General features: G+C 40.0%; 4 protein-coding genes across 13 annotated transcripts; 3 read left to right on the top strand and 1 right to left on the bottom strand.

Annotated features, from left to right (window-relative positions):
• Window positions 1-2,780: 2,780 nt before the first annotated feature.
• Window positions 2,781-72,872, top strand: DSE (dermatan sulfate epimerase). 8 transcript variants are annotated; one of them, XM_019929609.3, is made up of 6 exons: window positions 2,781-2,815; window positions 36,008-36,476; window positions 62,225-62,478; window positions 66,091-66,330; window positions 68,728-68,935; window positions 71,025-72,872. In XM_019929609.3, exons 2-6 carry the CDS (start codon window positions 36,061-36,063, stop codon window positions 72,787-72,789), a joined length of 2,883 nt encoding a protein of 960 aa, XP_019785168.1. In that variant the 5' UTR covers window positions 2,781-2,815; window positions 36,008-36,060; the 3' UTR covers window positions 72,790-72,872. The 8 variants fall into 8 exon arrangements, with proteins under 8 accessions (XP_019785168.1, XP_033723543.1, XP_033723539.1 ...); XM_033867648.2 differs by lacking the exon at window positions 2,781-2,815 and adding an exon at window positions 3,075-3,207; XM_019929611.3 differs by lacking the exon at window positions 2,781-2,815 and adding an exon at window positions 3,231-3,513.
• Window positions 72,873-90,937: 18,065 nt separating this feature from the next.
• On the top strand, window positions 90,938-93,010 carry CALHM6 (calcium homeostasis modulator family member 6). 2 transcript variants are annotated; one of them, XM_004324293.4, is made up of 2 exons: window positions 90,938-91,593; window positions 92,528-93,010. In XM_004324293.4, the coding sequence occupies exons 1-2, from the start codon at window positions 91,066-91,068 to the stop codon at window positions 92,948-92,950; spliced, it is 951 nt and encodes a 316-aa protein (XP_004324341.3). In that variant the 5' UTR covers window positions 90,938-91,065; the 3' UTR covers window positions 92,951-93,010. The 2 variants fall into 2 exon arrangements, with proteins under 2 accessions (XP_004324341.3, XP_073645977.1); XM_073789876.1 differs by having other exon boundaries at window positions 90,938-91,131.
• Window positions 93,011-113,407: 20,397 nt separating this feature from the next.
• On the bottom strand, window positions 113,408-117,021 carry TRAPPC3L (trafficking protein particle complex subunit 3L). Its single transcript, XM_004324292.2, has 2 exons — window positions 116,770-117,021; window positions 113,408-113,645 (listed from the first exon to the last, which is right to left on the bottom strand). The coding sequence occupies exons 1-2, from the start codon at window positions 116,941-116,943 to the stop codon at window positions 113,526-113,528; spliced, it is 294 nt and encodes a 97-aa protein (XP_004324340.1). The 5' UTR covers window positions 116,944-117,021; the 3' UTR covers window positions 113,408-113,525.
• Window positions 117,022-119,072: 2,051 nt separating this feature from the next.
• On the top strand, window positions 119,073-127,818 carry CALHM5 (calcium homeostasis modulator family member 5). 2 transcript variants are annotated; one of them, XR_012324791.1, is made up of 3 exons: window positions 119,073-119,708; window positions 123,161-125,901; window positions 126,967-127,818. XR_012324791.1 is itself a non-coding variant. In XM_004324297.4 (2 exons), the coding sequence occupies exons 1-2, from the start codon at window positions 119,169-119,171 to the stop codon at window positions 123,566-123,568; spliced, it is 948 nt and encodes a 315-aa protein (XP_004324345.1). In that variant the 5' UTR covers window positions 119,073-119,168; the 3' UTR covers window positions 123,569-127,818. The 2 variants fall into 2 exon arrangements, 1 of the variants encoding a protein (XP_004324345.1); XM_004324297.4 differs by having other exon boundaries at window positions 123,161-127,818.
• The last annotated feature ends 11,665 nt before the right edge of the window (window positions 127,819-139,483 follow it).

Genomic DNA, 139,483 nt, shown 5'->3' on the forward strand with positions numbered 1-139,483 from the left:
AATGATCGATCTGTTAAAAGATTGTGAGGCCAGGAAACATGTATCTGAAGAATTATACGTAAACGCCTCAAATTGTGACTGAGGGTGGAGGGTTACAACTCAATTATGATTAAGAATGTAGGTGAATGTTTCCTTTCGTATTAATGATGAAAGCTAAGTTCAGGAAGCTTGAATCATCTGGAGATGAAGCAGTAGCAGCAGAACAGTCTAGGCAGTGGCAAGGAGCAGGTCAGCACTGGAAGAGTCAGGGAGGTGACAGGCCTGAGAAAGGAAGGTTGGAGAAATTGGTGGTGGATGTCTGACCAGGGCTGAATGCCCGGAGATGGAAGGGGAAGCTGAAGGATATTATCACTGAGGAAGTTAGTACAAGTATAGGGCAATAGGGTTTGAGCAAACCAAAATGATCACACCTCTTCGGTGACTCGACGATGTATCTCTTAGATGTAGGGTAAGATGGTTTTATGAATAGACTAATTTGGTCTGAGGGGGGAAAAAAAGGCTTTTCAAGGATTGAAGCAGGTATACAGTCATGGACCAGCTGGCTGGTTAGTAAAACCTAAAGGGCAAATTTGAGTTTAATGACTTAAACAAGAGAACAGAAACCATATACTGGTAACAGCCCTGTAAGACTGGGGTTCATTAGGCTAGAGCCAAAAATAAACTAAGGACAACAACAAGAAAAATACATTTTGTAAGATCATAGAAGGGATATACCTACTTAAGGTAAGTGGATGATAAACCAGAACTAACTCCCTTTTTTCTTCCCTATCATGGAAAAAAATAACCCTTCAACCTGAAAGAGTAAAATGTACTTTGCAGTAGTTAATTGAAAGCTAAGATAGGTGAAGAACTTGTAAGAAAGCCTAGCTCTCTAAAGCTTAACTTCTCTTGCCTAGAAAAATTACATCTCAGCAAGGAGAGTTTACAAATAAGGACTTTCATCTAGAATCATCAGAGATGAACACTGAAAGACTGGGGATGAACAAATGGAGTTCCAGTTTTCAACAAAAAGAAGCAGCTCGATTCCTGAAACCAAGACAAGGAGCTTGTCACAGATCCTGAGCAAAATGAATAAACCTATGATTAAGGTAATATCTGGGCACTTAGAAAAGGAAGAAACTCAGAAGTTAACAAGAATTCACAAGTAGTCATTTCCTTTTTTGGACTATGTTGTAACACCATATAGCAAGGACATCTAATAGACAAAGCACATCTGCTGTTTGGGGCTGTAACTGGGGGAAGAGGTCACTTTTCCCTAACCCCTCAGTCTGGGAAATGATGGTGTACTTTAATTTCTACAAAGATGTCACGTACCCATGTGCATTAGCTGCTCTGGGACAAGGGAAGAAAATATTAAGTTACGTGAGGTTCCTCAACTGATGAGAATATTCCTCAACAGCATGCTAATTCAGTGTCAGCAGTGGAAGGCATCTGAGAATGAGAACTTGAATGTTGACATGGCATACAGACTGAATTTGCAGAACACGTGAAGCTGGGACGTAGAATTACTCAGTTACATCAGTGATACATAACATGTCAATAAGCTAAAAGAAGAGGCCTAACTTAACATGTGATTCTATTAAATTTTATTGTGCTAAGTGTTGAACAAACTATAATGGGTGTGGCTCGGGAAGAAGTGTTTTGGAGTGGGTGAGAAAAAGACATTATTGCTTCAGAATTTTAGTAGATTGTAATATAGGAGTCAATAGGGTGATGTTGCTGCCATAATAGTGCCTAGGATTTACTTGGGGAAAATACAGTAATTAGAACCAAGCCGTTAAACATCTGTGTTATTTGAATAAAACCTTGAACTCAGTTTTGGGGATCAGATTTTGAGAGGAACAATGGCAAAGTAAACCACCTTCCAAGGGCTTTCAGAAAAGATAAGGAAAAGCTGATGGAGTTGGTAGGTATCCAGACAAATTGAAGCGCTCTCCTGTGGAATTCATGCTAAATGCATCCTAGAAGACCCCAGAGGGCAGGATTGCAGATCTTTGAGCCCTACTATTTGGGGGACCATTTGCAAGAGGTGGATGTTATTCAGAAGCAGATTTCCAGGTCAATTTACAGCAAAACTGGGGGCAAAGGGGAATAAAAGACAGTGGGTACTGTCTCCTTTGAAGATTTCTTTTCTTTTTTTTCTTTTTTTTTTTGCGGTACGCGGGCCTCTCACTGTTGTGGCCTCTCCCGTTGCGGAGCACAGGCTCCGGATGCGCAAGCTCAGTGGCCATGGCTCACGGGCCCAGCCACTCCGCGGCATGTGGGATCCTCCCGGACTGGGGCACGAACCCGTGTCCCCTGCATCGGCAGGCGAACTCTCAACCACTGTGCCACCAGGGAAGCCCTCCTTTGAAGATTTCTTAATCCTGGTTGCACATTCTGATCGCCTGGGAAGAGATTTTAAAATGCTGATGTTTACATGTTAGCCCTAGAGATTCTGATTTATTGGTCTGGTGTGGGGTCCCCATTAAAAAGTATTTTATCAAAGCTCCCCTGCTGATTTAATGTTCTAGGTTGGAGAACCACTGAGTTAGATGACTACTTATCTAGAGGTTAAATAAATCAAACCAGACGCTTTTTCTAAGGTCTCTTCCAAATTTGAGAAGGTAAGTGTAAATTAACACTTTTTTTCAATTATTAGAGAAGATTCACAATGAATCTTCTCTAATAATTGAATTAATATATGTAAATCTCTTAGCACAGTATCTGGCATGTAGTAACTCAAATATTCAATATTTTTATTGTATCTTCTCTATAGCTGTTCGATGGAGGTATTATATCTCTACATTACAGATGAGAAGACGGAGGCTCTGAGGTTAGTTTTCCAAGGACCCTCGTAGTAAATTGCAAAATGAGGATTTAAACCAGATTAAACTAGTTTTAAGTTCTAGAGCCCCTTATCTCCTCCACAGTCCACCTCTAAAACATCTGGAAGTTTATGCAAATTAGTGGTTTACTTGAGTGAACATTTAAAATATTTTAACAAAACCACTTCCTCTTGACCATTTTGTAAGGAATTTCTCTCCACATGCAATTTCTGAAAAAAAGAAGCATAAAACTCGACATCCACATTTCTTTCTAATGTGGCCTGAGGGAAACTACTCTGTAGGTCTTGAGATACTCTGAGGATGAGAAAATGGAAGGAGGTGGCCCTTCAGAACTCAAACAAAGCATGGGAGAAGCAAGGGAGAAAAGCACTGCTCTCAGGTAAAACATCTCTAGTGCTAAAGAATGGATGAACATCTGTCACTGTACCGCCTAGCTCTGGCAGGTTAATTACAAGCCAAGGCTGAGGAAGCCCTGCGGTGACGGCCCTGGTCTTGTCTGCCACTTTCCTGAGGCCAGGTTGGATCAGGCTGTGTGCAATGGCTGCTGGAAGAGAAGGCAGGAAACTTCTCCAAAGGGGCTGTGACTACTAAGGTTGCAAATCCTCCACCTGAAAAACTCAGACGGATGAGGGGAGTCGGTCTCTCTCTCTTTCTCTCCCTCGTCCACCCAGGCCTAGGAGATAAGGTAAATTAAATTTCCTCTTGTGCGTTGTATATATCAAGTGTTCTGTTCCTGACCCTTTACCTTTGATTAACATCCGTTCAGTTTGCAGGGTTCAGTGCTTTTGGCTTTACTGTATTTTGTTAGTACGGTTAAGGCGAGGACCGCTTCTAAATAGGTGATTTCCACCCTTCTGTCTGAGAAGAGAGTAAAACCGAATTCGGGAGAAACGGAGGGGTAACAATTTTGGAAAAGGCGAGGGGAGTGGGTAACAGCCTCGGTGGTAAAGTTCTCAACGTTGGAGGAAAACGGTTTCCTCTCCCGGAGCTCTATGGAAGCATCAGCTCCTCCCCTCGGGCCTCCAAAAGTACCCTTCGCTTGGGGGCGATTCTAGAGTTGAACCCGAAGCGCGTGGGGTCATTAGAAACTAGAGCAAGTTGAAGCCAAAGAGGCCTGGCAGGGTAGGGGTGCGTGGAGTCGGGGCCCGAGTGGAGGGGAAGGCCGAGAGCCGCGAGTCCCGGGAGAGGAGGAGGAAGAGAAAGCGGGGCGGGCCGGAGGTCGGGGTCCGGCGGCGGGAAGGGGTCCCCGTTTCTCCCTCCCCGTCCTCGCCTCCCGGGGCGCTGGTGACGTTGCGGTTTCCTCCTCCCTGCAGCTGAGCCTCAGCGCCCGCCGCGTCCCGCCCTCCTCCCCTTTCGCCCACACCCCACCCGCCCGCGCCGGCCCGGCTCGCAGTAGCGCCGCCCGAGGCTGCAGCGGCGCATCCTGTGGCGCGGCGCCCACCCGCACCCATGGCGCGGCGGGCGCGCTGAGGGCTCGGCTCCGAGGGCGCCGGGGGCCCGGGCGCCCTGGAGTGAGGGGGGCCGGGAAGGGCTTCCGGAGCCTGGGCCCAAGCTGGGAGGCGACGCCCGAGAGGACGAAGCCGCGGCGGGGAGCGGTAAGCGGAGGGGCGCGCGAGTGGTGGGCAGGGGCGCTCGGCGGGCGCCGCTCTGGGCCCCGCGCGGCGCAACTTTCTTCCGGAGATTCGGGCGGGTGGCCGGGCGCCGGCGGGAGGCAGGCGAAGAGCCACGTCCCCCGCCGGGCGCAGAGCGCCGCGAGCTGCGCGCCCGAGCCCGGTTCCGCTGGGCTCCTGGAGGGCGCGCGAGGCGTGAAGCCGGAGCCGTGGGTTTCCCCGGCGGCGGGGCAGCTTTTAGTCCCTTCCCAGCCCTCGAGCGCCCAGCGCAGAGCCGGGCGCACCATAAGAACTCAGATCACTTTCGGTGCGTCGGGTCCGGCCGGCCCAGCAGCGATTTCCTGGACGGCCGGGGGGCTCCGGCTTCCCTCTGCCTGGTAGCCTGGCACAGCTTCGCGCCCTCCTTTCCCTGCATCTCTCCGTTAATTGGGGGTGGTAGTGGTCGTGGGTGCCGATGCTGGCGCTGGCAGCCCGCCTCTGCGATTGTGGAAGCTGGGCAGGCACGTCCCGAGCCTCCCCCAGGCGCTGGATTCCAGAGCCGCCCGGCTCCGCAGACACTTGGAGAAATTGTTGGTAAACCTCACTCCCTGGCAGCCCCTGGTGGTAGGGTGGGGCTGGGACGTGCTTGACTCACAGGCTGGGAAGCTCTGTGAGCAATGCCACATGGGCGCAAGATCTGTCGCGGCTGGAATCTGAGCTAAGTTTGTGACCCGAGAACTTTCTCATTTTCATTGCTCATTTGAGGCATCAGCCTCTGCTTAGGCTCTCGGGCATTAGAGCTGAAACCGAATCCATTGCTTAAAAAAAAGTAGGTGAACCTCATTTACCTGGAATTCCTTAGATCAGGAAATGCCACTTTTAATTTCTGGGAATCTCCGTGTTATAAAGTTTTTTAAAACGTTTTTTCATTAGTCATGGTTTAGTTAATGTTACATTAAATTTGAGAAGGGACGTTCTCACTGAGAAATAGTTTCAAAACAGGTTTTTTTTGAGTATTTTATTTTTCACATTATAGAGTTAACCTTTCAGGAATTTCCTTTCCTTCAGTTTTTAAAAATTTCTCAATAAATGATAACCCGTAGGAAATGAAATATTATGTGCAATGTTTTTTATTATTATTTTATTTTATTTTATTTTTGGTTGTGTTGGGTCTTCGTTGCTGCACACGGGCTTTCTCTAGTTGCGAGCAGGGGCTACTCTTCGTCGCGATGCGTGGGCTTCTGATTGTGGTGGCTTCTCTTGTTGCAGAGCACGGGTTCTAGGCACATGAGCTCAGTAGTTGTGGCACGTGGGCTCAGTAGTTGTGGCTTGCGGGCCCTAGAGCGCAGGCTCAGTAGTTGTGGTGGCCGGGCTTAGTTGCTCCGCGGCATGTGGGATCTTCCCGGACCAGGGCTCGAACTCGTGTTCCCTGCATTGGCAGGCGGATTCTTAACCACTGCACCACCAGGGAAGTCCCTATGTGCAATGTTTTATAGAATATTCTGACACTACTTCTAAAATGGGATCCCCAAATTGTTCATAATGTGCATGGAAAAAATGAAATACAGCATTATCTGAGTATTTGTGTGTCATGTACTACAAGGTCCCATACAGATATGTGTCCTTTTATGAAGTGTGCAGGTAAGATGTGTTCTAGTATAACTGGAGAAGAGAAAATATTGAGTTTGATGCCTCCATCATCTAGTGACCTGTGTGGGTTCAGCAATAAGTGCAAGACAGTGCTGTTTACTTAGGAAACATACGGAAGGATATAAGAAACTGCCCCGGCTCTCCCCAAGCTCTTAAGGTAGAAAGGGAGAAACCATAAATAAGCAGCACCTGAGAGTCTGGGCTTGGGAAGCATCATTTTTCATTAATTGGTATATGATGTCAGTATTAGTGTCGTCTAGCTTTCGTTAAATAAAGACAGTGGCCTACATAGTACATTTTTACATTCAGGTTAAAAAGTATCGATAGTACAGTTACCAAGTAAAATGGAATTCTCAAAAAAAAGAAATGTGGATAAAGAGGGAAATTTGCCACAGAATACGATTTAGGCCTTTGTCACTGAGGGGATTATTAGCACCTTCCTGGTCCTGCTGGGTAGAAGCTGTTTAAAGTTCCTCCATCTGAGGTTAGGGGCCTGGTTATGGAAAGACACTGGGTAAGAAGTTAGCTAGGTTTGCCACATGAGGTCAGGACCATCATAATACCTAATATTTTTGTGTGCATCTACTTTAGTGTTTATAAAATTATTCCACAAATTAGCTAATTACAGGTTTTCAATGATATTTGTTTTCCAGTCCAATATCCCACAGTACTGCCTTGATCTGGTGGCCATCCAGGAGGGAAAGTTCTTAGCTTCGCAGATGTTGCCCCACCCTTCCCAATACCTCATTATAAAGATTTTTTTAATCTCTGAAAAAGTGTCTTAAGATCATAGATGAAAATGCATTCTGCAATTAAACAAAAAAATATTTGTTTATACATTTCTTAATATTATTTGTAGCAGAATATTTTGGTATTTATTTCTACTTGCCTTGGATTACACTAAGGCATGAAAGAAATTACATGTTCATGAAAGAAATTACATGAGATCCACTCTATTATGATTTCAACAAATGATGGAGAGGAATAAAGAAAGATACATTTAAATTTGGGTTGTAATATATCAGTAACCTTCGTGTTCCAAAGGGGTAAAGAAACTACTAAAGGACTAGCCTTTTGTATTTGCAGCATGTGTTAAATATTACTTAAATCATTTGCATGTTTGAGTCCTAGACATAACACATTTTCTTATCCTTTTTTCACCCTCCTCCATTTAAAAAAAAAAAAAAGAAATACTGTTATTGTCCTGGGATATGTTTGTGGCAGGCCTTTGAGGAGATCAAGAATGTCTGGTCCAGGGAACTCCATCATTATAGTGGATACTTTTATTCCATTTACTGAGAGGGGCTGGATCTTTACTATTATGAAGGAGTGGGTAAGGCAGAGATTCCATGTCCAGCAACCCTTCTGAAATAATGGGTCCAAGCGGAGGGCAGGACAGTTCTTATTACTATATTATAAAATGCCTTAGGGTTTTCTCATCTTGGAATTACATTATCTTCACCTACAGTGATTTGGAGAATAAAACTCTTTGGTGGTCACCAAATTACCAGTAGGTATTTGGATGACGCAGTGTAATCCTCTAAACCTGAGTCAGTGCCCAGCATGGGAATTAGGCAAGCGTGTAAGCCCAGAGTACCAAAAAGAAATTATTTTCCAGTAAAATTCATATGATTAATTAAGGGCAGAATGAAAGTAGAGATTAAAGTCCTAGATTCCAGAGGCACTGATCCATGCTTCTATTTGGTGATAGCAATAATTAGAAATGGATGAAGTTCAAAAAGTCTTGCCAACTCTAATGCCCAACTCTAATAGGAAATTATATTTTAAAAATTAAACTTTGCAAAAAAAATATAGTTCTGATGAACCTAGGGGCAGGACAGGAATAAAGATGCAGAGGTAGAGAATGGAGTTGGACTCGGGGAGGGGGAAGGGTAAGCTGGGATAAAGTGAAAGAGTAGCATTGACACCTATACACTACCAAATGTAAAATAGATAGCTAGTGGGAAGCAGCTGCATAGGACTGGGAGATCAGCTTGGTGCTTTGTGACCACCTAGAGGGGTGGGATAGGGAGGGTGGGAGGGAGGTGCAAGAGGGAGGGGATATGGGGATATATGTATATGTATAGCTGATTCACTTTGTTATACAGCAGAAACTAACACACCATTGTAAAGCAATCATACTCCAAGAAAGATGTTAAAAATCAAACTTTGCATTAAGTGGATAATATTTTTAATTGAAGCAATTTTTCTTTAAAGAAAATCTTTCTATATATGTTAGTTAATAAATGTAGTCCCAAGTTCTGACCCATCTAACTTTATTGTTTCACAACTTCTAGTTGCATATGGAAGAGTGGTTTGGTTAGGGGATGGTGGAGAGATATTGCAGGGAAGAATCATACTGGAAAGAAAATTAGGAAGTATTGTGGACGCGATTAAGAGGAGAAACTAGCGTTAATAAACTCTTATGAATTCATATACATTTAGACAATTGAAGGAAGAGTTCTTGATAGGTCATACAGCTACGTGAATGCTTGCATTTTAAAACTGACTAGTAATTTAATATTTTTTCAAATAATTCTAATATTCTGATATTTTAGCCTAGTGGAAATGGAGAGTGATGTAGAGCAGGTGTCTTATCCTCATTTTAGGGGTGTAGAAATGGAAATACCATGGAAGTAAGAGACTTATCTCTCATTTTTTTTAAATTTATTTTATTTTTGGCTGCATTGGGTCTTCCCTGTTGTGCGCGGGCTCTCTCTCTAGTCGTGGCGAGTGGGGGCAACTGTTTATTGCAGTGCACAGGCTTCTCATTGCAGTGGCTTCTCTTTGTTGCTGAGCACGGGCTCTAGGCGTGCGGGGTTCAGTAGCTGCGGCTTGTGGGCTCTAGAGCGCAGGCTCAGTAGTTGTGGCTCATGGGCTTAGTTGCTCCGCGGCACGTGGGATCTTCCTGGACCAGGGCTCGAAACCCGTGTCCTCTGCTTTGGCAGGCAGATTCTCAACCATTGCGCCGCCAGGGAAGACCTGTTGTCTCTCATTTGCAAGTAATTAGTGGTCTACCTTAAACATGAGATTAACCTAAATGGCGTATGTAATTCTACTTTTCTCCTTTATGACTCCACATTCATGTTGTTAAAGACTCTTATATTTCATTTTCCTACAGATCTAATTTATTATCCCGCTTACTCATTACTGTCCCTGAACTGTCAGCTCCCTGGAATGCTTATGTGCTTCCCAGGCTTCCGTAAACTGGCTGTTTACAGACCCTCTTCCCACAGCTCTCTCCTCTCACTCTGCCTATCTCTTCTCATCCTCGTCAGGCTTCCATCCTGGGGCCCCTTCTAATTCCCACAAAACCCTAGGCTCATTGCTCAGCTCTCATTAGCTGGCTTCAGGTTTTTGGGTGCTTTACCAATTGTGTTGCTTCCTTCTGCTTGTCTCAGCAAGCTCCAGCCTGTTGAGGGTGTGGATTTCAGATCCTCTGTCAGATGCCCCGAAGAGTATAAACCTGCAGGAGGTAGAATATTCAGAGAATCTGTTGAATATCACAGAAAATAAAAGGGAATGATTTTACTTTGGGAAGAGAAGAAAAGATTGTTGAGGCCATCTGTTTATTTCTTGAATGGAGTTCAGTTCTTAATTCCGAATAACACTATGAATTTTGATGTGCTTTAAGATTACCGCTGAATTTCCTTCTATTTGTTTCGACTCCCTTGGGGTGTTCCATACACATGATCTTGGTAAGTGTTGTCATCAAATGTTAGTAGGTAATTTCTGAAAGAACAGAATTTGCCTCTTTAGTAATATGTAGAAGCTATAAACATCCTGATAATAAGCATGATTTGTTTTGGCATTTTATATGTGAGAATAGTTATAACCATTAGGTAAGTATAGTCCTGTTTTTAAAAATATAGCAAAAGACATGTATGCAGTTAACTCTCAATTACATATATGTGACGTATCCATTGTAGGTTGTGCCCATCTGCTTTGTCCTAGACAGAGTCAGAGAGAGTTTGCAACTGAGTGTATATATATGTCTGCATGCCAGAAACATTTTTTGGTATTATTTATGGAATTAATAGTGCCTCTCTTCTCCCCAGTAAATGTGGAAAATAGTAGGATAATCATAGTAGAATTCCTTGTGTGTGTTTAAATTAGTGTACATGATCTTTCAGAAGAAATTGAGTAGGTCCACACTCATTTAAAAAGCTGTCATTTAAATTTTTCCATTTGAAATATTCATTGCATACATAGATGCCATAGGGTTGTGAATCTGTTGATTAAATCAAGGATTTTACGTTTTTCTCATGTGTAACAAACTTAGCTACTAAGCAATAGGCATTTAATGTGTGCAGATGTTCTACCACAACAAAGTTGAGTCAGCATTTCATAACTCTTAAAAAGAACTTGTAAAGGAAATGGGCTCACCAAGCTTGTGGGTCTGTAATATTTTTATTGATGAAGTACACAGGCAATATACTGGCTTTACTGTGGGAGTCTAATTGCTATTGCAAGAAAAATGGAGATATTTGTTAGCGATTCCTGAAGTGGGAGATAACAACATTAGGTTGGTTATATAAGTCTTAGTGTAAAATGTAGTAATCTGTAGATTATGTTGTGAATCTGGTAGAGATTACTCATGTAAAGAAATAACAGACTACAAATTGACACCTTCATTTAGAGTAGTCCTTTACATTGAAGTATTGAAAGGGTTATAGCATTTCTAAAGTTAGCTTACACCCAGAAAGTTGTGTCAGTGACAAGAAACTCAAGAATTGCATGATAAAAATCATCAAGTAGTTTAAAATTGTTTCACGCCAAGGTGCAGTCAACACCCTGACACCAGGTAGAGCAGTAGTAAAGGTGGCCTGGCTGCAGGATCACACCGCTTACCTTCTTTACAGTTGTGACTGTCAGCTTTTCTTCTTGACACGGTGCTCTTTTTGTTGTTTGGCTATATCTGAGGACAGACTATAAGTAGTGGATTTCTGGAATTCCACAAATTCTGGTTAAGAGCTCTTCTTGGGGCCTTGGCAGTTGAATGATATCATCCTAGGAGGTATGGATGGGGCCAGGCTCACCAGACCCGTGGATAATCGGGCAGGGGCCAGCTGGATTTAGGAATCACCTGCAGTGTTTACACTGCTCCCAGGGGGGGGAATGGGCCTGGCAGGAAGGAAAAAGGAGACTGAAAGGGAATGTTGAACAGCTGTTTTCCATCTTCCCTGAAGAAAAAGAAGAGGAAATCGCCGTAGAGCAGGCATCAAGAGGGATTTATGCTAAATACAGGGAAGTTTTTCTGAATGTTTTAACCTTTAGAATGGATTTATGAAGGAGGCCTTTGAGTTCTTCTCTGTTTAGAGAGGTTTAAGTGAGGTTGTCCAGAAGGGATGTTAGCATTTATCTTCTGGGGTTCTAATTTTATGACCTCTGCTCATCTGGATTTGAAAATCTTAGAAGTTAAAAATGACTTAATTATATGAATGTAGAAGAAATGGTCAGTTTCAGTGTTTGAAATGCGAGTTGTTTTTATAGTTTCTACTTAGCATTTTTATTTATTAGAGCAAAGTATTTGCTAACTGGTTAAATATTGATTCTATATAAGACTGCTTCAACTTTTCATACAGATACACATTACAGTGTCTGAAAACTCCTCTCCTCTATGCTTAATCTGTTTTCTCCCCAAACAGGTCACTTTTCTCCACATTTCTTTTTTATTTTAGAAAATGTTTAAAAAGGTCTTGGCATCAGACTATGGTGTTCCATTTGGACTTTCAGTAATATCTTTTACTTTTCCCTGCCCCATTTTTTCTAGTAGAACTAGACTGGCAACAGTGGTCACCTGAATGTATGGGGCATTCATTAGCCATGTGGTCAAAACATAGAGGTTGCCCATGTCAGAAAGAGTCTGGAAACTTCCCTCATATTCCAAACTTCTTATAGCAGTATTTTGGTTAAAAATAATAATAGCATTTATGGAAACAATGTGAACTTTGCTTCATTTTTGTTCAGGAAGATAGACTCTCTAGTAGAATTGTTTTTTCCCTCTCCAGTTTTATTGAGATATAATTGACATACAGCACTGTATAAAAGTTAAAGGTATACAGCATAATGATTTGACTTACATCATGAAATAAATTTAGTGAACATCCAGCATCTCATATAGATACAAAATTAAAGAAACAGAAAAAATTTTTTCTATAGTGAACCAGTTTTTCTACAGTGAAGTAGGAGTTTACAGAAGAGGAAGGGGAGGAGGCCAGAATGATCCTTGTAATGGATTAGAGCTGGAGACTAAGTGTGAACTCATGTTTAGCTTAGTATCAGTACAGATGGTTAAATTTAGAATTGTTTATAGATACATGTATTATATATACATGGTTTAGTATACACGCATGTATTTCCTCACTGTGTCAGCTGCAAAGGACAAGCAGCAATGATACCCTGGTGGTAATGAGCACACCTAGCGCTCAGTTCTTGGTTTTTAAAATCATTCTTCACAAAAGTAACCAGGGCTCCTTAGAGAAATGGCTGATTCTAGGACTGGGCAGGAAATATACAAGGTGATTCTGGAGCATCTTGCAGTGGCAGAAAATAAGGAAGTGTTAAAAAAAAAACCCCAAACCGAAACTAAATTATATTCAAATTTTCTTATCTTTTACCTAATATCCCATTTCTGTTCCAGGATCTCACCCAGGACACCACATTATATTTAGTTACAATAGCATGTCTCCTCAGGCTCCTATTTTCTGTGAAAGTTTCTTAGACTTTCCTTGGGTTTGAAGACCTTGACAATTTTAAGGACTGGTCAGGCATTTTTATAATGTCTCTCGAGGGCTTCCCTGGTGGCGCAGTGGTTGAGAGTCCGCCTGCCGATGCAGGGGACACGGGTTCGTGCCCCAGTCCGGGAAGATCCCACATGCTGCGGAGCGGCTGGGCCCGTGAGCCATGGCCGCTGAGCCTGCGCGTCCGGAGCCTGTGCTCCACAACGGGAGAGGCCACAGCAGTGAGAGGCCCGCGTACCAAAAAAAAAAAAAAAAAATATATATATATATATATATAAAAAAATGTCTCTCGAGTGGGATTTGTCTAGTATTTTTCTCATTATAATACTGGGGTTTTAGGTTTGGGGGAGGAAGAGCATAAAAGTAAAGTGCCATTTTCATCACATCATATCAAGGGTACAGATCATAAATATGACTTATCATGGCTGATGTTGACCTTGATCACCCGGCTGAAATAGCGTTTGTCAGGTTTCTTACTGTGAGGTTATTCTTTTCCCCCTGGTCCATACTGTCCTCTTTGGGAGGAAGACACAGTCCACACTTAAGGAGGGGGAGGTCATGCTCCACTTCCGAAAGAGCAGGGTATCTACACCGAACATTTGGAATTCTTATGCACAAAAGATTTGTCTTTTCTCCCTCATGTATTTATTTATTCAGTCATTTTTATATCAGTATGGACTCATGGATATTGTTTTTATACTTTGGGTTGTAATCCAGAACTATTTTATTTATTTTGTTGCTCAAATTGTTTCAGCTTTGGACTGAATTTGGGTCCAAATTCAGTTGGACTGAATTTGGGTCCAAATTCAAACAATTTGGGTACTCTTTCAGTTGGCTCCTTTGTCCCTTTGACATACTGCAATCTAGTAGAATTAATTTGTGGTGTCAGACCAGTTGTGTTTTTTCTCAGTAAGAAAATTAGGTAGGACTTAAGATGTAATCATCTTAAAAGCAGGCTCATAGCGATGCTGCAAAAGGTATTGGAAAATGCACGCTTAGCCAATGTTGGGTCAGTGGGTTTGGGGGATGTCAAGAAGTGGAGCCCAACAATGTCAGTGTCTTTGGCAACTGGAATTAAATGTTTCTACTTAGTTTCACAGCCCATAGTTCCAAAGCAATTTTGAAATGTTTTTCACAATTACCTTTCTCAGAGGAAACTGGTTCTTGGAATCACTGAAAAGCCTGCAGAGTTAACTTAGGTAAAAGTGTCTTTTAGTGTCTCCCTTAGTTGTGAGGTTAATTTCTTTTATTCCTCTGTCTTTAATGTAAGTCTTTTACAAGTTAGAGCCTGTTGGCTCTAATGAGAACCCAGGAGGAGTAGAGAGCAAGATAAGAATCGATCTGTTACTTTTATGCAATAGTTCAAATTATCCTTTCTTAAACTCTAGTGTGAAATTTTAAGATCCACCTTTTTTTCTAAGGAAACCAGTATTGTTCAGATTAGATTCATCTTGTTTACCACATGCTCTGCTAGGGTTCTAAGATTTTCACCATTACAGTTTTTAGATTTACTGTGACTTGCATAGAGTTATTCTGTATAATATTCAAATTAACAAATGGTATTTGAGTATGTGCTGTGGGAACTTTAAAAATTCTGTTTCACCTCTACTTGTGAAATTTCATCTGGCAAGTTTTAGGATAAGTTGGACCACTTTCAGTATCTCTTTCTTGGGGAAGAAATCTGTTGGCAGTATTTATACTACTAAATTGCCATAAAATGATCAATTCTGCGCCTAAAGAAGTTGAGTGGAGCTAGAAGTATTAGGGTGGTTATGTAACAGACCCTTCTTTGTGTGTTTACATCCTTTTTTCTTGTTGGTGAAGCCACTGAAGTTTGTTTCAGTGATTGCAAGTTTTAGAAAAGATAAATCTGTGTTATCAGAAATGAATGCTTTGATATATAACTTTTTTTCAATGTACTTTTGAACCTGGAAAGTCAGATGAAAGAACGGTCTACTTTAGCAATAGAAATACTGAAAGGATTTAGTCATTCAGCGAGTACTTGCCAGGTACTTCTGTGTTTGAGGGGACGTCTGGGTGGAGGCAAAGAGGGGCGGCATGCAAAAGAAATATGACATGGTTTCCAGCCTTCAGGAGCTATAAAATCTGGTTGGAGGATAACTAAATATGAAACTTTATGAGAACAATTAAGTGTTGAACAGAGACAAATGCATGCAGCAGGATTGCAGGAAGGAAGATGTCTGTGAGGCTTACGTGGGCAGAGAATACTCAGCTAGGAAGGGGAGAGTGAATTGGGCCTCAGAGGATTTTTATGCCAGAAAGGGGAGGGGAGAAAGCATTGCAAGCAGAGCCCGCCAGCTAAGCAAAGGCACAGGAAGAGGAGTGAGCAAAGGAATGGGGTGGCTGCCAGGTCAAGGAGAACTTCTTAGAAAAATCATGGGAATTCACTTGTCTCCTTTTATGACATTCTCTCTCCTTTTGTCCTTACCTTCTTTGTATACTCTTTCATTCTTTTCCACAAATATTTTTGAAGGCCTGTGTTGCATGTAATCATTGGTGCATGACACCATAGGAAAGACAAAGAAGACTCAGACCCCTGCCTTCTACCAGCTTATACTTGAGCAGGTGAGATCTGCCTCAAATCCCTTTTGGAGCCAGAGAGGACTGACAATAAATGTGAGAAAAGAAGATAACAAGTACCTTCAAGTAACTCAGTGTGCATATTGACTCCTTTTTAGGGCCCAATTCAGATACCACCTCCTCAGTGCATCCTTCCTTCTTCAACTCAGCCGGAAGTATTACCTTCTGTAAATTTAAATAGTACTTTGTAATTCTCATGCAAACTTACCTCCTTTTTCTTTCTTTGATTTTTTGTCTTGCGGGATATGAGTTCCCGGACCAGGGATCGAACCCATGCCCCCTGCCATGGAAACACGGAGCCCTAACTACTGGACCACCAGGGAATTCCCTTACTTCCTTTTTCTTTAGTGGTTTGTGTTAATATTTTCTTTCTTTTGTCATGTTATACGATGGCATCAGCACTTTCTTGGTTGACATCATCCCTGAATTCCCAAAGAGTATTGAGCAATGCATATATGGGGCCATAGGGGAGACCACTTATGGATGGAGTTGCTAGGGAAAGCTTCATACATAGCACTGTGTTCTTTGAGAAAGGTATGCATTTGAAGTAGTGCCCATAGAGGGAACCCCCAGAGAGAGTAACAGAGGGAATCAAGGACAAAAATATGAGTTGTACTCAAGCAAGGATGAACAGGTAAGTGTGAAGGGAGAGCTTGTGTAGGGAGGAAATGAATGATAATGTTGAAAAGGTGGGCCAGAACTAGACTGTGGAAGCTCTTGGAGGAGAAACTTGTTCATTTTGCTTTGTGTATCGAGGCTCTTGAATAAGAAAGTGATATGATGATGGTGATTAATTTGGGAGGAACTTTATGGTTTACAAAGATAGTTATATCATGGGTAATATTAGCAGACTGCCTAGGTTTATATCTTGGCTCCTTCACTTTCTATGTGACTTACTTATTATGTCGGTGCCTCAGTTTCCTCAGCTGTGAAAAGGAGATGATACTAGTGTCTATATTATGGCACTGTGGTGAAGATTAAATGAGTTAACCCATATGGAGTACTCAGCATAGTTCCTAGGACTTGGTAAGCACTATATGTGTTTATTGTTTCTAGCAGCCTTTGGTGTAGATATAATAAGAATTACGATCCCTACTTTAGAAATGAGAAAACTGTAGAGCTAGGACTATGTATAGTTCGTTAGGGCTGCTGTAACACAGTGCCTCAAACTGGGTGGCTTTCACAACAGAAATTTATTGTCTCACAGTTCTGGAGGCCAGAAGTCCAAAAGCAACTTGTCAGCAGGATTGGTTCCTTCCAAGGCCATGAAGGAGAATCCGTTCCATGCCTCTCCCAGCTTCTGGTGGTTTCTGTCGATCTTTGGTATTTCTTGGCTGGTAGATGCTTCACCCTGATCTCTAGCTTTATCTTGACGTGGCATTCTCCCTGTGTGTGTTTCTGTCTCCAAACTTCCCCTTTTCATAAAGATAACAGTCGGATTAGGAGCCCATCCGACTCCAGTAAGATTTCATCTTAACTTAATTATAATTATTATATCTTAATTATATCTGCAATGACCCTGTTTCCAAATAAGGTCACATTTTGGTGTATTGGGTATTATAACTCCAACATATGAATTTTTGCAGGACCCAATTCAACCCATTACAGATTTCAAGTTACATCTTTTTTTTTTTTTTTTTTTTTTTTTTTTTGCTTTATGCGGGCCTCTCACTGTTGTGGCCTCTCCCATTGCGGAGCACAGGCTCCGGACGCGCAGGCTCAGCGGCCATGGCTCACGGGCCCAGCCGCTCCGCGGCATGTGGGATCTTCCCAGACCGGGGCACGAACCCGTGTCCCCTGCATCGGCAGGCGGACTCTCAACCACTGTGCCACCAGGGAAGCCCTCTTCTTTCTTTTCAACATGGACTTTCTGTGACTTCTTTCCATTTAGGATTAGAGATAAAGACATTAAGAGAAGTTTAGGGACATTATACTTGCACTGGATAATTTCAGTTTTCTCTGTAAATGTGGATGATATGTCACCGTCCCAAAGTATAGGTGATAAAGGAAGAATGGAATGCTTTTGGAAAGAGGCAAAAATCTAAAGTATCAGAGTAAAGATTTTACTGAGAAGTTAGCTGGAAATGAATAAGTGGGTAGATATGCATCTGAGTGATGTAAGATAGAAGTTGCTGCCTACCAGGTTTATATTAGGGATCGAGGTAGAAAGGATAAATGCGATTGAGGTTCCCGAATCACTGAGGGAGTTAGAAATATCGCCAAACAATAAAAATGACCTGTGAAGATTAAAAAGAGTACAGAGACAGATAGTGATTGCAGGTGATGAAAGTGTCAGGAGAGTCACCCCTGGCGAGTCACTGAGAGAACTAAGATGGCCCCAGGAATGGAAGAGGCTAGCTCCCATCTTGCTTATGGCTTGGGGAGAACGGCATTCGGTCTCCATGGGAGAGCACAACAGAGGATGTATCACTGAAAGAGTCAAAGTTGCTTCACAAAATCTTTAATTTGAAAGCATCTCAAGTCATCTCTGCACCATCCCTTGCCCCATTTAACTCAGGAATCACCTGACAGGTGGTCATCTCATCACCATGTTCATTTAGGACAAGACATGAGAAGAAAGTCTAAGACATAAGATTAGTAGAAAAGGACTTTTCTCCACGATGGATGAAGAGAACTCAGGTCGGGTTTGACCAAAAGAAATAGCTAGGTAAAATCTGGCCATGAGCAGATATAGACACCAAGTTAAACGTTCATGACCTTGAATATACACACAGGCACAAATATTAAATATCTGGCATTTCAGGCCCTGAATTGGGGTGTTTCTGGCAGGAGCATGTTTTTTGGCCTGTGGATCTGTGACCATCAGTTCAGAAATTATTGTCTTGTTCTGCACAGCATGCATGGTCTCCAGCAGTCTAGTGAAGCTTTTCCTTAAAAATTGTTTCTTGACTAGTAACATTTTATAGACAGATACATAAAAGCTCATCATAAGAAGTTTTTAGCACAAGATAATAGGAATAGTGTAGGTGTGAAAGGAAGAATAATTCATTGGAAAGTATCCTTATTATTTTGACATCTCTACATAAAAGAAACGTTGGCAGTACAGAGGATTTTTTAAAAATTTCCAAATAGTAGCACTAATAAAGCGCTTAAACCAAACCGTTAAATAATGATGATAATCTTTGGGAATGTGGTTGAAAGTGGGGACTTGAAGGGAATCACTTTAAATTTGAAAACAGAAGAACCTCAGTAAAAGTCTTGGCACCGAAATAGTTATCCCGCAGAAAGGGAGGCCTGGCCAGTCTGGGCTTGAGGAGAGAGGGGAGGGACGGGATGTCTAATCCTGTGCAAGAGGGGCTGAAAGTTTTGAGGTGGCATTTAGGAAAGACCCTGAGAAAACCCATGAAAACCACTCATGGAATGCTAGGAAACAGCAAGGGATGCTCAGGGAGTGGACTGCGGTCAGAGGCGGGCCAGGCACATTGACAAGGGCATGGCAGGCTTGGGGGTGCAGGAGCCAGCCACAGCCGAGGGTGGGCATGGAGCTTTGTGCCTAGCAAGTGTTGGGAGGGCACAGGGCAGGGGGCAGCTCTCAGTAAGCTCCATAAGAATCGCCCTCAGCAACCTTCAAAGGTTCAAGCATTGTAGTATAGTTTACCTCCAACCGGACGCGCAGGCTCAGCGGCCATGGCTCATGGGCCCAGCCGCTCCGCGGCATGTGGGATCTTCCCGGACCGGGGCACGAACCCGTGTCCCCTGCATCGGCAGGCGGACTCTCAACCACTGCGCCACCAGGGAAGCCCCACAAAAGATTTTTATTGCTTCTTTTTATGTAGTTATATAGCTATCTAACTATGTGTATAGTTATCTCTGAGTATTTAAAGGTTTACATCTTAACACATTCATGAAATTCATCTATTCAGTAAATATTCTGTTTCTTAAGTGCTGGGCACTCTTAGATGTTGGGGATATAGCAGAAAGCAAAGTGCCCTCATGGAGCTTACATTCTAGAAGGGGGAGCCAGGCACACAAAAGAAATAAGTAAGTTGTGTGGTAGATTAAAGGGTTGTAAGTGCCATGAAGAAAAATAAAACCCCGGAGGGGGTTAGGGAATGGTGGTGGTCGTGCGTGGTAAGAATGTAACTTAAATAAGATGGTCACGTCCAGCCTCACTGAGAAAGTGGCAGTTGAGCAAATACGTAAAGGAGGTGAGGGAGCGAGCTATGTGGATGTCTGGGGGAAGCATGCCAGGCAGAAAGAACAAGCACACAGGTGCTGAGGAGGGAGCGCACCCCGTGTGTATAAGAATAGCAAAGAGGCCACCTGGCTAGAATGGGGAAAGAGTGGGGAGAGCTGTAGAATGTGAAGGCAGAGATAACACAGTCAGGCCATGTAATGACTTGAGAGCTATTGTCAGTACTTTGGTGCTGACTCTGAATGAGATGGGAAAACACTGGAGGGTTTTAAACAGAGTGGTGACATAATCTGAGTTATGGTTGAACATGATGGCTCTGGTTCCCATGTTGAGAATGTCTACTGGAGATGAGGGTGAAGCCAGGGAGACTAGTTTGGAAGCTATTGCAGTAATTTGGGCAAGACATGATGTGGCCTAGGCTGTTATGGTGGTGGCAAAAGTAGCTGGATTCCGGATGTATTTTGAGAATGGAGCCAACATAATTCGCTGATGGTTTGAATATGGAGACAGAGGCGGGAAGGGAAGGAGGGGTAGTTTGGGCCTGATTGGTTGCCAGTAACTGAGACTGAGATGGGGAAGTCTGAGAAGGCAGTGCCTGCCTGTATCTTTGGGTTAATTACATCTCTGTATCATTGTTTCACAAACCAAGTCTGTGGTATTCTGAGTTTGGATTATGACTCATAGGAGGACATTTGGAAAGTGCTCAGGGATTTTGATTCCAAAGAACTATGATCTGAGACAAAAATGAGAGTCAACAGAAGTACACATAAAAATGTTTGAGAATGTGAAAGGCAACAACAAAGAAAGTGAAATTTATCATTGGTGAGTATTTGAAGATTAAAAAATGGAAGAATGCTTGAATATAAGTGAGAAATGAAGAAAGAGCTTGTGTGTTGTGATAAAAGCATCACTCCGTATGTACCCATCCAATAAATGAAAGTTTAATTTTAATCAAATGAACTGGAATTGTATGTTTAATGCCAGCAAATTACTTTCCAATGAAAGGCTTTTAAGCTTCTTGCCTAACATCATGTATTTCATTTTTAGACAATATCTAAAGCTTTTAAGCAGTTTCTGAGTCCAGTGTATCCTGCTGTGTCCTTTGCTTTAACGGCAACATCCTTGGACAGAGTCATTTTTCTGGGTTGAAGTTAGAAAAATAATAGAAGATGAGTAAAGAAAAAGATTTGGTGAAAAGTATCACGACATTTTCTTGTCTAATGGGACAAAGAGTTATGACGAGACTCTCAGAATTCAAACAGGAATTTAGATGACTGAACTAAAAGGAAGTCAGGGAGTCCCCAAGACCACTGTTGGGCTCAGTGACTCATTAGAAGGACTCAAAAAGCTGTTAAAATCAGGTTATAGTTTAAAACAGCCAACGGATAGAGATTGAAATCAGCGAAGGGGAAAGGTGCGTGGACCTAAGTCTGGGAGAAACAGGCACTGGCTTCCAGTATCCTGTACTAATGAAGTTCCACTCCCACCAACAATATGTGACAACACGTGCAAAGCTTTGCCAGCCAGGGAGGCTCACCCGAGCCTTGGTGTCCAGGGCTTTTATTGGGGTTCAATCGTGTAAACATGCAGTGCCTATATGAATGACTTCAGATATTCAGATTCTAGCCCCCCAGAGCAAAGACAGGAGTTTGTCGTGAATCACATTGTTAGTATAAATTATCTGATCATACTGGTACCACATGACCCAAGGCCTCAGGCATGCAAAAAAAACCTCTTATCACATAGAATATTACAAGGGCTCAGAGCTCATCTCCCATGAGCCAGACAAGGGTCAGTCCTGAAGACAGGCCTTTCTTGGAAATGTGTAGGTTTTGAGTTAACCCTTTCCGGCATAGCCTGGTAGGGCTTTGAACATGGTATTACTGCTTCTTAGAGTCATTATCATTAGAGGGTAAATTTCCAGGACCTGATGCTGGAGGGGATGATATAAGGACATACCCCAAGTATACATAGTTTTAGCTAAATTTGTAAATGAGTGAACCAGAGTAGATTATAGATGAGAGGTTAAAACGTGTTTTGTGGTACTTTGCCTGAAAATGTATAATTGATATCATGACACATCCCACATAAGTTTGCAGATGCTGGGCTAGGAGAATAGAGGAACTAACCTGCAATTATGTGGTATTGATTGGGATCAGGAAAGAGGTGGAAAAGAGGAAGGGAGCCTGGAAGTTGAAGTTGAGGCAGAGGAATTGACTCATGCAAGTATGGAGGCCGATCTGCTGTCTGCAAGCTGGAACCCAGCAAAGTTGGTGGTGTAAGTCCCAATCTAAGGGCAGACGTCCTTAGATGACGTCTAGATGAGGAGACGACGTCTTAGATGAGGAGATGACGTCTTAGATGAGGAGACGACGTCCCAGCTCATCAGTCAGGCAAAGAGAGAGGGAGAAAGGAGGAGAGGGGTGGGAGGGAGAGAGAGAGAGACAGAGAGAGAGAAAGGAGGGGGGGAACTCTCCCTTCCTCTGCCTTTTTGTTCTATTCAGACCCTCAATGGATTGAATGAGGCTCACCCATATCAGAGCAATCTGCTTTACTCAGGCTACTGCTTTTAACACTAACCTCTTCAGGAAACCTTTTCACAGACACAACCGGCAATAATGTTTAACCAAATATCTGGGCACTCTTTGGCCAGTCAAGTTGACACATAAAATTAACCATCACAACTGGTAAGAAAAGAAGTCAACATATCTCAGAATCAAAGGGGGAGATTTGGTTACAGAATTAAAGGCACTTATAGTCACAAATTCAAAGAATTACATTACCAACTGAAAACTAATGTATAATATCATTTATGGGAAGTAGAAAATATATTTCAATCAAACATAAGATATGTAAAATTTTAAGTTCAGAAGTAATTTTTTCATCCTTAAATTTTACCAAGACTGTTGTTTCTATGTTTAGGATATTTTTCTGACTGTGTAAACACATATATATCAGTATGGTGTATCAGTAAGCTTTATCTCTGTATATAAAATTTGGTTGGTGAAGAAATAGTATTAAATGTGGAAACTTCTCCTCAGATGTGTTCAGTTACATGGAATGTGTAGCCTGAAAGTTACAAATGTGCAGTTGTGCAGGAGGAAGGACCGACTTCTCGCCATCCAATACTTTATATCTGTCAAAGTATTTGATATTTTTAAGCTCTTGAAGATTCTGCAAGGTTCTGAGTACCCGGTGCATTGTACCTATTTTAAAAATAACTTTCTGTGAGTGATAGTTTGTGAGCACTTCCTCGTAGTGTCATGGCACACTTCCTCTTATGTGGACTGACTTTGGTGTTCTTGTTGACAAGGTGATGACAACCGCTAGCATTTGTTGAACTCTTTCTAAAATCCCAAGCACCCTTTTAATGCTTGAAGCTAATTTAAGATCACAGAAACCCTGTGAGGCAGGTATTATTTTATCCGTTTTACAGAGGAGGAAACAGGAACATAGCTAAGAATGTGGTGGTGCTGGGTTTCAAACTCTGGAAGTCTGGCTCCAGCTTGTGCCCTCAATTGCTAATCAGGTTCGGAGGTGAATGATGAGAACCAGCATTTGGGGGAACACTTACCAGAAAGCGTTAAGTACTTTATAGGTGTTATGTCATTTAATCCCCCAAGCAGTCTGTGAGACCAATACCCTTTCTATCTTCATTTTAAGTAAGGGAGTAGGTTTAGAGAGTTAGCTTGTCCAAAGTCATACAGTGGTGAAAAAAGCCACTCTGACCCCCAAGCCAGCACTCCTAACTACCTCACTGGTCTGCCCTCATGAATCTATGGCAGGAAGAAAAATTTTACTTTAGTTTTCATGGGCATTTCGTGGTTTAGTTTAACTGTTATAGAAACTGTATAAGGTTATATTTAGCTCTTGGCTTCATTATCTTTATTCATCTTTTCATGCTTTATATTTTTAGTCAGTAATGCCAGAAAAGAGTGTTTTCATGGTTAAAGCGATTACTGAGAAAGCCAGAGCTGATTTTTCAGACTCTTCTAGAAAAATCTTTGATTACTCAGTATTTAGAAAAATTTTGGAAAAAAAAAATTAAAAGATTGCTAACTGTCTTTTGGGGCCAGGTACAATAAGTTAAATAAATTACTTTGGACTAAGGAAGAATTTTCATTTTGTATCCTCATGCCTAGTATATAGTTCCTGGATTTAATGGCTTCTCAATACATAGCTGAGTTAATTAATATTTGCAAGAAACTCTTACCCCCAATATCGATAGGGAACTGATATTCCAATTCTGGAAAACAATGCAGTGGAAAACTTAATACGCATAAGTTACTGCTTTTTAAAAGATTCAGAATACCAAAAAAGAAATACACTCATTAAATTAGCCTGAAAATAATATAAGAGTAAAAAATTCAGAAAATAGGATATTATCGTCCAATGTCATCATTAAGAAAATTGATTAAAATTGTAACAAAAAGTACCATTCAGAAGATATGCAATTGTTAGACTGCTAGATAAACTAGAATTTATTCATAGCTTGTCTTATAAAGTATAACCATTTCATTTTGTCTTTGAGGCTTTTTGCAGGCAAAATTCAGTACTCCACTAGTCTCATCAGCGACTTTGTAGACCTTCCCCCCACCTCTACCCTGCTCTCTCTGCCTCCATGAAAATGATACAGATTTTACTTCCTCTCTGCTTTCTGTAGGGCAACCACTCTCTCAAAAGCTGGATCTTAATGATTTTTAGTTTTGTAGGAATGAGCACCAGGCAAAACTCTCCTCCTAAATTATGCCTTCAGTTTGATAGCCACCAAGTTATTCATTCAAGTATTGATAGTGTCTGGTGTGTGGGAGATGGAGCCTTCAGACTTGATACCAGAAAATATCTCTGACCATTTAAAACATAATTTAGATGAATTATTCTCATATAAAGAAGTTATACTGTTATCATTGTTGGTGTAGGAAAAAAGTGAGCTTCAGATTATATTATGAGAAAATGTGGTATCTTCACAACTTTCCTGGGGACAATGTAGAAATGTTCTTTGACTACACAGAGCTGCACTTAACTTACAAACTTAACCTAAAGTTCTCCAGTGTTGAGTGTAAAGGTGGTGAACATCATTATTATACACAGTGTGGTTTTGCTGTGTGGGTTCAGGGTTATAATTACTCCCTCAGTAGTGTGTATAAATTCTTTGGGCTTCCATATGTTATAATTTCATATTGTGGACTTTTGTTTGGAAATGACTTTTTTGGGGGAGATGTATTTCATTTCACCCTTAAACAATAAGGAAACAATAAGCCTTCAGTAAAAAGAACTTTCATTTTGATTAAGAACCCTTGGTTTTTAAAATTTTCTTTTTTGGCAGAGTCCATAGGCTTTACACGTCAGGGAGTATAATTGTAGGGAATGATTGCATAGTACCAAAACCGTATGTTTTCTTAACATTTGACATATTTAAGAATAATGTTAGATTTATTTCACTACAAAAATTTACCAAGGACATATAAGGCTTTATTTTGATATTGAGGAAAAATAACTAAAATTATCCTAATGATACCTTTAATAAAATTGAAATAGAAAAGTGAGGAGAACTTTAAACACATGTATATTCCGTTACTTAAAATATATGGAAACAGGGAAGTAGTATGTGTGAGACCATGACAAGATGTTTCTCAAATACTTGGAATTAGATTTCTTTGAGAGTTAAGTCCTAAAATAGATCAGAGAAGGAAATAAGTAGCTCTGCTGGGATGTACTAGTGCTCTTAGGCCATTGCTTTGCCTAAACCCTGATTGGAGGCCTATAGAGGGAGGGAACTTGGGTTTTACTGGAAGCATGACGAAGGAGGAGTTGTAGTTGCTAACTCCTGCAGGGTCTGCACATTTTCCAGGGCAGAGGGTACGGTGTCAGGGGTGTTCAGTTGTCTGGTCTGCTGGGCTGTTTCAGCCCTTCATGGATAAGGGCACATCCAGATCCAGTGTGGAAGGGTTAGCTGTCCTAGTCATATTATTAACTACTGGGCCTATCCATTGGGCTGGGCAAACCATAACAGCTGGTGTTGGGCTGGGCTTGGTGGAGGTGGTGGCAGGAGCTGTGGGGGGCATACATTTTGCTCTTCTTTCCTAAATATTCACTACAATTCAATTTTTTTTTTTTTTTGTGGTACATGGGCCTCTCACTGTTGTGGCCTCTCTCATTGCGGAGCACAGGCTCCGGACACGCAGGCTCAGCGGCCATGGCTCACGGGCCCAGCCACTCCGCGGCATGTGGGATCTTCCCGGACCGGGGCACGAACCCGTGTCCCCTGCATCGGCAGGCGGACTCTCAACCGCTGCGCCACCAGGGAAGCCCCTAGACATTGATTTTTAATGATGTCCCAGGGGCATTTGTGACATGCTGACAACACAGACTCCTTTCAAGGGCAGCTATGGTGGTGATCTCTACTCGTTGAGTTGCTCCAGGCCCAGGGCCCTTCCCACTGCCTTTGTTCTGATTCCTTGTACACCAGGCAATTGTCTAATAATTTTACTTCCTTTGTATTTTTCTGATGAAGCCAGAAAATATTTCCTAATCTGCTTGATAGTTGTATTTCTCATAAATGAGTACACTGACATTCTGGTTTTATCTATGTGGAGGGAGGAGGGTTTTAGTTTCATTAACATCAGATAGCATCTCCTAGGGTGATCAGCTGAGATGCTGATGACATAGACCGACCCAAGACCAGAGCCTGGACTGAGTTTAAATCATCATCTCTGGCAATGGCAGCAGATGTCCTCCAAGTACTCATGTACTCCTTCCATAATATCAACTTGTTCCTAGGAAACAGCTCCCCAGCCAGAGATTGTTTTTCCCAGCACTTACTGTATCACTGGGCCTTTCTTTCCAAAGAATACAGTAAGCAGCAGTCACCTTTTGTACACCAAGAATAAATAACTGGCCTTGGAAGGCAATCAAATTCAGATAATAGTTTATTTAATGTTTATGCTTTTCTTTGGGGGCAAAACCCCCAACAAATTCTTGAAAAATTTCAAGGGTCATATGCTTTCCTGTCTAGTGAGTGTGGAGCTTACTGTGAATGATGCCTTAAAGAGTCAGGAGCCTTGTGTTCTAGTTTCAGCTAAGTCTCTAACACGTGGCATGACCTCGCCCTAGTCAGTGGATATCTTTAGTTCTTATTCTTTTACTATAATATTTAGTTTCTTTCAAATAAAATATTTTACGGGTAGGTTAGTATCATCTTGCATGTCTGAAACTTCTTCCCTTTTATTAAAAATGACAAATATTTATGAAGCTCTTCATGTCAGGTTCTATGCTAAGTGCATCACGTAATATTTATTTTGCCTCAGGAAGTTGGGACCATTTTACGGATGAGAGAATGGGGGTTCCGAGAGCAGGACTCAGTTGATCAAAACTAGTAGACAGCAGAGCTGGGACTTATACTCATGCCTGCCCAACTCCACGCCCATAATGTTAATCATAATGCTATGCTCCTTAGACTTGGCGCATATCATAAGGGGTTTTTTAATCCATCTTAATTTGGGACATGGTTTACTTTCTATAGGGTGATTTCTTCTATCCTTATACTTTGTATATTTCTAAAGCCAGAGGAATTGAAAGAACTTTTGTACTACTGTATGTTTCATTTATAAATCGCCCAGACTGTTTGGAAACCCATTTCATTTTTGAAACTCGATGTACTCGTATAGCTTTCAGTTCTTGATCCTTCTCAGCATACTCTTTCTGTGCTTTCTTTGTGTAAGGATGACAAAAATGGAACCTTTAATGTTGTTGAATGTTAACAGTTTGGCTAAAGGAAAGAACCTTGGTTTAGGGTTTGGGAGATTGAGGTTGTTTTTCTGCCTCTGAAGTTTACACTAAGATGTTGTTAGATTAACTCTTAATACTGCTTCACCACATTGAGTTATTGTAAAGGGAAAGATCAAATACGTGAAGAGCGTTTCACACAAAATTTCTCTGTGTGTCAGCAATCATAATAGCTGCAGTGGCTTGTTGGAACCAGAATTAAAGCAAAACAACTTTAGGCTTATTGTTGCTTTGTGAAGACCTACTTAAGATAATTGGAATTCGGTCAGTTTGTTAAGTCCTTTTTGCATTATTTGACTTGGCCTTAGCGTAATGCCAGTTGAGCTGTTGCAGATATATGTAGGGCATGCAAGGCGAGAAATGATTAAATTGCTATCTGAATTATCTCAACTATACTGTATTCATTGATTAGGTCAAAATTTAGGAATGTTTTGCTCTCTAAGCTGTGTAGAGTGAGACCAAAAAATAAGAAGGAAAACTGGATTAGAGAAACTAGTGGAGAAGAGAAGAGGAAGACTGTTAGGGGAAATGAGGCCTTAATAGGGTCATTCAGAACCATCCTGAGAATTGAATTATGGGTAAACTGTGTACTCTTAGGCAGCTGCTGAGGGGAGCTCACGAATTTGCCATATTGACAGTTCCATGCTCTTGAACTGGGCCAAGGGCAGCTTAAAGTTTTAAGGGAGGTGGCAGCACTCTGCCGTGTTTGCAGCACAATGAACTAGGGAGAGAATGGCTTGAGAGATCATCCACAGACATCTGAAAGTACAGACTTAATTTGTGCAAGGGGTGTGTGTGTGTGTGTGTGTGTGTGTGTGTGTGTGTGTGTGTGTGTGTGTGTGTGTGTGTGTGTTGTGGTAGGGGGAGCCAGAGAGTCAGGGTTGGTCATTTTGGTAAACTCATTAGCCTTTAATGGCCATTGTTTCACTCACCATTTTCAGCATCTTCCAAACTTTAGTCATTCACGCACCACCTTCAACGGTTTTTGCTTTATCCATTTACTTTTCTTTTTAAATTATTTTTAAACTTAAATGTATTTTAAACAGGAAATTTATCTGTTGAAATCTCAGGTTTGATGTGATAGTTATAGTTTTTTCTAATGTACATTGAAATAAGTACATAAAATTAGCATAAAACCTGTCCACCTAATTTTTTTTATTGGAGTATATTTGCTTTCCCATGTTGTGCTAGTTTCTGCTGTACAACAAAATGAATCGGCTATACGTATACATATATCCCCTCCCTCTTGAGCCGCCCTCCCATCCCCCTCAATCCCCCCCAACTCTCCCCCCAATTCCCCCCGACTCCCCCCACCCACCATCCCACCCCTCTAGGTCATCACAGAGCACCAAGCTGAGCTCCCTGTGCTATACAGCAGGTTCCCACTACACATAGTTGTGTATATATGTCAATGCTACTCTCTCAGTTCATCCCACCCTCCCCTTCCCCCCGTGTCCGCATATCCGTTCTCTACGTCTGTGTCTTTTTTACTGCCCTGCAAATAGGTTCATCAGTACCATTTTTCTAGATTCCATATATATGCGTTAATATACAGTATTTGTTTTTCTCTTTCTGACTTTCTTCACTCTGTGTGACAGACTCTAGGTTTATCCACATCACTACAAATGACCCAATTTCATTCCTTTTTATGGCTGAGTAATATTCCATTGTATATAGTACATCTTCTTTTTTTTTTTTTTTTTTTTTTTTTTTGCGGTACGCGGGCCTCTCACTGCTGTGTCCTCTCCCGCTGCGGAGCACAGGCTCCGGACGCGCAGGCCCAGCGGCCATGGCTCACGGGCCCAGCCGCTCCGCGGCATGTGGGATCCTCCCAGACCGGGGCACGAACCCGCGTCCCCTGCATCGGCAGGCGGACTCTCAACCACTGTGCCACCAGGGAAGCCCTATAGTACATCTTCTTTATCCATTCATCTGTCGATGGGCATTTAGGTTGCTTCCATGTCCTGGCTCTTGTAAATAGTGTTGCAGTGAACATTGGGGTACATGACTCCTTTTGAATTATGGTTTTCTCAGGGTATATGCCCAGTAGTGGGATTGCTGGGTCATATGGCAGTTCTGTTTTTAGTTTTTTAAGGAACCTCCATACTGTTCTCCATAGCGGCTGTATCACTTTACATTCCCACCAAGAGTGCAAGAGGGTTCCCTTTTCTCCACACCCTCTCCAGCATTTATTGTTTGTAGATTTTTTTGATGATGGCCATTCTGACTGGTGTGAGGTGATACCTCATTGTGATTTTGATTTGCATTTCTCTAATGATTAGTGATGTTGAGCATCTTTTCATGTGTTTGTTGGCCATCTGTGTGTCTTCTTTGGAGAGATGTCTATTTAGGTCTTCTGCCCATTTTTTGATTGGGTTGTTTGTTTTTTTGATATTGAGCTGCATGAGCTGCTTGTATATTTTGGAGATTTTTCCTCTGTCAGTTGCTTTGTCCACCTAATTTTAGCTCTTCTCTTTACAGAGAGGATATACAAATGCCGGAGGTAGAAGGTTAAAGGGGAAACCCAAAGCCTGGATATAGGGGCTTTTCGATGAAATTTCCTAAACAGATTTAAGATGGTAGATGGGAACTAGGTCTCCCTTTGGGTTATCAGGCTAAAGCAAGTTTGCCTTAGACTTTAGTTAAGTTTAATTTGTTTACCTCTTTCATTTTTGTTTTTTGAAAACCTAGTGAATAATACACAAATCAATAAATGTGATAAACCATATTAACAAATTGAAAGAGAAAAACCATATGATCATCTCAACAGATGCAGAAAAAACTCTCAACAAAATTCAACACCCATTTATGATAAAAATCCTCCAGAAAGTAGGCATAGAGGGAACTTACCTCAACATAATAAAAGCCATATATGACAAACCCACAGCTAACATAATTCTCAACGGTGAAAAACTGAAACCATTTCCACTAAGATCAGGAACAAGACAAGGTTGTCCACTCTCACCACTATTTTTCAACATAGTTTTGGAAGTTTTAGCCACAGCAGTCAGAGTAGAAAAAGAAATAAAAGGAATCCAAATCGGAAAAGAAAAGTAAAGCTGTCACTCTTTGCAGATGACATGATACTATACACAGAGAATCCTAAAGATGCTACCAGAAAACTACTACAGCTAATCAATGAATTTGGTAAAGTAGCAGGATACCAAATTAATTAATGCACAGAAATCTCTTGCGTTCCTATACACTAATGATGAAAAATCCAAAAGAGAAATTAAGGAAACACTCCCGTTTACCACTGCAACAAAAAGAATAAAATACCTAGGAATAAACCTACCTAAGGAGGCAAAAGACCTGTATGCAGAAAACTATAAGACACGGATGAAAGAAATTAAAGATGATACAAACAGATGGAGAGATATACCATGTTCTTGGGTTGGATGAATCCACATTGTGAAAATGACTATACTACCCAAAGCAATCTACAGATTCAATGCAATTTCTATGAAACTACCAGTGGCATTTTTCACAGAACTAGAACAAAAAATTTACAATTTGTATGGAAACACAAAAGACCCTGAATAGCCAAAGCAATCTTGAGAAAGAAAATCGGAGCTGGAGGAATCAGGCTCCTGTGCTTCAGACTATAGCACAAAGCTACAGTAATCAAGACAGTATGGTACTGGCACAAAAACAGAAATATAGATCAATGGAACAGGATAGAAAGCCCAGAGATAAGCCCATGCACATATGGTCACCTTATTTTTGATAAAGGAGGCAAGAATATACAATGGAGAAAAGACAGCCTCTTCAATAAGTGGTGCTGGGAAAACTGGACAGCTACATGTAAAAGAATGAAATTAGAACACCCCCTAATACCATATACAAAAATAAACTCAAAATGGATTAAAGACCTAAATGTAAGGCCAGACACTATAAAACTCTTAGAGGAAAACATAGGCAGAACACTCTATGACATAAATCACAGCAACATCCTTTTGACCCTCCTCCATTTAGGGAAATGGAAATAAAAACAAAAATAAACAAATGGGATCTAATGAAACTTAAAAGCTTTTGCACAGCAAAGGAAACCATAAAGAAGACGAAAAGACAGCCCTCAGAATGGGAGAAAATATTTGCAAATGAAGCAACTGACAGGATTAATCTCCAAAATTTATAAGCATCTCATGCAGCTCAATATCAAAAAAAAACAAACAACCCAATCCAGAAATGGGCAGAAGACCTAAATAGACATTTCTCCAAAGAAGATATACAGATTGCCAACAAACACATGAAAGGATGCTCAACATCACTAATCATTAGAGAAATGCAAATCAAAACTACAATGAGGTATCACCTCACACCAGTCAGAATGGCCATCATCCAAAAATCTACAAACAGTAAATGCTGGAGAGGGTGTGGAGAAAAGGGAACCCTCTTGCACTGTTGGTAGGAATGTAAATTGATACAGCCACTATGGAGAACAGTATGGAGGTTCCTTAAAAAACTAAAAATAGAACTACCCTATGACCCAGCAATCCCACTACTGGGCATATACCCTGAGAAAACCATAATTCAAAAGGAGTCATGTACCAAAATGTTCATTGCAGCTCTATTTACAATAGCCAGGACATGGAAGTAACCTAAGTGTCCATCGACAGATGAATGGATAAAGAAGAGGTGGCACATATACACAATGGAATGTTACTCAGCCATAGAAAGAAACAAAATTGAGTTATTTGTAGTGAGGTGGATGGACCTAGAGTCTGTCATAGAGTGAAGTAAGTCAGAAAGGGAAAAACAAATACCTTATGCTAACACATCTATATGGAATCTAAAAAAAAAAAAAAAAAAAAAAATGGTTCTGAGGAACCTAGGGGCAGGACAGGAATAAAGACGCAGACATAGAGAATGGACTTGAGGACACAGGGAGGGGGAAGGATAAGCTGGGACGCAGTGAGGGAGTGGCATGGACTTATATATACTACCAAATATGAAATAAATAGCTAGTGGAAAGCAGCCGCATAGCACAGGGAGATCAGCTCAGTGCTCTGTGACCACCTAGAGGGGTGGGATAGGGAGGGTGGGAGGGAGACGCAAGAGGGAGGGGACGTGGGAATATATGTATATGTATAACTGATTCACTTTGTTATAAAGCTAAAACTAACACACTGTTGTAAAGCAATTATATTCCAATAAAGATGTTAAAAAAGAAAAACAAACAAAACCTAGTGAATATGTTTTAGGCTACAGAAGTTTCTAGGCCTCGTGAGTGTTTTTCTCTGTTCGTTTCCTGGCAGAAACTTTTTCTCAAAAATTCTAAACTTGCTTTGGCTTCAAATAAGGAGGAATAAGGTTTCTCCTTGCTCATTTCAATAATGAGATCCACTCTATCAGCTCCTAGGCCCACAAGTTCAGCCAGCATCTGTGAGCTGCCTTTTATATGCCAGGCACACACTGCTAATCCCTGTGATGCAAAGAGGAAGCTGTGGTCCCCTCTTCTGTGAGGTGTGGCATAAACAGCTGAAACAGTCCGATGTGGTACAGGTACCCGCCAAATACAGGAGATGTTAACTCTTCAGGTAGCTCAGCAAAGGCATTAATAACTTACAGAGTGGAGGCTGGGCTTGTTGTGTGTATGCTATGAGGAAGGCTGCACAATTTGTGCCACCGCGAGTGCCACGGTCTTCTCTTCTCATTCTTCCTAGATGATTGTTCAGCAGAATTTCTGTGGGTTCTGCACTGGCCCACATGTATTCCAACAAGAATGTTTTAAATGTGCGGTAACTCAGGCCTTGCTGCCCTGACACCCTCACGTGAATATGAAGCAATAACTAGGGAACCTTTGGTAACAGTTGGCATATTGAGGTGGCATGGTTCCCAAAACAACATCTTAATGAGGTCTGTGCTTCAGGAACAGCGCTTCTTGTTTAAATACCCTCGGGCATGTCCTATGTAACCGGAAGCAATGTGGCAGAAGTGGCTGTGATCATAGCTTGCGTCAGTCCTGGATTGGGAGGGTCCCTGTGGAGCAGCCGTCTCTATCTCAGTGACTCCAGACCTGGATAGGAGGGTGATATGCATAAGGCAGGAGAAAGAGAATAAAACAAATCAGCCTTAGCCCCTTTTAGGGAATGTGTGTGCAGAATCTGAGCTGGAGTTTCTGGTTTCCACATAGCTTCCAGCCCATCCATCCATAACCCACGCCACCCCTTACCCACCTAGAACTTGAGCTACACGTTTAAAAACAGTAGTTGACGCAAAACATTTTCATCACCCCAAAAGGAAACCTATGCCCATTTTAAGCAGTCATTCCCTATGTCCCTCTCTTCCAAACCCCTGGCAACCACTAATGTATAATATTTTCTGTGTCTATGGATTTGCCACTGCTGGACATTTCGTAGAAATGGAACCATACGATATGTGGCCTTTCGTGTCTTCTTTCACTTAGTTGCGTCCATGATGTAGCATGTGTCAGTAATCCATTCACTTTTACGGCTGAATTCCCTGATCCTGTTTTCTTCATACTGTTTGAATACAAACTTAAAAATATGTTGAGAGTGAAGCTCTGTTTTAATGGTACATCTGTTAGGCCAGTTCATTTAAAGAAGGTGAAAATGGAGATATTGTTGTGAAATGATAATCGTTAAGAAGCCTCAGACAATTTGATAATGAAAAGTTTGGGCAGTGTTGCAAAAAATTATTTGCTTTATGTTAAAAGCCTTTTAAACAAGGAAAACAAACAAGCAGACAAACAAACAAAAACCCAGTAGTTGAGAGAAGATCTTCAGTTCTATTCTATGCACGTAGAGGTCAGTTAAAGGAGAAACTTCCAAGCCATCCTCAGTCTGGCTGCCTACAACACCCTCCCCCCTCAACAGTGCTAATTGCACTGATGGCTGCATCCAGTTGTAGACCTTTGGGGATTTAATATATGCAGGCTTTAAAAAAAAATTAGCACACTTGTTCTCTGAAAAGAGCAAAAAATACACCCCGGGGTGGGGGCAGTGGGGACTGAGCATTACTTCAGACTCAGCCATGTCTCTGTGTCGCCAGAGACCACACCCCTCCTCAGACATAACCACAGAAGACTCTGGGTCAGCTCTCTGGCCTTGAAGGAGGCAGCCAGTTGCCTTGAAGATTTGGGTGCTAGACACAATATGGGTGGAGTCCAAGAGTTATTTCTATTTTGTGTATTTTATTTAGCATGGCTATATTAGTTGTTTTTATTCATTACAGGTTCTACTCTTGAAGTACATCTAAACTGCTTCATAAAATCACTGCCACTGAGTTTTATATATATAGTCTAAAGCACGTTCAGAAATACAAAGAATACTAGAGTTCATGGCAGCGTCTACAAGTGATGCCATGTTGCCTTTCTCTTGGAGATAGAGCAAGTTGAGAATATGGATTGTTCTCCAATGTGTGTTAAATCCTTAGTTTTCTTTCTTCTGAATGTGATGAGGCAGATTTTCCTTGGAAAAATAGTTTGTGTTCAGCTGGAGAGGTTGATTTTTCTCCACCAGTTTCTCCGTTGAATAATTGAAAACTACTGTTCATTATTTACATAAAACTGTCTTTTTCTGGTCTGCTTTCTATAACCTTTCCCCTCTGAGGAATTTTAAGAATTCCCTGACTTTCCTCTGGGGGATTTTATGCCTGCTTTATCCCAGATGTGGGACATAGACCAGGCTGAGGATTTTCTTTCTTTCTTTTTTTTTTTTTTTTTTAACGTTCCTACTTTGAAAGACGTTCTTGCTAACCTGTGAGCAAAGCTGCTACTGAAAAAAAGGATTTTCAAGAAAGTTAAGCAGTTAAGAAAATATGTGAGCTTGGTTTAAATGTCTGACTTACTGAATGACACCAAAATCCCAAATGCAAAACGAAAAAGTAGACAGTAGTTTCGAATAATAAGGGGAAAATGCACACATGTTCTTTCAGCCTTTTAATTCTGGAATTTTATTTTCTGAATGAAGGCATGTCAGTCTCTAGTCCCTGCAGCCCCCTGTCTGATCATGCCCTGCACTCCTGCCGATGTCAGCCCAGGGAACACATGGGCTTAGCAGATGTTTACCCTGCTTTTGTTGTCGCAGTCCCCACCTTCTGCTGACACAAAGAGAATCTTTAGCCTTAGTCATAATATTTTGTCTGCTCACATTCATATAGATGTATTGATCCTAATCCCTGGTTCAGAATGGAGAATGCTGAGAAGAGGGGAGAACTTAGAGTGAAGGAGGCTGTATTAAGACAGGATTTTCTTTTTTTTTTTTTTTCCCTAACGTCCATCCTGATTCCCAGACGATATTTCACCACAAGCTTTTGGTTACTGTGGTTTTCATATTAATGTCCAAAAATACCATAAAATCAAAACGTTTTTTGTGTGATAAAACGTGAGAAGAATGCCAACAAGAGTTTTTCTTCTCTACTCGAGCAGATATTAGACTGTTTTCCCAAGTCCAAAGTTTCTGTTTTCCACAATGAATATGTCTGTTGTCACATGTGTAATTAATTAATGAGTTAATTAAATGATTAGGTTTTAGTTTCTTCCCAGCTCAAATTTTTGATGTATTTTTGAAAAGTCTAAAAATTCATAAGCTTAATTTTCATAGTAAGCAAGGTCGCTACCTACCACGTATTTCCTGCTTCACCATGGTCCCCTGGTTGACATATCCTCCTCTTCTCTTTTCTGTCCTGTAGGATCTTTCGAAGATGGTTTGGCTGCCTTGGAGATTTGGAGATCTGAGGCCACGATGAGGACTCACACACGGGGAGCTCCCAGTGTGTTTTTCATATATTTGTTTTGCTTTGTGTCAGCCTACGTCACCGACGAGAACCCAGAAGTCATGATTCCCTTTACGAATGCCAACTATGACAGCCATCCAATGCTGTACTTCTCCAGGGCGGAGGTGGCCAAGCTCCAGCTCAGAGCTGCCAGCTCCCACGAGCACATTGCCGCCCGGCTCACTGAGGCCGTGCACATCATGCTGTCCAGCCCCTTGGAGTACCTCCCTCCCTGGGATCCCAAGGAGTACAGCGCCCGCTGGAATGAAATTTACGGCAACAACTTGGGGGCCTTGGCCATGTTCTGCGTGCTGTATCCTGAGAACATTGAAGCCCGAGATATGGCCAAAGACTACATGGAGAGGATGGCAGCTCAGCCTAGTTGGTAGATTTTTGTCTTTTTCTTCTTACTGTATTAAACTCTGCAATTTAAAAACATGAATTCATAGTCAAATGAAATCTCAGAGGCCAGATTTTCACATACTTGTGTTTGTGCGTGAGTGAAGGGGATAGGATACTTGTTATTTGTGTTGTTAGTGGCTTATGAATGGTCCCTGGTTTCAAAAGACCTAGTGACTTCCATGTTTAAAGTTAGAAGAAAAATATTTAGGTAGAACCTAACCAAAGAAAAAATAATTTGCTGCATTGAGTAAATAGTATCATCTTGATTGTTGAGATTTCTTTCCCCCTTGTTTAACAGCCTTGTATTACCATCATCAGGCCTTAGGTTCTGATTGACCCGCAAGTGGTTAAAACCTTTTGCCAGCAAGAGATTTCCGCCAATTAAGATTTCTTTGCATTTTAGGACAATTAGGAGCTAAAAGTAAATGTGATAGGATTAACTGACAATTTATAAATAAGATCTTATCCAGTAACCAGCAAATTGCCCAAACCTGTAGGAAAACCAATGTTGTGGTATAATTATGTGAGGAATTCTAATTGTGTAATAATTTACTTTCAGGAGTTCAAGATTTGAGAACAAACTTCCTGTCTCTTCTTGATTAGCTTAAATTTATTTTATTTGTGTATAATTAATATGTCTACCTGCTTCCAAAAGGTATGGGATGAATTAATTAAACTAGGGATTCCGCGGGTATTCTCATTTAAACTGTGTTTTAATACACATGGTCCAATTACACTACAAAAAATTACAAACTGTATGAAATATCCTTTTAAAATTACATAGGCTGATACTTGTCATAGGGTTGGAGAGAGCTCATTTTTAAATGCTTAGAAAAATCAGCGATGCATTTAATGTTGTGAAGAGTTACATCTCAGATATCATAAGGGTGAATAATGGTAGCTTGCAAGCTTCCTGAATTCTGCCAGTATGGTAAGTAAATTTAATACTTCCTAAATTTCTGCCAGTATGGTAAAGAATATTGTTTGTTTATAGAATTTGAAGGAGTTTCTGGAATTTCTAAATGAAAAAGATTATGGAAGAGTTGACATTAAATCCATATCAGAGCTTATTTTTTTAAGGCTTGTTATGAGGTATGTATAATCATTTTGAAGCTTACAATATTTTAGGTTGAAAAGAACCTTTTGACTTGATTTGTTTCAAAGCTGAGCCGTGTATGCCTTAGTTTCTGTTCTTGACTAACCTCCTTCTACTCCTGACACCAAGAAAGAAAATAAAGATGGATGAAAATTGGATATTTGACTTATAAGTTTCTATTATCAAGTGTTACAATTACTCACTTGACATTGTACTGTTAGTTAAAAAGTGGCAACCATATTTACTTTAGGGGAAAAAAACCTTTGTTGTCTATAAGGGTACTTTTAAAGTCCTTTTTGTTTTAGATAGGTAAGTGAAATTTGACAGATTAAGATGCGGATGAAAATGTTCCAGAGAGCCGTCTGTTTCACTTCATGAAAGAGTAGCTAACTGTGAAGTACCACTTTTTAATGGAGATTTTTTTTTAGTACAAATAAAATCGCATTAAGAGAATTCACAAGACCACTGCAATTGTATTATGATGATATAAAACATTCAGGCATATAAATACCAACTTAAATGAATGCTGTCATTAGAGAGTACTAGACTCCTATGATAAAAGGAGGAAAATAAATAAAAATGAACATTTTCATAGTTTCTACAAGTTCAGAATTACTGGTTTTGGAGTTGTGTAGGAATTTATTAGAGGACTAGTACTTTGTTCATGGCAGTATTGATAAAAATAGGTATACCTCTATGCCGTTAGCCAGTAACCCAAAGCCAGTCTGTGATTTAATAGAGCTGAACAGTTGACTTCTTTCCCTAGACCTCTTAGATGAAGGTCAGAAATTGAGAATTTACCTTTACATCTGGTTTCTAGTTCCAGAAGTGATCCTAGCATAAAAAGTTGAGCTACTGGAACATTTTTGTCTTGGCAAGTACTGTTACTAGGTTGTACTTTTAAATGATTTTATGGAAATTTTAACTTTTTAAGAGCAACCACACCCAACCCCTAGACCCTTAAATTTTTATTAAACTGTAGTTGAATGTAATCAATCACTTTTTGACAACTTAAAACACTGCTAAATGTTTTGGTAGTTCAACTGTTCCTATTTAAATCAACTAAATCATATGTCGCCACTGTGCCCAGAGAAAGGTATTGTGGTCGTTGTCATTGTCTTTGGACATAGTTCACCTATATTTGGTTTCAGAGGAAAATAAAAGACTGACTCTTATTTATAAAGATGCAGACCTACTAGACCTACTAGAGAATGGACTTGAGGAACGGGGAGGGGGAAGTGTAAGCTGGGACAAAGTGAGAGAGTGGCATGGACATATATACACTACCAAACGTAAAATAGGTAGCTAGTGGGAAGCAGCCACATAGCACAGAGAGATCAGCTTGGTGCTTTGTGACCACCTAGAGGGGTGGGATAGGGAGGGTGGGAGGGAGGGAGACGCAAGAGGGAAGAGATATGGGGACATATGTATATGTATAACTGATTCACTTTGTTATAAAGCAGAAACTGACACACCATTGTAAAGCAATTGTACCTAAATAAAGATGTTTTAAAAGAAACTACTATGTATAAAATAAATAATCAGCAAGGATATATTGTACAGTGCAGTGAAATATAGCCATTATTTTGTAATTAAAAAAGATCAATAATTAATATTGATTAATCAATTGATTTGATTAATTAATTAATTTTAAAAGCTTCCTACAATGGCTTCATCAAACTTAATACATTTGCCATATTCCTTTCTACTCCTTTGAAAACCAGTGACTAAATTGTGTCCACTCACTTATTCAATTAACAAACATTTATTGAGCATCTGTTGTATGTCATGTACCATGCTAGGTGCTGGGGATTCAGCGATGAAAAAAATAGCCCAGTAAGTTTAAAATTTGCACCTAGGGTAAGGGCTGCAAACATTGGGTATTTGAAACCTAAGCTAGGACTATATTCTCTGCTCAGAATTAAGTGTAAGCATCACTTAATAGTAGGGGTTCATTAGTTTTTTGTTTTTCAATTAAGCAGAATTCAAGACTATCTGGATTTTTAAATTAATTTATCTTTAAATTAAAAAAATTTTTAAATAATTTTTATTGGAGTATCTTATTAGTTTTTATTCATGACTTAAAGATTTGAGGATTAAATGAGGTAATGTAAAGTACTTAGCACAGTTCCTATCAAATAGTAAGCCTTCAATAAATAAGAATAATGATAATTATTGTTACTGATATTTGCTTAGTACTTAGATCCTGTTTAGTTTATAATTTGGTGTATGTAGGCTGTAAGGAAATAGTATTTGTTTGGGATTTATTTGGAGATTTTACTTATCTTTGTCCAAATTGCTCTCAAAACTAGAACATCTGTTTAACTCATAGCATATTCCTTTTGGCTTTATTCCATTAAAACTTTCAGCAATGCTCCCCTGGGCCCTTTTTTTGGCATATAAGAATCTGATGGTAACACCAATCATGATGGCTTAGGGGAAAGTAACAGTGATGTGTCTTTTGTCTGGTATTCAAAAGAAGTACATCTGAGATATACATGCATACAGATTTATTCATGTGATTCATTTCATTTGAGTATTTTGGGGTTTTTTTTTCTTTTACTTTTTATTGGAGTGTAGTTATTTACAATGTTGTGTTAGTTTCAGGTGTACAGCAAAGTGAATCAGTTGTACATATACCATTTGAGTAGTTTGTAAATAAAGAGCTAAAAGGTCACAGCTGTAGATTCACTTATTTAAGAGTCTAGGGCCATTGGAAAAATTAAATGGAAAATATTATCTAATGATATACTGATCTTTTGTGTTCATCTGATATAATATACTACAAAGTAGAAAGGGAATCTCATAGATTGATAATGATGATGGTGGTGATTGAAAAATAACAACATGCAAACCTTTCTTCTTTTGACATTATAATTCTGTGTGTCAGCGAGTACCCAGATGATTGGGCACCGCAGAAAGATGAGACACGTCTACATACTGTATCTGCTTTTGCGGAGATGCCCATATTCTCTCTCAGAAGCTCTCTCCTTTGTTCTTCTGCCTTCTGTTAATGTCATGCATTCTTCATAACATCCTTCATAACAGTAAAAGTAACAGAGTAATTTAATTGTTCTTAACTTAGTTCTAAAAATCAAATTTAAAAAGATATTATTTTAACCTATATATAAAATGGCAAATTATTTTCAGCATCACCAATAATGTCTCTGACCTTTGAATTAAGTCCCCTATAGATCTCATCTTCCAGATGAAAGCTAGGATTTGGGTTATAGTTGGCTCTGTATTATATAAAAGTGTGATTAGAACTTAATCAGACAACTTCTTTAAGAAAGCTTAATGAGCTGAGGTCATAAATCTAGAGCTGGTAACAACAGAAAATGCATTTTATTACACTTAAAGTCAATTCATTTTTTTAATACAATATCACCTAGTCACCAGAGCAAGTTCTGTGTATGTCAGTTGGCACATTGGGGGTATTCTCATTTATAAATAGTTGCTTTCTGCATTCAGTCCTTACATAATTAAAAAGAGAACATTATTGGATTCCAAATAACTAAAAATTCTCCATCAGCTTTTTTCCCCCAGAACCTTAAACTTTAAGGTGGGAAAATAAATTAAAACGGTTCTTAGTCAAGATTTAAGAGATTTCCAAAAAGTCAAATTTTTGGAGTTTTTGGAGTCAGCAGACATTGCTCTACTTTCCTAAAATTTTCATACGTGTGTATATTTTTATTTACTTATTTTTACTTTTTTCTACTATACCTTTTTCCCCAAAGATTAAGGAAACAAAAAACAATATTCAAATAAGAAATATCTGAAAAAGAAAGGAGGAAAGAAAAAGATAAGGGACATCAGCTGGACTAGCAATGAGACAGTTACTGAAATGCATCTTATGTCCCATGGGTGAGTGGGCCACATGTGGGCCCTGAATTTTTTTTAACAGCAAAGAAAGTAGGCTCAATTAGTTTTGAAGTATAGAGTGTCCATGGGATTAAAAGTAGATCAGCTTTTCTACAGAACTACTACTCTTGACCCAAGGACCAGAAAGAAATTTCTCCTGGAGTTTTCATGAGGAACCTGCACAATAGTTTCATGAACATCCTTCCAGTGCATGTGTGATGAATTGCACAGTGCTGGCTTTTTTATGTTAGACTAGACTGAGGGCAGGACCGGGTCTGTTTTGCTCATGCATGTATCCCTCAGCACTTAACACAGTGTCAGGTAGATTTCTGCCCAATGAATGAATGCTCTAGCATCCCTGGAGATACTCCAAAGTGAAATTCACTAAAACCAGGGTGGAGGTAGAAGGGATGGACATACGGTTTAGCCCCAGGCCACTTTTTTTCCTAGTCTAGCTTTGTCCTTCAGCAGAATTTGAATATGCAGAAAAATGAAATGACCATGTATCTATCAGGCAGCCTCTTTGTACACTGTGTATCTCAGCTGAGCTCATGATTGATGGGTTCTGTGAGCTTGGGTATTATACTGCGCTGCCTGTTCTTACAGTGATCTTCTATATAGCTAAAAACAAACATAAAAAACTCACTCAAATGATTACTGGAAAACACAACACACCTGAATCACTTAAGAAAGATAAAGGTAAGTTGACCATATCTCACTTACTATGAAGAGATGAATGGCAAACATTCAACATTGAACAGTGATTGTAACAGAAAAGATTTGTTGTTCAACCTCTGTTGACAGCACATAGTTATCCAACATGCATTTCTGAGCAGTGGGCTTTTCAAGGCTTTTGTCTAAACATTGTAAACCCTGGGGAAGGGGCCTAGGATAGCAGTCCTTGGAGGCACAGGTGCACTTGCATCTTGACTCTGCTATTATATTAGGCTTTAGCAGGTTTTTTTTTAACCTCGGTAAACCTCATTTTCTTTATCTTTAAAATGTGGATGATTCTTTCCATGCAAATATGTTGTTCCAAGGATTAAATGAGATAATGCATGTAAAGCTCTTAGCATTATGTTCCTGACACATAGTTTTACTAAAAAGTTTATTTTTATTACACAGAAATAGATATGACCATGTAGCAATATTCTTAAGTTTCTTGACACACAGGACTCCATTTTACCTACTCTCACTCTGGAGTTGTGTTTTTGAGAAGTACTCATTTTGCATCATTCTTTCACCTTTCTTTATAGTATTTTTGCTTTCTTATCATCAGAAAATAAATCACAGAGGAAAGAAATTACTTCACTCTTGCGTTGGTGCCAGTCAGCTTCAGGAATTCAGAACTGGTGAGGGAAACAAAGTTGAACTTTTGCACAGAGAAGTAATTATAATTTTATTCGCAACAGACCTTGTGTTAATTCCCTTGCCTGTGGATTGCAAACTTCTGGAGATTGACATGTGAGGGCCCATTTGCAAAGTAAAATATTAAAAAAATAATAAAGTAAGGGGAAAAAAGGAGAAAGAAAAGCCCCTGGCAGATGGAAATGAACCAATCAGTTTCATTCCTGTACATTCCAAACTGAAGAGTCCACCCATCTTTCTCAGCGTGGCGTGCTGGGCTCTAAATACAGTTCCCTACAGCTGTTTCACAGGCTTCTTATTTCTCTAAATTGCATGTTAAGGCTGGGAATCAAAGTAGGGGAGGATGTAGCTGGGCCCCAACATGTGGAGCCGCAGCACCGGGAGCAAATAGATCAGGTTTTCCTCTCCTGACCTTACAGTGGTGAAGACCGGGTGGCATAGCCCGGAGTGCACCCGGAATCCATTGGATTCAAGGAAGCAAATCCAGTGGCCCCGTGAAACAAATGCAGGCTCTCAGAAAACCCAGCCCCCAGTTCCCCTGGCTTTTTCTCCTTCATGCTTTCTCTTCCTTCTGCCCTTCCCCCTCCTCTTTCTGCCTCTTTTTCTCTCTGTTCCTTCCATTCTGTGATCTGAAGAAAGTTACTGCTTTTATCCTGCTGCAGATCCTTGGAAACAGAAGGCTAAAACTGATGACAACGAGGCTTTTTATGATGTTCAGATTCTTTAATATTTACAGAAACACATGGGTTAGGAACCTGGCTGTTGGGAATTTCCTTCTTTTACGCCATTTAATAAGCAGGTTGTTGCCAGCATCGTTGCAGATGAAGACACTGGGCAAGGACTGGTGTCAGGAGACAGCAGGTGAGGAGTTGCTCAGGGAGAGGCCAGGTCAGGTGTGTGGGTTAGCTGAGCATCTCAGTGCAGTTTTTCATACACACCGAGCAAACTCCTCTCCATCTATTTCAAATTGAGTGAGGATAAAATGGTTTTAATAACGCTTCTTTCTAACAACAAATGTGAGACTGTTTATAACACCTCTAGACATACACAGCTGGAAAGAAATGCAACGTTAGTTTTCTTGTGGGATCTGTTTGTTGTTTGAGTCTAACATGCAGTACTGGTGCAACCCTCAGCTGTCTCCACGATAAGCAACATTCTCTCCTATCCTGCTCCTCTAGTGTCACTTGTTGCCTTTTTAATAAAACATGCAACGTGGGCTTGCAGAATTGTCTGAGGGAGCTCTGCTTAAGGCCAGAGGCATCCTCATCCCCCTTCTGATGGGATTCTGAGCCTGTGCCCCTCACCCCATGTATACCACAAAGATATGAATGTAGTAAGTTCCACACCGACTTTACAGTCTGGCTCTTACATACTACTCAGCCATAAAAAGGAACGAAATTGAGTCATTTGTTGAGGCGTGGTTGGATCTAGACACTGTCATACAGAGGGAAGTAAGTCAGAAAGAGAAAAATAAATATCTTATATTAACGCATATATGTGGAACCTAGAAAAATGGTACAGATGAACCAGTTTGCAGGGCAGAAGTTGAGACGCAGATGTAGAGAACAAACGTATGGACACCAATGGGGGAAAGCCACCAGGGGTGGGGGTGGGGGCGTGATGAATTGGGCGATTGGGATTGACATGTGTGCACTGATGTGTATAAAATGGATGACTAATAAGAACCTGCTGTATAAAATAATAAATAAAATAAAATTCAAAAAGAAAAACAACTTGCTAAGCATGTTGTTTAAATTTTGTGCCTTCCTTGCCCTGTGTCTTGAGGGAAGATGTTAGTTAGCAAGTGCTGCATATATATCTGTATTCTATTCCAATAATGCTTTATAATTGTTTTTTAAAAGTGGCCTTTGTCTGTTAACTGAGATACGTGTTTAGTTCTAATACCACTAAAGATGTAGGGCCTTGCTGACATTAAGTTCTTACTAATGCTATATATAGAGATATATATAACTACTGGAGAATAGTAGTGACATGAGTATGTCCGTGGAGTCTCTTGTAAAGCTGCGTAGTTCTTTTTACCTTAGTTATCTTCAGAATGGCATTTTACTTCTTCATTTCCTTCTGCTGTATCCATCAAGAGAATATGTTTTAGCCACGTTTAACACAGTCTCTCTCCTCCATCCTTCCTTTTTCTTTCCAGTGTCAACATGCTGGCTTAGGACAGCAGGAGGAACCATAGTCAGGGGCCAGATGATTGTGTTTCCCACATAAGCCTGTGTTTAGAAGCTTTGTGTGTGGATGGCTTGGAGGAGAGGAATCAGGAGGAGGGGAACTAGGTGGAAGCTTATATAAGTCTAGGGGGGAAATGAAGACCACAGTTAAGTCAGTGAGAGTGGGGAAAAGAAGGAATGCATCTGAGACATTTAGGGCAGGACTTCCCTGGCGGTCCAGTGGTTAAGATTCCATGCGTCCACTGCAGGGGCCACGGGTTCAATCCCTGGTCAGGGAACTAAGATCCCGCATGGCGCACGGTGCGGCCAAAAGATTTAAAAAAAAAAAGAGGAGAGAGAGAGAGATGTAGGACAGAGAATCTACAAAGAGATTGATTGGATATGGGACACTTTCTCAAAGTATGGTTCTTTCATCGGAATCATATAGGTATTTTTAAAAACACAGATTCCTGGGCCTGGCCCAGACTCAGTGAATCACGATTATTTGGAGTAGGCCAAAGAACAAGTGCCCCATGTGATCTGAGGCACGCTAAAAATTAAATAGTAAAGAGCAGGGTGTTAGGAAGCATGGGACTTGGTTTTCGTCTAGGCATTGTGCTAGGTATTGGAATATAAAAATTTGAGGGCAGCTTAATACATCTTGCCTAGAGTGGTTGACCTATGGAAAATATGAACTAATAGACTATATTAATGCAGATGATAAAGGCTGTGATTGAGAAAGTATAGTGTGTAATGGGAAGACAGAGAGGTACTTCGGGATGCCCAACATTGGAGCCCTGGGAAGGCTTTCCTCCTGGGGCCTGAGGGACAAATAGGAATCCGCCAAGTGAAGGGGAAAGAGAGCATGTTTGATTGTTCCAAGCAGAAATAACTGATGTTCAGAGGCCGTGACAGAAGGAAGCAGAATGCTTTTGAGGAACTGAAAATTTAATGTAGGGAGGAGACAGGCAAGCATTGAGGCTTTGAGTAGAGAGCCAGATGCTGCAAGACCTTGTCCACCATGTGAAGGAGTTTGGACTTTTTCTTACAAGAACTATGAGGCCATTGAAGGGTTTTAACAGGGCAGCAACATGGTCAGATTTGTGTGTGTGTGTGTGTGTGTGTGTGTGTGTAACTTTTTCATTCTAAAATAAAAGTAGAGCACCATACGAACAAACGTGTGGCTTAGTAAAGTATTTTAAAGCAAACGCCCTGCTAACCACAGCACAGCTCCAAAAATAGAACGTTGCCAGCCACCCTGGGAAGCCCCTCGTAAGGCTCATCCCAATCACAGCTCCCTCTGTCCCTACAAAGGCTACCCTGACTTCTAGGGTCATCAGTCACGTCCTTGTGTTTCTTTATAGTTCATTCAAGTGTGCATCCCTAGGCACAAGTTTAGTCTTGCTCATTTGTTAAATGTTTTTTAAGTCTTTTTTATCTGCAGTTTCCCCTCCATCCCTTTATTTTTGTTACAATTTATCTGTGGAAGAATCTGGGCCCTTTGACCTGCTCAGCTTCCCACAGTCTGGATGTGGTTGATTGCAGGCTCAAGATGCAGCTCAGTGAGTTCCTCCACCCTTGGCATTTCCTACAAACTGACAGCTGGGTGCTGAGGCTCGCTCCAGCTCGGTTTTGATCACTTTGACACAAGCATAGGTGGTGGCTGTTCTCTCATCAGGAGACGCAAAGTGGCTGCTGGTTTCTCCATGACAGATTTGTGTTTTAGGAAGAATCTCTGGTCATATGTGGAGAGTAGATTGCAGAGGTCAAACCAGGAAGACCAGTCAGGCCTTTTGTGTTTATCCAGATGACAGCCTGGAATAGGGGCTCTGAGAATGCAAAGAAATGTTGGGTTCCAGAAAGTTTTAAGGATTAGCATGTATTGGGTTGGCCAAAGAGTTTGTTCGGGTTTTTCCATAAGATCTTACAGAAAACACCCAAATGAACTTTTTGGCTGACCCAATATAAGACTTGACAATTTTATTTGAGGACAAGAAGGACTAAGAACTTTCTTTTATGGGATGCTGAGAGGCATGGGACCTTTCAATGAGATCACAACACTTGGAACTCTTGGAGAGTACTAATAAAGGGTTTGGTTTGGGATCGACTGAGTTTGAAGGGCCTGTGGACCCAAGAGGAGATGTTGAGTTCATGTCCCTCCGGCATTATTTTTAGCTACCTCCTGTTTGCTAGAAGTGTACTGTGACTTTAAAAAATGTCATCACCAGGAAAAAAAAAAATTTATCCAGTATAAAATATGCTTTCAAGTACAACAGACATAGTTTCTGTGGATGATAGGAAAATGTAGAAGGAAAGTTCAAAGAAGGTCAGATTTAATTAAAGTAAGCTTATCACAACAAATAAATGAATAACAACAAGAAGAATGAGAAGAAAAGGTAAAGTGCTAGAAGAGCCACTTGGGTGTCCTCAAATCACTTTCTGGATGTGAAGCCAAAATGAAACATCATGTCGGCATCACTCCAGGAAGAAAGTATCAGCTTGAGAGAATCGTGCTATTTCTTTTTAAGTTGGAAAAAAAAAAAAAAAAGATTCTTGATGAGGTGTGGATGGATGGCAATTTGGGTTTGTAACAATTTAATGTGCAATTTTTAGTTCATTTCCGTGATTCAATTACAGGGAATACACTATTCCAAGAAAAGAAAGTCTAAGGAAAGGGAGAGTTAAGAATAAATCCACACATATTGCTAAAATTTTGTATTAACGTTAATATCTTTCTGCCCTAAACTTTGGGCCATAATTTTGAAAAACCATATGGAGCTTACTATTTTACCTTCTTTGGAGAACCTGTTGACATGGGAAAGATTTTACACTATTACTAAAGCCAGTTTGAATCTTTTACTCTTTGCTTTTCTATCATAGCCTGTCACTTGGTTAAAGAAGATGTGACTACATTCAACCTTTGGGGTGGAGTCAGCTTTTATTTTCCATATGACAGATAACTCTAGATCTAAAACTCGGGGAAGTATTTAATGCCCATGGCATGTTGAAGATGGCTCACAAGTTTGGCTCGTAATTTAATCTAAATTTACTTTATCCATTAATTCTATTTTATGGCAAATAGCACATCCTCCAGATTTTTTATGATTCACAAACTCCTAAATTGACTTTTTTCCACTTTGTTGCCAAATTAAGAAATACTCTTTAAAACTGTGTCCCCGGGACATGAAATAAAATAGACATTATTGGTACAAGGTGCTGTTCATAGGTATTATTTCATTACCTCTCTTGAAAATAAATGGCTTCAAAGCCAAACAAACATTTTGGGGGATGAGAAATGTTTTCTTGTTCTTTTTCTACACAGTGACAAATTACTTTTCGTTCCTGAATTGACTGTGTGGGCCCGTTTGGTGTTTCACATCTGCCTCTGTCATACACTGTCTACTGGCCTCTTTGAACATTCTGAACTTCTCTGGTGGTCTGGGATCCTTCCTAATGAACTCGTGATAGATTTTCCCTCATGGTTGGCTCCAGATCCTCTGCTGGAAGGTGTTTGGGGCAACCCAGTCTCAACCTAGCTCCACGCACTGAAGCAGGCCCTGGGCCTGGGTCCTCTCTGCCTGCAGGATGCATCTGATGGGCTGCTTGTTTGGTGGCACATTTACCCTCTAAGACAGTGGCTTTCAAACCTTTATGACTGTGACCCACAGTAAGAAATAAAGTTTACATCCCAATATACACAGAACTTTAACTCTACATATGTAAATATATAAGTAGAAGTTGTGTGAATCAGCCCTTGCATTTACGTCATGCTTTGCACTCTGCTATTTCCTATTCCATGCCATTAAATTCCACTAAAAATATGCTGGTCACGACCCCTTATATTCATTCCACAATCTATTAATAGCTTGTTATTTATAATTTGAAAACTCTGCCTAACATTGTGATAAACCCATGATTCCTTTTCAGAGAATCCCTTCTCAATATCCCTCTTCTTGAATATCTCCAGTGAGGGGACTGCTTCAGTCTTTGAGGTGGCTTCCTTAGTCCATAATTGTAGTGTTCAGAGTACTTGTTCCTAAAATATATTAGGAAGCATCGTTTTTTCATTAGGAAACAGTGTGTGTCTGTGATTAACGGCTACATTTCAGGTTTCCAGGGCTGAGTGGAATAAATTCTGCAGCGCATTATTTCCAGTTGGCACCCAGAATAAAATCAAGAACAGTTCATTCACTGTTTTAAAAAGGCAACTTCAGCAAAACCTTGAAATAGCATATTGTAAAAGAGAGAAATTCTGATAAAGCATTAAAAAGTGGGAATCTTAGGTAAATATTAACCTTACTGAGGAAACCATAATAGAAAGTAAAATACTGTTTCATGTATCCTAGCACCTTAAGGTTGGCCTTATTTTAGTTTTGGTATCTTCCTAACATCAGGGTGGCAAGATTTAGCAATTTGATTACCATTTTTGCCATTGTTAAAGTATCCCTCACTTTTTAAACTTACTGTCACAGGTTCTTTGCCCTTTTGCATGTGGTGGTGTCAAAATCTTAGAGGATTTCTTTAAAATAAATGGGAGTCACCACGTGTTCAGGCAGCAGCAGGAAGATGGTGCATACAAGATGGCAGTGATGACAAGTCAGATTCTTGAAGGTCGGTGTATTATTCCTAGGGCAGCCGTAACAAAGTAACACAGACTAAGTGGCTTAAAACAAACAGAAGTTGATTCTCTCGCAGTTCTGGAGGCTAGAAATCTGCAACCAAGGTGTCAGCAGGGTCTTGGTTCCTTCTGGAGGCTCCAAGGAAAAACTGTCTCATGCTTCAGGTGGTTGTAGGCAACCTTTGACATTCCTTGACTTGTAGATGCATCCCTCATCTACCTCTCACGTACCATCCACCACCAACACATACAAACTGCGTGTCCCTCCAGCCTTCCAATATAGATATGTTGTGATTTTAATTGAATGAATATTGTGTTTGCATATTTTAAGGAGGCAAAAGCTGTTGACAGCTGAACCGTGTCATATACTATGATTACTTTCAGTTTGTGTGCAACTTTTTGTTTTCTCTAGGATTAATAACAGCCTTTTTGCTTTATTTGCTTAGTTTCCTATACACTTATCACTAATTACCAACCAGACTCTCACTCAGTTATGTAAGTCTCTCAATCCATTCAAACAAGATGTTCTTAATAAGACATTCTTAACAATTCATCTTCTTGAAGAGGAACCTGCCAAAGCCTTTGACTGGTTATAATCTAGATCTACGGTATGGCTGTTGACTAACTCTTCTTTTCTCTCATGGGGTGGGTCCCCTCTGGAACATGAATCTCATGTTGTCTTCTTTTTGGTATATATCTTAATTTGGGTGGAGAAATTCTTCACTAGTTTCCAGAGGAAGTATTGATGAGCAGGAAATTTTGAAAACTTGGATGTCTTCTTACATTGTGTATCTATTAAAAATTATTGTATGGTTATTTTTTAATACTGTCTTCTTTTAACCTTTATACTAGAGTTATAAGTGATTTACCCACCACCATTACAATATTAGAGTATTCTGCGTTTAAGTGTATATTTACCTTTACTGGTGAGTTTTATACTTTCATATGTTCTCACGTTACTAATTGGCATCCTTTCATTTCAGTTTGAAGAACTCCCTTTAACATTTCTTCTAAGGCCAGTTAGTGGTGATAAACTTCTTCAGCATATGTTTATCTGGAAAACTCTTTAACTCTCCTTCAATTCTGAGGGACAGTTTTACTTGGTAGATTATTCTTGATTGGCAGTTTTCTTCTTTTAACACTTTGAGTATATCGTCCCACTTCCTTCTGGTCCCCAAGGTTTCTTCTGAAAACTCTGCTGATGGTATTATGGGAGTTCCCTTGTAATAAGTTGCTTTTATCTTTTTTTTAAATTTTTATTTATTTATAAATTTATTTATTTATGGCTGTGTTGGGTCTTCATTGCTGCGAGCAGGCTTCCTCTAGTTGTGGTGAGTGGGGGCTACTCTTCGTTGCGGTGCGCGGGCTTCTCATTGTGGTGGCTTCTCTTGTTGCGGAGCACGGGGTCTAGGCATGCAGGCTTCAGTAGTTGCGGAGCACAGGCTCTAGGTGTGCGGGCTTCAGTAGTTGTGACACGCAGGCTCAGTTGCAGCTCGTGGGCTCTAGAGTGCAGGCTCAGTAGTTGTGGCGCACGACCTTCGTTGCTCCGCGGCATGTGGGATCTTCCAGAGCAGGGCTCGAACCTGTGTCCCCTGCATTGGCAGGCAGATTCTTAACCACTGTGCCACCAGGGAAGTCCCTATCTTTCTATTTTTAAGATTCTCTTTAATTTTTGAAAATTTAATAATGTGTCTTACTGTGGGTCTTTGTAGAGGCATCTTTTTTGATACTCCGGGCTACCTGTATCTGGGGGCCTGTTTCTTTCTCCTCAGGTTAGGAAAGTTTTCAGTCATTATATCTTTGCATAAGCTTCTCTCCCTTCCTCTCTCTTCTTCTTCTGGTACCCCTATAATGTGTATATTAGTCTTCTTATGGTGTCCCATAAGTCCCTTAAGCTATCTTCACTCTTTTTTATTCTTTTTCCTTTTTGCTCTTCTGATTGCTCTCTCTTTAAGTTCACTGATCCTTTCTTCCACTTGATCTAGTCTGCTGTTGAATCCTTCTATTGAATTTAGTTCAGTTATTGAATTTTTCAGTGCTCAGTACAATGCAGTGCTCAGTACTTTTTAATATTTTCTGTCTCTTTGTTGAAGTGCTCCCCCTGTTCATGCATTGCTCTCCTGACTTTGGTGAGCATTTATGACTGTTATTTTGAACTCTCTATCCGATAAATCACTCATCTCCATTTTGTTAAGGTTGATTACTAGAGATTTATCTTTTTCTTTTGTTTGGAACATATTCTCCTATTTGTTCATTTTATATTGAATCAAATCTGAAACATAATTTCATCTCAATATTTATTTCTGACTTAATTTTAAATATCTGAAATAGTTACATGGTTCACAATGTACCATGTCAGAATCATATTACAAGTAATGCCATGATAAATAACCTTCTGCATATATGTTTTTTATTTGTGGTAGATTACTATAAGTGGTATTACTGGATCAAAATATAAAATGTTTATAAAATTTGTTAAATGTTACCAAGCTCTACCCCATAGGATTTGTACTACTCTGCACCCCTAACAGCATTTTAAGAGTGTGCCTATTTCCCCACAGCTTTGACTAGAGTATTTGTCCTATGTGAGATTTTTACTGATTCGAATGTTAGATCAGTTGTAATTTGATTTAAATTTCTTTTATAATAAGTGGAGATGAGAATTTTGAATGAGGGATGTTTGCCCTTTTTTTTTTGTTAACTGTCTTGTTTGTCACTTGCTCATTTTTCCAATAACATTTTGATCTTTTTCTTAAATTTTATGAGCCTTTGGTATGTTAGGATAAGTCCAACTGTATCCAGAGTATATGATACAAATATTTTTCCCCAGTTTATTCATGTTTACTTGTGGTCTTTTTTTTCCCCCTGTGCAAAAGGTTTTGTCTTATTTTTTCTTTTAAGCTTTATATGGCCAAAATGATGTCTTTTCTTCTATTGCTTCTTGTTTTTGAATCATAGTTGGAAAGGCTTTTCCTTCTCCAGGTCACAAAGGAATTCATCCATGCTTTCTTTTAAGATTTTTTTATCTCATACTTTATATTTAGATGCCTAATTAATTTAGAGTTTATTTTCTTGTATTCTATGAGGTTTGGATCCAATTTTCTCCTTTTTTCAAATGACTATCTAGTTGTTCCAGTATAACTTGTTGGAGGGTACTTCTTTTCCCTATTGATTTTTGATGCCACCTTTATCACATACCAAGTTTCCATATGTTTTGCACCTGTTTCTGAATTTTGTTTCATTCCATTGGTATGTCTGTCTATTCATATGTCAGTACCACTGTATTCTGATTAGCGAAGGTTTATAGTGTGCCTTCTTCTCTGGCAGAGCTGGCCACCCTCCATCATTGTTCTTCTTTTCACTGACTTCCCTGGCTCTTCTTGCATGTTTAATTTTTTCTTAAAATCAGATCAACTACTTCTAGGCATTGTTTCTCACATGATCACTGGATACTTGCATAGTCATTGACTGAAGTGATGACATCTATGAATTGTTCAACTGAACTTTTATTTATTTATTTATTTATTTGGCTGTACCACGTGGTATGTGAAACTTTCCCAACCAGGAATCGAACCCGTGCCCCCTTCCTTGCATTGGAAGCGTGGAGTCTTAACCACTGGACCACCAGGGAAGTCTTCAACTGAACTTTTAGAAACATTTTACATGTATAAATATAAAGCATGTTAAACCTATAAAATACCAAGCTACTTTTTTAAAAGGCCAAAAATCATTTGATTAAGCTTTTCTGAACAATGCAGGAAATCTGGGTTATTCTCTCCTACCACCTTTTCAAGTTTCAGAATTTCTCCATTATAACAGATTCTTTCGTAATTTATTATTAGAATGTGATAGGTGAGCCTGTTTTAAATTCTAGTCCTTTGAGCTCTGCCTTTCTTACAAAACAGAGGTCTTCTTATGAAATTTGAATCATCTTAATTATCATGCTTCTCCCTCTTACCTTTTCAGGCTGGACACTAGCCCAAAACACACTTGGCCAGCAAAAAGGGATTACAATTTTGAATGCTGTTTGATTCCATTTAAATAGAATGAAACAGCGTACTTGGATAGCATACTTGGATTTTGGATAAAAGGACTTTGTGTCAGCGAATTAAACACTGGAATAATGACACGGCAGTGCCATTTCCCACTTAACAACACTACTACATTAGCTTGGTGTATATTTTCACACTCAGACTAATTCATTTTCTCTATAAGCCATCTAGAATCCTTTTTTAAGTAAAAAAGAATATTCTTTTTAGTTTCTGCTTTTGCATAATTGACTCCTCAGTATTCTTGAGTAGGGCCAAACTGACCTAAATTTTTGTATTTTAGAATTTAATATTTGGAATATTGAATTTATAGCTTTAAAATGAAATTAAGTGGTAGTACTCTATATATTGAATCCAGTGATTTCATGAATATGGAAATGAAGATTGTGGAAGAAAATGATCTTTTATAGTTCATGGTCGATAAGTCATTTTCCCTGAAGATGTCTTAATGTATAGTCAATTCCCATTCTATCGTTCTGTTATCCTTTTAGCATTTGTTCTCTAGTAGGGAGCAAAGTAGATGTTCAAAAAGGAAAGCTCATTGTCTATTTCTGTGTCTGTAGCCCTGGCTAGCTTTAGGAGCTGAACGTTCTCAGCATGCAGGTTCAGGCCCACCAGGCCCTGGACCAGCTGGACCTGGAGCAGTACATTAGGAGCTTCACGCTCACCAGAGGTCTGTGGGGAGAAGGAAGAATTGTTTCAGGAATGCTACATGGTTGGAATCACATTTTCCTAGGGTGGGCCCTGAGCAACCTTGTGAGCACAGTATCATGATATCTCTCCTCACGTCTGCCCCTTTTCCCACACCTCATGCCTTGTTTCTCTCTTGGTATCATGAACATGGCAGGACTTTGGAACCCTCTGTTGTATTTCAGCATAAGTGCCCTTCTGCCTAGCTCTTGGTAGGTTTGCTGACTAGCCCTTTCTTCTGACTGGGTTCTTATGGCAAAGTTGGTGACTTTCCTTATAAGCACAGTGCTTTCCCTCACCAGGAAGAAGTAAAAATTCTAGATTCAGGTAGTCCTGGATTCCATTCTTTAACTTAGCTACGTGATCTTCAACGAGTAATTTTCCTATCCAAATACCGCTTTTACAATCTATGAAATGGGGCTGTAACATCTAATGTGAATTTTGAAGATTAAATGAAATAAAGTATGTAAAGGGCTTGGCACACACTATGTGCTTAATTAATATGAAATATAGCTTCTCTCTTTCCTCCCAACTATAAATAGTTAATTTTGCTTCATGATGCAAATGCCACCCCTTAGCCACCTGATCAAACATTTGGAATATGAACTACAAACCAGGCCAGAGTTGAGTTTAACATGCCCCTTGGATAGCTTGCTACCCACTCAGAGGCCCCTAGATCAAGTTTATCTATATTCCGGGCTTACTCTGCTCTTCTTGGCAAGTCACTGTCAGGGTCCCACTGTGCTTCACAGGCAAGGCCACACGGGTTAGAAATCCACTTCCTTTGGCTAAATGTTACAGGAATTACTTACAAAATTTCACATATTACTGACATTTAACATTTATGGCTAGTTTTTATGTTTAACTTACAGAGGGGAGAAAAGACGAATCACAATTGCCATGAGTCATATTTTTAAAAGCAGTGGTAACACATGGCTCTCCTAACTTACTGGAGGTTGTTTCCAAGCACAGAAAAACTGAATGACTTTCTGTCAGGTTACTGTCTTCAGGACTCTTTTAGAATGAATAGATTGATTTACATTTTAAGAATAGAACTGACCTGGGCTTCCCTGGTGGCGCAGTGGTTGAGTCCACCTGCCGATGCAGGGGACACGGGTTCGTGCCCCGGTCCCGGAAGATCCCACATGCCGCGGAGCAGCTGGGCCCGTGAGCCATGGCCGCTGAGCCTGCGCGTCCGGAGCCTGTGCTCTGCAACGGGAGAGGCCACAACAGTGAGAGGCCCGCGTACCGCAAAAAAAAAAAAAAAAAAAAAAAAAAAAAAAAGAATAGAACTGACCTTATATTGGCATATTTTGGTGGTGTGAGCCAGTGCATGCTATAGGCAGAGGTGTAGCTTATGTGCAGTAGACGCAGCTGCAGCGAAGCTGGCAAATGTGAAGCTGGTGCTGCTCTGCCCTGTAAAGTTACATCTGGGAGTTTCTAAAGAGCTCATCGCTGCACTGTACGTTTCAATTCTTAATTCCTTTAAGGCTTATTTCATTTTCTCTTACATTTATATTTATACATGAACATCTAGTGTCTAAAATAAACCAGATTTTGAAATATGAATCTTCTACTTTATGAATTTACTATGTAAATATTTTATAGGGTTATAAAACTGTATGTTATCTCAAAATGAGAAAAAGAAGGATTGTTTTGAGTTCTACTTTTTGGAAACGTTTAACAAACAGTGGAGCCTCATTTAAACATACTTTTGAAAACACATAGACTTGCTTATACCATGGATCAAATCATGACCTTCAAAATACAGTTACATATGAAAATCCTGGTATAAAATTGTCAAGCTGTAAAAGGTGCTCAAAAACAGGACTAATAACCATAATAACATTGTAAAGGGAGTTACGAGTTGTCCCCTTGTTTCCAGTATTTTTTTTTTTTTTTTTTTTTTTTTTTTTTTTTGCGGTACGCGGACCTCTCACCGTTCTGGCCTCTCCCGTTGTGGAGCACAGGGTCTGGATGCACAGGCTCAACGGCCATGGCTCATGGGCCCAGCCGCTCCGCGGCATGTGTGATCCTCCCAGACCGGGGCACGAACCCGCATCCCCTGCATCGGCAGGCGGACTCTCAACCACTGCGCCACCAGGGAAGCCCCTCCAGTTTTTTTTTTTTTGTATATCGTTGATTCATTTAAATATTTAAATATCAGTGACCTCTTGACACCTCTTAGATTTTAAATACAGAACTTCTGTTATTCCAAGTATTTATTTTAACAGTATTTGTATAAATGAAATAGTATAAAAATTTAAACAATATTATACATAGACTATTCTGTGAACCTCATAATACCTAAGATTAATCTTAGATACCTAAGTATTAATCTTTTCACAGATAATAATTTTCTACAAAATATCTACTAAGACTATATGGAAAAAATTTGAATATAACTGATCATTTAAAACAAATCTATGCAAATAAAAATGAATGCCAACATTGTTATTAGACTTTTTATATTAGTCATTGCATCAAGTAAGCTGTCAATTTTTAAGTAATAGACTCCTTAGATTGCCTACTTTTTTACTCTGTACATAGTAGTTCAAAAGCATTTATGATAATGGAAGCAGTCTATCCACAGGGAATTGTTATAAAAATTCTGATTAGTGAAGCTACTAAATTTTGGAAAGGTTTTTATGTCTCTTCCTTTTACAGTCACAACTTGATTTATGGAAATAGCACATCATGATAAACCCTATGCCTTTCCCCACCAATACCGTGCACCCCAACCCAGGCAATTAATAGTTCCTTTCTATGTTCACATCATTCTGTTTCGCATAAATTCACTTAAATTCACCTTTGGAAATATTCTAGGCAGCAGATTTTAAATGTTTTGGACTCAGAACTCTTTTACACTCTTAAAAATTAATGAGGACATCAGACATCAAAGAGCTTTGTTTATGTGGGCTATACCTATTGAAATTTACCATACTAGAAATTAAAGCTAAAAATTTTTTAAAAATATTTATTCATTCTCTTGAAAGATAAATCCATTTCATATTAACATAGATAACATATTTTTAGGCAAAAAATAATGAGATTTTTGGAGACAAAATATTTAGTGTGAAGGAGATCATTGTTTTATACTTTTGCAAATCTTGCATATCTTCTTCTGTATTCAGTTTGTTGCAATATAGTGTTTAAGTTGAAAATATGAAGAAATATGAAGAAATCCAGCTTCACACAGACATCTGACTGAAAAGGGAGGAGTATTTGAAGAGTCTTTTCAGATAATTTTGACAGTTTTCTTTGCTACTGTACTAGAACTTGACAAGTGGTAGTTTTGTAAAAGTTAGTTCTATGTGGAATCTGGATTATAAAAGTTAGTTTCAATGTGGAATCTGAAACCATGTTAGTTAATAAAATTCCTCATATATTTTAATTGGTAAAAAATCCATTAGTATGCTTTGCACTTATAATGAATCTTTTATCTTTGTATGGTTTTGTAATATGCCTTTTTTATTTGAATGTTTATTCACTGAGTTATTCCCATCTTCCAAATGTTGATGCATTTAGTTATATAATATAAAAATAAATCACACTTGTTATCAATACAATTTTTCCAAAATTCTTTTTTTTTTTTTTTTTTTTTGCTTGAAATCTCAAATTTTGTCATTGTCAACAAAACCTTTCAGTTTTTCTTGAACTGGCAGGCTTCCTTGTTTCAAAAAGACTTCCACTTAAATACCCAAGTCTAAAAAACTGTAATTTGTCAGTTGGTCATTCTCTGATGTAAAAATGATGTTTCATGAAAAAGCAAGGAGCTAGTTCAGCTCTCAACTAAATGCACAATTTCTTCCTCATGATAGTTATTTACTTTGCTACGGATAGTGCTTTTTACATACTTCCCATTTCATCACATGGGCTATTAGAAAGATATGAACTAAAAAGGTTGAGATTTTATAAAATTAATAATTTTTACCACTTTATCAAGGATATTCTTAAGTGAAACTGGCTTTTTTTTTTAAACTTAGAGTGCACGGCAGTATGCAGAATCATACAAGGATTACTAGAACAGTTCAGTGCCCCTGCCTGGCTTGCTAAGATGCCAACATTTTTAACCCACTAGTACTTTTGCACCATTAGTGCAAATATCAACATATAACATCTTTATATTATTATGAGAATAATTTGTAGTCATGGATCCCCTGAAAGAGTCTCAGAGACCCCAGGGGTCCGTGGACCTTAATTTAAGAATAGTCTCTAAACAGGGGAAAGTATAGCTTATAAAAAGGAATACAGTAAAACTTTTCCTAACTAACCTCCTCTTAACTTACTTAATTTTCTTAACTAACCACCTCTTAACTGACTTGCCAATGAAATTAACCTCCATTCCTTGTATAACTGGCAGCAGCTCTCAGAGACTGCTGAATGTCAAGGCTGTGTCCATTAATTTCTGTTGCCACCCATGGAATTATGTGCTTAGCAAATGTCAGTTGTATTTGTTCTCAAACCAGTTTATGCCACTTTCACTAATACCTGTAATTACACAATTTTAATAATATTATACAAATAGAATAAGTGTGAGTTTATAAAAAAGAATTAATAGTTCCAAAACCAACTTAAATGCTTTGGAATGACTTACTATAAAAAATTGCTGTCATAATTTAATGTGGATGAGATTAGTAAAAGTTTAGGGAAAAACTCATAAAAGTCTGGAAGGATTCTATATTCCTTCACAAGTATCTTTAATTTCTTCCTATATGAAAGAAACCAAGGCTGGAAATTGTGATGATGTGTTATATGTGTTCTTTGCAGGGAAAAACAATGACACTGATCCGTAGACCCACATTCAAAGACAAGGCTTTTAGCTCCCCTTCAAAAGATTGGTAAATATGTACATATAAATATTTTAAGCTGAAATAAAATTCATATATTAATACCTGTATCTTTTTTTGTGATTCTTAACATGCTTCTTTAGTAGTTTTAGTAGCTGCTAGTTAGGATCACATTGAATACGATAGTTCCTTTGCTGCTATTCATGAGCTAGAAGCAAATTTCCTTTGGTTTCCATGACAGTAAAATACAGTCTCATCCATAATTACTCTCTGTATCTGAAGATGAAGCTGGGTAAGAATGTCTTGGTAAAGAATCTAGGTAACGTCTTAGAAATGTAGCTATTACAGATCAGATTTCATAATGATATAGTGATGCACCTGATGGTACCAGGAACTCTTTTTTTTTTTTTAAATCAGTGGGCTAGGATTTTGTTGAATTGGAAGCTGCTTGGAGTAAGCAACTATACGTGGGAACTTGGAAATTTTCTCACAAATTGCATAGTACTATTTCCTGAAGAACAATTATATTAAATGTTCTTTTATCTATAAAAAATAAGTTCACTGGTGTATCAGACGTGTCAGGGCTCAGTAGATGGTAGCAGCTCACTGATGCCAGCTTTATCATGGCTACGTGTATGTGCTGTCATTTATAGGTGACATGGTGCAAAGACACAGGGCTGGGGAAAAAAATGCCTTGGAGTCTCTGCCTGCTTCCCCAATCACTATAAGTCAGTGAAGATTGTGTTTCTAACTCCCTGGCAGTGAGCTTGCAGTCTGAGTTGGGTTTTTTCCTAGAAGTAGGGAATTAATTTACACTCTTCATAGTCTGTTTACAACCAGTACACACACTGGCCAGCTGACTGGCAGGGCAGCTTTGTCCATGGCCAACTGGTTAAGAAGCTCATCAACTTTAGTCATTTTAGCACCAGGCTGTATCACTAGCACAGCTAACCAAACACTGAAGTTATTGTTAAATACCAAGGGATTCTTCCAAATTCCTGATTTCTTAATCATCACATATTCATTGTCAACAGTGTAGCCTAGTTTTATAGGCTTGTTCCTTCATTTTTTTCTTTCTTCCCCCAAATATTTATTGAAAGTCTCCTGTGTGCCAGACACTGTTGTAGGATTGGGGATCCAATAGTGAATACAACAGAGAAGGAAAGCTAACCCTGCCCTTGTAGAACTTCAATTCTAGTAGGGGATACTATGCATACGCATATACATATACATACTTAAACGCTAAGAGGACAAAAAAGTGAGGAAGGCAAATGAAATACTGTGAGTTGGGGAGTAATGCTGAAGTTCTGACAGAGTGAGCAGAGAAGGCCTTACTAAGATCAGGTCTTTAATATAAACTCCTGAAAGAGGAGCACAGTCTAGAACAGGTAGTCTCTCAGAACATTTTAAGTATTCTTAACCTAGGGTCTGTGAGGTTTGTATGGGAGAAATACTGCATCTTAATTTTCACTAACTCTAACTGAAATTTTAGCATCTCTTCTAAATCATAAATCTGGATAACCAACTATAGTAATATCAGGAGAACCTGTAACTTTGTCACAGATATTTTCACGTCACATTCAGTTACTGTGTACATCTCAAAATATTATTTATGCTCATCACTACTTATACATTATCATAGTTACTATCCCTGCCATTCAATCTTGTATTCTAATGCCTTAATAAAGAAGCACATATATCACAATTTTTAAAAATATCTGTACTGATAGTTATATTTCAAAGTAATACCTTTCCTGGTATCCCTAGGTATTATATGTTATGAATTAACATATAAGATATTATATGTTAATATGTTATTATATGTTAACATATTGAGAAAGAGGCTGAGGCTTCACTAGTTGGCCAAAAAGAGGCTCTGGCATAGAAATGTTAAGCTTTAGTTTAATCCCTAATTGAGAGCTTTCTTCCACCTGCCGCAAGTACAGCACACCCTTCATTTGTTTCCCTCTTTTAGAGATTACTCAAGTACATCCTGAACAGATAGGGAGGGTCTTCTGGATAATTCCCTAGAACTGTGATTGCGAAAGATCCTTTTTCGCTTCCTGTGTCATGCAGGCCACACACTATTAATGTACTTGCAGAATTATGTAGCAAGTCAAGCAGAAATTTGGTTTCCGAGAAAATGACAGTTTAATACTTCACAGATCAGCTTTTATAGACTTCCCTGAAAAGTACTTGAAGAATCTTAAAGGCAGTGCACTTCATTCTATAAGGAAAAAATGAGACGCAGAAATCTGAGTTAGAATCAGCTCATTTTACTCCCTTACACCAGCGTTTTAGCCACTCTCCTCATCATGGCATTGACCAAGGGGGTCTGTCTAGATTGAGAGGTCCCAAACTGTACACCGTGGTACCTTCACCTTGACCAGCCCGTGGGAAATAAGATAGGATATACATACATGTTGGACAGTTTCAGCACAGCAGCCATGGAACAGAACTGAGAACCCTACTTCAGGTAGAAAGGGGAGGGCAAGCACTAGTTAATGGGTACTCCAGAGAATTTTGATCTGCCATGACGTTATGTGCTTTCGATCTCTTTGAATATATTCTTCTACCTCCCATGAAGAGTAAAGCAAAAAGTCAAAAGTGGGCTTCTCTGTTGGCGCAGTGGTTGAGAGTCCGCCTGCCAATGCAGGAGACACGGGTTCATGCCCCGGTCTGGGAAGATCCCACATGCCGCGGAGCGGCTGGACCCGTGAGCCATGGCCGCTAAGCCTGCATGTCTGGAGCCTGTGCTCCGCAACAGGAGAGGCCACAACAGTGAGAGGCCCACGTACCGCAAAAAAAACCCAAACCAAACCAAAAAAAAAAGTCAAAAGTAGAAAAATCTCAACATCCTGATGTTGCCGGAAGCTGGAGAGAGAAAAGTGTGTACTCTGTAATTTTCACATTAGACAAACTTTATGCTTGTGCCTTATGTGGAGGGAAATCTATCTTTTGTGTCGTTAAACCTTTTGGATTGTATCTCCACTTGTGTCCTGTAGTTCTGAGAAATAGACACTTTAAAAGTGTGATGAGGGCTGTGAGCCTGCTGGCACTCATTTGCGTGGCTTCTTTTCCTTTACAGGTTGGTGAAAGATGCTCCTTGGGATGAAGTCCCGCTTGCTCACTCCCTGGTTGGTTTTGCCACTGCCTATGACTTCTTGTACAACTACCTGAGCAAGACACAACAGGAGAGGTTTCTTGAAGTGATTGCCAATGCCTCGGGATATATGTATGAAACTTCATACAGGAGAGGGTGGGGATTTCAATACCTGCACAATCATCAGCCCACCAACTGCATGGCCTTGCTCACAGGAAGCCTGGTCCTGATGAATCAAGGTGCGTACGGACACACCGAGGGGATGCCTGAGCTGACATCACTTGTAGTTACCATGTTGTGAGCAAAGCATTTATATAACTAGTCTAAATATATGTTCATGCTTGGATCCTAACTAAGCCCATAAGATGAAGTGATATCTGGGACACCTCTTGAAGAGTTGAGAGACATCTCTTTCCTCATTTCTGCTTGTTATTTTAGCCTGAAGGTTACTTGAGTACGGCGTTTGATTGTCCCAAGCCATATCCTTACAGCACAGGATCCGTGGTGAATCTTCCTTTTTCCAAAGATTTTTGACAGTGAAGGCAGCCAGCCTGGATAGGGTTTTTAAAAGCTGAACAGATGGTTTATTATATGAACTGAATAGTCCTCATACACAGGTGTGTATCATTACAGCACTACTTTTTTTGTCCCTCTAAAGACTTTAAAACAATCAGTCTACATCGTTCAGGTCAAATTTGGAATTGACTTTTGTGGATCGTATAGCTGCTTTACCTTATTGTATTATGTAATTGCTAATATTGCATTTTCTTTGTTCTTGTAATTCTGACTTAATGACAACTCCTGTGGAAGTCTATAAATGACTAAATAAGATTGTGTTTAAGAAAAACAACCCTAAGGTCACAGTAAGTTATTAGAATTAAATATATACTCATAACTGGCAAATCGAAAAGAGTTTAGCTCTTGATTATATTCCCCATGAGAATTAGTAAGTATTTTGCACATTACCCAGCATCAGATTCTACCCAAGCCTAGCTTTCTCCCTTGTCATATGAACCATCACTTTTAATTGGGTCTTAGAAGAAAAGAAACTAAAATTAATTGAGCCTATGGCATGTGCTAATCCTTGTCCATATTTTATTTAATTCTCACCTCAACCATATAAGGTAGCTGGGATTGGGACCCAGTTCTAGACAAACTCAAACTTCATTGTCTTTCCACTATATTTTGTTACCTCTCTCAGAATAGAAGTTCAATTTTAGTAACTTAAGGAAAGCTTGATTAAGAGGGTAAATTTTCATGCTAGCTCCCTTTGCCCCCCACTCTCACAAAAACAAATGAAATTTTAAAAGTCAAGAGGTTAAGCCATGTGAACACCTACCATCAGACCATTTATAAATCCACAGGCCTGTGGAAAGACAGCATCATGAATTGGTGGAGAGAACCTTGGAGTGAGCTGGATCGCAGCTTGGGGCCTTGAGTTTTAGTCTAGCACAGTTTTATTTCCTTAGATAAATTTTAGTTCTTTACCAACAGGAATAGAGCTTATTTCTTCATTCTTCACAGTAGATAAAATTGTTCCAGATATTAAGCAGGCACCTAAAATACTGGCTCGCATTGGGTCAAAATTTGAATTTTCTTCTGGCAGGAGTTTTCACATGCCTTTGTCTTCTGAGTAAAGTAATGGCTCGCTCTGGGATGCAGTCTCCCAGAGCCATTCCGTAAGCAGCACACACGTTTCTAAGAAGATGGGACAAAAGAAGGAGTGAAATCTCTGGTCCTGCACATCTCAGTTAATAATCAGACTTACAGCCCCGGCTTTCTTGGCAGCCTCGCTCTAACTTTAGGAGCTACCTCAGCCGCACTGTGCCAATCATTCCATGTTCTCAGAGCAGCCTTGTAGATACTGACTGAGGTAGCTTAGTCAGGTGTAGCTCCTACTGGACTCAGATGAAATTTCAGCAGTGAGAGAGTTAGGGTTTTTCCTCTGTTCTGCTAACCCTGTCTTAAGGCTTAGGATACAGGACCCACAGGGTCACACGTATGCAGTTTACAAATCAGTTGGAACGAAGACAGGTGTGAAATGTTTAAATGACTACACCATACTTTTAATATTACCACGGAATGAAATAAGGGAGATCATGAAGTTATGATTAAATATCCAACGAGTGTGTTAAGTTTGAATTCAGGAGAACAAGGTTCTTTAGGTGAGTTTGAGATGGTTCATGAAACGTTGAAGGATGGATAGGATATGGATAACTGAAAATAATGAACATTCCAGGCAAGGTGTATGGAAGATGGAAAAAAAAATACAGGGCAGAGCATCAGTAACAACAATATTGGTACCTTGTATTGACAGATTTGAAGTTTACAAAGGTAGATGTTGCCTCGTCTCATGAATAGGCTTTTTATAAGGAAAATCAGGTAATATCTGGGGAGCAGTGAATAGCAGTTCTAATTTTAAACATCAGTCACATTGGTATCTGATTGGAGATGGAGGATATAGAGAGAAAAAAGATGAGGATGATTGAGATTTTCAAACTCTAGTGACTAATGGAAATTGAAAACTATGCAGAAGGCTGGCAGGTCAGGGGTGGAGCTGGATGGGAGAAGGAACCAGTGTACAATTAACAGTAACCTCTGCACAGCAGAGCCTGAGAATGGTGCTGCACCCCCATGAGATGAGAGCTTGGTCTTACTTAGCCTGGAACCTTGGATTTAGGCTGGGAGGTACCTGGTGGTGCCTGGGCCTCTGGAAGCCCCCATACCCAGCACACCTAGTAGACTGTGGTAGAGGGTTCAGCATGGGTGATCACACGCACGTCTGTGGGAGTGATACAACAAAAGTCCACTCATTAGGAGGCAGTGAGCTTAATTTTATCCTTAGGGGTTGTGTATTTTAAATACAAGCAAACAAAACAAACCTTACATCTAAAGACCTAGGTTCAGATCAAAGTTCTGTTCAGTTTTAGTCATATGCCAGAGGACAAGTCAACCTTTCTGTAATTTTGGGGTAATAATGCATAATTGAGTTGTTAAAAGGATTAAGTAAGATTATGTTCGGTGCCGTGTGAATTATAAATGTTACGAGATGTGAGGACTTGTTATTGTTGCCTGAACGCTGGTCTCACAAGAATTATAGGAAGATAGCATTTCTGAGTCAAAAGGATTTTAGAAAAAATTTTAGACCTTTAATTTTCAGCTGGGGAAATTGAAAAATGTGGCAGGTGGAAGAAGTGCTTGAACAAAATCACGTGGCTCGTTTTTGGTAGATTAGGGACTCCCAGTTGATTTTTGTCACCTTTAGATTGCCACTCCAATGGTCTCTCCACCCCACTGTGCTGCCTTTTCCAGTGCTGTGGAATCTAAAACCACGTAAAGGATGAGGTATTGTCTTCTAAGAACAGGACACGTTGGAGAATATTCATGTAGCATTTATAGTATTTGCAGCTCTTTAAAAATTCTGTAAGATAATGGTGACAGTTTTTGTGAAGCGGAAAACTTCAAAAATATTTTCAGTGTTTTCTAGAAAAATTGAGTAAAAGTCTCAAGGCACAGATCCTTTCTTGCAGACATAAAGTATGTACAGTTTGTAATCTTAGATGTGGTGTGGTTTCAGTTTATTAAAGATTATGAAATGACTGATACTTATTTAAAGGTTTGTCTTTAATTAATAAATGACCTGTATTCAAGAACTTCTTAACTTAGATCATGGACTCATCATAAACCTGGACTAGCAGGATGTTATTTATAATGTTGATAAGTGAGAGTTTTCCAAAATGCAATTTGCAGTATAAACTGGTCAGATAACTCAGAGGGTTTTATTTGGCCATATTTTTGTTTTTAGTTTGTTACAGCCTTAGTCATTGTTTCCATGTGTTTTCATCTTTCAGGGTATCTTCAAGAAGCTTACTTATGGACCAAACAAGTTCTGACCATCATGGAGAAGTCTCTTGTCTTGCTCCGAGAGGTGACAGACGGCTCCCTCTATGAAGGAGTTGCATATGGCAGCTACACCACTAGATCACTCTTCCAGTATATGTTTCTTGTTCAGAGGCACTTTGACATCAACCACTTTGGCCACCCATGGCTTAAACAACACTTTGCATTTATGTATAGAACCATCCTGCCAGGTACAGTGAGGACTTAGAAGTGGGAAAACATTAAACTACTGTAATTTTTTCTGATTACGAAGATGGACTAGACTAAGAAAAGAAACATGGGATTTGAGCCATATTGAGGTTAAAGGGATTTTTTTTTTAATCAAAGAATAATTCAAGAGTTGTGTATAGCCAGGAATATTTGGAGAGTTAATGTGATTTAGGTATTATAAAGCTTAGAACTTTACAGATCAAATATAATTTGTAGCCTCCACAGTACTTTTATTTTTGTATGTGTACAAACTTGGGTACATATACAAACTCATTTTCATGAATCTAAACGAAACAAAAAAAATTATGATTACATGTTAATTTTCCTTTATGTGTGATCCCTAATTGATCCTACTTTACTTTTTTAGTTTTAAATTTTTTCTTCCAAACTATACAAACATGATTCAAAAAAAAGATTACATCTACATATTTAAATTGGGGGTTTAGTATTCTCTTAACACATTTTTGACCAGAGACGTATTACAGGCACAGGCGTTAGTTTCTGCAGAAATCCCCTGGCCAATAATGTGTTAATACTCAAAATATTTTATGGAAATAAGTGGTATAAGATATAGAAAGCAAACCAAAAAATGAATTTCTGGGACTTCCCTGGCGGTCTGGTGGTTAAGACTCCGCTCTTCCACTACAGGGGGCGTGGGTTCGATCCCTGGTTGGGGAACTAAGACCCACGTGCCACGCAACACAGCTGAAAATTAAAAAAAAAAAGAAAGATAAAAATGAATTTCTATGAAACTTCTAATTTCTTGTTGCTATGTAGCTTAGCCTTTTAAGAGAACTGGCACACACACACACACACACACACACACACACACACACACATATATAAAGAGTTTATTCATTTCTAGGACAGCCTATAACTCCTTATTTCTAAACAGGACTATCGTGTTAGAAAAAGTTTAGGAGGTAAATTTTCATCAGGGTGGGTTTTCCCTCAGTGAAATGCAATTTTTTAGTTGAATGATTCGAGACCTACAGCAAACAATGCAGTTTTTAAATCTTTTTGCTCTGGTTATATACACATGGATTGGATAGAAACTCCATTATTGGATTAGTTATCAAAAAAATACTGCAGAGCAAAAGAACCATGTTTAGTTTAGAAAAATTTAGTTTAGACTCACATGCGGAGCCCTATTGTTTTGGTTATCCTTAAGCATGCAGGAAAGGCCTCTTTTATCTTTAGTTTATCTTGGTAAACAAAGGCCATCTAAAGCAAGGGCCTTTAAGAGGTCTCAGTGCTTTGTAATTTGATCTGAGTTCTAACAGCCAGCCACATCAGGGCTTGGGTTTGCTGTGAACTATGTATGTGGCTACTGCCTAAGGTGGAAAAGACAATATGAGCACCTCTAAGAGGAGAAATGATGTATTTGTGTCAATTAGTAAAACAACCTTTATTGAACATTTACGTGCCAGGCACTATAATAGGCAGGGGATTCAGAGCAATAAAACATCCCATCTGCTTTTAAGATACAGGTTAGTAGAAGATTCAGAAAATCACATTATATAGTAAGATTTACTTGGACGAGAGTTTACTAAACTGCTAGAAGCAAAAACATTAGCTGTAAATCATGGAAATATGGTCATGCAGGCATTTTTAGAAGGGATTCTGTGTTAAGTCAGTCTGTTCTCAACAACATTTCTTTTTTATTTTCTCTACAATGGCTATTCTAGTAACGATTATTCCTGTCTGACCCAGAATTTTATTCCATTCTTCTTTTTCAAGAATGCCTGGAGCATTATCTGGTCTTACCTACATTTGTTTTTCTGACCTATTCCACTATGATCTTTACATTTTCTCTCTTTTCTTCAACTTCTAATAATACATACAGGCAGGACCTTCTCTGGAATTGTTTCATTTTCTTCCTATAGAAACTCAGTTTCTCCCCGAAACCTTATAATTTCTGCTGTATTGGATGCCAAGTTGAAGCACCTTACGTTATTATCTTGGTCTGGGATGTGGGATGAGTTGGTGGGAAAGCTAGTGCTGACTCCAGGTTCAGGGACTCACCATGCACAAGAGGATAGATCTCCCATGTATCCATGCAATTATATTTGCAAGGAGCATGGACATTAGAAAATGAGGAAGGTAGGCAACAAACGTAAGCATTAATAGTTGTTTCCATTACCAAAGACAAGTTGCCACATGACAAACTTGCACACAGGTTTGTGGAAGACTTTTAGAAGGATTCTGATTAACTGGCCTGGGGTAGAGTGAGGACATGGTGGTTTTTTGTTTCTTATTTTTATCCAAGGTACACAATTGAGTCTAATTTGGAACCAGGATTGAGAATCATTGTTTGGGCCTTGATGGAAGTAGGCAGTTTTAAACTTATCTTAATTCTGTCAAACTTCTTTCCCCAGGGTTTCAAAGAACTGTGGCTATTGCAGACTCAAATTACAACTGGTTTTATGGTCCAGAAAGCCAATTAGTGTTCCTGGATAAATTTGTCATGCGTAACGGCAGTGGTAACTGGTTGGCTGACCAGATCAGAAGGAACCGTGTGATGGAAGGTCCAGGGACGCCTTCCAAAGGGCAGCGCTGGTGTACGCTTCACACAGAATTTCTCTGGTATGCTACCTTGTACTGGCTTTAAAGAGAAATTGTACCCAGGGGTATAGTGTGCTAATTTTTTTACATTAAAAAAGAAAAACTAATCTACTTTTTAACACTTTCTCCATGCCACCTATGTACCCGCAGCTTCAATTCAGTTCATATCACAGTTTTGAAATTCTGTTAGAGACATTTCCTTCCATTTAAGATCTAATTACTGTTTGCAGTTTTTGCTTTACATGTATTAGAATCCTAGGCTCACACTATTTCCTAGATATGCGTGTTTTGATTTACATCATTTTTGAAATCATATAAAGAGAAAAACCACGAAATTTAGACTGAGTTATTCTGATAATTACACCAAAAAAAAAAACTGAAAGTAGTAAAATGTTTTGTTTTGATAAATGGAGCATTATAATCTTCTAATAGCAAAGCTGTGGCTAAATTTTCAAAACTATTTAAAAGTGGTGACAGTATTTGACAGTTTTACTTTGATAATAAAAGAACCATGTAATTTTTTTGCCTTAATCTTTTAAGCCTAGAAGGAGAAGCCAGGCTCTCCTTTTTAAAGTACTGCCAAATACATTTTTGGCATCTAATAAATTAAAATAAAAATTACAGGGAACTGGTTAATCATTAATCCCTGATGTCTTTTCAAGCTACTGAAATTTGCATTCAACTCCAAAGTAAGCTGCTGTGGTTTGATTGCTTCTTTTCATGTACAAAAAAAAAAATTAAACAAGAGGGAAAAAAAAGTTAGTAAAGTGGTAACTGTCATAATTTAACCAGCATTTTTAAAAACTGTCTTCACAGATGAACTGCATATATTAACATGCAACCATTCTTGGCTCCTTTTAGGTATTTGAAGTAATTACTTAATAGTGTTTTTCACTTACCCGTAAATAAACAAGAGAGTTCTATAAAGCTGATTATAGGAGTCAGATTAATGCTAACTCTAATTTGATTCAGAAAGTGCCTTTATGGGAATATGAAAACTGACCAAAACCTGAGAGGAGGATGGCCAGTTCCACTTGTTTCTGGATTTGTTAAATCATCATAATTAAGCCAGCACTGTACACTAGACTGAAGCAGAGAGACAATTGCTCGTGTCCGTAACTGAGACTCCAGAACAAAAGACAAAACAGCCCAAATCAAATAAATATCAGTAAGATTAACTCTACTATAGGTGACTGATTCACTTTAGAGAAAAAGTATCTTAGAGCCTTTCTTCCCTTGAGCAGCAAATCATATGAACCTGTCGAGGCTGTTGTCTCAGATCACCAAAAGTGAACAGTCATCTTCATTATTATTTTTGGAGCCTTCCTGAATCAAAACCTGTGTTCTTAATCACGGTGAAAGTTTAATGTGAATTATCTTACTTTGATAATAAACATCATAAATTAAAATAAGAAACTTATATCAAAAAAAGCATGACATCATCTGCAGATTAAAACAAAACAAAACCTTGGAATCGGGCTAGGCAGTGGGTGGCATGATCATAAATCCTCCACTGTTAGATCATTTCCTGAATTTCATCCATTCATATTCTTAGATGTGGTATTGGCAGTAAATTTTATCTAATACGTGAAATTCGACTCTATTTAAATTTATTTTTTTAGAGGGGGAAGAAAGTACTCTACCGAACTTTCAATAGTATCAGTTGTTTGCAGAACAGTGCTTCCTTAGCACTCAAGGATTGCTAAAGTCCAAATCTTAACATGTGGTTTCCTAGAATAGGAGCCCCTCAACTAGAGGTTTGGATGAGCTGCTTAATTCTATGAGCCCCCGTCGTTTGGGTGGCAGTTCTGAAATCATTAAGTGAAGAGGGTCCACGTAGCGATTATCAGTAGCTGTCATTTCCGGCTCAAACCCTTCACAGTTGTAAAGACACACTCCTCTCCCATTCACCAAGGGCATGCCCCTACACATGCTGATTATACGTGGGTGTTTTCAGAAATGCCCCTAATACAGTCTGCGCTGCCAGTGCTCTGGGTGGCATTTTTATGTTGTTTCCTCCAGCCACGTTGCCGTGTGGCCTCGCGGCTCTGCTGTGTTCCTTTCACTTCTATCGGAAAACCATTTAATTTTTAAAAATTGATTCTTTCAGGTATGACGCCAGCTTGAAATCTGTCCCCCCTCCAGATTTTGGCACCCCAGCATTGCATTATTTTGAAGACTGGGGTGTTGTGACTTATGGAAGTGCGCTGCCTGCAGAAATCAATAGATCTTTCCTTTCCTTCAAGTCAGGAAAACTTGGGGGACGTGCAATATATGACATTGTCCACAGAAACAAATACAAAGACTGGATCAAAGGCTGGAGAAATTTTAATGCAGGGCATGAACATCCTGATCAAAACTCCTTTACTTTTGCTCCCAACGGTGTGCCTTTCATTACTGAGGCTCTCTATGGGCCAAAGTATACCTTCTTCAACAATGTTTTGATGTTTTCCCCAGCTGTGTCCAAGAGCTGCTTTTCTCCCTGGGAAGGTCAGGTCACAGAAGACTGTTCATCAAAATGGTCTAAATACAAGCATGACCTGGCAGCTAGCTCTCAGGGGAGAGTTGTTGCTGCAATGGAGAAAAATGGGGTGGTTTTCATCCGAGGAGAGGGTGTGGGCGCTTATAACCCCCAGCTCCATCTGAAGAACGTTCAGAGGAATCTGATCCTCCTGCATCCACAGCTTCTCCTCCTCGTGGATCAGATACACCTGGGAGAGGACAGCCCCTTGGAGACAGCAGCAGGCTTCTTCCACAATGTGGATTTTTCTTTTGAGGAGACAGTGGTCGATGGGGTCCATGGGGCTTTCATCAGGCAGCGAGATGGGCTCTATAAAATGTACTGGATGGATGATACTGGCTACAGTGAGAAAGGAACCTTTGCTTCAGTGACATACCCTCGGGGCTATCCCTACAATGGGACCAACTATGTGAATGTCACCACACACCTCCGAAGTCCCATCACCAGGGCAGCTTACCTCTTCATAGGGCCCTCCATAGACGTTCAGAGCTTCAGCATCCACGGAGACTCTCAGCAACTGGATGTGTTCATAGCCACCGGTGAGCATGCCTACGCCACTTACCTGTGGACAGGTGAGACTACAGAACAGTTGGCCTTGGCACAGGTCATTGCCGACCGTCAGAAAATTCTGTTTGACTGGAGTTCAGCCATCAAGAGCACCGTTGTCCCTGAGGTGAAGGACTACGCCGCTATTGTGGAACAGAACCTGCAGCATTTTAAGCCAGTGTTCCAGCTGCTGGAGAAGCAGATCCTGTCCCGAGTCCGGAACACAGCCAGCTTTAGGAAGACTGCTGAGCGCCTACTGAGATTTTCGGATAAGAGACAGACTGAGGAGGCCATCGACAGGATTTTTGCCATATCACAGCAACAGCAGCAGCAGCAACAGAGCAAGTCCAAGAAAAACCGAAGGGGAGGCAAGCGCTATAAATTTGTGGATGCCGTCCCTGATATTTTTGCACAGATTGAAGTCAATGAAAAAAAGATTCGACAGAAAGCTCAGATTTTGGCACAGAAAGAACTGCCCATAGATGAAGATGAAGAAATGAAAGACCTTTTAGATTTTGCAGATGTAACATATGAGAAACACAAAAATGGTGATTTGATGAAAGGCCGGTTTGGACAGGCTCGGATGGTGACGACGACTCGCAGCAGAGCCCCAGCACTGTCTGCTTCGTATACCAGGCTGTTCCTGATTCTGAACATCGCCATTTTCTTTGTCATGTTGGCAATGCAACTGACTTATTTCCAGCGGGCCCAGAGCCTACATGGCCAAAGATGTCTTTATGCAGTCCTTCTAATAGATAGCTGTATTTTATTATGGTTGTACTCTTCTTGTTCCCAATCACAGTGTTAGCACTGAAGCTATAAATTGCTTGATCATTTTGTGGTCACAAGTCTGTGCAAAAAATAAAATCATTGCCCTTGTTTGTTACTGGATTTTTTTTCTCAGATTCTTTTAACAAATTAAGGGGAAGGTACTTTCACACAAGAAAGCAGGGACATGGAGAAATCAGTATGGGTAAAGGCAAAGAATTTATCAAAGGAATAAGAGTAGCTTGGTTGTCACATGGTGTTTTTGGAAGTGGCTTGGCTGAATTAGCAGTCCATATAATACTGCTCTTAAAAGAAGAAAATGTCTGGTTTTAAGTAATATTTCTTCTTAAGAGAAAAAGACTTAGATAGAATTGGATTTTATTAATATTAATTTAATGCTATTAGCGATCTCCAGATACTATTTTATGAAAAGACTGAAGCACACAATTCTAAGAAATACAGAAAAAAATTTTTAATGGTGTAGTCATGTTGAAAATAAATGTTAATAAGTCCTGGTGTGGTGGTGTCACCTTCCTTAGAGAGTAATTCATGAGTTAAGTGAATAACAGCATCTGTACATTGCGTTACTATTCAGATAACATAGTAAAATGATGGCAGAAGATTATTGGAAAATTTGGGATATATTTCCAGTGGAAAACATATATCTATGAATGAATTTCCTTGATGATGTTGGTTTCAGCATACACATAATTGACTGCTTTTACACACCCATTGGTTATTCAATAAATGAGACAATTACAGGTAACTTAATTTTCTATTTTCCTTCTGTGGAAAACTGTTATAGACCCAATGACTAACTTCAAAATAAATATATCCTGAACATTGATTTCAGTACCAAAGAAGATGGGGAAGCTAAAATTTGGATATGATTCTTACTTTTTTTAATAGAAAACTTTCTTCAATTTATTTTGCTAAATAAACATCATAATTGTGATTTTTCTGTAGTGTCTTTCTTCTTTTTTCCTATGTATTCAACAATTTTGAAACCTTTTAAGAAAAACTGTTTATTTGAACATGCGTTAATTAAACAAAGTAGAGTTGGAATTGAAAGAAGTAATTTCTCTGCTTATTTACCTTTTTGTTTTTTAAACATATTTTAAACATTTAAAACAAAAGCCAAATTCTGATATTTAAGTAATACCAAACTTTTAAAACATAAAATTTTCATATTTATTTTCAATTAAGTCCTCAGGAGGTAATAGCAGCACAGAGTACTGGAAACACATTCCACAGATCGATATTTCAGCACAAGAAAATGATAAAAGGAACTTAAAGTGCATTATCGCACATTTAGCATATTTGAGTTTTATGTATTTCTCCCTTGAAAACAAAATACGTTTGGCTCCAGTTTGTAACGAGAACACGTTCCCTGATACAGGTCTAAGGTAATAATGGCAATCTTTTCCTTTCACTTGTCCTTTTGGTTCATGGAAATACCGGTAAGTAACAGAAAACAAAAACATTCAGAAACTTATGAGCCCCTTTTTGCAGTTCTAATTTTGAACCTTCTTACATAAAAAAACACAAGTCTGACTTTTCACTGTACTTCACTCATTATACTGGGAATCTAGAAGATGACTTCTGAGGAAGTATTTTTTTTTCTTTTATGGAAGAGGTCTCTGGAGAGGATGTCATTACACACTGTTTAAAAGAATAATGTTTTCAAAAGAATAATGCTTCCGTTTGTCCTGCATGGATGCTGTTACGGGGCTTTAAACTTGCTTTATGTGACAGATTCTCCGTTTACTTAACCTCATTCGACATTCCTCTCTTCTAGTCTTTCTCATTCAGAAAGGATGAATTGTCTGAAATGATCAAAAGCAAATTTTGAAAAAAAAGGTAAATTGCTCTTTGAGGCTACCAAGCAAACCTGATCTCAGACCCCAAAAACTCAGGCATACTTTCTCATAAAGATGAAAAGTGCAAGCGAATGCCAAATCCAGCTTTCCTTTTGTTTTTACTAGGTTAGGGCAGACAATAAATTAGTCCCCATAGCATGATCCTAGTATAACACATTAGCTCATTTTCAAAGCAACTTTTAAAAATATGGTAATCACATATCTTTAAAACAAAATTATTTGATGGGTTTATTTTCCTTCTAAGTGGACCTTGTATTTATTTCAATTTAAAAAATTTCCACAGTCAGTGACTTAAGTGGTTAAGTAAGGAAAAAGAATGCTGAGACAAATCACAGCTCTTCATAATGAGACATGTTTTATATCAGGGATAGTTCATATTTGAATAAAACTAAGGAACTCTTTGTATCTTCCAGAAAAGCAAGCAATGTTAAATCTCTCTTGAAACTGAGTAATTAATTATGGAATGTTCACTGCTGCTCACTGTGAAAGGAGTGTTTCAAGTTCATTGGATAATATGGGAGCTTTTGTCTGGGGGATTGGCAGGACGTTAGTCCTCATCTTAAAGAAAATTTGGGAATCATTAGCAAATAGAGCTTGTCTGTGCAGTGGGAGGGTCATATTCCCTGGTGGATAACTGATTAGCCTCTTAACAGCCATGATGATGGATGAGACCTATCATTTGCTGAGAGAACAGTATTGAGATCATTGTTATAATTGTTAATGAAGTCAAGTGGAAGACATTCTCAATTCTCAGACTGTTTTAATAAATAGAATCTATTATATCACCTAATTCTTCCACAAAGATTTTAGTCATAGTTTTCAGGAAGTACCAAATGTCCCAGGGTTACTAGAGAATAGTTTTAAAAGGATATTATGCACACTGAATAATGTTTTAGAAGAAAAATTTATATTACACCTTAATCTGCTTTTAAAAAATTCTTGGTAGTTCACAAACCACCACAAAGGAATTGGAAATTTCTCCAAATTTTTAAGAGAAAGCAAGTCATGAAATATTATTATTATTATTTTTAGAAATGTTATATTTTTAAGTTAAAAAGTAAATGCATGTTTTTCCTTAGAAATATAAAACAAGATTAACTGGGCCACTTTTGAGAGTTAAAGGAGAAGCAAGCAACAGATTCCAAGACTGTTCTAGAAAAACTAGGACATGGTCGTCTGTGTCTTAGATTAATTCAGGAAATAAAAGGGGCTAGGGATGTGTGTGAAGGTCTAACTTGAAGTTTAGCGCTAAAAACAGGAACTTGAGATGATCTGATGGAGCTTCCAAAATCTGCAGGTGAGGAAACGGGCTCAAGCAAAAGGGGCTTTTATCTGCTTATTCTTGTGCTTACTTCACTTCTGTTGGCAAAGCCCACTGGCTTGGTTTTTCCTCTTTATTCTCGCGCTGAGAAGAGGTCAGTTTCTGCAGCTTACTCAGCCTACTGGCAAAGATGAACCATCTTGCCAGCAATGTTTCAGCTAGATATGTGCTTTACGCTATGTAACATCAGTGAAGTACTGACAAGGAAATCATGCATTCCAGTACATGGTCTAAATATTTCAATTGTAGTCATCAATTTTGATAGGTTCAAACTCTGTTAAGCAAGATGTAGTTGCCATGTGAAGAATAAAAGTTGCTAAAGTTACATTATGACTTTCCTGTTCTTTTTCTTGGCTGTGCAGTTTCTCTGTCGGGGGGTTTCTTTTTTGTTTCTGTTTTGTGTAAGTTATACATGATTGGAAAAGTAAAATAGTACTAGAAGGCTCATATTTTTAAAAACCTCCTGGCCTCTCCCTTTTCACTCTTGATTTGTGCTTCCCAGAAGTAACCAATTTCTGACTATCTTAGCCGTTGGGTCCGTTACATCCTTGTTTATGTTAAGGTCTAAACCTTCCTACCGGTGAAAAGAGGATTTATCTCTTTTTTCCATCTCTCCTTTCTTCATACCTGTTTCATTTACCGCCTTCCTTCTAACAGGGCTATCATAATTTTTGGCTAAGTCACTATTCAGTATTTATATGTTAAAACTATGTAAATATGACTCAAAGGCTAGCCATAAAATGTACTTTCTTACTTTCATCAACAACTTTGGTTTCCCCAGAGTTAATGATTATTTTCTTCATTTCCTTAGTTGTCAAGCAACCTCATTTTATCCCCAAACTTACCAATGTAAGTATCAATCTCCTGCCTCTGTCCAATCACATCTATGTAATTTGGGGTTCTTTTTGTTCTTGGGGCCATCCTTACATGATGGTTGTCTTCAAATCTCCTTTCTCCATCATTCTAAGGATTCTCTCTACCACTTTTCTGTGTGAATCTTTTGTTTCCTGGACCCCATGCTTTTCTTTTTCTTCATCAGTGTCTCTTTTTGATGGAGCATACCCTCCTCGAGAATCCCGAGAAAGGATGCATAGGGAGTAAAATCTTGCCTCCTTCCATTTCTGGAAAAAAAAAGTGTATTCTCTCCTTCACTTGATTCATCATTTTGCCAACAATTTTAGTCTGGAAATAACTTTTCCTCAGAGATGTGAAGCCATGGCTCTATGACTCTCCAGTTTCTAGTGTAGCCATTGAGAAGTCTGCTACCGAGTTTTCTCTTGGACAGAGATTTTAACCGGAGAAAGTCTGTCATCTCTCTGCTTAGTTTGGTGGAGGGATGCTGGAGGAGGGAGTTGTTTAATAGGTCTAACTGCTTGTGCTCTCAAAGTCAAGTGGAGAAAGGGGCTAAAAGTCTCACTGTTTCGTAAGTAGACACCTATCCTCTAATTACAGTGCCTCCACTCGGTTGTGCTGTGTCTTTAAACCAGAATCCCTCTTCTCAGTCTCTCCAGGGAGTCGAAGCCTCATCTTCTGCTGGAGTCCAAGTGCATTTGGCCTACTGTGGTTCCGTTTTCCACTCCCAGGCATTCCCACTCTCACAGGCACCTACTACCAATTCCTGAGCATCTTTGTGGTTCTGCTGAGTGAACTGGCTTGTTTCTGTCAACTCCAATCCCATTTTCTTGCTGGCTTATATTTCAGCCTCCTGTTTAGTTACCATTCAACCATCTACTCTCAGCTTCCATGGTCTTGCTTTATTCTCCATTCATTCATTCTGAAAATATTTTTTGAGTACCCACTAAGTGCGAGGCACCGTTCTGGTGCTTGGAATACTACATTAGTGAATAAAAAAATTAAGATCCTGCCTTCTTGGTGCTTACATTCTAGGGATGGGTCTGACAAATTAGCATATTCATAAGTAAATTATATAACCTATTAAAAGCTAATAGGTGCTATGAAAGCAAGGGAAAGATGGGATAAGGAGATTGAGAAGGGGAGGGTGTAATTTTAAATAGGGTGGTCAGAATAGGCTCTACTGATGTCCCCACCCCCATTCTCTTTTTCATTTTTAAAATCCCTTTAGTGGATTTAGTAGAGTTTCAGGAAGGATCAGAAATAATTCATATATTGAATCCAATATGTTTAACTAGAAGCCCCACTTCACTGTTCAGGTAAGTTGACAAATAACAAGAATGACAGTAACGTGTGTTTATTGAGCACCTACTATGTGCCAGGTACTGTTTTAGGAACTGGAGATTTGGTAGAGAACAACAACAAAATAAAACCTGGTCCTCATGTAGTTTATGATATGAGTGAGTGGGTGGATGGGAGGGGCAAAGAGCAACAAACTCAACAAAAATACACTAGGTCAAGTAGTGATTAAGTACTGTGGGGAATAGTCTAGATAGGAGATAATCAGTTCTCTTGACTAAGTCCAGAGGGGGAATATTTAAGGCCCAGCTCATAGGCAAAACATGTGACCAAAGGAGTGTCTATTTTGTGGGAGCATGTTGGTCAAAAGATGATTAATCAAGGGGCCCTCAGGATACTGTGTCTCTGAGTCTCATTCACTGTAGAAGAGCAGATTGCCTGACTTGGCTCTGACCCAATCACCTGACTGTCCCTTAATAAACAGAAAATTGTGCAAACCTTCCTGCCATTTCTATTTGCAGCCTGCCTGTTTCAGGCCTTCACCTAGACGTGTGGCTGGAGTGTAGGGTGTGTAATGGAAAGGTGGTGGGAAACAAAACTGGGAAGGTAAACGGGGGTGCAGAGGAGGTGCTCCTTTCTTCCCCCTCCACTTAATTTTTTAAAATAACACCAATTGTAGGAGCATTTTGAGTAATCCAAGCAGTTGGAATACCTTCCACATGGGACAAGTAAAAGTGCTTCTTCTTTTCCATGTCTTATTGGGAAGTCTGTGTTGTAGAAGAATCCTGTGATTTTCATGGTGAATCTCAAAGGAAACACCAATGATTTGGGAGGGGTCTTTGAGGCTTTGGTTTAAGGTAGATTTTCTTAAAGCAAGAGCTTCTAAAAACATTTCAGTCAGCCCATCACTTTCCAAATTAAACAATGAAAACTGATTTTAGTATATATTTAGGAATTATTTTCTGAACAAAAAAGTTTTCGGTGGTTTAGGTACCTTCTTTTACTTTCAAAGAAATAGTAATAACGGTACTGGAAATACCTTTCTGTCTGAAGGGAACATTTGTCAATTTTCCCTACTTTTCCTTGTTTCCCATTTTTCAGCATTTATTATTTACCACTTCTAAAATTTTGTCCAGGATAAGAGACAACCGGTAAAATAAAAGAAATTCCCATTTATTGCCTTCCTGTGCAGATACTCTTGATTTCTTAGCTCCTTCACCCCACTCTCTAAGGAATTTGTTTTACTGACGGAAGGATGGACCCATGCCATTTATTCGAGTTCTGAGAAGAATTCTTGGAGCCCTTCATATATTCCATATTTAAAACTCTGTTCTTAATACAAAAAGAATTGAAGAGAGGAAAATGTGATTATTTTGAAAGATGAATTCACAGAACTTTTTATCAAAGTTGAATATAAATTGCAATAACAATTTAAAACATTGCTATTACTAAATATTGCCCTTCGGTAGCTCACACTTAGGAGATATAAAGAGATTATAAAAGTTGCTACTCCACCTGTCTTCCCCACTGGACTACACTCCTGGGGGGCTACATTCCTTGAACTACACTCTCTTGCTTATTGTATGTACATGATTCTTACACAGTACCTGGCACGTACATGGTATTCAAAAAATACTTGATGAATTGACTAACTGAATACATGAATGGAGCACAGAAGACTGTGGCCCCAAAAAACCTTAACATACAAAGCTCCAGCTCTTACGATGAGCTGACATCACTAACCTCCCACACACTAGATCCTAGAGCTGTTTCAACATTGTCACCTCTGGGCTATGTGGTGGCCCTAAAAAAATCAATGTTCAGGACAAGTTACATGAAAAAGACAGATGTTAACAAGATACACATACAGTTGCTATATGGCTGTTACACATGTGGCGGTCCCCTGTGGGATAGAAAGCCCAGATGCCAAAGCACAACTTAAAATAACACACCGTTTGTGTGGGATGTTGTAAACCACCAGTAATCAACAGACTGTTACTAAGCTTCAGCAGTTACCCATGAGGAGGCCTTTTGAGTGCAATCCAGCAAGCGAGGCTATGCCAGCACAGCTGACTTCCTAAAGAACACAGGACAGTGCAGTGTGGGTGCAGGGGATGTGAGCAGGCAGTGCGGCTGGGAGGGTGGCTTGTTCAGCTGGCTTTACAGCCACACCTACACACGTGGAGAGTCCCACCTTGGCACCTCGGAATACGCCAGACTTCCTCAAAAAGACTCTGGCAAGGGCTTCTCATTGCGGTGGCTTCTCTCGTTGCGGAGCACGGGCTCTAGGCGCACGGGCTTCAGTAGTTGCAGCACGTGGGCTCAGTAGTTGTGGCTCGCGGGCTCTAGAGCGCAGCCTCAGTAGTTGTGGCACACGGGCTTAGTTGCTCCGCGGCATGTGAGATCTTCCCGGACCAGGGATCGAACCCGTGTACCCTGCATTGGCAGGTGGATTCTTAACCGCTGTGCCACCAGGGATGTCCAATATTTGCCTTTAATTATTTGGAATGTTCAAAATGCCGCATTATAATCATTTAAACTATTAGTTGAGTTATCAGCATAGTTATATCAAACCTATTTTGATATAGCAATTTTTTACCTTTAATCTTGTGAAACTGAAGAGAGTAAGCAAATTTTTCTTGTCAAAATAGATTTTTAAAAATAAGACAGACTAAAGGACATCTCTGTAATTTAGAAATTACTACCACTCCGTCAGAGTTTAGGGTCCTGCAGGACAGCTTACAGGGAGTATAAGATACACCATTAGAGCAAAATCAGACTTCTGTTTTTCGTTTCTAGTCTCATTCTGCACTCAAACTGTGAGTTATTTCGATGCTTTCCAAATAGAAGAGAGTCATAAAGGTAAAAACAAATTATTTACTAATTTATTCATATCCATCTTTAGTATTGTTTTCTGGATTTTGCCCTTAGTCATAGATGTTTGTGGTTTTTCAGGTGGTTGAAATTAATGAAGTCATTGTAAAACTTGAGTTTTTTGTTGGCCAGCTCATACTTTCTACAAAATAGGCCCACTTATCACCCTCTCCTAAAGAAGACAGAGATTTGGCTGAAATAGCTATTAACAGGTGTGAAGATACAGAAGAGGCTACAGAATATTTCTTTCACAAACAATACATCTTTCAGACATCCAATCGTTTGTCACTCACATTGACTTTTTAAACTCCAGCATTACGTGGAAGAAAAATATGGAACTTTTGTCTTCTGTTTGGCACATTTTAAAAATTCTTTGTTTTTCACATTTGATTGAATTTTGTCACTTCTTGGTTGAGTGTTTGTATTTTTGGAGACCATGACTGTTTCTTTAATAAGCTAGAATTGTATATTATAGAATGTTAGAGTTAAGAAGGACCCTGAAGATGATCTAGTCTAACCCTTCCATTTTACAGTTGAGGAAACACCTTGCTTGGCATTTCTTCACTGTAGTGCGGGTGAGGGCATCACCTAAATCATCACTGCCTGTTTAGACTTTTCTACTGTTAGTTGGATCAACCCTAGGTTGGGAAATAAGGTTTACGATGCCATCAATCTGGCTGTTGGACTGTTCTTCCCCAAAATAACTTCAAGTGAATTATAGGCTTAAATTTTTGAATTATATTACTTTATTTCATTAAATACAGATGGCTGATAGTTTGTTTACTAAACTTCCAGTTCTTTCTTTTGTTCTTGGTTAGATGAGCAAGTTAAGCGTTACTGCCCCATAGAGCACAGTAGCCTATTATATGGTGCCTTAGCGCCCTCTGGCACATCTCTGAGTCACCACTGTTAAAAAATCTTTTACAAAGTGTAATTGTGAAACTAAAATGTTCTAAGTACTGTGCTGGGTTCTTTACACTATCTCACTTTATTTTTTAATACAGAAATTGTATGACAAAGGTTGAGACAGCTCCCAGTCAAGACCCCAAGACAATAACCATTTTCCTTGTGATTCTTAATCACTTCTTTTTTTCTACAGTTTTGTCGCTTATGTATACATCCTCAAAAAGTAAAGTTTAGTTTTGTCTGTTTCTGAACTTTTTATGAATGGACTCATACTGAATATATTCTTTGTGTTTGATTTCTATTGCTCAACATTATGTTTTAAAGAGTCATCCTTGTTGTTGATTGTTGCTATAGTAGTATTTATTTACATTGCTGTATAGTATTCTATTGTTTGAATATTTCGCAGTTTATCTTGTCTGCTGTTGTTGGATATTTGTTCTTTGATTTTTAACCAGTTTTCACAGAATGCAAACAATACTACTATGAGATGTTTCTACCCTGTTCACATGTGCATAACACTTTCTAGGGTATATTCAGATTCCTTTTTCATGACTGTGTGGCAGAAAGAGTGGGATGAAGTAATAAGGGTCTGTCCACTTTCAGTGAGGATGGAGAGGTCCAATCTGAGAAATGGTCCTCAGGATGAATTGAGCTGCACAGGAAATGGAGTGGCATCCACAACTGACCCTGAGTTTTCTAGCTTGAAAGACTGATACCCTTAACTGACATCAAAACTCTGGAGGAGAAATAAGTTTTAGGGAAAAGAGAGTTATGTTCTGGGTTTGAGGTGACTGCTGGACATATAAGTGAAAATATCTGCTAGGCAATCAGAAATGCCTATCTAGAACTTAGGAAAAGGAGGAGCGGGAGATGAAGATTTGGAAATGGCAACATACAGTTGGCTGTCAAAGCCAAGGGAAAGGAGAATAAGGCTAACTGACAATGCTTTTTGAGCATTTACTACGTGCCAGGCATTGTGCTAAGAATGTTACTTGTAACAACTCACTATCTAAACAACAACCCAATCAGGCAAGGTAATATTATTATTTTCATTTTACAGAGAGAATTGAGGCACAGAGAGGCCAATTGGCTTGCCCAAGGTCACACAGGTAGTCAGTGTTGGCACCAAGAGGAGATTATTCGGAAGTTTATGTGGAAAGGATTGAACTTTAGTGAGCACCAATATTAATGGTTGGAAGGCAGAGGAGCCTGGGAAGGAGACTCAGATGAAGTCATCAAGTTAGGACGAGAGCCAGAAGAGTGTAATTAATAGTCAAACTGAAATTAACTTAATAAGGGAAGTACTGCAGGTGCCCAGCCCTCCTGGGGGAGGTCAGGTAGCATACCAAAGTAGAGTCACATAGTCTGAGTCTAGGTGTCAACAAAACCTACTCAGGCTCAGTTCACTGCTTCCAGGAAAGGAAGTGAAACCTCTTTATGGAATCTAATAATAAAATATAGAAAAATAGTTACTTCCCTTTGGTTGCTGTCTACAGCTAAAGTACAAAGAAGAATCTCTCCCCTAAGGAGTTCAGTTATGTATGGGTATGGGAAGATGGTGGAGAAATGGGGCAGGTAGCGGGGAAGTTGAGCACTGCATTCCAGACAACTCTGCTGAGAAAACAAGCTCTGCCAGGCGGGAAGGAGGCCAGGAGGCAGTCACGGGACCGTCCCTGCTCTGCCAAGGCCTGCGGCCCTAACAAACACCCCCCACTGTGGTTTGGTGACACTGATGAAAGTGGGTGGGAATGGGTGTCCAGGTGGCCCTACAGCTGTACCGGGACCTGCCCGATGGCCTTGTCCTCTCCCTGGTATTGCCCTGTTCCTGTCTGCATAGACTTACCTACTGTCTGTCACAAGGTTGGCAATTCAAGATGCTTTATGTTATTCTGAGCTGGGTGGCGTGCCCAGAAGGGCTCAAGTTCTGAGCTGAAGAAAGCAGGCGTGGTGCTGACTCTGCAGTAAGAGCAGAGAACATCCAAGTCTGCTTCCTGTTCTTTCATTCATTCACTGATTCACTCATTAGTTCCACAAATATTTATTGAACACCTATAATGTCCTGGGTACTATGTTAAGACCTGTGTGACCAAAAAGGGATTAAATCAAACATGGTCCTTGCCCTCATGAAATGGATAATCTAGTTGGGGATTTGAAAGACATAGTAAGCAGCAAATAAAAGACTATAAAACTATCATATGAAATAAGGAAACAAATATGAGGCTAAAAATGGTTAAGGGATGGATGGGGGAATTGAAAAAGAATGGTCATAGTAGACATGGTAGACACATCCCATGTCCAGTTCCCTTTTCCTCAAAGTCCTGGGAGAGGACCATACTTCTTTCCCTTGCAGTTAGGTAGAGCCTTGTGACTAGTTCTGACCAGATATTGATACTGGAACAGGGTATTTCCATAATAAAAGTCTCCTCTTGTCTTCCTCACTACTTGTCCCATTTCTCCACCATCTTCACATACTCACACATAAGTGAATTACCTGACGGAGGGATTTTCTCTGTACTTTAGCTGTGGGCAGGAACCAAAGGGAAATAACTATTTTTCTATATTTTATTATTAGATTCTTTAAAGACATTTCATTTCCTTTCCTAAAATATGTGGCAATAGCTTAGCAGTCCAGTGGTAGATGGAAAGCACGGAAACTGATCGTGGAGGCTGGAGAGATGGCATTTCTTCTTATGTGGTTGTTGGTAAAACTGACTCATGCCTTAACTTGGAAGGAAGATTATGTAGCTTCAAAAAATGTGACTCTAGGGAGAAAGATTGGAAAACGATGTTTCTAGTGTGTGTTGGTTGCTCCTGGCTGTGTCTTGGCAAGGCTTTATAAGCTGAAAAAGGAACTGGTTGACTTGTAAGCAGAAATGAACAGGAATAGAGATATTTCACAAAACTAGGGCTTGCAAAACTGGAAAACCTGATGAGTTTTAGACTCCAAACACTAAGAGGGAAATTGAGGAAACCTCAAAAGACAAAGTCCATTAAAATAAACCCGTGGAAAGGCCAAAGTAAAGTATGGTCTCCACACCTATTGGTAATACCTCTCAGTAAATTAAGGAACTTCAAGGCAAAGGTAGAATTAAGATATTCAATTGGATAAAGAGCCAGGACAAAGATCAAAGTACAAGTTTTCTACAGAAAACTGTAGTCTCATATTTACTCAGGGTACCTGTAATGGCAAGAGAGAGACAGATTATATCTATACCTATACCTATACCTATACCTATATCTTTACCTAGAGAGAGAATGGAGCAAGAAAGCAAAAGGATACACCAGATCTGAGAACCATGTTTTGAAAACAACTGAGTATAGGTATCGGCAAATATAGTTTACTGAATAAAAAAGACAAGAAGCTTATGAAAATCTGAGAGACATTTATAGTGAAAGGAATCGTAATCCCAACTGGACCTGTGGTCTTTCAACATTGTACAAGTAGCACATGGATGAAGAAAACAGCCACCAAGAAGGGCAAGTGCGCATTAAGTAGTATTGAGCCAAGGAAGATAACAAAAGACCTTCCAGAGGGTCGAGTCATGAGAATCCAAGAACGTTTTGCAGTCACCAGGGTAGGGACTTCTGTGGTGTTGGCCCAGGAGTAATTCAGAATTGTAGCAGGTCAGTTAGTGCCTGATGCCTACTTCCATTTTTCCCTTTCAGGATGGAGCGTTTCCTGGGGTTGTCCTGGCCCTGTTTCTCCACTAGGCATTGTCTGTGGCAAACGGATTAATCTATTACTGTGAATTCATAGTCTGCGGACCAAGAAGGGCCACATGAAGACCTGATGTGGAGACTATCACACACTACCCAGATATTCTGGACTCTGAGCTCCATGTCATGACCGGTTTGGACTTTCGCTTTGTTTCATTTGGGAAGATTAGTGAGTTTCAGTCTCTCACCCACCTCCTTCCCTCTCCACCCACCTTTCCCCTTGGCCTTGTTTCTATCCCAACAGTGGGCACACGGAAGACTCTACAGAGCACAGCTGGAGCGTTGTCTGAATGAGGCAGGTGGCTCTTTCCAGCCTGTATCCCCCAGGGCTTGGGCAGACGCCACCAGATCCCGATCCCATCTTTTCCACTTACCTTCCTATTGATTTTTGACACCTTTCAGTTCTCAAATGGTTCTTTATCTTCCATATTCTTTAAACACAGTTTCTCACTAGGATTTATTACTTTTGGCAACAAGAGGTGAGTTATTAGGATTCTAGGTTCAGGGAGCAGCCCTTGATATGAGCCCTGTGTGCAAAGAAAGAGAAAGAAGAGACTGAAAAAGCCTCTTCCCAGAGTTGTTCCTTAGATCTTCTCATCACATCAGGGCATTTTATATTAGTTTTTTAAATTGTAGAAATAACATATACATGTTAAAAAATCAAATACTGTTTATATATCTTAAAATTTTTTGCTTTATTTTTACACAATGGATTGTATGACATGCAGTGTTTTTGCTTGCCTTTTTCAATTACCATGTCTACTCTGTCTTTTCAACCACACCAGCACATACAGATCGACCTCAGTCATACGGATCTGCTTTGTATTCTATTGCATAGATGCCCATAACTTATATATATGGTTCTCTACAACTGAACCTTATCTGATTGTGAATGTTCTAAATATGCAGCATATTTCATGTGATTTATTCTTTTAGGGAAGATCTTTCACAACAGTTTAACTTCTCCAATGAGTTGATTTAAATTTTTGAGATTTTGCAATAGTCACGTTTATAATTTGAAGAAACACGAATTTTCTCCTATTAAGTTATTTTCATTTCCTTTATCCTAATCCTTTAATCTTATTTGTTATTCAACGTTATTATCTTTGGAAATCCAAATCTTTGGTCATAGTTCATAAACTAGCAAACCAAATTTTAGTTCAGGGGAACTAGGCTTGTGATGAAGCAAAGGATGAATGGCCATTGGCAGTGAAGCGCTATCCCATGTTAAAATCACTCTAAAATGACTCTCTGAATTGATGGGAAAACACAATTTAATGTGTGTTTATCAAGATTCCTAATAGATACAGGTCTTAAGAACCATGGAAGGAAAACTAGGACCTTTAATAGCCTTTTATGGTACCAGATGATGACGATGGTGGTGACAACAAAGACTGGCCACATCTAGGTTCTCAGAGTTAAAATAATCATCTACCATAAGAAAAAAAATTTGGGGGGTGGGAATCACGGAATACTTAAAATTTTGTGATAGGTTTAGGAAATTCAAGCTCAGAAAAGGGGAAACTAATCTATTAAAAGGTTACTTGAAATGTTATGGGATTGCCACTTAGCAACTGACACCGCTGTGCTAAGGAAAAGTCTGAACTTTCCTTCTTTCTGCTTTATACTTCCAGAGGAAGAACTTTTATAAACATTCAAAAATCTTATTATATTAGCAAGTCCCAGGTCCCATACTCTCAAATACATTACTTAACATAAACAGTATATTCCACAAATTACAGCATGCAGAAAGGTACACTCTAAGATTCAGAATATCAGACGTTCTAAATTTACTTGTTATTTTGGCATCCAAAGTTGTGTCTTGCATATTCCAGATACTTAAAAGATATATGAACCTTAATTTGATTTTACTCTCGCGGGTCTTGGGGCCAGGATTGACACTTTGCTGGAATATAGCAGTTGTATTCCAAGCAGGACCATACAAAATTAGTCTCAGTTCTCATGAGAACTACAGAGACTAATGTTTGACATCCAGCTCACTTAAGGATGACTGCAAGGGACTTTCAGATTCACAGTGTGAATGTATACTTCCTTTCAAGTGTTTCTCTTGCTTTCTTTTCCAAGAAATGTTTTGTGGTTTCTGAAATCCATTTCTGACACCGATAATAACAGTGTTGAGAAACAAAGTACTACAGTTTAACAAAACAAAACAAAACCCATAACCATTGGTTTTTCGCTGTGTTTAACATGCGAGTCTCTCACTCATTTCTTAGAAGCTAAAGTAAATTGGTGTTAAATTATAGGTTTTCAAAAGTGTAAAGTTCTTTCAAATATTATTTAGTGTACTCTCAGAGAAAATTCTTGAATCTTCTTGAATTACTATGTTACTCTATTTGCACTAAAGGCTGAACTTCTGAGCAATGGCCTCTCAGAACAGAGCCGGCTATAAAGGGCTGGACAATCTTCAATAGACCCAGAACTAGAACCACCCATTGCTCCAGAGGTGGTAAGGGTGGGTGTCCGGGCACTAGACTCAAATCAGGGGCTGGGAGGAAATTCAGGCTGGTGGGCCGCAGCTGGACTCTAACAGTTATGGAAGCCTGGAATAAGTACAGAAGGATCGTCTTATCTGGGAGATCTGTGATCGGGGGGACACAGTGGTGGCATCCCCAGGAGGTGGTGTTTAGAGACACAAGCTGACAGGATAATAGGTGAGGATGCAGCTCAGTCTGTAATGAGTTTCTGGGGCAGGATCATAAACCTCATACCCTGGTCTGTAAAGCCCCTAAACCTGACCTTCCACCTGCAGCTCTGCCCTCGTGATGCACCACCTTCCTTCTCACTCTCAATGCTCTCGTCACTCTGGCTGTCTTTCTAACCGCAGAATACTAAGCTCCTTTACACCCAGAGCCTTTGTCATTCGCATTTCTGCTTAAATGTCCTCTCCTCATAGAGGCTTTCTCAGGACACTCTGTACCACATGATTGCATTTTAATTATCTGCGTAACCTGCAGACGTTCCCCCTCATCATCTATATCCTCTCCACTAGAACATCAGCTCAATGAAAGCAGGGCATCTCTTGGTCTTGTTCCTTGTTGTACCCAATAACACCAGGCACTTTTATAGGTACCTGGCATATTCTGGGTGCTTATTAAACCTTTAAATGAATGACTGAATGAACAAATGAACTAATTAATAAATTGGTTAACAAATGAATTACTCTAGTCAGGATAGTAACTAAAAATAAATGAAACCAAATCCTTGACAGAGGCGAGGAAGAAGAGGAAGGCTGTCGCCAGATGCAAACGTCTTAATAAACGAAGGGAATGAAAACAGATTGCAGGACTGAGGTGACGGAGGAGGTCATGCTAAACAGCTTGAGCCCTGATGGAGAATAAACTATTAGAAGTGATGGGAAAAGCCCAGGTGTGGATGTAGTAGTGGGGGAATGCCAGCCCTCCCTCTTGTTCTGAGAAATGTGGGAGAATAAATAAATCTCACTCAAGAGAATGGAAGGGTATGTTTGAGTTAGGTTACAATTAAGGGAGATTTGGATAAAGCCGTCTGCACAAAGGTTGTGATATAGTGGAATTGGTTCAGGACGGTATGTGGAAAGCGTGGGAAAGGAGGCAACATCTCAGAGGAGTAGTGTGGCAGTGAAGAGAGGAGAAGGGTCACCCACAGGAAAAGGGAAGGAAGAGTTTTTGCATATGTGGGCTTACAGAGATGATAGTCATAGCAGAAGTGATTTGCCTCAAACATGCAACTTTGATGCAAGTTTACAGGAAGCCTGGCAGTACCTGGTCCACCTCCAGAGAAGAGGGCCCCAACTGTCCAGCATGACAGAAAGGACCTTGATCTGGGGACAGCTTCTGAACACTCACACAGAGAGAGTAGCTATTCATCCCAGTGCCAGGTGGTTCTGTGCCAGGAACTGGTGCTGGGAGGGAGCTCAGGAGGCAAGTTGAACTAAGAAAAGAGTAACATGTTCCTGCCCCGTCTCTAACAGTTCAGTAGGCTCTGTGGGCTACCTGTTCTTCCCAGATAAATAAGGCAAACCTAGGGGATGGGCTTGAGCAGCAACCAGTTCACTGCGACCTGCCCCGCCAGACTCTGTATCCAGACACCCTCCTTGAAGTGAAATGGACAGCTCAGGGCACACTGATCCTCTGAAGGTCGTGGAGGATCATTGAGTCACTGAATACAATCCTTGATCTAAAATAGAGCATTCATTTGGATTCTTAAATAATGTACAACACAGTTGTCTGTTGTCTCTTCCTGACGTTGCAAGGTGAGAGGTAATCCCTCACACTGAGCATTCACTAATAGGCACACCCTGTGTGTAAAAGTGCTTTACAGATGCTACGCAATTTACTTGTCTCAACAATCTTGAAAAGTGAGCACTGTATTCTGCTTTTACAAATGAGCATGATGAGTCTATTAAACACACACATACACACACACAATGCACCTGACTTCACAGCCCATGTCCTTTCAAGTACACCTCACCTCACTCTAGAGCTGCTCAGAGTAAGGCTCAGTTTCACAGAAGTGGTTTTAGCCTGTGTCAGAGAAATGCTGCTTTGAGAAAACTGAAAGTGGAGGAAATAATGTTAGTTAGATGTGGCTGCAGATCGAAATTTTTTGGTTCAACTAGTGTTTTTTGAGCAACCATGTACCGCTCTCCTCTGCTGATCAACTTGGTGGTCACTGAGTAAGGATTTGACACTTGTCCACATACTACCAGTGTTAGGACCCACCTGAGGGGGAAAAAAAGAGGCAGAAGTCAATACTGTCTATTCAGGCTAATGTCCTGCAGGAGACCAGGCGGAGGAGAGGACAGTGGTAGTTCTGTCCAGAAGGGGGACAGAAAGGAGACAGACATCATGGACATACTGGAATTTGAGCGGGGCTTTGCTGCGATTTAGTTTATGAAAGAGAAACTGGAAATTTGCCCTTGAATAATGTTTCCTTTAAATGATCAGTTTTGTTTGATTTCTTTGTTTTGTTTTGTTTCTTGCAATTGTTTGGTCTGACTGGGAGTGGGTTTAGGAGCCAGGGTGGCTGCCATCGAGGAAAAGCTGGTGTTTTTCCCAGTTTATCCAAGTAAAAAGTATTCATTTGGTGACTGCATAGGGTCATTAAGGGTAAGGAAAGTCCCCTTGTCAGGAGGAAACAAAAAAACTCACAGTGGAACAGGGCCTATCTTCCCTCAGAGTTCCGGAATTGAGGAATAAAGGTCACCAGTACCTCCCTTTCTGGAAAGGCATGAGTACTAGGGAGGTCAATGGTGTGTGTGTTTGAGTCTGCCGCACCTGGTCTGGTTGAAATAAGAAAGCGAAAGCTCAGGAAACCCAGAGAAGACCCTTTCGTTTTTGGAAGGCTTGGCTTAGCAGAGCAGGGAAAACCCCAGACCCCAGACCCTCCCCCAAATCATTCGAGGAGCTGGGCAGCGAAGAGGCAGAAGCACACGGGCACATCCACGGCGCCCTGGGGTAGGAGACCAATGGAGAAGTTTAGGGCGGTGCTGGACCTGCACCTCAAGCACCGCAATACGCTGGGTTACGTCCTGGTGAGCTTGCTGACGGTGGGTGGGGAGCGCATCTTCTCCACCGCGGTGTTCCAGTGCCCGTGCAGCGACGCCTGGAACCTGCCCTACGGCCTGGTCTTCCTGCTGGTGCCGGCGCTGGCGCTCTTCCTCCTGGGCTACGTGCTGAGCGCGCGCACCTGGCGCCTGCTGACCGGCTGCTGCGCGCCGGGCGCGCGCACTGGCTGCGGCGCAGCGTTGCGGGGGGCCCTGGTGTGCGCGCAGCTCAGCGCTGTCGCTGCGGTCGCGCCGCTCACCTGGGTGGCCGTGGCGCTGCTCGGGGGCTCCTTCTACGAGTGCGCCGCCAGCGGGAGCGCCTTTGTGGCGCGGCGCCTGTGCTTCGGCCGCAGCCCCGGCTGCGCGGACCAGCTGCCGCTGGTGCCGTGCCATCAGGTCCAGGCTCCCGACGTGCAGGACCTGCAGAAGGAGCTCAAGGCCCAGTCGCAGGTCGGGCGCCCGCGCTGGACGCGCTGGGGGGATCGGAGAGGGACGGGTTTCTACGGGGATGGACGGGGGAGGTAGAAATGCGTGCCCTTTCTCCAGACATACGACATCCGAAGACTAACTAGAATGGTTGTTGGCTTCTCGTGAGCCGATAGGCATTCCTTCCTTCTTTCCTCCCTCCCTCTCTCTTTCTTTCTTTCTTCCCTCCCTCCTTCCTTTCTTTCTTTCTTCTTCCTTTCCCCTAACTCCCTTCTTTCCTTCCTTTCTATCTCGGTGCTTTTTCTTTTCTTTTTTAAATTGAAGTACAGTTGATTTACAATATCGTGTTAGTTTCAGGTGTACAGCACAGAGATTCAGTTATACGTGTGTGTGTATCCTTCTTCAGAGTCTCTTCCCTTACAGGTTATTACAAAATATTGAGGATAACTAATTAACGGGAGAAAGGCACTTGGGCACTCATATAGTGTCAGGCATCCACTCTGTACCAGTCACTGTGCTGGGCCCTTTACTTCCTTTATTATTCTCTTCTGTCTTTACAGTGAATACACTGAGTCCAGGTCAAGTTGCTTGTCCAGTCAGAATTGTTACAGTAAAATGAGTCTGCCTGACTCTAAAGCCATCACCCCACACTACTTCTTGGAAATGAATGTTTGTTTCATTGGATTTTCTGAAATTCCACGTTTTGAGTTCCAGGGATTCGACATATAAACTCCTCCTTGGGCCCTTGACATGCCTTGGAAAATGACTGTCTTGTCAAGTGAGCACTTGTACTGAGGGGTTCGAGAGGTTACTGCCACTTCTTTCTCGTAAGGGATTAAGACCTAAAGCTGTTGCTTGTTCATCATCATAACTCTAAGTAGTTCACACTTTATCTGAGGATTTAAAAATTTCTAAAAAAAAATGTGACTAAATTGCTATTCTGTTGTGTTTTCTGAAGGTGTTGGGCTGGGTCCTGATAGCAGTTGTTATCATCGTCCTCCTGATTTTTACATCCATCACCCGATGCCTATCTCCAGTTAGCTTCCTGCAGCTGAAATTTTGGAAAATCTATTTGGAACAGGAGCAGCAGATCCTTAAAAGTCAAGCCACAGAACATGCAACCAAACTGGCAAAAGAAAATATCAAGTGTTTCTTTGAGTGTTCACATCCAAAGGAATACAACACTCCAAGCATAAAAGACTGGCAGCAAATTTCATCACTATATACTTTCAATCCAAAGGAACAGTACTACAGCATTTTGCACAAATATGTGAACAGAAAAGAGAAGAATCAAAGTATCAGATCTTCCAAAGAAGATGTGGTGGTTCCTGTTCTTGGCTTTGTAGATTCATCTGATATGAACAGCACTCCAGACTTATGACCTTATGAATAGGAAAAAAGTTCTTTTGAGTTATTGATTCATTAAAAAAAATAAACATTGGTATTGTTTATGACTTTTTTTTTTGGTCTTCCAAATTATGGAAACATAGCATATTAAATCAAATAAAAATTCAGAACTTTATCTCTTTATTATATTATAAGAAAAAAAGGAAGCAAAGGTAAATGGTTCACTCAAAGTGACAACCTGGAACTAAATCAGAATTTTTATATCCCTAGCCTAGGGTATTTTTCACTGAAAAATAATGCTGCTTTCAAATAAAAGAATTTAGTAGCAAAAACAGCAAAATAACAATTGAACTTCAGACCTTTCTTTTAGGGTATCTGATTTCAAATTCACTTTCATGCAGACAGCACATTGTTTGGTACTTTAAAATACTGGCATTTTATGGCTACTAAAACAAAATACAAAAACAAATCATCATGAAAAGGGAAGTAAATTTTTTTAAAAACAAAATTTGAAAAACTATGATAATTGCAGGCATAACCTGTATTTAGTTTGTAGGATCAGAAGGAAATTTTTAAAGCTGTTTGTTGTGGTAAATTTCAAATATACACAAAGGTAGAAAGGATAGTATTATGAACCCTCACATGGTCATTACACAGCTTCAATGGAGTGGGGAAGTCAGCTAAAGCCTACACCATACAAATAAATATAGAAATACAAATTGTGAGCTGGTTTAGATTGAGGAGGAGGGGATTGAGGAGGTCTATGAGAAACTGAAATCTGTAGAGTCAGAGAAGAGCATTTCAGTTTGCAGAACAGTATGTACAAAGGTGGAGGTAAGGAAGATCTCAGTACAGTCAGAAGCCTTAAAGGCGACTAGAGAAAATGTGCAAGGGACAGCTCGTGCAGCCCCTCGAAATCATGCAAAGGATTTTGGTTTTCATCCTATGAACATCTCAGGAAGATTGATCTGCTTTTCTTTTTATTTATTTATTATTATTTTTTTTTGTGGTACACGGGCCTCTCACTGTTGTGTTGAGGCGGACTCTCAACCACTGCGCCACCAGGGAAGCCCTGATCTGCTTTTCTTGTGGGAAAAGGAATGGCAGGGGGAAGAGGGAGAGCCAGGGTGGAAATGGAGAGATTAATCAGGAGGCTACTGCAGGGGAAATAGGTGGGAGTGAACTTGAACCTGGTTGATGGTGATGAAGACAGAAAAAGAAGATAGATTCAAGGTAAACTTTGACAGCATTTGTTGATGGAAAGGATGCAAGGATGTTTTTGAGAGCAAAAATATCTATAGATAAAATTCTGTTGCTTGATAATGCCAGGACTTTCCAGGGGATCTTAGACTGTCATTCCTGTCCATCTCCCAAATTTATGGCTGTTCTGTGCGTTTAAAAAAATGACTTATGAAAACTTTGCAAAACAACTAAGCACAGATCATATTTAGCCCTTCTTCCTCTTTTGGCAGATCCTTGCTCCTGCTTCTATTTGCCCTTTGTTGCATAGGGGCCATTAAAAAGTACTGGTCAGTAGAGCTGAATATCCTGTTATTGAGAGTCATATATCGCAAGAAAGTTGGCAGAGAAACTGCATGATCAGTTCTTTTCTATTCCCTAATGAATAGTTTTGAAAATCATATCATGACTACTTTCATTTTTGCTTCCCTTATTTTAAAATTTCTTTAGTATATTCTTCTCTTCAACATTTTTTTTCTGGCCTACGATTTATACTTATGTATAATACTGTCTTCAATAGTCTCATGTTCCATTTTATTGACTTATGCTACACTTTCTCTTGCACGGTCTTTAATATTGTTGTGAAAGTATATATGCTTAAGATAAAAAATGATGATGGAGAAATGTGTGAAAGAAAAAGTGAAATCACCTCATTCCTTTGCAATATGTTCTTCCCAGAGGAAGCTGTATACTCCATGTCTAGATAAACATTATCTCATACTATAAATGTGGCTTTGCACATTTTTCATATAAAATATCATAGTTCCATGTATATATACATAACAATTTACCTCCTGAAAAATTACTGCATAGTATTCTACTGATTAGTAGGATATGATTCCTTTTTTGTTAAAAAAAAATACACACACATGCACACATATATATGCACACATTCATAGAGTATATAAAGATAGGCACAAAATTGTCAGATTTGGTCAATTCTGAGGAATAATAATGGGTCAGGGGATTCTTTTGAACCTCATGCACTTTTTTTTTTTTTTTGCGGTACACGGGCCTCTCACTGTTGTGGCCTCTCCTGTTGCAGAGCACAGGCTCCGGACGCGCAGGCCCAGTGGCCATGGCTCACGGGTCCAGCCGCTCCGCGGCATGTGGGATCTTCCCGGACCGGGGCACGAACCCGTGTCCCCTGCATCGGCAGGCGGACTCTCAACCACTGCGCCACCAGGGAAGCCCAAACATCATGCACTTTTGATCTTTGGATTTTAAAATAATAAATATTAAGAGTATAATTAGAAACGATTAAAAAGAACCTTACTACTGGTGTAGGGCTTTACAGTCAATAAAGAGGTTTTGCATCTTTCACTTCATTTTATTTTCAGGAGTTTGTGGGATACCCATGAAACATATCACTCACACTTACAAGTAAGGAATCGAAGGTTAGAGAAGTCACATTGCTAGGCCAAGGTCACATGGTAGAACCGAAGCTAAGGGACTGCTCCTCTCTGGATCATGTAGTTCAAAGTGGCCACTTGGCTGTTTTTATTACTGGGTTAGATTTTTTCCCCTTTTAAATCCATGTGCCCTTGTGAGCGGAAAAGATACAGATGTCCTTAGTGACCCCCAGGAATTTTCATGTCCTTCAGAAACTTGGCGACTACTGATAGCTAAGACCACTTTGAACAAACACAGTGAGATCAGGACACAGCACAGTTATTTCATGGTGGGAACACGGTCACCACTATTTCGCAGGATACATCACTCTTCTGACCCTGGCCCCAAACAGGCCATGTTGTGGGCTCAAGAAGCATTTTTATACTCCATGTATAGTCTTTATAATATCGCAATTAAGAGCTCAGTCACTGGAGACAAATGGGTGGTATATGAGCAATTGAAACTTATTTTTCACAGTTCTGGAGGCTGGGAAATCCAAGGTCAAGGCACCAGCACATTAAGTGTCTGGTGACAGCCCACTTCCTGGTTCACAGATGGTTATCTTCTCACTGTGTCCTACATGGTGGAAGGGGCACTAATCCCATTCATGAGGGCTCTGCTCTCATGACCTAATCACCTCCCAAAGGCCCAACCTCCAAACACCATCACATTGGGGATTAGATTTCAACATATGGATTTTGGAGGGACACATTCAGTCTACAGTACTGGGTTGCTGTTCTGGCTCAGCCTCTACTAAGGATATGAGCTTAATCATCTCTCCAAATCTTGGTTTCAGCAGTTGTAAAATGTAAAGTAATCATATTATTTACCCAGATGATTTTTGCTCACAACTGAGATAATGCCAGGAAAATGCTCAATAAACATAATATATTTTTATTATTGTAAGGCAGTAGGCTAACTGGATTGGAGAAAAAGAGAGAAATAAGATAACACTCTTAAGGAACTCTCAAGGAATTGATAGGCAAATAAATAAACAGTTAACCATTATAGGAAGGGGAATAGAATATACGATAATTAGAAACATAAGCAAGGTGTTTTGAGAAAAGAGAAAATAAATTCTGCCTAGGAATATTTGGAGGAATTTTCACAAAAGAGGAAATAGTTTAAGGCTTCCTAGTGAGTTGGATCCCACTCATCAGGGAGGGACTGAAAAGTCAGCCTACCAAAACTGTAATAAACTCCCAAGCTACCCAGAGCCTCCCAACGAAGGTCCCTTGAGTTACATTCCTATTGAACATTGCTGCTCTAGAACATGGTAATCAGCGTTAAGTCTTAAAGAATTCTCCCCGCCCCACCCCGATGTGCCATTTCAGAGTTTCTCCACAATAGCTTCTTCCTCAGGAGAGTTCTTTCTTGAATTCAACTTCTTTTGTGGGCGTGGTGATTGTAGATTTCAATGTAATGTTTCATTCGGTGTGTGTAGAATTTTTTTAATTTATTTTTTAACAGTGGCAGCTTAAGAATCTATCTAATTCAAACCAATACTGCTATGGAGACTAACTTCTTCAGAACTCTTCCCAGTATGTTCACAGTGTCTGGTCACCTTTTCTCATATATTAAACAGTGATTGTCACAAAGAGCTCAATAACCACAAATTTTGACATTCATTGCGAATCAAGACAAACCAATTCAACATATGAATTTTGAAAAGTCACAGCTATTCAGTCCATAGCATCGTCATTTAAAGCTTTTAAAACCTACCTGTCCTCTACTCCATCCCACCTGTCTACCCTTACTTTTTAATATTATCCAATATAAATATAATCTCTGAGTTAATCAGGCTTTTGATGTCCTACCACACCCATTAAACAGCATGAAAGGCTCAGTCTTACCTCTTCACTCAACTGGTTCTCTTTTCAGTCATTGTTCCAATGTCTTGACTGGGATTTGATTTTATCCTACTTACAAGCTAATAGTTAGCCTGTTACTGTAACATGGAGGCTGGCAGGAGAGATGAAATTTCTGGGCCAATGACCAAAATCTATATTAATCACAGCAGCACAGACAGCATGAGCATTGTGTTTGCATTGGTTCCCCTTGCCCCCAAGTCCTAGGGGGAACAACACAGAAAGCTAAGATGGATACCTGCACACAGTGTGCGTTGTGTTGCTGGAGAGAACACTGAGCTTAGGGCACCACCATTTTATAGCAAGTAGTAATGAAGCCTGCTTTCTGTCTAAGAGAGACATTGTTTCTCTCAAGGCAGGTTGCTGCAAACACAACCCTGAGAAATGACCTGGTAAAAAACAGTCAGAGCCTTGCATTCCTAGCATACTAGTAAGACGTGCAAAAGCATGAGAGACCAAGGGAGGACTATCTCCCATCACACAATATCTTCCAACTTTCAAGCCCCATTTCCAATCATACTTCCCCCCAATGCATCCCCCAACTGCATCAGTCCACAGCAACTTCTTCCTTCTCTGAACTCATGACTTCACCTCTCAAACTCACTGTAGCACTTGATCAGATACCTGCTTGTATCATATTAAAATTTTGTGTTTTCTCTTCCCAGAATGATTTTATGACTTCTGAAGACTTAAAAAAAATTATCTTGTAAATGCCACAAAACAACAACAAAACTGATAAAAACAAGTGAGAAAGATTAAATATATTTATTATTTCATTAAGAAGAAAAAAGAGTTTAAGTATCACAAATACTTCTTGAAATTTTAAGACACAGGGTACATGACCATGATAATATATCAGTAACCAGAGACTGTGTTTTGGTAAATACACTATCATTTCTAGACTTGAAAACCACTTGTTTGTCAATCACGTGATTATTTATGTTATTTGTTCGTCTTTTGTGTATGGCACTCCATTTCTTAAAGGCAGTTTATAGCATAAGAAAAACAGTTATATAAATATATTTAATATTTTGCTTGCATATCATAGAGAAACAAAATTTAATAGCCAAAAGTTTTTTTTCATGGCGTATCCACTAGCAACTTGAGTTACTGATGTTCCACAGAATGCAGTTTGGGAACCAGTACCTCAGATAATCAGAGGCAGATGGAAAATCCACTGCTGTTTGGCTTGCTTCACGGTATTCTCAAATCACATAGTCTATTCAAAAATAGCAACTTGAATGAACTCAAGTCTGAGACATGGTCAAGCTGTGGGGCAACATTTCAATGGCCAAGCAAGTAAATGGATACATAGGGGATTCATTAAACTATAGTTTATTTCATGGAGACCAGATCATCATGTGTCTAGGCATCTTTAAAGATACTTAAAAGCACTTGGAAAGAGGGCAGTGCATAAAATAAAAACCAGATGTTTCTCCTCTTAAAAAATCAAAACAATCCTAACCCCTTGCTCAGCTCCCAGCTCTGCTCAAGAACTCTTGATGAGACAACTGCTTTTTATTCAATTCCTATGCAATCTAAGAAGACTAACTTTGAGTCCACATGCTTTAACTTTAAATCTGCTTGCCACTGTACATACCAACAAAATTCCACAACCCTTCCAGCCTCATAGGCACACTTACCCCAGCTAGAAGCTGCCTAACTCTCCCTGCAGATGTGTGCTGAATCTCTGTCTATAAAATAGGCATTTTATTTTCTAAAAATGTAAACGTTTACTGCACATCCTCTATATCCCCCCTCCAATTTGAGATTCAATAATTTATACTTGCTTAAGGAGTGCTTGATAAATGTGATCATTGGCAGTGAAAGGCTACCCAAAGAGGTACTTCTGGCTTAAATTGTTGGTTTGAAAGTATATATTCAGCCACAAGCAAACAAAATAGAAGGATTTCTTTCATGTCATAAAGCAACCAGAGAACAGGAGAGGAAAAGGCAACACTTTTTCTGGAAGTTGGAAAGCAGGTGGTAAGTGGTGACTGTACTACCAGGCCTGAGAAATCTGAATCCCAAGCCAGAACTGGAGAAAGATAAGAAGCAATATGATTTGTACCGTACAATCTGTACAAAAGGATCAGGATTCAGCAGCAGCAGCCACCTCTGGAAATGGGTCTGGCAGCAGAGTTATACGCAGGATTGGTTGAAAGCTTGTTTAAGAAGAACTGGTCCCTCAGATCTCTGCTGCCATTCCAAGCAGCTGGACAGCTGCTTCTCCCTACCTTAGCAAAAATGGGGGCTTTAATCTCTAGATAGAGTTTTTCAAAAAATTTCTGAACTGAGACAACAGGATAGTTGAAGACAGGGATACTATATTGAACAAAGTGAAATAAAAGTTAAAATATACATACTGAATTTTATTTTCTCCAACCTGGCTCCCAGAATGCTGGCATTCAGGCTCACATTCTTCAAGCAGTAGGTCAGGAGTCATATCTAGCAAATTTGACTGCCCAAGAGAAGAGACCTCAACAAAATGACACATTTTGAGGGTCACATTTAAATTCCCCAACTTGCCATACTGCTCGGGGGTGGCAGGCAGCTGGGGCAACTAACATCACATCTGCCCTCTCCATGGTCTGAGTGGCAATCCTGACCTCCTGGGGTGCTTACAGTGCACCAGTTTAAGATGCAAAATTAACAACTGTTTTCTCTCTCCTTCTGCCTTGCCTTCCTTCTAAAGAAGAGCTGTTTGTCTCGATTATCATTCCTGCCCCTCTCTGAGCCCTGAGTTTTAGTGCCAGGGCTCTCACACAAATCTAGCTTCACATCCTGAGTGAAATATTTCACAAGAATGTAATTCTGGAATGATCTCACTGAAAAAGCACAGCCAGAAAAGGCCATAAGCATTCACACCCATTGCCCGTTCACACCCAAGGCCAAGGAGATCGCAGACCCCTTTCCCTTAAACAGAGAATGTGCTTGGGGCCCAAAGCAAAGCCCACCAGCTGCCCATGGATATTATCCTGCCCACTGCCAGACCCCCTGCTTGCAGACTGAAGCCTGGGTGCAGAACAGCCACCACCACAAAACATTCTGCACTGTACAAGGACAGACTCAGGAGAGAATCCAAGCAAACAGGCCCCCTTTGCAGATGCTCCCTATGTTTCACGGGAGATATCTGGCTCCAGGAAAGACTGGAAGAAACTATTGACACTCCCCTGTCACAGCCCCATAAGACAGAAGAATGTCAGAAGCCAAGCTGTTAAGGATCCTTCCCATAGCTGCCTGCTTTTCCCAACTCTCTAACTCAGTTGCTATCCAACTCTTGAGAGTCAGAAAGTAGGGTATTTAACTCTGAAACTAGATGTCAAAGCCAGGTCTAGATCAGTCCAGCAGGGCTGAGACCAAGTGAAACTGGAGAAGAAATAATGTACTTTGATGGACTTTCAAAAATCCTAGCTGAAAAATCACCAAGTTGGAATCTTTGGAAAAAAATTCCTTACTCCAATCTGTACCCCACTCCCAATGAATCCTCATAAAATGATCCAGAAGAGGAGAAAACAAATTAATGGTTTGCCGGGTCTATAAATCTAAAGCTATTCTAAAGTAAAATGTTTATTAAGATAAAAAATAATATAATAAGTCCCTCAATTTATTATTCTATGTTGAAGCCCATAATCTACAAGCTCCACTAAAGTTCATATTTTATCCAATATGAGTGGATAACCAAGGAGCTCCAGAGATTTGAAAAAAGTATGAGAGGCAGAAGCCAAAACAAATGGAAAAAGTTACTTGGAGGAAACAGACACTATGTACTCCTAAGAAAACTTTAAAAAGACGACCAATAATGATTTTAGAGATGTAACAGGAGACATGACATGTATGAAATGAGAATAGAATTGTATTTAAAAACATTTGAAGGACAAAAGAGTTCTTGAAAATTAACATGATAGCAGAAATTTAAAATGCAATAGGGCTTCCCTGGTGGCAAAGTGGTTGAGAGTCCGCCTGCCGATGCAGGGGACACGGGTTCATGCCCTGGTCCGGGAGGATCCCACATGCCACAGAGTGGCTGGGTCCGTGAGCCATGGCCGCTGAGCCTGCGTGTCCGGAGCCTGTGCTCCACAATGGGAGAGGCCACAACAGTGAGAGGCCCGTGTACCACACACACACAAAAAAAAATGCAATAGAAGGTTTGGAAAATAAACTTGAGGAAATCTCCCAGGATGTAAAATATTAATATAAAGAGATGGAAAAGAGAGAAAAGTTAAAAAAAAAAAGAGAGAGAGAACTAGTCTAGGAGATCTAACATCCTACTAATAAGAGCCTAGCAGAAAGCAGGGAAAATGGATAGAATAGGATAAGAAATCATCACAGAAATAATTCAATGTTTTCACCAAATGGAAGATGGATTTCTAGATTGAAGAGTTCATCAGGTGATCAGCACAGTAGAAGGACACAGAGCCACAGTGAGATGCATCATGGTGCAATTTTGGAACAATGGGGATAAGAAGATCCTAAAGTTTTCCAGAGAGAAATAATAGACCAAGAATCCAAAATCAAACAGCACTGAACTTCTGAAAAATATCTGGAAGCTAGATGATCATGTTTTCACAAACCTTATCCCCTATTCACTCTTTATCATGAAACTACTAAGGTATGCACTCTTTCAGAAGAGGGAGGACACCGAGAAAGGAAAGTCATAGGATCAAGGAAACAAAGGATCCCATAGAAGATAGAGGAGAAGAGAATCTCTAAGAGGATAGTGAGAGAAGACAAGAATGACAGTAAAATTAACCCCTGATAATAAGATTAACCCTATCTGGGTTAGTCAAGGGTTAGAAAGGAAAAAAGTTAAACACAACAAAATTATGCATTCTTAATATTTTACTGGAAAATCACTGTGACATCTTTCAAATAGCATGTGGTGTTTATAAAACATTGTCCACAGATTCTTTGAAACTCCTTCCTTCAAGAGATAGAGATGAATTCCCTTACTTGATTGTGAGCTGGACTTAGTGACCCATTTCTAATGAATGGGAAAAAAGTGGAAGTGATGATATCAAGTGTCTTTAGAACCTAGGTCATAAAAGATGTTGCAGCCTCCTTTCTCTCCCTCTCCTGGATTTCTCTCTCTGGTGGAATTCAGTTGCTGGGTTGTGAGGGTGATAGAGCAGCCTCAGGAGAAGCCCATGTTGTGAGAAATTGAAATTTCCTGTCAATAGCCATGTGAATGGCCTGTCTCGAAATCAAATCCTCCAGCTCTAGTCAAGCCTTCAGATGGCTACAGACTCTGCTGACATCCTGATGGCAGCCTTGAGAGAAACCCTGAACCAGAATGACCCAGCTAAGCTGCTCCTGAATTCTTGACCCCCAGAGACTGTGAGATAATTATTGTTGTTAGATCATTAATTATTTTAAAATTATGGGGTGGTTTGTTACACAGCAAAGGGTAACTAATTCACTGCCTTTTGAAGTAACTTATGTCTCTAAGGTCCATTCTCCCACCTGTTGTTTTATGACATTATATCTCATTTGCTCTTAGCTGAGTGTCACAGGTTGACACTCTTGTTGACCATGAGGCAATTTTTGGAGAGAGTTTTACACTGTACTCGTGTGTAAAATAACTGTGGTTTTGATGGGTTAAGGAACCTGGATTTGTAAATGCCCAACTACTGGCTGGTAATCACCACTTCTTCATTCCTGAATTGCAGCTCTCAGCATCATCAAAATCTTATTTTAAATTTTGAGTACGTTTTTTTCCCACTGCAGTAGGTAAGCAACAAGACAACATCAAAAGGCTTGAGAGAGACTATCTCTAAGAAGATAAATTGATAGAGAACTTAATGTGTTTGAAAATATTAAGAGGAGATTTATGCACATGGGGGAAGAATTTAAGGATTACTGATAAGAATAGGGAAAGTTAAGAAAATGTAAAGACTCTTCTATTATTAACTCTAGGGAAAAGTTGTAGAGGAAAGGAAACCTACTCTTAGTGTGCTGCATGGTCCAATGGTCAATAGTGTTTACACAGTCTTGGTAATGTAACCACCGAATATTGATCTAACCCCGATTACGCCCTAGTAGGAGGGATGGCAGTCAGGAAGTTTGCCTATGTGTGTGGTTAGGATGGAGACTGTGTGTGAGAAAGCCTTACATTTCTTGTGTGGAAATAAAAAAATAATATCTCAGACTGAAAAAATAAAGAGCTATGTAAGCATTTTATGCATAAAGGTGAAGTAAATGACAGAAGAATCAGTCACAAGAGTAGAGAGGAGATGCTGAGGTGAAGCAGGAAACGGTAAAAGGTAAAAGTGATGGAGGTCAGGGAGGAGAGGCAGGCAGATGATTCACACTCTCATCTGATGCTTTAGATTGTTTGCACAAATACATTTTTTTAAGTAAATTTTAAAAGAAAAGAGAAATAAGATAATTACTAAAATAATCACTAAAATGTATGGAAAGAGTCTGTAAATGTCACCAATGTTACTAACAGGTGCTTTATGTCTTTTGCAATGTCAAATCCTTTTCCAGGGGCCCCTCAGATATGGTCCTTACAGGTACAGAGAGGAATACTTGCTTGATATTAACTTTCACTTAAGATCTTCCAGTGTTTTCTGAACTGATGAAAAATAATCCTATGACTGGAGCCATAATAATCTGCTCTTTGAGAAGAATATCTTTGCGTTTTGAGATGAAACAAATTTCTAGTGACAACTTTAATCAGTTCTGGTGACTATTTTGTTGATTACTGATTTAAAGTATGAAAAACAATATTCCAGTTATTGAATAGATTTTCTTCATTTTAGCCTTTCCTTCTCTTTGCAATGTCACTCCAAAAACTTTTGAAATGGGAGACAGATTGATTTAATTAATATTTATTAAGCATTCATTACATGATCATAGTCTAGCAGGGGATGGGCAGCCCTGGAATCAAATAATTAAAATGCAATGGGACTTGTGCAAAGATTAATGTGTGTACATGTCAGAGAAATAGTAGAGAGATAATTTCTCTGAGAGTTGCCCCAGGTATTTATGGAAGCGGGCAAGATATAAATTGACTAAGGAGTTGGAGAGAGGTGATAAGGGAAGGTTTTAGAGAACACGAGACCAGTAGAGGTTTTCTGTGTAAGGGTTCTACTATCCAGGGGAAATATCTACCTTGAGAAAAGTGCCAACCATGGAGCCTGCATATATCAGAATTTGGGGAAGAAAGAGGAACTGGAGGAGAATGAAGGAGACTTAGGATTAATAGCCAGCTAAAATAGAGGAGAAGAATCAGGATAGAGAAATTTTAAGACAAATATTTTAACATAGAATTGTCCAGTTTCAAAGCTGGCACTCTGTCTTTGTTTGGGCTGCTATAACAAAATTCCATAGACTTGGTGGCTTAAACAACAAAACACATTTATCCCTCACAGTTCTGGAGGCTGGGAAGTTCAGTATCAAGGTGCCTGCAGATTCAGTTCCTGGTTTGCAGATGGCTGCCCTGTTGTATCCTCAGAAGGCCAGGAGAGAGGGATCTTATGTCTCTCTTCTTGTAAGAGAATTAATCCCATCATGAGGGCCTCACTCTCAAGACCTAATCTAACCTTAATTGCCTCCCAAAGTTCCTACCTCCAAATATGATCACATTGGGGTTAGGGCTTCAACATATGACATTTCGGGAGAGACAAACATTCAGTCCATAAAACACTCTTTCTGCTACATCACATTTTCTTAAAATTTGCCAGTGAATGGATGAAGGAGGCATCAATTGTCTGTTAACTAAGCAGTGTTGAGAATGTTGTTTGTTTGTTTGTTTTTTTGCGGTACGCGGGCCTCTCACTGCTGTGGCCCCTCCCACTGCGGAGCACAGGCTCCTGACGCGCAGGCCCAGCGGCCATGGCCCACAGGCCCAGCCGCTCCGCGGCACGCGGGATCCTCCCGGACTGGAGCATGAACCCGCGTCCCCTGCATCGGCAGGCGGACTCTCAACCACTGCACCACCAGGGAAGCCCTCGAGAATGTTTTTTTTAGGATGGTGGAGACTTGAGCATACTTTTAGGCTTATGAGAAAGAGCCAAGTGAAAGGTGAAGGTGGATAAGTGACTAAGGTTCCTGAGGATGTAGTGGGAGCTAGAGCATGCCTGTGTCTCTATAAGCAAATCCATAGACTAGTAATTATTTAATTTGCTCTGGGGTCTTCCTCCTGACACCATTATCAACCTTTCAGGTCTCAGTAACTTTATTAATTTTTTTAAAAGCAGGATACTTTAGATAATCCCCAAGACCATGTTTGGTACTAAACTTTTATCTTTGTAGCTTTTTCTATAAAATCCACCATCCCAGAGCTGGAAAAAACTCTCTGAGTTATTGTATGGTCTATCTTCCTGCTGCCAAGCCAGATTTGCTGCAAATATTTTTATCTCTAAAAGGTAGCTACCAGGCATATCATCGTGTTCAAGTACATTTAACTTTCAGTTATAGAGTATCACAAATCTTTGCCCAGTCCGTGCATAGAAACTATTGGACCTGGAGAAGTTGAATTCTTGGCAAAGAATTGTCCCCAGAGCTGTGTAAACTCAAGCAACTAGTTTTGGCCTCCTTTTCCCCCCAGTTCATTCATTTTGATTTGACATCCTCATGAAGGACTCCACCCGGTGGCTGTTTAGAAAAGTTTAAAGAGGCAATTTCCCACCTCTCAAGGGGGTTGAAAAGCACATTGTTTAGACCTGGAGAGCTTCCAAACTGTCTGAAATGTCTTAGGTAGTCACAGGGCAGACACAGGTTATAGTTTTTAGGGACTGCTGACATTCAGGAGGGGGATTTGTTTCTTTCTGTTAGTTTTTTTTTTTTTTTTTTTTCCTGTATGTGGGCCTCTCACTGTTGTGGCCTCTCCCGTTGCAGAGCACAGGCTCCAGACGCGCAGGCCCAACGGCCATGGCTCCCGGGCCCAGCCGCTCCGTGGCACGCGGGATCCTCCCGGACCAGGTCACGAACCCGCGTCCCCTGCATCGACAGGCGGACTCTCAACCACTGCGCCACCAGGGAAGCCCCTTTCTGTTAGTTTTTAAGTGTCTCTGCAGCAGTAAAAATTATGTCCATGGACACTTTTTACTTTTCAGCTCCAGCTTTTGTGCTGCTTTTCCTGTATTTTTTTTTTTCCAATAGTGGCATTTGTCAGCTTTTTGCAGGATTCTGTGTGAACCCTTGAAAAATCTTTCCCAAAGAGGAACAGTGCCATTTCTTTTACATCTTTGGGAAAATCGCCTTACAAGGCTTTGTAGTCCAGTTATGTGGCTTTCTATGGCTTTCCTTAGTGGTCAGTTTTCTGTGTACACCATCAGCAGTTTCAGAATGCAGGAGTCCCTGGGGCAACTTTGTAACCACAAATCTAGTGCCCGCTGCAGGGAAGAGCTCCTTAAAAGAGCTGAATTTCCCAATCTCCTTCTGAGACACAGGGAATCCCGCTTTTGATCCAGGTGGAGTCTCAGGTCAGAGCGTGCAGTGAGGCTGTTATCCCCTTTGTGTTTGTGCGAGGGTGGAGAATGGTTCATTAGAGCACAGGGGAAGTAAAGGTGATCTGTATTTTCTCCCCAGGCATGTGTACAGTTATTCAAGCTGAAGGTTGGGGTATTTTCTACTTCCGGGTGTGCTTGCTGAGAGGATGGGTGGTGACCTGCCCCAAGAGGTGTCCTTATCCAGCCTCCACCCCCACTCCATCTCCACAAAGACCATGAACCTTGCTTCACAGTGAAGATTGAGGCCAGTGGTCACGAGCTCTAAGCTCTTCCCCTAACACCTCCAATCCCATTCCTATTTATGCCCATTCTCACCACCATCACTTTTTCTCAGGGGAAGGGGTGGTCTTTCTGCTGTTCAGAGTCAAACTTTTCTCTTATAATCTGGATCTTGTCCCCTTCTACCTTCTGACAACCTTGCCTTGTCAATCATTCTCTCTCTCTATTTTTCTATGCCTGCATTCTTAAAAAATAAAAATAAAAGAGCAAACAGCCCAACTTTATACCAGTATCCTACTTCTCTTTCCATTTACAGTCAAGTTCCAAGAATCATTTATACTAGTATCTCACCTGCCACTGACCCTTCAATCCACTGCAATGAGGCTGCTGTCTCCATCTTGCCCTGTTGATCTGAGGCAAAGACCTCCTCATCAAGTCCAATGTCCCTTTTCTGGACTAACTTTCTTGACTGTCCTGTGGCATCTAACACCTCTGACCACTCTACTCTCCTTGAAACTCTCTTGGCCTCAGTGTCACCAGTTTCTCCCATCTCCATCTTTGGCTAGAAGTCCAGCCTCCCTCGTGCTCTTCTTCTCTTGCTGCCTCTTGAGCGGTGGTATTTCTCAAGATTCTATCTTCGCTTCTTGTATTTTCGGAAGTCCACCCAGCCTCCCAAGCTAGACACTCGGGAGACATTGCCAACTCCCTGGACGAATAATACACTTAAGGCAGGCAAATTTAAGCCCTTTGTAGTTTCATATCCAACTCCTTTTCTCTCCCCGTTACCAACTTAATGCCCACAGATTATTATGAAAATTAAGTGACATACCACATAATTAACGTGCCTAGCACCTGATAAAAATCTTAATTGAATCCCAAACCAAGAAAGCAGCATTTCCAGATGCTTCTATTGTTTGGCAAATACGGACCACTGGGAATTAGCACTTCCTCTTTTAAGTCATTAAAATCTATGTGGTTCACATGCTACAAGGAAATAGCAAGTCACTAAGTACAGTCTGCTGGCTTGAAAGATTCAGGCCACTTGGGAGGCTCCAGAAATCAGAAGGATTCCGAGTTGGAAATCCTCAAGTGACTCCGGATGTGACTTAAGTTTCCAGTAGAAATAGTTGAAGGAAGAACCTGAAATGTATGAGTTTTTTGTTTTTTTTAGGAGCTACCACTGATTGAAAATGTCTTTTTTCTATGAAATCTACTTTTTCTGGAACCTGTGCTCTGTGGATGCACACCATAATGCTCGTTCTATTCTCTCTGTCCTGTAACCTTTTCCTCTCTGTGAGGAAAAGAGCTATTGTCAATGCAAATTTTATTTCATTGAGCATTCAACCATGTGAAAAATGTAATAATAAGCAGTTTATTCTCTTTGGTACTCCAATATGTTGCAAATTATCTGACCTATCACATAGTTATCATGCAATGAACCTTGTTGCATTACTGTAACAGAAACCCAACTCTACTACTTAAGGAATATAGTAAATTTATTGCCTCATGTAACAGGCAGGTTTTTCTTCTCTTCAGTCCATTCAGCCTTATCCCCCTCCCTATGTCAGCAGCAATGACTGTGGTCTGGGGAATGCCGTGTCACGATTGGCTTAGATCTGACTGGCAAGATTTTAAACTGGGAAAGAGCCACTGTACCTAGGTAATAGCAATGAAGCTGGGTGTATGGATGACTTCCTCTGAAGTAGATGGGTTGCGTTGCCTAATAAAATGCTGGGCACCTGAACAGAAACATGTCATTCTATTGGGACAGGGAAACATACAGGCAGCCAACAATTGTCCATACATGAAGAATAATTAAAATAAAGGAACTGAAACGGAGAATAAAAAAGGAAGTAAAGGAGCTGCAGGGAGACTTCTTTGGAAGAAAGAGAAGTGTATGTAGTGGAAACAGAGCTCCTAGAAGAAAAAATGGAAGACAAAAGAAACTGAAGGAAGAAAAGCAAAGAAAGATTTAATTGGGAAAAACAGAGTCTGAGTTTAAGGGAGAACAAGGAATTATCCTAGGACATTTATTTCTTAATTGTTTTTAGTGAAAGATTTCCAATGGTTGATGCGTTTTGTTTGTCTTCTGTCAGTGAAACACTTGAAAAATAAAATTTTGCCAATGATTATTGTGGCTATGGCTTGTTTTCAATTTTAGGGTAACTATTACTGATTGAATAAGAACGGTTTCCTTTTCAGATCATTCGAGGTGTGCATTATACTGGCTGCATCCCTTTTCTGTCAGCTGATTATTTGCCATAGCCACTGTAGGTTGACCATTGGTCATGTCCAGTTAAAGTTCTGGAAGGTTTACCAGAATGAAGAAGTGCAGCAACTGGACAGATTTTTTTTTAAGGAATAGGCAACCAAGCCATGTAAAGAAAACTTGGTTCATTTTTTAAAAAGGGAGTCTTTTGGGCTTCCCTGGTGGCACAGTGGTTAAGAATCCGCCTGCCAATGCAGGGGACACGGGTTCGAGCCCTGGTCTGGGAAGATCCCACATGCCACAGAGCAACTAAGCCCGTGCGCCACAACAACGGAGCCTGCGCTCTAGAGCCCGCGAGCCACACGACTGAGCCCGCATGCCTGGAGCCCATGCTCCGCAACAAGAGAAGCCACCGCAACAAGAAGCCCGCGCACCGCAAGGAAGGGTAGCCCCGCTCACCACAACTAGAGAAAGTCCATGCGCAGCAACGAGGACCCAACGCAGCCAAAAATAAATAAATTAAATAAATAAATTTAAAAAAAAAAAAAAAAAAGGGAGTCTTTTGTTGTCCCAGGTTTCTAGGACTGGGAGGGTGCCCTCGTCAGGGACTCCTTCAGTGTTACTGAGAAGAAATGAATTAGCCTCCATAGCTGGTGGACGAAGCTGTGAACTCTCACCACCACCCAGAGTCTACAGTCCCAACTCCAGAGACTCTTAACAATGAATAACATTATATCTTTCAGCATTTGCTGTGCTACTCAACATTTAGCAGGTCTTGGTTAAAGGGACCTCTTTGGTTACAAAAGTTTTAATGTTATATTTGCACTTCAAGTGTCTGGTTTTCCAAATTTCTGCTTTGGTCCTTCATAAACAAGGAGAAGAGGGAATTTTCCACTTATTCATAATAGTCCATTCCAACTGCTAAAGAGATCCAGGCTTCCAATAACTAATGGATGAAACTGAGAGATTTGAGAAGACAATAATTAAATGTGCAGGCTGCTGAGGGAAGTATGTCTGATTCCTGGCATCTTTAAACAGTGAACAGGCAACCAAGGCAGGTCTCCTCAGAAAATAGCTCGAGGAACCATCTGGTGATGTCATTTGAATAGCACGAAACTATCCCTCTGTCCCAAACTTTTCTTCCCTTTGGCTGTGCCAAGATGACAGAAATCTCTGCATCGGTTAAGGTTTGGGGTTCAGAGTGAAGGCTTTTATGAAATAAAAATAGTATATAACTCTGTAGTTACACTGTGCAATTTCCACAAGTTCTTTGTGTAAAGACTCAACTTTACACAAAGGCAATGAAAATACACTTGGAGCCCAGGGGGTGGTGTGCAACCTTTCTTTACTATGAAGCATTTTTGTTTTTATGAATCCTCATTCAGTTTGTGAAGAGATAGAATTTCATGCATCTCTGATGTTCTCTTTCTCTTTACCTTTTATCTTTTCTATTCATCTCCTCTTTCCCTCTCCATGAACCTGGATCCTCCCCACTTATTCTTTGTGTCCAAGGTCAAGGAGATCCAACAGATCTTTGACTGGGAATTCTAGACCTGTGTACATATTACAGTGGCTGCAGCCACATATGGCTGTTGCACACTTACAATGTGACTAGTGTGACCGAGGAAATGAATTTTTATTTTAGTTTAATTTTAATTAATTTAGATTTAAAAACTGAAGCTACTAAACAACACTAAACACAGTTTGATTGTTTTGGTAGGACTGCATTTTACTGTAAACTTTGAAAACTTAGCATTGAATTGAGATGTGCTAAAAGTGTAAAATACACACTAGAGTTCAAAGATTTAGTATAAAAAAGAATGTAAAATGTCTATAATCATTTTTATGTTAGCTAAAAGTTGAAATAATATTTTGGATAATTAGTCTAAATAAAATATGTTGTTAAAATTTATGTTACCTGTTTCTTTTTACTTTTTTAATGTGGTTATTAGAAAATTTATATATGTGTCTCTCATAATTCTAATGAACAGCACTTTCTAGATTCTTGCATTCTTCAAGATGGAGCAATTCAAGATTGAATACAAACGAGCCATTCTCTTGGTTATATAGATCATCTTTCATAGCATAAATTCAATGCCAAGAGACTTGCCTCCCTCTCCAGGGTGAGGAAAACAAAAAAGTATGGAGAACAAACCCCATCTTGAAGCAATCACCAGTTCCAACACTCAGCACCACGGAGAGTATCAGATTAGCTGCCTTCGGGGGGTGGGTAATAAAAGGACCGGGAGAAGCAAATTTTGATGTCTGGGTTGGGAAAGAAAGGAGACGAAGGTGTAGAAAAGTAGGAGAATATTCCAAGTCATGGAACATTTTCAAGACAGCTTGTTGAGTGCTAACTTCAGAGGGAGACCCTTAGACATGAATATCTTGGGTTTCTGGAGGGGTGAGTGTACTATAGAGGAGAAAGAGGAAACTGAGCAGAAGATGGAAACATCCCAAAATAAGTTTTGGGGTGGATTGTCGACAAACATCCTTGAAGGCATCCGTTTAAAATCCATGGCTTACGATATCACTTCTGATATCAGATAACATTCTTCTTCCAGATTCTACTCCTGGTCTTCTGTGGCTTTGGTTTGAAAGTCCTTCCATTGATGCTGCAGCTGCCCCAGTGACCTTATTTTGTCCTTAGTACCTACCTCAATGTCCTTTTGAAGAGATAGTTGAGTAGGTGGGAAACAAACAATTTCCCCATAGCCTTCTAAAGTCCAAAAATGTAGAATTTCAGTGGTGGTTGTTTATGTCATTTAAACTTACTGATATAATTTTAGATTTTTTTTTTTTTTGGCATACGCGGGCCTCTCACTGTTGCAGCCTCTCCCGTTGCAGAGCACAGGCTCTGGACGCGCAGGCTCAGCGGCCATGGCTTACGGGCCCACCCGCTCTGCAGCATGTGGGATCTTCCCGGACCGGGGCACGAACTTGTGTCCCCTGCATCGGCAGGTGGACTCTCAACCACTGCGCCAACAGGGAAGCCCAATTTTAGATATTTACTACATCCAATCCTCTCATTTTACAGATAAGTGAGAGAGAGACAGACAGAGACAGAGACAGAGACACAGACTGACAGAGAGACAGAGATGGAGAGAGGCTGAGAGATGATGTGCCTTGCCCAGGATTAGCCACTAGTCAGGATCAGCTGAAGCCACTAGAAACAGAACTGGGACTGTATCTTCAGGATCCTTGAGACCTAGTTGAGGTCTACCACTACCTTATTACTTACACCAGTTTTAACTGATGGTGCCACCCTAATTGGTACTTTTACTTATAATTTGAGTTCTCTGCAGAGCCTAGTAGATTCTGGACTGCTATATGCTTATGGTCTGGTAAAGATGATCATTTATTTAATCCAGTACATTTTGAATTTTAAAAATGTTCTGGTCACAAACAAAATACACTTTGTACAATTTTTAGGAGATAAAAATGATACTAAAGTTTCTAACTGAATAAGCTTTGGGATAAGAAAGTATTCTCAAAGAACATTCTTTACCTTTCATTTTATTTCCTGGCCTGACCATCAGTAATATTTCCTGAGAAAAGGAAGGAATTTGGTTATTACCAGCTATCTAAAAATTAAATGAATTAAAATTAAATGCTATCTTAAAATATTTCAGTATTAGCATTCAAATAAATAGCTTGCCTTGATGATTACAAGTCAAGAGTAGCTTCAGGAGGCCGAAGCTATAAGCCAAGCCTATATACGAGAAAAGTCATATCTACAGCTTCTCAAAAATATGGAAAATTGTTACAAATGGTACTGTTCCTATAGAGAATGCAATATACAGTATCTAGAAACTGTCTTTATATAGTGACATTGATATTGTATGATTTCATCCCATTTTTCCAGTAAGAAGGGATAAATACACCAACTGTGTAGGTCATATACTTTTTTTTCATTACCATAAGAAAATGAAAAAAAACAGACTCTCTTAGGATGGATCATGTAATATGTAGAATTCATGCTTACTATTTTACAAGGAGTTATTTGTATATGAAATCTTGCGGACTCGAGATTGAAAATGTGTGATTTACAAGCAAAGAAAAAAACAGCTTTAAATCTTAGTGCCCTGCATTTCAAATTTCTGGCCGATTTATAAGTCTTTTAAACCCCATGCTATTAAACAATTCAAAACTTCTATGGCTCTATATGTGCAGCTAATATTAACTGCTCAGCCAGCCAGCCTGTGGCATTTTGCATGCTATTCTTCATTTTTTCCGTCTGTCTTTTTCCTCATCCAGCATTTTCAGAAATGTCATTCCTATTTCTGTCACACTGTCACCTTTTAGTCTGTTTTGCAAGAATGTAACATCAGCAGCTAAATGAACCTAGGAAAGACAAAAAGAAAAAACAAAGCAAAACAGGCCTGAGTCATTCAGGTTTAAAAAAAAACAACCTCTAATTTTTTCTGTCTTTATTTTCAGTTTGATTTACCCCATAAAGAGCTGACTTTCTTTACAAAATGATAAAAAAAGAGCTTTTTCTGTGGATGAAGGGCCCTTTACTGTGCGTCCTCCATTGATGATCTGGCTGTGGTCAGCTCTGTGTGTGAGTCTGCAAAGAGAGGGGTGGTCCAGGACAGGCTCAACCTGCTTGATTCTGGGGCAAGCCCAGGATGTGGGTCCCTTTTTGTTCACAGTGTGGGTCTAAACTAAGGCTCCATCTCAGGAAGAACACAAATTCCCAACTCAAAGATAGCCTTGACTCAATGTGCCTTGCCAAGCAGAACTTCCAAGGATAAATGGCTTCTTAAAATGATTTTTCTCCAATTGACTTGCTATAAATCACTCTGTCATTAGCTCAATAACATAATCACTTGTCCTAACAACATTTAGCAATTACTTATGGCTTTGAGAGCTGTGAAAAAACACCAACTAAATAAATTATAAGTATAAAATTAAAAATTGAAATTATAGACATGGATATTTGATACCCAGGCCTTCATTTCCACAATAAAGCATTTCTCATTTCCCAGACACTGAAGTAAACCCTAGGGCTTGCTTCTCTATTCATTAAAATATACTCACATTGGGCTCCTCTGGTGGCGCTGTGGTTGAGAGTCCGCCGGCCGGTACAGGGAACACGGGTTCATGCCCCGGTCTGGGAGGATCCCACGTGCTGCGGAGCGGCTAGGCCCGTGAGCCGTGACCACTAAGCCTGCGCGTCCAGAGCCTGTGCCCCGCAATGGGAGAGGCCACAACAATGAGAGGCCCGTGTACTGCAAAAAAAAAAAAAAAAAAGAAAGAAAAAGAAATATATATGTGTATATATATATATATATATATATATACTCACAAAAGAGCAGCATATTGCTGACCTACCCTCAATAGAGTACCTGTTCAGCTATTTTAAGTCATTGGGATAGATAAGATATAAGCAAAATTACCTAGTAAAAAATACCTAGTAGTTAAATTATGACAAAGACAAAAACGATCTTATGGGGAAAAAATGAGAGTGAATTTAGCTTCCATATTTCAAAGTGCACTGTACATATGAACTACCATATGACCCAGCAATCCCACTATTGGGCATATACACTGAGAAAACCATAATTCAAAAAGAGTCATGTACCACAATGTTCATTGCAGCTCTATTTACAATAGCCAGGACATGGAGGCAACCTAAGTGTCCATCGAAAGACGAATGGATAAAGAAGATGTGACACATATATAAAATGGAATATTACTCAGCCATAAAAAGAAATGAAATTTGAGTTATTTGTAGTGAGGTGACGGACCTGGAGTCTGTCATACAGAGTGAAGTAAGTCAGAAAGAGAAAAACAAATACAGTATGCTAACATATATATATGGAATCTAAAAAAAAAAAAAAAAGGTTCCAAAGAACCTAGGGGCAGGACAGGAATAGAGACGCAGACGTAGAGAATGGACTTGAGGACGTGGGGAGGGGGAAGGGTAAGCTGGGACAAAGTGAGAGAGTGGCATGGACATATATACATTGCCAAAGGTAAAATAGATAGCTAGTGGGAAGCAGCCACATAGCACAGGGAGATCAGCTCAGTGCTTTGGGACCACCTAGAGGGGTGGGATAGGAAGGGTGGGAGGGAGGGAGACGCAAGAGGGAGGGGATATGGGAACATATGTATATGTATAGCTGATTATACAGCAGCAACTAACACAACAATGTAAAGCAATTATACTCCAATAAAAATGTTTTTAAAAATACCTAGTAAAAGCAAATAATAAGTGAAAAAACCTGGGTCTAGTAGGCAGTTAATTAATATTTATTGAGTCTTATCTGACTCACTCCCCTCTCTCACTAAGAATTCCCTGGCCAACCAGCCTGCATTTGTTAAACCATAGACTTTGGTGTACCAGCTTATCTGCTCCTGTAGCGTGCAAAAACCATGCTTTTGTGATTCTCACCATCCAATAGAAGGATGTACAACGCACTTTGAAATATGGAAGCTAAATTCACTCTCATTTCTTCCCCATAAGATCTTTTTTGTCTTTGTCATACTTTAACTGAAAATCAGTTAAAATATCAAAAAGACTACATTGAAATTGTTTGGATATTTGGGACCATATGATGTCTGATACATATTTGTCATTCAGCACATATAATCAACTGCTACCCATGAAAGCTGGAGACTTCTTTATCCTATTTCAGACCTGATTTTTTTCCCCAATCTATGTGTGAATCACACTGAACTAGTTCAACTTCCTTGTCCCTTGAACAAAATATTATTTTTGTGCCTTTGGGCAAGGTCCTCCTTTTACCTGGAATATTATTTTCCTCTTACCCAAGACCTTCACCTAACTGCTTTTTGTCTTTCAGATGTCAGCTCAGAGATTCCATAGGAAAGCTTCCCTGCCCACCTCCCACCCCACTCCACCCCACCCCATCCCAAGTCCTCCCGTGGCCCTAAGTCATTTGACTTCTCTACTGGACAGAAGATTCTTGAAGGGCAATAACTGTGTTTTGTTCATCTGTGTATGCTCCGTGCCTCTTCACAGATGCTGATCACTGTCTTGGTTAAATCAATGAATAATTCAGGTGTGGAAGCCAGCCTCCAAGATGGCCCACAATGACCCCGCCTCCTATCATTCAGGTAGTTCCCTCCAACGTTGTCCCAGAGTTGACAGCACCTGTTGTGATTAGAGCTACAAAGAGACCTATGTGACAAAGAACTTCATGAAGCCTCTAACCGACTGCGAGAAAGGCACTGAAGCCACGTGACTGAGCTTGGAAGTAGATTCCCAGCCTTAGTCAAGCCTTCAGAGACTGCAGCCCTGACCAACCGCTTGACTGCATGTGCATTAAGCTGTGAAAGGCTTTGAATCACAGCCACCTAGCAAAGCTGCTACCAGATTCCTGATCCTCAGAAACTGTGTGAGATAATAAATATTTGTTGTTTTAAGAGGCTGCATTTGGGGGTAGTTACACTGCACTAGATAATGAATATACCTGGCAAAGTAGGGTCTGTGCCTTACCATTTCCAGGGCCCCTCTGATAATCCCACAGAGTAAACTGCAGTAGCACAGAGAAGATCGCCCAGCAGGGAGCTTTTCCACAAACTCCACCAGAGGATTCTTTTTTGGAATCAGCGAAAATTCATTTCTGCTTGAATTGTTACAGGTCACACTTGGTGTAGTTCCCAAGTACATCTTGAAGGCAACCTAGTAAACAGGAAAAAATTTACAAAACTTGGTCTAGAACAAAGAACTGTTAGTAAGGCACCCAAATACCCTTTTCCAGGCACAATGGTTAAGCTCGTGGCATGTGTAGTCAGAAAGCTTGGGTTCACACTCAGCTTTGAAATTTACGGACTCTCTGACTTGGACAACCCTTCAACCCTTTTATTTTCATGGAGTATCCTAAAGGACAAGTTTTCTATGGAAATAATATGGTTTATGAAACTTAGAGTTAAGGCATCATTTTTGAAAAAATCTTTTTCAAAAGTGAATATCCTTTAGGAGGGTAAGAAATTAAAATATTACCAATCATCAGCATACTAGCATAATGTTTGTCACATGTGCCTAGTAAAGGATAAGATCCTGAATTAGAAGGGACCCAAGACACACCTGCCACAACAGGAAGGCGACAGAGCAGAGGGCAGAGGGTGCCAATGGGAAGATTAAACCCAAGGGTGTGTTTTGGGAAGTGGAGGGAGCCGTAACACCAAGGATGACAAGCCTCTGAGAAGGAACAAGGGTTAGTGGTGGGAGGCACATAAGTGAGTCATAACGCAGCTTCTCAAAAAAGTCTGCTGTTTTAAAGCTGAAAGAATTCTACAATGTAGAGATAGAGGAAGCCTTGGAGACTATTTCTTGCATACCTCCAGTTTCTCAAATGAGTAAACTGGGACTCAGAGAAGTAAAATGACGTGGCTAAGTTTACATTGTAACTTAGTTCCCTGGCTTCCAGTCCAAGGGACTTCCTTGTCACAAAATATACAGGCCTGGAATCTGAAGTTCATTAATGGAAATTTTCAGCTTGACTGTTGTCTTTCAAGTGCCTTAATTAATTTAATTTTAAAATTAAAAGCAGTGTAGGACAGATATGGGGACAATTTCCTTAAATTATTTATAATTAGAAGTACTAGAAGTTTCACCATTCATTCATTCATTCAATAGTACTCATTGAGTACTGTGCCTGTCTAGCACAGTGCCTGGCACACTGTGTAGTGGAGTGTGGAGTTCGATAACTATTTGAAAAACGAATTATTGAGCAAGCATCCATTCTGTGTTTGACATCATATTTATGCCCAGAATACAAAATGTAATAAGATGTAGTTCCTGTTTTATAAGAGCTCACAGTTAAAGAGGAGCTATAGATATTAAAAAAATAACTGCAATACTATAAGCTCTGCAAGAACAATGTTATATATTTGGTAGCAACCCTTGAAATATTCACAGAATAAGAAGCTTCTACCCTGTTTATGAATATTGAGTGAAAGTTTGCCAGGTGGACAAGGTCAGGTGTGTGTGTGTTGTGTGTGGGGGGGGATATTCCAGATAGAAGGAACATGTCAAGGGCATGAAATACCATGATGAGGTTCAGGGGAAGTTGGCATCTATCAATTTGTGGGCAACAGGGAGCCCCAAAGGTGTGAGTAGGCTAGGGAGGAACTGGTTTTCTGTTTTAGAGGGATCTCCTTTATGTCAGCATAGAGGATGGATTTAGGGTTGAGAATGGGGGTGGTCATGAGGTCAAAGGCAGAGATACCAATCAAGAGGTTACTATGAAAGTCTAGGAAAGAAATGATTAGGACCCTTCTCACTTTGTCTTTCATTCAAAACTCAAACTCTCCCTGAACTTTTCCATATAAGTTTCAAATAGCCCAACTCCTAAAATTTGGTTTAAGTCACTAGTCAGTTAAAGAGGATGTAAAATGAATCTTCCAGATCTTAAGTCAAAGTGCAAAAGTCTTAAGCAACAAAAGAAAAATACCATCATGAAACTCTAGGCTAGGAGGCTTGATTCAATGGCTCTCAATCAATTGGCTGAAACCCTATTTCTGCTAATGTTGATTCCTCTGGTTGGAAAATTCCTAGACTATTACTATCTGCAGAGTCGCAATTTCCTTCTGATTCTCAATCCAAGCCACATGGAAATAACACAAAAATGGAGGCTGTTCACTTTGAATTTACTCTAATTCTCAGTGTTTTGGCTCTAGTTTCATGGCCTAATATCCACCAGTAGGAGGCATTATCTGAACACTGTTGGGAAATATTCATTCCTAGGGAATGACATTGTTTCCTTATCTGGCTGAATTCAGTCTGAGAAGAACTGTTGCTTCTAACGAAGAAAGAGCTCCACCCTCGGCCACTGCCACAGCTGCTCTGCCAATAAGTAAGAGCAAAGCGTTTTCCCTTTGTGTATCTCCATCATGGATGCTTTTCAGGGGATTTTAAGATTCATCCTCAACCGGAAAACTGTTATTGGCTACAGCTTTTTGGCTCTGCTGACTGTGGGAGGTGAGCGTCTCTTTTCACTCGTGGCTTTTAAGTGTCCCTGCAGCACTGAGAATGTGGTGTACGGATTGGTTTTCCTTTTTGCTCCTGCCTGGGTGTTACTGATCCTGGGATTCTTTCTGAACAACAGGTCATGGAGACTCTTCACAGGCTGCTGTGTGAATCCCAGGAAAATCTTCCCCAGGGGCCACAGCTGCCGCTTCTTCTATGTCCTCGGTCAGATCACTCTGAGTTCATTGGTGGCTCCAGTAATGTGGCTTTCTGTGGCTTTGCTCAATGGGACGTTTTATGAATGTGCCATGAGTGGGACCAAAAATTCCAGACTCCTGGGGCTGATTTGCAAGGGCAAGCCCAAAGAGTGCTGGGACGAACTTCACAAGGTACCTTGCGGCAAAATCAGCATGACCCATACAGACAACGAAGAACTGAAACTGTCCCTGCAAGCCCAGTCTCAGGTAAGAGAGGACAAACATGACTTTTTTCTTTTTTTCCCCAGAGTGAGCTTGAAGTATTCTCTCTGTACTCTGTTGAGCCAGGGCTGAGTCTGAATCCTCCTAAAACATTTTGAAACTAAATGGAAATTGGAACACGGGGCAGCATTAAGACAATCTGAGGAAAAGCTTTTCAGTGGTTGCTTGGCTAGACATATTGCTGATTGGATTGTTTTTTCCATTTCTGAAAAGAAATCTCCTCTGAGTTATACATATGTAAATACTTATGTATTTTAAGACAATCCCTCTGGGTTGATTTTGTAAATAATGCATGACACTAACTCACAATAGAGTGCTAATGGCAGAGTAATTAGAAGTTACTGGCTTCTATTAATTATTTTTAAACTGGTTTCTCAGAAAAACACACGTATCTATTAAAATACAGCTGAACGAAATGAGATAATACTTTCCAAAGCCGCACATAATACAATGAGTGTAGAGATTCCCTTGCATGATTTCTGGCAACTGCTACCTCTATGTATAAATATTGTCGAGATGGAGGAGAACTTCCTGTATAAAGTGGGGGTTGGCAGTCTCTAAATAGCCTTCAGTGAAACGGGACCATATTCTCCAGGGAGGTTTCGTCCTGTGCTCTGTGCTCTACAGCTAAAAAAGTTCTTACATTATTTTAGAAGCTCAAGATTTGGGGCACTGTTTTATTTAACAGCAGGAAATTGTAGCTTTACCTAATTGACACAAGGAAGTAGCTTGTCATCCTTCCAGGTACGTGAGCACAAATCCAGATGTGAGCCTGGCCCTGGCCTCAGGAAAAGACTGAATTCCTACTTGTGAGGAGTAGGAATGACATTCCCCAAATCAAAACAAGCAATAAGAGTAGATAAATAGATCCACAGTTTGTCAGGAATGCTATTTGTTCAAGAATAAATGTGCTGAAAATAGTGTAATTTTACTTTTTTTCAGCATAGACTTGCCTTTTCAACAACACATCAAGGCAAAATCTTTTTCTAAAATCATACTTTCCAAAACTGGTTGGCGATATAGTCATACTCTCTTCATAAACTGCTAAGCCTAAAAATGCTCCCCAAACAAAATCTTTTGTTTCATGCATAAAGCGCATCTTAGATAAAAACATGCCAGGCTCCCTTCTTTGGTTGAAGGAAGGTGTTAATTACAAATGTTACGATACAATGAGTGATGTATGATTTGTGTCCTCGGGCACCAGGCTCCATTCAGATAGATCCAAACACTTGTCACTGTGTGAACTTTTCTTCTCTAAACAGAGACATAAGGAAATCATGCACATCCTCCCATAGCTTAGCCTGGGCGCGCTGACCTGTTTACTTTTCAGAGGAATGAGAAGGGCCTGGGGCTGATTCCTAGGAGAGGCATAAGAGATGTGGACAAAGGGAGCTGTGTCACAGCAGGTGCTGACTACAGTGCTTCCCACAGGCAGGAGCGACAAAGAGTCCAGACCAACAGCTGGGTGTGCGGCTGGGGGTAAAAGGTGCCGCGTCCATGGGTGGAGCAGAGAAATGAATCCAGCTGGGTGGCTTGCTATTCCTCAGGAAGGTAGGGTAGAGCAGTGGCAAGAACTCCGTCTTGGAGTTCGCTCTCCTTGGGTTTGAATACTGATTCTACCACTTACCAGCTATGTGGCCCAGAGCTACTTGCTTGACCCCCTTAGGGTCCCAGTTTCCTCATAGTTTCCTCCTACCTGGGAGGGGTGCCAGAAGGTATAGTAGATGATGGACATAAATGGATATAAAGCTGCTGGCATGGAGTAAGTGTTCTAAACTGACGAGAAAAACGCCAGGGTTTCAGGGAGAAGACTCGTGCAGAACGGGACACTCTTGAGGGCTGGGGTGGGAGCATCCACCATGTCTAGGTAGACCCTGGGTACCATGAATTTGGGAAGAACAGAGGGCTCAGTGCTCAGTGCTCAGCGCTCAGGTGAGAGCGAGTCGAAGGTAAGGTCATGCAGTGGGGGGAGGGGGAGTCTGAAGCTGATCAAACAGTTGACGACACAGCAGCATTGGTTCAGATACAGAGGTGGGATGGCCTACTGGCCTACAGGAGAACCTGTGTGGAAAAAGAAAGGTAGAGGTTAAAGAAAAGAGGAAGATCCGAGGGAGCTAAGCACAAGTGACTAAAGTAAGTGCGAGGACTTTTCACACGATGGAAGCTGTGCTTCATTTGTTAAATCACATCAGAAAGATATCCTGTGTTCAGTAATGCTTTTACATAGACATGAATACATTTGAAAAGTAGCAGCACATGACAATGGCGGATACTTACTGAGTCACGTGTATGTCTACATCATCTCATTTTAATGCCCCAAATTACCCTCTGAGGTAGATAAGCCCCACTTTACAATTGAGGATCCTGAGGCATGGAGAATAGCCACAGAAAGGAGAAAGTTGAGATTTAAACCCAACTAGTGGCAACCCAGAATTAACATTCATGTGGGGTCTGGGACCCTGTACAATGACCTCCATAGTCTGGAGTTGGAGTTTGGGAAACACTTGTTTAAAGCATTGGAGCATATTTGTGGTTCTGTTACGGTCTGAATGGGTTCATTTGCAGATTGTTTCTGTGTTCAGATAGGCCCATCTGCTGAGAAATACTAAGGGCCATCTAACTAAAATGTCAAGAGAAACTTTGAAAGAGCTTTGTTAGCTGTCCACATATGAAATTAATTCCAATTGTGAAAAATATAATTAGAACAACAAAAAGTTTAGAAGATAAGTTGAGCTGCTTAGACTTCTGCTTTTAAAGTTCAGAAAAAACCCCCAACAGAACCATTTCGTATTCAAAGAGGAATTTGTTTTTTCCAATTACCCAAATTCAGAACCAGCAAATCCTGAAGGTTTGCAATGACTCTATTTTTTTTTTCTTGGCTTTTATGTAGGCTTCCAATTCTTATAGCTTCAGTTTCCTTATTGTGTTACGTTTGTCTCACTTTATCCTGGATAATGAGTGATGATACTTCTGTCAGGGAGGGTCTGCTGTTCTCTGCAAACAATGTAACATGGGAAAAATCAGTCACGGGTCCTGAATATGCACGTATCAACGCCTGAAAGCACTCCGCTAAGGAACTGGTCATTTGCTCAAATGAGCGCATTTACTCATGCACAGAATTCTTCCCTCTAATAGCTAGTACTATTTGAGGGCTTGGTTTTCCCAGTTCTTGGATAATCTATATTTTTGCTCATTTCCATTTGCCTACCTTCTGGGTCTTTCTTTGCATACCAGCAATGGTGGGTAGGATGGAGAATAGAGGTTAGGTAAACCCCAACTTTATTTGACTGTAAAAAAAACCTGTCGTTAGTAATTAAGAGGAAGGATTTCAACCGAGGTCTGATATTAAATTAGCCATACACTTCCCAATAACACTACCCTGGCTCCCGGAGAAGTGGCTTTGCTTTGGAGGTCCTCAGTATTTCTTTCTTTCTAAGATTCTAGGCTGGTTCCTGATTTGTTCAGCAGCTTTCTTCTCTCTGCTCACTGCTTGTTATGCTCGCTGCCGATCAAAAGTTAGCTACCTTCAGCTGAGTTTTTGGAAGACGTATGCACAAACGGAGAAGGAGTACTTGGAAAATACGTTCCTGGACTATGCCAAAAAGCTGAGTGAGAGGAACCTGAAATGCTTCTTCGAAAACAAGAGGCCAGAGGTCTTCTCCATGCCTACCCTTGCGGCCTGGGAGTCTGCTTCAGAGCTGCATTCTTTCCACCCAAACCAGCAGCATTACAGCGCCCTCCACAGGGTGGTGGAAGATGGTCTGGAACTTCGCCCTGAGGATGATGAGACTACAATGGTGCTTGTGGATGCTTCTCAAAATGTGCAGCTCACCGACCATCACTGACTCGTGGTGTCTAGACATCTTCCTACTGCGTCAACAGCTACCCGAGCATCTCTGCGTTTTCTCACATTTAGCGTTTCTTTATAAGACAATAACGCAAAGGCAAGCAGCTTTGCAGCTCCCAGCTGCAGACAGTGTCATGTGCTCAAACTGATGCTGAGTGACCGGCCAAGGATGGTGACAGAGGTGCTGCCGCATTTGTCGGGGGTTGGGCTCAGGGGCTTCAAGTTCTAAGATTTTATGATTGACAGTGAGACTCATGCAAGAAGGTCTGCCACTCTGTGTAAATATGGTCATGGCATCCGGGGGTAGCAGTGGTGACTTGGGAGTGAGTGTGGTACTCTTAACAGACTTCTGTACCGTGGGATCTGCAGTGTAGTTGGTAGAAATCCTCACTCAGTAAATCTATCCTACTGCCTTTCAAGGATGTGTGAAATTCTATCATTTGAAATTCATTTCCTTGGAATCTGAAGACACCGGTTCTCAAAATAACACACTAAAAGAATATGATGCATAAAATTCAGAGCTTTTCACATGTTTCCACTATGCACTGAAAGTAGACCCCTACGGTCAGGGCTGTATTATGACTTTTGTGGGCTCTAGGTACTTTTGCCTTCATGAAACCATTTCTACATTAAAAAATCCACATACACACAAGCACAAATATACATATATATATTTATGACTATTGATATAGACATATATTAATATTACATGTTAAAACTTTTTTTCAACCTTGAAGTTCATGTATTTCCTGTGACTTTATAAGAAACTAAAAACACTTTTGTGGGCACTTACAGAATGCAAATTTTGCATTCTATTATGTAATATATCCACATTAGTTTAACTATACAGATATATTAATTCCCTCTAAATCTCTGAGTGGGATTGATATTTAAGGGAGAGGCACCATGTTCTATGCTGTGGCTCACATCTTATACCACAGAGAGTCCTTGCCTCCTAGTTGGAGAATCCTGGGGATGAACTCCTTATTACTATGGAACATTATCCCAAATTGGGGAAAGGATCCTATAGGTATAAGACCTGAAAAAACATATCCTTGGGAACTTGGAGGTGCAGAGTCAGGTTGTGTGTGTGTGTGTGTGTGTGTGTATGTGTAGGTGGGAGAGTGGGAGGTGGGGGCTGTGATGTTGCAATATTTGAAATATTGTTTGGGTTTTAAACATGGTATGTGATAAATGTTTAACAACTGGCTCTCAAAAAAAAAAAAAACAACAACCCTGATTTGAAGTGTTTGCCAATTTCTATGATGTAATTTCAAGTTACCAAGGTGATGTCACTGAAAGCAGAGTTAGGAAGAGATGCTAACTATGGGCTCTATGAGCCAGAACTTTCTAAGAAGTTTTTTATAGCTAGTATTTTTTTTTTTTTGCATTTACTTTGATTCTAGCCAGACCATCTCCCGTGCAACTTCGGTGCATCTGAGTTTCACTGTAATAAAACCTAACCATGGGAAATTAAACTTGGCTCAGTGGCTCCAATTGAGAGATGGAGTCTCTTTCTCTTCTTGATTCTGACCTTAATGAACCAATAGAATGTAGCAGAAGTGAATCTAGATTGCAGAATTGTTGCAGCTTATGCCTTGGTCTCTGGCAATGCTCAGCCTGGTAAAAGCCAGCCACCATGTAAGAAGTCCAATTACCCTGAGAGCGCCAAGCTCTGAAGAAAGCCAAGCTAGCCAAATGGAGAGAGAGAGAGAGAGAGATTAAAAAGAGTTAGTTGGCTAACTCCAACTCTTTGAGTCATTCTATTGATAGGTTAGGTAAAGTACCAGGCATCTGAGTGAAGAAGTCATTTTGGACATTCCAGCCTCAGCAGACAAGACATGGAGAAGAACCAGGGGACCCAACCGACAGCCAGAAAAAAGGTCCCAGGTCTATGGTCTGAGTGAAGTCATTCCAGCCATCAGACTTTCGAGCCACACCATCTGAGGCTGCAGACATTACAAAGGGGTCCCCACTATGTCCTGTCCAAATCCCTGATCCAGAAAATCATGAGCTTAAAAAAATATTTGTTGTTTTAAGCCATCAGATTTGGGGGCACTATGAAGTAAGATAGCCTGAACACTAATATGTGAAAATCAGAATTTATTAAAAGAGAGAAATTAGAGGCAAATTGAATTTATACATAGACTTATACCAAAATTCTCCCTATGCATAGGTGTTTCCTTAATAATTTTTTCCTCTTGATTTCAGGAAGCAGTATATCCTCTATGGAATGATTTGATAGATGCTGAATAGGGACCTCTCCAAACTAGCTCCACCAAAGCCTGAAATTCATTTTTAATGATTTTGGTTTGAAAGGAACACACTGATGTGAGTTAATTCAGTTTAAAATAAATAACTGAGAGGAGAAACATACTGTTATCATTAATACCTAGAAGAAAATGGCAGTAGAAGGCACAGGATAGGTTGGCCTTGAGTAAAAGCTAGAAACAGATTGGTCTTCTAGGCTTGCTCCTCAAAGTGTTGCCTTCAAACCACAGCGTCAGTAAACGAGGGAGCTGTTAGAAATGCAGAACCAGACCCCATCCTAGACCTGTTGAATCAAGCCTGCTGTTAAACGAGATCTTAGGTGATTCCTACGCAACTTAAATTTTAGAAGTGCTGGAGTGGTGGTTCTCAAACTTCAACGCATGCCAAAATCATCTGGAGGGCTTGTTAACATGTAGATTGCTGAGCCCAAGTGTCTGATTTGGTAGGTTTGGGGGGAGAATTTGCATTTCTAACAAGTTATCAGGTGCTGCTGCTGCTGGTCTAGGGATCACATCTTGAGAACAGCTGCTCTAAAGCAGGGGTCCCCAGCTGCCGGTCCGTGCCTTGTTAGGGACCAGGCCGCATAGCAGGAGGTGAGCAGCGGGCGAGCGAGCGAAGCTTCACCTGCCGCTCCCCATCGCTCCCCATCACTCACATCACCGCCTGAAACATCCCTCCCAAACCCCGGTCTGTGGAAAAATTGTCTTCCACAAAACCGGTCCCTGGTGCTGAAAAGGTTGGGGACCACTGCTCTAAAGCACAAAGCAGGCCACACCAAGGAAGGAAGCCTAGAAGAACTTCAGAATCTTGGCCCCCACCTCAGACCTACTGAATTAGACTTTATGCTGTTATCAACCTGAGAACATGGGGTAACTTTCCATGTATTTTCTATTTATTCAAGGTGACCTTTTATCCCTTAATGATATTTTAAAGTTTTCCTCACATAAGTTTTGCAAGCACTGTGCATTTGTAGGTAACTTCTTTGCTGCTAGTCTAATGGTTTCTTTTTCCTGTGATATTTTCTAAGTGATGGTTATTTGAGTACATGAAAAAGCTATTACTTTATGCATATTAGTTTTATACCACTATATCTTACTGATTTTTAAATTATCTTATTCTTCGTAGAGCTTTTCAGAATTAGAAAATAAATATTTTGCAACCCCTAATGACATAATGGATCTGGACAACAAATAATGAATTCTGAACTACCAGGTGAAGGCGGGATGGGTGAGGAACATGCAACTTGAAGCCACTCCTCTGTCTTAGCATCCCTAAAAATGGGACAACCACACATTATGTGACTCCTTATGTTATGCAGTGCAAGAGTAAGTACACAGTACAACTTGTGAAATATTGTTTCCTAAAATAACTAAATCTGACTCTAATCAAGATCTTACGCTTAGTTTATAGGAAATGTAGACAAGAGAAAACAAGTTAATTAACACCATGAGGAAGCAACCAAGTAAATATAGAATATAGGACATGCTATCGGATGTATGACCCAGCTTTCCGTAGACCAATGACATTAAAAAAAAGGAGAATACAAGACTTAAGACATGTAATGACCAGAAACAACATGTGGGCCTCATTTGTATCCTGTTTCAAACAACCACTGACATAGGATACCTTTGAGATATTTAGGGAAATATGAATGGGTATTAAATGGGTATTAGATAATTTCAAGGAATTGTTCATTTTGATGTGTATGATAATAGCACATTGGTTTATGCTTTACCACTTTGAGAGGCACATTGAAATATTTATATGTGAATTACCAGAATGTCTAGAGTTTTCTTTAAAATATTTCAGCACAAAAAAAGGGGGAGCTGATAGTTGAAACAAGAAGGGCAAAATACTGATACTTATTGAAGCTGGATAGTAGGTACTTGGGACTTATTACATATTCTCTTTATATTTGTGTAGGTTTGAAATTTTTCATAATAGTTGTATAATGAAATAAACAATGTGCTCACCTCAGTTCTTTTTGCTGAAGTTCTGTCAATCAACTCCTGCTTGCCTGGAGTTTACCCTCCAGTATTATTCTCAGAAAAAGTTCTCAGGAATCCTATTCCCTGAATTTTTACATATTCAAGTTATTGACCTATTCTATACTTGAAGGACAGTTTAGCTGGTTCACACTTTCTCTACTTGAGTATATTTTAAGTGTTACTCCACTGTCTTTTGTCATTGAATTCTGTTAAGGAAACATCTGATGCCATCTTAATTTATTACTCACATGATGTTTTTAACCTATATTCTCACAAAATTCTTTCTTTATCTTTAAAGTCCAAAAACAGTACCAAATATGCTTTCAGGTAGGTCTTTTGGATCAATTTTCCCTGCTACAAGTTATACTCTTTCATTATGGAGAAATATTTTCTCTTGTTTCAAGAAAATGGAGTTGGCGAGTTTCCCATTATTCTCCTTGTTGCTCTATATGATTTTTAAGAAACCTTATGGTTTTAGATTCAGAACTAAGCCACTGCTGTGTTCCTATTGGAATCTCATTAATATAATAATAATTTTAAAAAGCTAAGTTATCTTGTGGTCTTGATTCTTGTTTAACCCATTCCTACCCTCTCCTTCTCCTTTGCCCATTCATGCAACCAGCATAAAGTCAATACTTGCAGCCCCTCACCTATGAGATGAATAGCAAGGAGCAGTGGGTCCGCACATGTACCTTTTATATGGCAGCTGCAAGGATGAAGACTTTTCTCGTTTGTGTGGTTGCTGCCTTGATTGTTGTCCTGTATTCAAACAATCCCATCATTGCCCAAAGTTCCCAGGGGAGCCTAGATTGCCCTGAGGAGCTGACACAAGGAAGGATCTGGCTCCAGTTCTAATCATTTATAGCAGTGGTTTCTGACTAAACCTAAATGAAGCCCCAAATGTGTACTGGGACATAATGAGACTTAAGGAGAGGTAGAAGGGCAAGCTGAGCTACTGAGGCTGGACTTGCATGGAGCGTAACTCCAGAAGGAGGCCTGGCGTTGCTTGTAGGCAAGGGAAGTGTCAGTGGCTTTGTACTTATACCTATTGGAGTAGGGTTTTGGTCAAGAGCATTAGGTTAGTTTAATCCCTTTTGGAGATTGGAAGATTCTTTTTTTTTTAACTTAAAAAAAATTATATTTATTTATTTATTTTTGGCTGCATTGGGTCTTCATTGCTGCATGCAGGCTGTATCTAGTTGCAGTGAGCAGGGGGCTACCCTTCATTGTGGTGCGTGGGCTTCTCATTGTGGTGGCTTCTCTTGTTGTGAGTCTAGGCACGCGGGCTTCAGTAGTTGTGGCTCACGGGCTCAGTAGTTGTGGTTCGTGGGGTCTAGAGCACAGGCTCAGTAGTTGTGGCTCATGGGCTTAGTTGCTCCATGACATGTGGGATCTTCCTGGACCAGGGCTCAAACCCGTGTGCCCTGCAATGGCAGGTGGATTCTTAACCACTGCGCCACCAGGGAGCTCAGAAGATTCTTATTACAAACATAAAATGTCATATTTGAGTCTGGAAGAAAACTGCTTTTAGGTTGCTTCAAATAATATTTTCAAAGTTCAGTAGTTTTTTAAAATTGAGTTATGCAGAAAGAATATTTGCCCAGCTGTAAGAGAGATCATATTCTAAATTTTGCTATTCCACCGAAGAGGAAAGGCAGAATTAAAATTTATTAACAAACTATTATGTGCTGGATACTTTACATAAGATTTATATTTAAAATTTCACAAGCATACTGGGAAGGATTATTGTTTCCATTTTTTACGAATAATGCTAAATTTCAAAAAGGTTAAGTTTAAGCCGCAGGTAAGAGATAGAGCTTAAATTTGGACCTGAATTAGTCTGATTCCTAACTTCCATCACACAAATGCTGCTTCATGTTGGTTTATTCTCAAGTGTTTATTTAATCTTTTGAAGCAAGTTTTTTCACTTGTAATATTAGAGTGTTGGATTAATACATCAGAATTTCTTTCAATTCTGTCGTCCTAAATCTTAAGGCCAGTAGCACATGAATTCCCAGTCAGTTGGCTTCTTGATATACTCCTGGGAATTGATGCCTATCTCCAAGTTTCTTGGCCTCTGTCTGGGTCCCTGGCCCCTTTCCCTTTCAGCACAGCTTTTCCACCTTGGGTTTCTAGATATTTGAGACAGTTATGCTCTAACTATACTTCTAGTTCTCTATATTGATAAGGTCAACTTCCCATTTTATTTCCTTAGGTAAAAATGACAATTGAGGGCTTCCCTGGTGGCGCAGTGGTTGAGAGTCCGCCTGCCAATGCAGGGGACACGAGTTCTTGCCCCGGTCCGGGAAGATCCCACATGCCACGGCGCGGCTAGGTCCGTGAGCCATGGCCGCTGAGCCTGCGCGTCCGGAGCCTGTGCTCCGCAATGGGAGAGGCCACAACAGTGAGAGGCCCACATACCGAAAAAAAAAAAAAAAAAAGACAATTGATAAAGAAGGAATTTTCAGCAAGGGAAAGTTCATAAAAGATTTAGAATAGTCCCCAAACTTTAACTTTTATACCTTTTAGAGCACAACTTTCTGTCTGTCTGTGTGAACAGCTCTCTCTTCACAGTTTCAAATTTCCTGACCCTACAGCTACACCAATGCCAGAGAAAAATCTTTAAACGTTTTAAATTGTAATGAAAACTGAGATTAAATTGGGAAAAATGAATTAATCAATTCACCTAATCACATTCTCTAGATCATTTCAAGGAATAGTATAAAGTAAGAAAAGTTATCAACTCAGGTGAATATTGAATAATTTTGCTTTAGAAAATACCTCAGAATATATGCATCCTTTGGCAGAATACATAACCTATAAAATGATTACTAGTTGCATTGTAACAACGTTTTATTCCTACATTTTAACATAAAAGGATGTGCTTCTGCAATAATAATAATTGCTGATGATATCAACAGATCAAGATGATTCTCCCAGGAGTTTTGTCGGTATTTGTGCCATGAGAGGAAACACAAGGGATAGTGCTTTTAAAACGCTTGCTCCCTTAAACAACTGTCTATGAGTGAGTTTCACTGACCCTATATGGGAAGTAAAGTGGTTAAAGAAATATGCAGACAAATATAGAGTTACAGACTAGTGTTTGATCAATATCCATCTTCTTTGGAGTGAAGGACCTGGGAGACAAAACTTCTCTCCCTACCTCCTCTGCGAGAGATAAGCTAGTTATCTCTAGTTATCTCTAGGTGGGCTTTGTTTTAATCGAGACTATCCTTGATTACATCTCTCTAATGTTTTCCACTTTTTTTCCAATGACATTTTATTTTATTTGAAACACTTAAAGGAGACAAAATGAGTGGTAACTCTGGAAGAATTTGGACTGAGGGACGGGAGGGTAGCAGTCATCACATGCCGCCTTGCCTTTGCGGTGATCACCCTAGAGCACCAAGGAACGCAGTTTGAAAACCCCTGCTCTAGGGCACTGGATGCCCATTAAGATCACCTGGGGAGCATTAAAAAAGTTCTGATCCCTGAGTCTTTTTCCCAGAGAGTGTGATTTAATTGGTCAAAATTAGGGCCTGGGCATCAGGATTTTGGGGGGGAAAGTTCCAGGAGATTCTATGGGGGAGTCAGGATTCATAACCATTACCCTGGAGCCTCACTGAGAGGTCAGGGTAAGTCTGGACAAAATCTTACTTCTGACACAAACTAAGAGTCACACCAAGCAGGGCTGACCAAGGGTGTGGCTGGCCTTCCATGTGTCTCTGAGTGTGGTTGGCCTTCCCCATGTGTTCCTGAACCTTTAGGCTCAGATAAAGGTTGCTTGAGCCTTGGGGGTTTTGTTTCCCAGAGTATTTCCTCAACTGTTTTCATCTCTCGGTAAGGAGTTTCATTGTAAATAGTTACATTAATGAAACGTTCCCCATGCGATTGCTATTTTCAATCCACACACTTAGATTTGTTTCATAAGTCAGTCTCTCATGAGTTTCTTCCAAATAAGTTAAGCAATAGGAATAAAAACAAGAATCTCCAATGGAAACTTAGGACAGCCTAGATTTTCATGGACTGAGATATCTGGAAGATTGAAAACTTCCTTCTGGAACATCTTTGGTAATAGTGTTAAGGAGACAAGATGCCTAGAGAAAGCCAGTTTGCTTGTAAGACTGGGTCATGAACAGGAGTGGAAGATGGACGTTCATGAGTAAGGGGAGATAACTTGCAGAATTTACTGAGAATTGAGCCTTAAGAGATACTTTTCTGGGACTAAAAGAAAAATAATGTTACACAAACGTAGTAACAATAAAAGTTTAAGCGTAATTTTCCTGCAGATGCCTTGCCTTCATATCGGGAATCTGCCTTAAGTAATTGATGCAGTCTTCTGGGTTAGACCTAATCAGTCTTCAGAACCCACAGATCTTGTGGTCATGCACACAAGCTTGTCCACAAATGAAAACTTTCTACGTTTTTCTTCTTTCTCCCCTCCCAGAAGTACAAAGGGGAACAGAGCAAGTGCTTGGGTGTTTATATAAGGCAGTTCTTGCTTATTCAGAGGGGAAAATTAAGCCTAAATGGTTATGTTTGTTTAAACAAGTTTCTTATTTTTAATAATTCCTCCGCCATATTTCTGGACCAAATGGTAAGAATTTTCAAAATATTTTGTGCGTTCCTTTAGCTGTTAATATTCACCATTTTTAAATACTGAGAATTGTATGACTATAAAGGGTTTTTCTATCCTTTTAATTTTTTCCACTCCCGTCTTCCTTGCTCAAAAATGTTACTAAGAAGGAAAATGGCCTGACATTCAGCTAACTGTGAGGCCATCCTTCTCTGGAATGCTGTCTGGTGCCGTGCTGTGACTTCTATGGAATTCAATCCCTGCTTACCAAGGGGTCCCACTTATTTTAATATCATATGTTGGAAAAAGTAAAGTAATTCGATAGACCTCTACCACTAAATTGTGAGTTAGCCTTTGAAAAATAGTAAGTAGTAGCAAAGAAAGATGTTCTATTTAGGCCTAATCTGATTAGCTTCCATTGCTTGGTGGAGGGAAGAAAGGAAGCAGTAATCCTAGGAAGGGGGTTGGGAATTAGGCACACACTGTGCCTTAACCCTGGGACCCACCTCTGCCTGCACTGTGCTAAGAACTGCCCTCTGACCTGGTCTCCAGTCCACCCTGTTGGTTGTGAATCTGACCCTCCAGGGCTGCCCAGACCCTTCTGATGAGTGACCGAGTCTGTCACTTGGCTTCTTCCCACCCTTCAGCTCCCTGCATGAGTCACAGGTAAGGAATGCCTGGCTCCCGAATGCAACGTAGACTCTGAGGACCTCAGTTTCCCACTTCAATCTTTTGGGTGGGGTTAGAGGCCCATACCATCATGGCTAAATACTCAATCTTCTATTTACAAATGATTCTAGTATAAAACAGTGGCAAGATACCTAAATATTTTAGGATTGGGGAATCTTTGTGACAGAGTCACAATGCTTGGCTGTGTGATGGAGGTGACATTAGTGGTAGCCACGCTGCCCCTTCTCCCCCTTCCCACACTGCACTGTTGGGATTCCTGGCAGGTTATCTTTGAGTTGCCTGACGTGGATAGATTTGAGCTGAGTGGCAGTTGGCCTCCAGTAGTATGTGTGTGGGGAGCACATGTTCCAGAAGAAGGAAGGCTGGGCCAGGGCATGTTATCATCTGGTGGTGCTGACCACTAGGCAGAGGCAATGACACGCTCCCAGCCCTGATGCGGTAAAAGCAAGACACATCACGGCAAAATACAGTCCTCCGCATCAGTGAGAGATTTCAACAAAGGGCAAGCATTGCCCAGCAATAAAAATGTTCCAAGTCTCCCTCTATTTCATGCCATTCAGGCTGCATTTCTTCGTCTATGCCTTTGAGTAAGTTGTGTGTAAAAGGAAGGGGTATGTGTCTGTCTATGTGTGTCTGCGTGTTGGGTGGGAGGGTGGTGTGGGAATGGAGGCAACTTTAAAATTAAGATTTAAATTTTCATCCTGGTAAAGGAAAAAAAAAAAAAAAACGTTCAAAGCACTGAAAACAGCCTCTCCATTTTGTGCACAGAGTTATGATGTCAACACAATCCTGCGTGTTGTGCCTGGTACTGGGTGCATTCCATTTAGGCTTATACTCAGAATTGTGAAATATGGTAATTTTCAGGGAAAATACTTCTTTTAAAAATGTACATTGTTTAGAAAATGAAAGGAGCCAAATATGGGGGGAAAAAAGGAGAGAAAGTAAAATACAGAAACATAAGGAACAAAACTGTTTGTTTTGTTTTTAAGAGAAAAACAATATCCTAAGATATGCTGATGTCTCTGACTTGAATGGCCTGGTTCAAGTTCACTTCACCTGGGCAGTTTTTCTATTCACATAAAAAAATCAGGTCATCTCTGGTAACATTCTCTGAAAAAACACAGACTGCCAAGAGAAAGGACTGCAAGAGATTTAGAAAAAGAGAAACAAAAGCAAAAGCCCCATAGGATTAGAGGACCAGAACTTTTATGATTGGTTCCTTTATAAGAAATTCAAAAGAAAAACCTAATACTATCTACTGTAGTACAAAATCATTTTTCTTAGGAGAACTTGGTTGTCTCCCTTCCACCAAAGCATCCCTCTGAGTTTACTGTTCTAAGAAATGTCTGCCCCACTCTTGCTAATGGTCTAAAATATTTACTTTCAACTAACAATGTAGTTTCACTTGGACTGCCTCATGGGGGAAGTTTTTTTTTTTTGGCGAAAGGTTTGCTTACTTGATTATTATCTCCAAAATGCATAACAATGACAATTCCCTACTTCAATACCTTATAGTTAGCATGCTAAATGGAGCCTGCTACACTATTCTCTACAGGACTTCTAGCTTCTGGAACAAAGGAAAACAAACAACAGCATCAAGATGAACAGTAAGATGAAGAAAGTGAGCAGAGCATTCATAGGTGAAGTAAGACTCATAAATTACTGCTACTAATTTCCTAGACAGGAAGAACAAGGTCTTTGCCAGTTACTTTTCCCCATTTGGGGAAAACTCAGGATGTTTTTCATAACCAAATGCCCTTCCTGAGGGGTTCCCTACGATGGCCATGCTTTGTGTCTCATTACCCTATTGTTTTGGCCACGGATAATGGACAAGGATGGGCATTTGAGAACCCGGACTGTCAGTCCATAGTTTGGCTGTAGGCCTGAAAGTGGCTTAGCATGAAAACTCTACCCAGCAGAGGGCTAGTGATTGGCTGCACAGGCTAGAGACTCTTTTTGGGACTTTGAATGTGAGACACACAGAGAGAGTCACAGTTTGGATGATTGGGCAGAAGACAAAAAATGCCTGGGGAAAAGAGAGTAAGCAGAAACCAAGAGGCAGCAGAATCACGGAGATGGAGAGAAGATATAGAAGAATAGAATGATATTAATATGTAGCTGCAAGAGCATAATAACCAGAGAGTAGTTGAGTCACCAAAATGGCAGAAGACTGAAGTAGGGAACCATAAATGCCTGCTACTGAGATGACAAGACAGACTGAATTTCTGTTCTTCCATGAGGCTTAGCTGTCGTGTCCCAGAATATCCTCACAATAAACCCCTATGACCTGACAACCCAAATGCCAGCAACATAAAGAAGCCCACCTAACACAATTTGGCTGCATGATGAGTTTTAGGATACATTTCAAATATTTTCCACAATAAATGAGAATGATTTATTTAAATGATCATTTTTGTCTCTAGCATCTCCTGATAATAAAACTGACCATAAGTATGTTTGGAAAGCATGAGATATATTTTTGTGTAACTAAAGAGATGTTTTCTAGATCTTAGACCAGAGAAAGGTACAATTGTATTTTCTATTTGCGCTTGTAATAAACTGGAAGAGATATGAGCCCATTAAGTAAGTTAAGTGATATAAAATATCTAGTGATTTGATTACCTCTTTAATGTTTGCATTTTGTAATTACAATTGACATCAATGTAGCAAGAATGAATCTTGCCCCGAAACTTTCTACACTCATATAAATCATGGAAAAAATAAACGTTTCTATAAAATTATCAAGATGAGTTTACTGTCTATTATTTAATGACAGTTATTTTCCTGTCCAGGATCCTATTGTAATTCAAATTTTGTTATTGCTGTTTTGTTATTGTGAGCAACCAGAAATTTCTGGAGCATTGAATTTTCACCGTAGTAAATATTGCTTGAAATAAGGGGGCTTTTGCCAGTAGTGAGAGTTAGGGTAAGGGGGAAGGGATAGGAAAGAGTCTTTAATTTGGAGATGAATGTTGCCCACTGCCCTCTTCTGGACAGAATAGGAGGAGCAACAGTGTGTAGATGTGTGAAAAAAAAAAATCTTCAAATATTTTGTAAATTCACTTCTATATTTAATGAATGTCTACAATGTACTGGTTTGCCATGGCATGGTGGTCCAAACCCCAAGAATGTCTGAAATTTCCCTTCCTTTGGAAAAGCTTACAGACGTGATGGGGAAATGAAATTTCCCAGAAATGAACTATAACTTCACTGGATAATCTAAGAAAGTATCAAGTCAAATTGTATGTCTATTAACATAACTCGAGAAAACTTCATATGATTTTCGTTCTTTGTAAAACATTTTTGCTCTAGTTGGATGGAGAATAGGAATATATACAAAAGAAGCTGGCCAGCAGCAAGTTCTTAGAAGATCAACAGGCACAAAATACAGTAAAACTGTGTGTCACATACTGATTAAAACATTAAACTAAAGGGCAGATTTATACAGCTCTATGTTCATAATAAAGATGCTCTCAGTAAAGTTGATCATGAGTTCCCTTACCTTTCCAAGGTTTCAATTTATACTATTCAAAGTAAAAGATCTCATTTTTGCTTTCCAGAATTTCTAACAAGCACAATATATGGAGTTCCAATTTTTCAACCTAAGGATCAGAATTTCAAGTTTTATAAGTCTGTTTCTATTTTTTATATATTTTATATCATATTTTTCTCTATTTAAAAATTTCATCTTACTGTGACACCACCAATGATGTGATGTTTTTACTGAAAAATCATACATTCCCCCATACCCCTCAGAACAAACATCATAATGACATTGACCTGACAGTAAAAAGCTTTCCCAGCTTTGATGAACAGAGTTTGCACCAGGCCAAGTATTTGTAAACACTATCTGTAACTAGAAGGCCCGGATGCCCTAAGGGGGGCTTTGGAAGCTACAATCAACACACTCATCTATTTATGATCTAGTCTGTGTCCAGAGTTTAGCTAGGGAAAGCAATACCTGAAAATCAGGAGAACTAAGGCTGGAAGAGGTCTCACCTGACAGATACGAAAAACGAGGTCTGGACAGGCTAAATGACTTGCTCAGGGTCACACAGTGGGAATGTGGCGGAGCAGGATATGTACTCTTTTTTTTTTTTTTTCGTACGCTGGCCTCTCACTGTTGTGGCCTCTCCCGTTGCGGAGCACAGGCTCCGGACGCGCAGGCTCAGCGGCCATGGCTCACGTGCCTAGCTACTCCGCGGCATGTGGGATCTTCCTGGACTGGGGCACGAACCCATGTCCCCCGCATCGGCAGGCGGACTCTCAACCACTGCGCCACCAGGGAAGCCCTGTACTCATATTTAATCTCCATTACATTGGACTTGGTTAGACTACCGCTCTGAATCTGAGGAGGATCAGAGCTCTTCATGTTTAACTCGTAACGGCAACATCATAATATTTCTTGTCAAACCTATCCTTTACGATGATCTTGATTTAAATGATCAAGTTTATCTCTGATTAGCTTCTCCTAATAATAAAACTTTTATCATAAATGTGTTTGGAAACCATGAAATATATTTTTGTGTATCTAAGGAGCTTTCTTTTAGACCTTAGACAGGAGAGAAGTACAACTTTATTTTCGGCTTGCTCTTATAATAAACACAGGGATTTATGTCTGTTAAGTTAAACCCTCTAATATTTCATTACTACAACTAAAATCAACTATGGTAACTCTACTGCAAATTCCACATTTTCATTTTTCTCAGAATGATGATCATAATAGGAGAAAATCTTCAAAGCTATATTTTATATATATATTTTTTATTGAAGTATAGTTGATTTCCAATGTTGTGTTAGTTTAAAGTGTACAGCAAAGTGATTCAGTTGTACATATATATATTCTATTCAAAGTTATATTTTAAAGAAACAATTAATTTTTGGAAAAAGCACTAGAATAAAGTCAGAAGAATTAAATTCTAAGCTGGCTTTTTTTTCTCTGAAAATTATACATTTTTAAAATTGAAGTATAGTTGACTTACAATACTGTATTTGTTTTAGGTGTATAACACAGTGATTTGATATTTTTATAGATTATACACCACACAAAGTTATTAAAAATATTGTCTATATTCCTTGTGCTGTACATTATATCCCTGTTACTTGTTTATTTTATAACTGGTAGTTTGTACCTCTTAATCCCCTTCAACTATTTCACCCCTCCTCCCATCCCTGCTCTGGCAACCACTAGTTTGTTCTCTGTATCTGTGAGTCTGTTTCTGTTTTGTTATGTCTGTTCATTTGTTTTGCTTTTTAGATTCCACATATAAGTAAAGTCATATAGTATCTGTCTTTCTCTGTCTTTCTCTATCTGACTTATCTCACTTAGCGTAATACCCTCTAGGTCCATCCATGTTATTGCAAATGGCAAGATTTTGTTCTTTTTTTAAATGGCTGAGTAGTATTCCATTATATATATATATATATATATATATATATATAAAATGGAATATATATTTATATATATATTCCATTATATATGTATATGTATTCCACATCTTCTTTATCCATTCGTCTATTAAGGGGCACTTAGATTGCTTCCATATCTTGACTATTGTAAACAATGCTGCAATGAACATAGGGGTGCATATATCTTTTCTTTAATTACTGTTTTTGTTTTCTTCAAGTAAATACCCAGGAGTGGAATTGCTGGATCTTATGATAGTTCTACTTTTAATTTTTTTTAGGAATCTCCATACTGTTTTCCATAGTAGCTGTACCAATTTACATTCCTACAAAAAGTTAAACTGGCTTTTCTTACTATGTTCGTGGTGACATCACCTAAGTCTTAATTACAGCATCAGTAAAATGAGGCTAATGACAGATGTAAAATGAGGCTAATGGCAGATGCCCTTTTTACTTCACAAGGCTCTTGTAATGGAAAAACAGATAATAGGTGGGAATTACTTCGAGCTTTTCTGAAGAAACGCTCTGTATTATTCATGTTTTAAAATATCAGGACTTCTCTGGTGGCGCAGTGGTTAAGAATCTGCCTGCCAGTGCAGGGGACACGGGTTCGAGCCCTGGTCCAGGAAGATCCCACATGCCGCGGAGCAACTAAGCCTGTGAGCCACAACTACTGAGCCCGCGTGCCACAGCTACTGAAGCCCGCTTGCCTAGAGCCTGTGCTCCGCAACAAGAGAAGCCACTGCAACGAGAAGCCCGCGCACCGCAACGAAGAGTAGCCCCCGCTCACCACAACTAGAGAAAGCCCGTGCACAGCTACGAAGACCCAACGCAGCCAAAAATTAAAAAAATAAATAAATAATATTTATAAAAAAATAAAATATCATGTGCTGCTGTATATCATATGTTACAATGCTGCTGACAATTTTCATAAATAATGCCTTATTTAAATTTTGTAGTTGTATTTTGAGTCAATAACCAC

This window comes from Tursiops truncatus, chromosome 12, assembly GCF_011762595.2.
Source record: "Tursiops truncatus isolate mTurTru1 chromosome 12, mTurTru1.mat.Y, whole genome shotgun sequence".
NCBI lineage: Eukaryota > Metazoa > Chordata > Mammalia > Artiodactyla > Delphinidae > Tursiops > Tursiops truncatus.

Bases quoted from the DNA above. Each gene is read 5' to 3' on its own strand.
- DSE (XM_033867648.2), top strand. From the start codon at position 3,129: ATGAGAAAATGGAAGGAGGTGGCCCTTCAGAACTCAAACAAAGCATGG. The intron at 3,208-36,007 runs GTAAAACATCTC...TCTGTCCTGTAG, and splicing joins GAGAAAAGCACTGCTCTCAG to GATCTTTCGAAGATGGTTTG. The intron at 36,477-62,224 runs GTAGATTTTTGT...TTTCCTTTACAG, and splicing joins ATGGCAGCTCAGCCTAGTTG to GTTGGTGAAAGATGCTCCTT.
- CALHM6 (XM_004324293.4), top strand. From the start codon at position 91,066: ATGGAGAAGTTTAGGGCGGTGCTGGACCTGCACCTCAAGCACCGCAAT. The intron at 91,594-92,527 runs GTCGGGCGCCCG...TGTTTTCTGAAG, and splicing joins AGCTCAAGGCCCAGTCGCAG to GTGTTGGGCTGGGTCCTGAT.
- TRAPPC3L (XM_004324292.2), bottom strand. From the start codon at position 116,943: ATGTACTTGGGAACTACACCAAGTGTGACCTGTAACAATTCAAGCAGA. The intron at 113,646-116,769 runs GTAAGGCACAGA...TGTCTTTCCTAG, and splicing joins TCAGAGGGGCCCTGGAAATG to GTTCATTTAGCTGCTGATGT.
- CALHM5 (XM_004324297.4), top strand. From the start codon at position 119,169: ATGGATGCTTTTCAGGGGATTTTAAGATTCATCCTCAACCGGAAAACT. The intron at 119,709-123,160 runs GTAAGAGAGGAC...TTTCTTTCTAAG, and splicing joins CCCTGCAAGCCCAGTCTCAG to ATTCTAGGCTGGTTCCTGAT.